Genomic DNA, 144,179 nt, shown 5'->3' on the forward strand with positions numbered 1-144,179 from the left:
TAAAAAGTGATGTGAAAACTTTTCACTATTATAATAATTTATCCTTAGCATTTCCTATCAGGTGTTTGCTGCTGCCTATCCATGTAGTTGATTATCTAGACTAATGGGCATTGCTACTGATAGTCTGTGTGACTATCACATTTTAAACAGGAAACAGTAAGACACTTTACAAGATGCTGTTCAGAGCTTCATTTTGATGTCCTGAAGAGAAACCTTGGCTCTGTACTTAGTGTTGTTGCTGATCTGCCCTGTAATACTGATCATAGCACCTTTGTTTCTCTTTCCACAGCTTCTGCCCCTCAGAATGCCCTCTGTCTCTTCACAAATACCTACTGACTCACTTCGAGGAGTAGATCTCCCAGTTTTAAAGAAAAAAAACAGTAAGGAGCAAGTGCACGCTGAAGACACAGGTAATTCTATTCATGGTAAAATGTGCTGTGCTTCCAAGATTTGCACACATTTTTCAACTCTTCCACACAGAGACCTCAATACTCATGGCTATTTAGTAACATGTTCTCTGTCAATCCAGATGTTAATTCAAAAAAAAACTATGTACCTACTTGCTAGTGTTTGTAAGAAGGCATCTGACTGTCTGTAAGTGTGCTTTAAGTGCTATGGATTACCTACCATTGCAGTTCTTCCTGCTATGTAGTCCTGGACTCACCAAGCCTTTTAGTTCTCCATGCTGCCACTGGCATCCAAAGCATGAACTTTTTCATCACAGGAAATTAGTTCAATCAATAAAGAAACAGCCTTCAGGTATGTGTGAATGTGTTTCCTGTCCGATAGCACTGTGTTCTGTTTCTAAGGATCTGATACTGCAGGGAACAGGTGATGCCATCTTCATTTTCATGCCAGTAGGTACCAGATGATGATCACAAACCTGTGTACATCATCCTTGCAGTCTGTACTCAATGTGGAGAAAGAATGGTCAAAAAGGAACTCACTTGTGTTATTTATTGAATAGTCTAACCAACAGCTCTGCCTACAGCTGAGGCTCCTCACAACCACCAGTCCTTGTTGCAGCTCCTTCTGCTCTTTTTTATTTATTTCCCCCCCTGGGAAAGTTTTTCACAGAACAATTCTAGAACCTTCAAAATCCAGTAACACTGATGCCCCTAAACACCTGGAACAAATGGCATCAATCTCCTGACAGTCATCTCTTCAACTCTAACTGCATCCATATGACAACTTCTCTAATAAGGTCAGATTGAAAAGACTAATTTAAATGGACACTTATTAAAATGTTTTCCTAGCATGTACCAACTGCTGTAGCAATACCAGATCTATTCTATCACAGAGTTTCATGGCAACAAATCTTTTCCAGCCCACTGGTTGTCACTTTTTCCAGTATCTCCCCTTCTCACCACAAAGGATCTCTCATCCCTTAGTCACTGCTCAGGTTTCACAGCCCTGAAAGATTCCACACCTCTGGCAACAGCTGCTCAAGTTCCTTCCTTGAAGCAATATAACCTACGGGGTATTCTCACACAAATTACTGTACCCCTGCCCAGATCCTGTATGGATATGCTGAGTCAGACAGCAACCACTGGTGAATGATGGGAACAGCAAAATGCATCTCAGGCTTTGTGAAATGAGTTACCATGCTGTCCTGAGTTGCACACCAAGAGAGAAAATAGCTGATTGCTGGGGTTTTCTCCAGGTAGCCAGCAACACTACAGTGGGATTGTTTGTCTGAGAAGTGAGCTGAACGTGTGGAGAGAACTGCATGCTGTTGTTTAGCAGAGAATATAATTAACAATCACAGCCCAATTAAGGTATGACATAGGATTCTTTGCCGCTTGAAGCATTTAAATGAGGATCCAGCATCTCTGCCAAAACTGCAGGCCCTGTGCAGGTTTTATGAGCTCTGATTTATGAGGAATACTGAAGATCAGAAAAGAACCATCTTACTTGGTTTTGAAATCTTGCATCTGGGAATAAATATTAAGCCCACATCATCATATGCATTCACCTCCTTTATTTTCCTCACACTTTTTAACCCAGTAGCTGTTCCCCCTTCAGTGGCACACTGAAGAATCAGAGAGGAAGAAGAGTCAGTCTTGCTGCTCCAGCAATACTGAGCCAAGCCTATCAACAGTCTCTCCATCTACTGGAAACCACTTGCAAATCTCCAAGCATTACCTAATATCAAAAGAAGTCAGAAGGGTGGTCCCAGCTACGTGAGATTTACAGTTCATCAGGAAAGTTAAGTAAAGGTCAGGGAGAATGGGACCACTTCTACTCAGACACAAGAAAAGGAAAAGGTTCCTTACTACAATTGCACAGGGGTTCTTGACAAAATGTGAACTACTGTGGTATTTTCAGGATACTATATCTGTGTTGTTAACAAACCTGCTGCATTTCCTACCCAGGACTGGGGCTCCTGTGCAGAGGGATAAGGCACCTTTCCTTTCTTATTAGAAGTTTCCACTGCAAGTGCCGAGAAGGAATGAAGAACATCATGCTTTCAAGAAAAAGTTTTGCCTATTAAACCTTAGCTAAATGTGTTTTAAAATAGATTTTACATTGCAGAAAAAAAAAAAAAAAAAAGAACAAATGTATAGATATGGATTATGTGTCCTAGGCAGGACAGGAAAGAAAGCAAAAAGGAACCAGGAGATGACAACTTTATTCCTGGAAGTAATGCTGATCCATCTCATAAAAATCAAAAGAAAAGGACATCTCTTTCAAAGAGTAATTGAGGAAGAGATTAATCTATTAATTATCCCATGCTGTTTTCTATCTTCTTGTGTTAAGTTTTCTTTCTCGCTCACTTTCTTTTTACAAAATTATTGTCTGTTCCAATGAAGAATTTTGTTACTGGTTGCTAACACACGAGATGCCATATGACAGACTGTAGGACACAGTGAAATATTTCTGCAGTCAGTGCTTACTTCGAATGGCCAAAGTCCACAGGAGATCAGTGTGTCTAAACTCTGCAGAAACCTGACGGGCGTGCCGATAACACATGCAAAATTTCAGCAGGATACCTCCCTGGCAACAGCTGCAACTTGATTTGCAGGGATGTTGGGGACACAGAAGTTGATGGCCATTGGGATTACTGGAAATTAGGGCTTTTAAAGAGGCCTGTCCTTAAGGCCTCATGCTTGACACATCATCAGTTAAGTGACATCCTTTTTCCATCTCCCTGACTGCTGCTTGGACATGAACACTTCCAAGAATCAGGCCACATTAATCCCCAAATTATGAAGTTTTAAAACATTTCATAGACACAGTATGGAAGGGAGAAAGTAATAATTAAGGGTAGAAGACAGACTACCAGACTGTTTTGTGTTATTCCAAACCATGGCATTGATTTGCCATAAACATCACTCAGTGCAACTAGCTCTGTAAGGTCAGTTTCCCATCTAATCAAGGACTCTAGTCACCTGTTTCTCTTTGGGGCATTGCATAACTTTGTAGCTACCAAGAACTAATTTAGGCTACAAAACTAGGGTTTAAATAGACAGCCCATGGAATCTAACATCACAGTTGTTACTTCTTCTCTATCAGTGGCACTGTGGCCACAAATGGAAATCTATACTATGCATCTCATTAACATCATACTATTGACCACCTTTCCGTGCCTATGGTAATTCATAGCACAGTCTCTGTGCTTTATTACTCTGCAAATAGTGACTGTGATTCTGTATTACAGTTTGTACCACCCAGCATCACTCCCTCCCACAAGATTTCCAATGTGTGTTGCTATTAGGTGGCCATCGTGACAGCCACTGATCAGTTACACATTCAGGTTTGAAGTTTGGTCCTTGTGAACCAGCTGGAAATTCAGCTGCTTTCAGTAGAAATTGCATCTGGTACAGCTGAAGGCCCCATGGGACCCAAACTGAAGCCTTTGCCCTGCCTGCATATAGACATAAAATCACATATGTAACTTAAATCAGGGGGAAAAAAAGCATTAAAAGGCAGCCTTCAGCTTTAGTTAGATGAAAGGTGTTAACAAAACCTGCTGAGGATGAAACACCTTTGCTCAGAAGTAATGTATACAAACTCATACTGGAATTTGAATATAAAATATACTTGAATATCAAATCCTCTCGGCTGCTGGGGATGTGCAGAAGTAACAACACACATTCAGAAAGATGTGTTTCAAGTAGTAGTGGTGGTGTTTGGTTTTGTGGTTGTTTTTTGTTTGTTTTTTTTTTTAAATACACCAGTGTTTCTGGAGTGCATTGTTATGTGGACAGACAAACATCCCAAAAATTAATAAGTTAAAGTAGGTTTAGAATAAAGATATTTGATAGATGGAGCACTTAAGAGTGAGGGCATTATCACTGGCAGTAACCCCCTCTCTGACCCTTATTGCATTTCAAAATATATCAAGTTTGCTTAATCTACATTTAGCATCTGCACTTCATGCGTTTCTTTTTCCTAGACAAAGATAAAATGTCACAAATAACGGACTAATGGGTTAGAAATAGGTTTTTCGTTAATCACCCTGTACAAAAATTGTGCCAGTCCATTTATCTTGCTTGTGATGCTTTCTGAAGAGGGATGGTTGAGTAAACAGCCACAAAATATGGAAGTGCTTAGCTCAAGTAGAAGAAACTCCAGTGTTGGCAAAAAGGAAAATATTAAAGAGGCCATTAAACACATGCTCACACCAATTTGTTTACATTTAAATAACAAGAGGACTGTTTGCTATAATTAAATGTTAGATAATTAAAAGTGGGAATTGCCAATTAGAATATACGTGTGCAATAAGCACTTGCAAAGATACTGCAATGCTGGATATGCCAATACTCTCAGTCCATTTTATTTTTCAAGCACTGCCATTCCTAAGAGCTCTACACACAGTTTTTAGTATACAGCACAGTTCACTGATTGCTTCTGAGGACAAAGCACACTGAATTTCCCCTTGAGTTAAATGTCCAGTAACAGGGAGCACATACTAATTAGCCTCCCTTCTAAATACTGCTGACTCTCACTCTGTGTAGACCTAAAGATGCATGCTTGACACTGGCACAGGTTGCCCAGGGAAGCTGTGGATGCCCCATCCCTGGAAGTGTTGAAGGGCAGGTTGGATGGGGCTTGGAGCAACCCAGTCTGGTGGGGGGTGTCCCTGCAAATGCAGGGGGGCTGGATCTCTGGATGATCTTTAAGGTTCCTGCCAACCCAAAACCATTCTATCATTCTGAGATATTTTTATGATTGTTGGCCTAGGCTGAGCATAACCTGTACCAGCAGCTACAGCAATACAGCAATAACCTGCTAAGATTCTACAGTGCACCTGAAGAAGCAGCCACACCTGGTAGTTGCAGGCTAGTGCCAAAAATTTGGGTTCCCTTTCCTCTCTGTCCACCTTCAATGGCAATGTCTAACCCCTCAGGATGGTTAATATTTTTCCATGGATCTCTTTATAGTCCTGAACACCAGGGAGAACTTCCAGTGCAACAAATAAATTTGTTCCTTTGAAACCAAACTACTAGAAGCCCCACATTCAGTTGTGCTAAGCACCACTTGGCTCCTGGCATAGGCAAGGCCAGCTCCAATATCTAGATATTGCCACCAACAGATTGATAAGAGTATTGGTGTCCCCATCAAAAGGAACCAAACCTGGGGAGCAACAGCAGCAGGAACGAGTCTGGAGGAGTGCCACATAGGTACCTTCCCGGTTGTGACTGAAATTGTGGGTTCTGCAAGTGCTTCTTGGCTAGGTAGGAGCCATGGTGGGCTCTGCTCAGCCCCTGCTGAGGGAGGTCTGGAGGAAACTGCATAGCTTTTACTTCTGCTGCAAGCCTGATGCACAGAATACTGCCTTCTTAACAATGGCTCCATGGTTTTGTGTCTTCACTCTGCCCCAAAGCCTAACCAAAAGCACAAAGACCAGCAAAAAGTACTGCTAAAGGCAAGGCTGTGCTTCAACGCTGCCTCTGCAGCTGCCCACCACACTGAGGCTCCTGGGGCTGAGAGGCAACACAGCAACAGGACAGGACGAGCACAAATTATGGCCAAAGTCCAGCCAAGTCTGCAGCCCAGCTCAGGCTTGGGACCAGGCTGCCCCAGCCCCACTCAGCAACAAACTGCAAGACTCTCTCTCCCCAGTGCATAAGCAAATGCTCTACATGGAGTCACCTTGTTAAATACGTGGAGTCTCCTGTACCTGCAGAGAGGAGAGAGATAAAACAGCATCAGGTGCTGGCTCCTTTTTACGTGAATGTAGCCACGTGCATCTTCCATTAACACAAAGGAGCTTTACACACATACACACTGAGAAGACAGTGTGCCCCCATATATCTATTGAAAGGAGAACAAAAGTACTGACTGAATAGCAACCCTAAATACAGTGGTTAATAGAGTATCGTGTATAACTGACAAGAAAGATAATACGACTGCAGCTGAAGAAACACATTTTTATTATCAGTATGTAAAGGCAAGTGGATGTAATGTTTCTTACAAATTCCTATTTACACATTTCATAAAGCCTTGATTCCCTGTGGTCCTATACATGAAAGCACTTCAAATCCATTTCTGCCAGCAACCCATTTCCCTGCTGCTGACAGCAGGCTTTAGCCCCTGCAAAACAGCAAGGCTGAGAACAGTGAGGGCAGGGTCTTTCTCCTGCAGACAAAGGAAATGTCATCCTTTAAGATCTCGTGACACAGATGTGTAAGTCGATGATGATGCTGGTCAAAGCGAAACACTGCTATAAGACTGTTAGGAACAGCAGGGAATGTGTGAAATAGAGACAAGGTGCTTTGCCAAGAAACTACAATTTAGCATCTTTCAGAAATATGCTTGCTACTGTAGCAGCACCTCAAGGTCTCAGCAGAGGTATGTGCTACAGCTAGGAAGTTCTTTGACCCCAAGATCTTATAATCCAAAGAGACAACATCACACAATGCTTGCCAGGGAGCAGAAAGGCAAGAGGTGAAGCCAGTTGCTTATGGTTGTTTTACATTTAAGCCCAAACTGGTAGCTGTCCTGAGTGCAGGCTTAAGTACTGGTAGTGTCTGCAAAATAGTAACTACCTGCTCCTGATGCCGACAGGCTTCTTGAGTAGTCCTGCTATGAGCCCACGTGGGAAGCATTCTTCAAAAACATAAGACCAGCTGTATTTATCTAATTTAGTAAAATAACATCAATGGGAATAATTGTCTGAGTTTTATACTCAGTTCTTTTGGTGTCTCTGAACACCTATACGACTTTCAGTATGAGCTGGGAGACCGTGCTACCTCCTCTGTTAATCTCTTAATAAAAAATTGTCCTTTGTGTTTTTGTCAAGATAAAAGCCTTTTCCAAGTGAGTTAGAGCCTTAACGGATGGATCTGATCACTAACAGAGATGGTTACTTGTAGCGAAACGAAGAGGGTGGCACTGTTGATGTAGGAACCTTTTGGGGAGAAAAAATCAAGTTGGAGAGCTTGCACTTACTGCATGGTGGAACAGAAAAGGGAAAATAAGAAGTGAGAGAGCACCAATATGTGTATGTCTGCATGTGAACATGTGTACACTGACCTCTGGAACTGCTGTACTCTTTGTGGTCAGGATTCAGGCATTCAGGGGATTTAGGAAATATTGTCCAAGTCCCAGGTGTGAGTCAGCCTGTGTTCATTGCACCCCAGCAGGACACTCAACCTAGCAACTTTTAAAGTGAGTGGCTTTTTCCTTCATCCCTCGAAATAAAGCTGTTCCACTTTGAATGCATCATTAAACATTCCCTGGAACAGAGAGAGAGCCTGTTGGTCTCTGGCACATTAAATCTCTCCTAATTCATGCCCCAGGAACCATTGGGGAGATTTTGCCTGAGAGGGGACTGCAAGCACACATGGACTCTCTAGCCACTTTATTTTGTGACTGTTTAGTTTGCTGTCTTGTGTTCCATCAATATCTGAAGTTTCCATTGAGCCAGATTCTGCTCAGGATTTTCCTCGGTGTAAAAGAAGCAGATGTTACTGCAAAGTTGTGTCATTTCTGGTTGATATCTTCTGGGAGGGGCAGTAGCTTAAACGTGAATTGCTTGGAAGAGGTGAGATTGTGACAGTGTGCTCAAGGATTGGCTATCAGGCTGGAGTGAATGGGTGCATCCCTGCATATCCTATGGGAAACACTTTAGGCCTAAAGTATATGCTTGTAAGTTCAAACAAGATACTCAGCAGGCTTGCCTGGATAAGGGATTTCCCATATTTAGTGCAGGGAGCTCTTACATGCACTGATAGCTACCTCTGGAGGTGCATCATGATCTTCTGGCTCACAAGAGATCCCACACACAGCTTTAGTCTGCATCAGAGGCGTGACACCCCTGAGGCTGTAAATGCAAACAGGAATGCAAAGGGAAGGTGGAGCAGCTCTGTGCTGGCACTTGCTGGTCTGCTTGCTGTAGTTGCTGGTGTCATGTCAGCGTGAGGGTAACACTGTCCTCTTTTCACTAGGCATGTAATCAAAGGCAGTCCCCATCAGTGAGCACATGACAGCCCTTCTCTTGTGGAAGAGGAGTTGATTGTTGTCAGTGCCACTACACAGGCTCTGAAGGCGGCATTTTCTGGGATCCCTGGGCAGGTCAGATGCCACGAAGGGATGCATTCAGACAGAAAAAATAAAGACTAAGTTATCAAAGGCAGCCAATAGCTTCTTTCCCACCCCCACCCCACCTTTGTTTTTATTCTGTAATATAACACTGGACTGCAAATGCAGCACAGGCTGTGCTGGCTAGCTTTGAGTCTGGAGTATGCGCAGGCTCATTTATGTGTGCGTGTGTGACTCCTCTTGAAGAGCTGGGTCAGCTGCATCTCAGAGAGATTTGGTTTGCTTCCAGTTCACGTCCCAACAATCTTCAAAACAGACTTATGTGCAGTTCTAGGCCAAAAGGAGTGGGGGACTTGAGCAGTTTTCATTTCAGGTGCGTTGGTGCGTGTGGGTATATGGCATCATTTGTATTGTTTTATGTGTGGGCCGGTCAGAGGAGTGATACATCCCTTACTGTCTCACAGAGCACCATTTCAGGATGCAACACGAGATGTGACAGCTGCTGGGAGGGAAGGTGGGTCTCTGCAGCTTGGGATCCAAGCTGTCATTTTGATTTCCCCACCCTGTCACATCAGCCCAAAGAGAGAAGGGAGCTGCAGCAGGCAAAGGCTGCAGAGCCAAGTGGCTGTTGAACCAAGAATGGCTGGGAGAGGTATCAACTGGGACAGAGTGACTCTGCATTACACCCCCCACATGCTTTTTGAGGGGATTGAGTAATTCTTTGAGTACGATTGATGCCACTATATAATCTCGTTCATTGATTTCAACCGTGATGTAGTTTATTTGCACTGGATCCTAAGGAAACTACTTCAGGAGCAGATTATAAGAAGTATGGTTTGGAAATCTGTATTGATTGGCTGCAGTTCTACTGTTGTACCAGAACGTGGATGCTCACAAGACATTTCTACAAAGCAAAAAGATAAAAATATGGAACATTTTTAGAAACAGCTGGTTTTGATCAAGGAGGGGATGAAACATATATTTAACTGCATTTTCTTTCTTAGTTTGCAAAGGCTGATGAGATCATTTCAGTGTGAATGTCTTTCAAACAGGCAACAAAATTAATGCAAAACTCAGGTTTACAAGAGATTTATTATTTCAGAAGTAATTATAAGGAATGGTACAAAGATAGAGCACCCAAAACAATGTGACTGAATTATCTCAACAGAGATGTATAACAATACCTGTCAAGAGTAATTAAGATCACCAAACATCTTCTATTGAAAAATCTCACACTGGGTAAAGAATAGGGAGGTTCTTTAGTCATTAATCCAGTTTGAAATGTGAAAGATAAAAATAAACTCAACAGGAGAGGAGGGCAGAAAGAATAGAAATGAGTTACCCATATGGTGCAAAAGTTGCAATGTGAAGTCTGAAGTCTTTGGTTTGAGATCACTTTCATGACTGTCAGAAGAAGTCTTTTCTACTCTTCACGTAGCAGCAAACTCTTTGTAAGGCTCTAAAATTCAAATTTGATTAGTGCCTTTAAAAAGACACCACTTTTGTGGGTGAAAATTCAGTGTAAATCAAATCTGAAAGTAGTAATCAGTACTGGTAATGGTGTTTGTCTGCTGTCTTGATTGCACTTTGCTCTCCTGCAGCTGCTCCGTGGCAGCACCATGAGCTTCAGCATCCCCTCTCCTCCTATCCCATCTCCAGAAAACATGCCTGAAGATGTGGAAGCTCGTTTCTGCCATATCTCGGCTAAAGTTTTTTTTCTTGGAAGGAGCAGCTGCAAGGATGGCTGAGTAAAGTTCTCAGCGTCATAAGATTCAGAGTCATCTTAGACAACCATGTGGCAGCAAGTTCCCTCTGCACTTTGGTTTGTTTTCATCTGTAAATTGCAAATCATGCTGTTTGCCATCTCCTGCATGTCAGGTGTGTACTCAAGTAGTGCACTGTGTAGGTGCCAAATATTTCCACTCACTTGCTTGACTTTAAGTAATAATAGGTCAGCATACTTGACTTGGTGGCTTAATATGGGCATTAACTCAACAGGTTCACTACTGATAGCATGCACTCCTTTAGAAGCCTGACCTTTTAATCACACAACATTTTGCAGGTTAAATAATAATGTTTTGATGGGTAGCAGACATGTAGAATGAGGTATTAAAATTCCAAGTGGTGTCTTCAGTGGCAGCTTTTCATTCAGCTTTGCAGATTGTCACCTGCCCTAGCTGATAGGGAAATCATTTTGCCAGATGAGAGGACAGCTCTTATTTTGCGTGTCAAATTGACCAGAAGTTCTGAAGGAAAAAGCAGCCTGAGAACATCACTGAGATGCTTGGATTTCTCAGTGGAGTGTCACTGTAAAAAGCTTTGCCTGAGTTTGAAAATTTGGAAAAGGAAGTAGAAGATTGGAAAAGAGCATTATGGTAGGCTGTGCTGCTCTTAATGGTGCTGTATTTTGAATTTGGGAAAGTCACAATCTGATACTAACTTTTAGTGATATTTACTAGGACTGCTGCTACTAAATCCCTATCAACACATCTGAGTTGCGTCTGGTCCCATCAACACTCAGCAGCTCTCAAAATTCACCTAAATAGAGACATTTCCCAGGTGTGATCTGAAGATTCCTTGGCAAATACTTATTTGCCAAGTTTCAAACACCACCACTTTCAAAATACCTCACCATCTCATCCCTGGAAGTGTTGAAGGCCAGGTTGGATGGGGCTCTGAGCAACCTGGTCTAGTGGGAGGTGTCCCTGCTGATGCAGGGGGGTTGGAACTAGATGATCTTGAAGGTCCCTTCCAACCCAAGCCAATCTATGATTCTATCATCTACTAGCTCCCACTGCTCAGGGAAGAGTTGCAAAAAGAAAAAAAAAAGGGGGCTCTTACTGTCACAGCTTATGTTCTTAACCATGAACAGGGTAGTGGAGCCTTTTTTGCAGCAGCAGCAGTTTCCATATTCTATATGTAGACAAAGAAGAATGTGGCAAAATGAGGTTTTTCCACTGGAATAGTGCACTTTCAGCAAAGCAGAAATTTCATGGGTACATTTACGTTTTGATGCCATTTTCAATAGGAAGGGATGGAAATTAACCTGCTCACGTCATTTAAGTAATGATGAATTACTTGTTTCCATGAGTTAAAACATTTAAATTTAATGCTATTTTTTAAATTCCAATGGGACTTCATATTCTGCTAAAATGCTCTGTATTTTTTTTATATTGCTTCAATGTTGGTTTAAAACATCCTCTTTTCTTTTTAAACAAAAAGATTCAACGTTACCTAAACAGCTTCTTGGTATTTTCCACTTTTTAAGTTTCACAAGAAATCTCAACTTTTGTGTTGATTTGCAGTACAAATGCATTTAAGAACGTCAGATCCCACTGAACAGAAGTATTTTCTTCCCAGATCTAGGCAATAAATTGCTCCTGGACTGTTACAAGTACTGACAGAATGTATTCTTGCTTCTGCTGGGTGGTATTTCTTCATTATGACTTCAGTCTGAGTTCTGTCTAGGAAGTGTTTAAATAGTCATCATCTTGGTCTTGTATCACAGCTTTATTCTTTACATGTAAAGAAAAGAGGTATGTGTTACTCAGTGCTTTGGCAACCATGAGCTGGCACCCTCTGCAAAGGAGGTGGTCCTTGACTTCCAAAAAAAGGCATTTTATGCAGTTGCCAGTCAGGTGAATCCTAGCATAGCACTCACTGCTCTTTGGTTGGTGTTGGTGGTGTTGATTTTTCTCTGGGTGGCAGGTTATTTTTTTTCCAATCACAAACCAAACTGCTATTCCCATTAATCAGCCAGCAGAGTTTTCTGTTTCTTACTTGTTGCTAGGTTAGTCCCTTTCTTCAGAAAGGGCTTGGTTTTGTCTTTCATCTAAATGACTCCTTAGGATAACTGGGGCAGATATGGTGAATGGGCTAGTTCAAAGCAAGTTTAAGCAGCATAGCCAACAGCTATGGAGCCCAGGGCATCTGGATGTGAGCACTTTTTGGATGTGGACACACTTGGAGTGTGTTCTGCAGCCGACAGTCAGCTCAAAGCCCTCACAGACAGTGTTCTCAGCAGCACAAGTAGTTCTGTACAGTGATCTTGATAAGACTTACCCACAAAATAGCAGGTCACTGTAACATCAGGATGAACCATTGGAATGGTGATTACAATCTTATTGTTTCTGCTCTGTCATTTATCCTACACTACATTGTTTGGAGTAGCATGTGGCCTTCATTTGCAGGTGATGCTTGTCCTGTCCCTGAGGACATGTCTTAATTCCAATTTGCTCCTACTGCTAACCTACCTCTTGCCTTTGTGAATCACACTTTTGTCTTGGGTAAACCTAATCCAATGGCTTTAGTTTGTCACTCTGAGGCAGGTGATCTACATCCTGACCGGCACTAGTAAGTCTGTTGCACTCTGTCAGACCAAAGATCATCAGAAGAGCACTGAGGCAGTGGGGAGGCCCTGCTTTACATGGTGCAGCTGTGCAGAAGCAACTGGAGTAGGCAGATGTGCACTAAGTCTGAGCTGGTAAGCTGTAAGGACTGGCATGGCCAAGGCTAGAGCCATACAAATGAAATTAATTTGGACTGCTCACACACGACTTCTTGAGGGTGATGACTATGTATGAAGAGGTTCAGAACAGTTTGATGTTAGTATTGCATTTGAACTTTAGCCTTCGTGCAGTATTTCTGACTGAAGATTTCTGGACTGATGTGAGTTTGTGGTGAACTGAACCTAGTCTTCCCTATCCCTCCTGCCCCAGTGGTTGGTGAGAAGTAAACCTACTTGAGGTATGTTACCAGTGTACTTAACTGCCTTTACTTTTACTGTCTTTGTAATCCATAAACACATTTTTAGTTTGGGTGAGGTGCGTTTTCGTGGTAGCAGAATTATCAAGAGAGGATGGATCTGCCCTCCTATATGATTCCCAGAATGAGAAGAAATGTTACAGGTTTGTTTTCTCTAAAGCTTACACAGAGCAGTACAATCAATGAAAGCTTTTTGTCAAACGTGTAGTTACATAGCCCTTCCTCTCTCTTCCTCTTGACTTGTCTCCCCTGCTAACAAAACAAGCAAACGAGTGGGCATAACTTGTGCAAAGTCCAGTCTATGTCATCTCTCTTATTCCAGTGGTTCTATGTAGGAGCAAATCAAGTGCAAAAAAAAAAAAAAAGTGGAATGATAAAGCGAGCATTTCTAATGGCAGTTTTAAGGAATCATTTGCTGTCATAACAACACTGTCAGCAGGTCTGAAAAAGGTGAAGGATTCCTTGGCCATGCTGGTCCAGATCTTCCTTGGCACATTTTCCATTGCAGATGGTCATGTCAGAGCTGAGGGCAGCCAGGACAAAGTAAAAAACTGTGCTACCCTGAAATGAGAATTTCCAAGGCTACAAAACTGAGAAATACAATCAAAGGCATGACTGTCATTCAGTGACACTGAAAATGTTTCGCTAAGTGTTTCAGTAAAGATGATACAGTAATGGTGTCACATTGTGCATTGATATGTCACAATGCTTTTTTACAGTAGCTATAGACTTGCAGATGCACTCCTTGATAATCCTGCAGTTTTATCATCAGGCAGTGATAAGCTCTCAGATATGAAAGCTGATGTCAGCGTCTTCTGCCACTTTGATCTGCGTGAGCTGATGCCTTGAAAATTAATGGCAACGCTACATGTGAAATCAAAATCCATCTACTGTGGATTTTTTTTTCCTCTCTCTGCCTTTACAGGAGAGCTGGCAGGGGGAGGGGGTGGGTGGGAGACATGCATTATGAAATCTGAAGCACGGCATAGTGTAAAGGCTGTAATCTCATCTCAGGATTCTTATGGCTTTAATAAACTCTTCACGCTTCATTCTTGCAGTTTACTGCATCATAGGGACCCCTCTGCGAAATTGCAGCCATAATTTCTCCCTTCTGCTGGACAGACTATATTCCCTTGCTTTGGTATATGTCATGTGCTTTCGACAGAGTCAAAACATGACAAAACTGATTAAATATTTGTATTACCTTTTCAGAATGGATAGAGAACTATAATTTCTTAGATGGAGGGAAAGAAGGCAAAAGCATCGTTGAGCACAGTCCTTGGGTACTTCTTGGTGCTTACAAACACAAAAAGAAAAGTAAAATCCAGCTCCTGTCACCTCTTGGGTTGAGAATTCTTTGTCGCTTGATCTAAGATGGGCAAAATACCTTTATTACCACTGGCATTTGGCAAAAGGTAATAGTCAATCATCCAAAAAAGCATTATTGTCCTGCCATCTGCTCCAGCATCTGCTGAAGTCCCGATGGTCCCCAAGAAACTGTCTACCATTAGCAGTGATCCCTAAAAATGAAGTCCTTTTACTATGGGTAAGTGAGCTAAGTAGACCACGTTCTCCCTTAAGATGGTTGCCTGGCTGCTATTGCACATTAATTATGTTTGGGGCTGGCAGCTGTAAATTGCAGTAATTATTTGCCAGCTTCTGCTGGAGGAATCTGTAGGGTGGAGCCTATTACAGTCCCATCACATTTTCATCTCTATTCTTTGTCTCCAAGGCATGGCCTCAGCTCACCCTGCTGCTAGCAAAGCTTTCTCCTGTGCTGCCTGTACTGCTTGCTGGGGCCAGCTTATGTGGGACAAGGCTGGAGGCAGCAGTTGCTATTTAAATGAGCTACCTGCCAGATGTGACACCTTTGTGCCCCTGCTGCCGTCACCCAGGCTAAGCCAGTGATCTCACCATCGCCTGGATGGCCTGCTCCCAGGAGGAGGCAAGCACAGAGGCCTGCAGTTTCCTCAGCCAGGGCTGCCAGAGCAGGGATGGTTTCTATGTTCTGCAAGGAATCTGTGCTGGGGACACAATTGTTTTCCAGCAGGGCTGGTGTCCCCTGAGCTGCCAAGGGAGAGAAATTGCAGAATGTACTTAGAGTTGATACAGTTGGGCAATGTACCTGCGCCCATGACAGCAGTTGGGTACAAAGTGAGCTAGAACCAGATTAACAGTTGGAACTGGAAGCAGGCATCTCTGGGCACTCTGTGCCTACATTTAGGTCATGATCTACACTACATGGAAGAAAAGTAAGTAAGAACATTTCCATTACAAAAAGCTTCTCGGTATTAAAACTTCAGAGTTAGAAGCATTCTCCTTGTTTTTCTTTTGTTTCAGGGACTTGTGTTCACATTAATCATGACATAAGATATTGAAGGCTCTTTTACTGATAATGGAAAATAAATTCAAATAACCCTGGTGCCTTGGTATAAATGTCACGAAGTTTGAAAATGCAAGTCTAGGATGTGAAAACTCAAAGGTCTTCAAATTAAGAACCAATTTTAAATTTGCAGCTACCGTGCTGCTTTCAGCAGGGAGCAAGTCTAAAAGGATGCAGTACATGAATTGAAAAAGCAGCTAAGATTTATGTGCCTGCATTATCATTGCCAAAAGAATCTTCCCTTTTTTTTTTTTCTTTTTTTTTTATGTCTCATATTACATCTCTAGATTCCTAAGGAAGGAAAGGAAAGACACTAAGCCTTAAATATGAAGACAAGGATGAGACATAAACAGTTAAGGAGAATTGTAAGATGGATGGGGAAAAAGATGGATAAACAATTACTGGGAGTTTCTTCTGGCCTTACTTCCTGTTGTCCTACAAATCTGAGAACTTGTTCTGATCTTCCACATCCATAGTGGGACCCAACAGCGTGTGGCAGTGGAGGTTCTCCTCTGGATTTCTGACTGGGTCCAGTTGTATTTGTGCATTGACAGGACTTGAGGATTGAGGATTCTCTACTGTGAAGGAAGACCAGTGATTCAGCCCTTCTGTTTTAGCTGGATTTAACCCACCTTGGAATAGGCAGCTCAGCAGTTAGCTTTATATATTCATATGTATTCATGGTGTTCCTACAACATCTGTCCTCCCATAAAGAAAAGTGACTATTGCAACTGAGTTCATATTTTTTAATGACTTCTCCAGTTCATTATCTTCTTGCCATTAGCCTGTGGAAGAGCTTGAGGCATACAATTTTCTACAATTACCTTGCTCAGCTCTTTACATATATATCCACAAGGAGCACTTCTGTAGTGTGTTGCACCTCTGGTCTGTAGGACTCACTGCTTCTTATAACCCAGAGCGTATAATGTGGAATGTAAAGCCCTCCACAGCATGTGCAGTAGCTGAAGCCCCGAGATATATATCCTGAAAAGCCTTTGAGGACTTTTATAGTGTCTCATTGATGTTTTGCCTAACAAGTTGTTGCAAAAAAAGGTGATTGAAATATGGAATGCCAGACTTTTCATTCTCAGTGCTTAGCAAAAATAAACCAAAATGAGGCTTGCCAAAATAGTTCTGGGATTTTGGAAGACTGCTTTCTTAGAAATTCATAGAGCTGGCCAGGAAATTGATATTCAGAAGATATTTCAGCAGAATGTATGGTTCCTACTAGATTGTTAAGGCATTTTACTTCCTTCCAGTGGAACATCTGAAAGCTCCATTTCAGGTCGCTTTCAAGATTTGCAATTGTAGGGATCTATAGTTTCGCTCCAAGCTAATTCAATAAGTTAAGGTAACTTGTATTTCCTGCCTTTTCCATCTCATCTGGACAGGGTGTCATGAAATACTCCTATTTCCAAAGAGACACTGTGTTAAAATATATGTCACCAAACTAGAGCACAGCCTGCTGCCAACAGAGCTGTACTGCTTTAGGGAAGATGTAGTTCATAGTAGGAACTTGGCCCACAAGCAGGGCAAAGAATTGCAACTCCCACGAGCCACTTTGGGAACTTTAAAGGAAGAGGCAGCCACTGTAGCATTTTTCTGCCACTTTTAGCCAACGACTACGGTCGTTAACCTTCACATCACATGGCAAGGTCTATTTGCTGAAGATTTTCCTTGAAGGAAAGGGGTTATTATGCTGAGCTGATTTGACAATAAAAGCATCAGTGTCAGTTCTGCATTCCTTTATGGACTCATAATGTTTTAAATTGAAATACATTTGTTCAGAGATTGCCATGGGTATACATCCATCAGAGAGGGAAATAAAGTATCATGCTCTTTCTGATTCACCAGCAGCTGTACAGAGCATCAGAGGCTGCTGTTCTATGTCAAATGTGCTACTTAATCAGGTGGAACAGAGGAAACCAAAGTTTTCACAGCCACATCCTCCTCCCATTCTCCTCCTGTGTTGGTTGCTGCATTTCCAAGGCACTGGGTTCCTAGCCAAAACTTGCCTGAACATCAGAAATTTTCAAAGACACCCAGGGCAGCTCCTTGAGCAGCTCCCTGCCCATTTCAGGATCCAAATATGAGCCTACCCAGGGAGATGGGATGTTGTTTCTTTTTGGTTGATTCGGTCCCTGTAGTTGCACATACTGGAAGGTGGAGCAGAAGCCGAGTGGGGTGGCAGAATGAGTCAATCTTGGGGCCAAAAGAGAAATGGGTGGACATCTGCTAAGCAAGGGAACGTGTTGGCCCAGGTATTCCCCAGTGCTGTGATCAGACCTGTTTTAGTGAGGTTTGTGATCCGTGCTGTGTCCTAAAGCCTCTGAGGATTCAGTCAGTGTAAATCAATTTCTTGTTCACAGGAAACATTGAACTGGAGTTGCAACCCCTCTGTGCTCTGGAGCTGGATATCTCAAGAGCCAAAGGCAGGGTGCAGGTTGGGTAGCAGTGCTTGAACTGTCCTTTTAATTGCCTTGTATTATCCCTGTCACTTGGCACTAGCTTTCTGCCCATTATGCCTGCTCAGCTACTTAATCTCCTCACATAACAAAGCTACAAGAAACAGGTTAAGCTACATATTAATGTTTCATTGCAACACTGCAATTTGATAACAATAAACAGAAGCTTTTATGAGGCTGTAAATGTCTCTTCCATTTATAAATATTGTACTATAACTGCAGGCTCTGGGGTTATCAGGCAGTCAAACCTTTCATCAAAGCCAAATAATTCCTAAAGTACCACTCTTAAAAATCTTTTGCAGGCATTAATGTTTCATTAGTTCTCTCAAACGAGTCTCCTTAGGAATCTGTATAGCAAGTAAAATCTAGCTCTAACGCCTGGAAAAATTAACTGGATTTTTATTTCATATCTTCAGAATTTGCTCCACATGGCTTGTGGTGGTACATAGCTGGTACTCTAAATGGACTCAGTTTTAAAAGGTAGCAGTGCAATTAATAACATATGTACAAATGCACGTTGTGCCAAGGCACACCCACTCTCTAGCCAGCTTTCTGTTCAACAACCCAGCTCTCCGTCCCTTGCTTTTCCACGGAGACGGGCTGTGTCTACCCCAAGTATGTGCATACTCAACAGAGCATATTGCAAAGCTTGCTGAAGTTCAGAGTGTGCTTATACTACCATGCAGCACCCTGCAGGGATAGTGCATTTCATCCTGGAAAGTGTGTTCTTCAGCTCTTGTGATGCAGCCCTGAACTCTGACAATCTGTCTAGGCAGGGTAGGGTTCCAGATCAGTCTCATTTTGCCCGAACTGGGGAATCTGCATTGTGAGGGGTCAGGCTGTGTGCAGGCAGCTGGGTCTGTCTGTTCATCTCTCCAAACCTCATGCTTCCCACCTCTGCTTAGGCAAGCCAAATTTCCAGAGACTCCACTGAAGTTGCACCTGTGATGCAACAACTAAAGAAGCACCATCCAGCTTGATTGATTCACGAATTTTCAGGTCAGCAGGGACACTGTGACTGCCATAAATACACCTCTTACCTATCTCATGTACTAATCCAAACAAATCATGCCAGCAACACACCCAGCCTGTGTATTCACTGTTCCCTTGTTTTGTTTTGTTTTTTTCCCAGCTCACCTTATGTGTGTTCAGTGTTTAAGTGTGAGTAATTGGCAACCTGCTGTTACAGCACAGTGACATGGGACTTTATAATTGGTGTGAAACAAACTGATTTTTATATCCGCAGTGGCTTTGTTTTCTTGAAGTTTGTAGGTGGTTTTCCAAGCAGCACCATATTTTGTGTAGCCTATCCAGTAGATTTTTAATATAAAGTACAGCCAGGATGCACGTGGGCAGGATTGAACCTACATCTTTCATCTCACAAGTGACTGACAGTTTATCCTCTCTGGGCAGGCTTTTTTGGGCCAGTCTAGGCCTGAAGTGATCCGTGGATGTGCTTTGTGAGTATTCAAAGCCTCTTAGAGGTAGAAATAAAAGGAAATGCCTGCACGCTGCCTTTGCTGAGATGTTGAGAGTTGGGATGGCAGGTACCAGAGGGTGAAGTAGAGACAGGTAGGACCACATCAGGGAGGTGTGTCTCTGGGTGCCTGAAGGGCTGCACAACTGGAAGTGGGCGTGATCATGTGAAGCCCTGTGGTTTGCACTGCTGTTCACACTGCTGGTTTGAAAACTGTGGTAGTTGCAAGTACACCTCCAACTCACTGTGACCCTAGCTCTCCCCCTTCAAAGACCTTTGGATTTTGGGCTGAAGTGAACTGATAGAATTGGGAAGAAGTGCAGGTCTGTCCTTGAATGGGAACTTGAACATGGTTGTACCTGATGTCAGCGTGTCTGTAGATTTCTGCAGAACAGTGACATTCATCTCATTCATCTCACATCTCTCAGTTATTGAACCAATTGCAAATGTGTTTCCCAGAAGCATTAGTAAACAGGGAGTCCTCAACAAGATGGCTGCATATCTCATGATATGCACTATCTCTTTAGCATAGGTAACACAAGATTGCACGGGGTTGCAACCCAGGATTGCACACTAGAGCTGCCACTGATGAGATGTTGCTGAATATCTCAGAAACTAGTGTCTGGGGGAAGGAGCTGAGCATCAGGTGCAACAGAATGCGAATGTTTTCACTTCTGCAAAAAACAACCTGAGCCAAATCATTGTAGCGTGCCCACGTGGAAGCTTTACTCACCCCCATGCTGTAAGCATCCACTCTGTGATATCACATGGTCGTTCACAGTGAGTACAGAGGCCCAATTTGTGAATTTATTCCCCAAGTTTTCCCTCTTTCTTTCAGACGTCATAAAATTGCTGTCTGTGCCAGTGACAAGGCAACATGTAAATACCTTGCAGGAGAGTTGGTCATCATTAATGCAGACAGTTTGAAGGCATAAGTAAACAGCATTTGGCAGGAAAAACTTTTTAATGAGAATGGCATTAAGGAATTCAATTTTAAAACTGTGAAGGGATTCTTTGCACATGCCTCAGGCTTCTCAGCCTTCCCGTTCTTTTCTTATCCACTAAAGATGTATGTATAGATATTTATATATATATCCTGGGCTTCATTGATTTTATTGACATCTTTGCCACTCAGCTTATCACAAACAGGAACTGCAAAAAAAAGTTTAAGGGGAAGTGCCACAGGGATTTTTGATACCATAAATCTCTGGAAATAAGGCATCATGAAAATAATTGGCTGGAAAATGAAGCTGGCCAAAATGAGCTTGCAAATAAAGTGGGAATGTTTAACGGGAAAGGAGCAACTGGCTTCAAGTTGGGGTGAATGATCCATCTCTTTCTGTGACATCTCTTGAAAGCAACTGCCAATGCTCAGTCAGGAATTAAGGGATCGATGCAGAGATTATTTGGTATTGATCTTCAGCCTGGCTTTATGCAGAGCATAGGGCTGTAAAATTACCAGGGTCCTTGCAAATTTGTTAAAATGACTTAAAATGTATTAATCACTTTGGAAATGCAGGTCATGGACTCTGAACTTGAATAATAAAGCTTTAAGCCACAACCAATTATCTGAGGAGTTTGTACAGAGAAGTGGTTTGATTACCCTGTGTGCTGGTTTCCCAGCCAAACTGCAGCAAGGCCACCCTCACCATCTGTCCTTCCCTAAGTAAATGGGGCTGCCAGCACTCCCCAAATGAACACCGTATCCCACCATCAACAATTAATTCTCATTAGTGAGATATGTCTGCAAATTATTACAAGGATATTCAAGTAAAATATTAATATCAGACTCAAAATATGCCAGACATGAGAAATGGGAGACATTAGAAAAAGCTACTGGCATGCATCACTGTTCAGGGGAGTGGCAGGGGAATGCTTTCTTATCTACACAGAAATAATGGCTGTGCTGTCCTGTCCCATTGCTCCTGATAAAGGAAGAGGTCATTGTTGCACATATTATCTGACAGAATGAGGCCGTTGACGTTATCCCTGATTAGTTGAATAATGGCCATGACAGATTCTTCCTTGTCCTACCTTAGAAATGACAGTCTGGTTTCCTCTCCTGGCTGACCTTTTTTTTTTCTTAAAGGGAACTATGATTGCAAAACAGAGGCTATGATCTGTGGGGGTTGGGATTTTCCCTCTCTCCTTGTGAAAGGATAGTGAGAAGAAAAGAAGAAGAAGCATTAGTGGGTGCTGCAGGAATGAGCACCCCTGTTTATCTTGCATTGCATGTGAAGGAGGTGGTCTCTGTGGCAGCAGGGCTGGTGGAGGAAATTTTTCCACCTTAGCTGTGGCAGATTCTTGCCCTTCAGATGAGGCAGGAGAGCTCCTTGCAGGGTTACTCTATAAAAAGTGTCACACACCAAAAAAAGAAAAGGTCTGAGTTAAGGTCAGTGCCTTCTGGTATCGAGAAGTTGGGGTTGGCAGCAAGTGGAGGGCACTTGTGCCATCAGCTCTGCCATGAGAAGTGGATCTGCCTCCTCCACCCTGCAGGGTCTCACAGACTCTGGTGGCTGGAGATGCTGCTCCTCCCACCTCTGCCAAAAACAAAGTCCTCCTAGCAAGGGTCGTCACTTGTCACAGGAACCAGGAGGGTGGTGACACAACCCCAGGGGGGACAGCAGGCTGTGACTGCTCACAGGGCTTGTCTGCCAAAATGCTCAGCTGGTTAAACTGGGTCTTATACAGCTGGGGTAGGTCCCTGCTGAAGAGATCCTGAACAGCAAAGGGTTACTGTTTGAAGGAAAGATTTAACTGCTTTGCCTGGGTGAGAAATGTCCTAAGTTTGCCTCAGTAAGACATGGTCAAAATATTGCAGAGCTGAAATTAGGGCCTTCTCATTTCAGTTAAGTTTAGCAGTATTTCCACACAGCTTGATTAAAACAGGAGAAGGCACTTTTATCCCAAATAAGAGTTTAAGTTCAGGCTTTATTCATTTTCATAGATGTTAAGGCCAAGAGGACACATTAGATCATCTGCTTTGCCTTCCACAGCATCTCAGCCCTGTGCCCTGGTCCTGAGCACGGTTACGTGACTAAAGCCCCTCTTAACATTTAACAGCCCCATTAATTTTCCATTGATGCACCACTCAGACTAAAGGATTTGCACCCTTGACCTTGGGCATCTCACACATAAACCATCAGATTATGTTTTTCAGCTCTCCTGCATGCCCTCAGTCTTTCACTGGGAGCTCAGACAGTTACAACCAGCTCAGTCAGCCAACATAAAAGCCACTTAAACTTTTTGGCATAGACAAGGCTAGAGATGCAGGAGAAATTCAATGTCCTTGTCCTGTTTAATAAGTCTGCAAGCTTGAAAGTGTTATTAAACATTCAGAAAACAGAATGTGACACACTTAAGAGAAAGTTTGTGGGATTGCCTTTCTTTCTATAAAATTTTTGTTGAAGTCTCCTTGAAAAATGAGAACTGAGGAAAGAATTCTGTTTGGGTTTTGTGGGGTTTTTGTGCCTTACAGTGATTTGGGTTGAATGTGAACTGGTTTCTCTTCCTCTCCATTCGTTGAGCCAGCAAATGGAAAACATATTTTGCTCAAAAAACCTTTAGGACGTGCATGGGAATTAAGTTATTCTAAGTAACCACTGCATTAGAGGAGTCATGTAAATGAGGTTCAGTTTGTCTGTGGAACTTCTCTTGGATTTAATCTGAAATGCAATGAACTAAGAATAGGAACAGGAAGGAATCCAACAGTTAGAGCTAAAGCTGATGCTGTGGATCATCCTCTCTCCCTGCCCACCAGACTCGGATACATTTGGAATTTGTAGTGCATGTTGTTAATTACTGACTTAAGCAGCTCAAGGGAAGAGCTAATAAAGCACTGTGACTTCATGAGGGCAAACTTGAGTGAGTCAAGCTGCTGCTTTACTGAAAAAAGTCCTTCAGACACTTCTTACTCCATTTGCAGCAGGAAGAAGGGTGAGATGTAGGTACAGGGTGACTGCAAAGCCTGAGTAAGCTCTGAGGTGAAGCACGGTGCTGTATTTCCAGGACTGATGTGCCAAGTGCAGTGCATCTCAGGATTCTGCAGGAAAACATGGAGGCCCTGAGACCTTCTGCAGTGTCTGTGCTGGGTGATGTTTATACCATGGGCCACCCGTGGGGCCCTTAAGGCTTTCCAGGTGCTGTGAACCTTCAAACGCCCTCTCAGTGCAGGTGTCTTGGCAGCGTTTTCAGGTCACTTGGAAAGCTAGTGGGAAATCTGCTAATTTGAAAGAGGACCCAAGGCAGAGAAGTACTTTCTCTGAGAGCAGGTTTGTTACCCATTGTTGAGGCACAGTCAGGACTTATCTTAGGTATGAGACAGAGCACTGAGATGATGGGGCTTGGGTGCGGGCACATGAGATGGAGACAGCATCAGTCACCCGGCAGGGACACACAGACATTCCCCAGATTGTAGCAACACTTTTTCTGGGGTTGAACCAGCCGGGGTCTTCTCTCCTGCAGCAGGGCTCAGTTTCTAGCCCAGCCACTGGCCAGGCCACTTTGATCTCCTCATGGTATCCAAGGGATGGAGTCCCGGGGAAGGAGAGATGCTCCTGCCTTGCCATGGAAGTGGACTCTGAGACAGCAGGCCTCAAACACTGCAGGTTTTTTGAGGCATGTTCTAAGCAACATCATCTGTTCTTTAGATAAAATGACTTCTCATTTTGAAACCTGTTAGGAGACTTAACAGTGTTTGGTTTGAGATCCAATATCATCTACTACCTACAGAGGAAATAACGACCAAGCCCCCTCTACAGAAAAGAGAGGGGGCAGTCAGGGATGGAGAGAAAAATGAACTGACTATCTAAAGTTCTAACGACACACAGAAAGTCAAAATTACATTTTCCAAGGTTGTTATCAGGGAAAGTTAATAGAGCTCTAATGAATATTAATTTATATCCGTATAGATTGCTAACTTCTGCACTTCTGCTGACACGGCGAGCAATCAGTATTTAAATGTCTGGTATTTCTTTTGATTTGCCACAATTAATGTTTCATGGAATGCGTGTGAGTTTATAAATTAAAAAAAAATTAATTAGAAGTTGTCATTCTTGGGTTTTTTGTGAAGACTGAATGGCAAACAGAGCCATAAAACCGTGTCATGCTCAGAATCAGGATGCTGATGTAAATACGGGCAGATAACGCTAACAAGTCTGAATTATTTCTTTTTAATCTCCTCATGGTTTGAATGCAAACATGGCTTTAAATGAAAATGCACATACGAATTAGATGGATGTTATTACTAAGCACATTAATCATTTTTTTCCTCCAACTGTTCACTTTACAAATGTAATTATTTTTAATCATACTGGTTCCACTAAATTAGAGATTTGGTTTCCTCTTTATACTAAAATTCAAGGCCTTTGTATTTAAAAGCACATTGGTTTTTATAGATTATTTCCTGTGATTTTACTTCAGAAGTACCTAATCAAATTTCAGTAAGTGTGATTAAATAGCACAGAAAAGTTGCCATGGCATTTTCCTTCTTTTCGGCATCATGAAATAGCTGACTTCTCTATTGTAGGTTTGCAGAGTGTGGGTGTGGCAGGAATCTGATTCCCTAATGTGTGTGCTGAAAATACATTTTCTTGCAGTTTTTTTACTATCTTGACTGATATGGAGTATTTAACCTTGGCAGAAGATCAGGACAGGGCCTGCATGACATTCAAATACTGCCTATAGCTTATTTTCAAGTCTCACAACCTACTTGATAGACCTTCTTGTCCCTCAGAAGCAAATCTGAGTTCCATCCCATGCTTAATAAAAATTCCAGATCCTCAAACCCACAGAAGATTTTTTCAGACTGGTTTTCCCCTGACAGTTTCCAGCAGAAAAAGCAGCACAACATGTTGTGTTATCAGCTGCCATCTGGCAAAAATTTCTTTGTCTGAGCTTTTCACCTGCTTTATGAGGAACAACAACTCAACTCAGCGCTGAAGACTGTTCAGCCTCACAACCTGATCCAGTCATTTTCAGTACTGCCCCTCTGTTAGTGTGTATAATTAATATGGACTTTGATACATTAAGCAACAAATTCTGTAATTGGAAGATATTTCATGTGCAGATTAGGAAACAACCATCTGCCACCTTTTGTGTGCGTTACTGCAGTTTATTTTAGAAAGAGAAGGAAAACCCTGACATAGCCACTGGTTTGCAAAGACCAAACGTGCTCCCAAGAGAGCCTGGCTTTGCCTGGGCTGGAAAGGTAGTTCAGCTGGAAGTGTAAATTCACATTCTCTGGACACATTTTCTGCAGCAATTTTGCTGATGTGCTAAGGAACACTGCTAGTTTGGGATAAGGAAGGAAGGAAAGGAGAAAGGAGAGGAGAGGAGAGGAGAGGAGAGGAGAGGAGAGGAGAGGAGAGGAGAGGAGAGGAGAGGAGAGGAGAGGAGAGGAGAGGAGAGGAGAGGAGAGGAGAGGAGAGGAGAGGAGAGGAGAGGAGAGGAGAGGAGAGGAGAGGAGAGGAGAGGAGAGGAGAGGAGAGGAGAGGAGAGGAGAGGAGAGGAGAGGAGAGGAGAGGAGAGGAGAGGAGAGGAGAGGAGAGGAGAGGAGAGGAGAGGAGAGGAGAGGAGAGGAGAGGAGAGGAGAGGAGGAGAGGAGAGGAGAGGAGAGGAGAGGAGAGGAGAGGAGAGGAGAGGAGAGGAGAGGAGAGGAGAGGAGAGGAGAGGAGAGGAGAGGAGAGGAGAGGAGAGGAGAGGAGAGGAGAGGAGAGGAGAGGAGAGGAGAGGAGAGGAAAGGAAAGGAAAGGAAAGGAAAGGAAAGGAAAGGAAAGGAAAGGAAAGGAAAGGAAAGGAGGAAAGGAAAGGAAAGGAAAGGAAAGGAAAGGAAAGGAAAGGAAAGGAAAGGAAAGGAAAGGACATCATAAACATGTAAAAGAGAATATCCATCCCAAAACTATTCCATGAGAAAACACTGCTCATCTCATTGCATTAGTAATGTAATGCACCTTGAAAAACAGTGTGAAAGATTGTTCTTTTTTCACTCATTGTACAGCAGGTTCCTGCTGTACAACGTGGTGTTATAGCACTGATGTTTGTTGTTTCAAAGGCATTTTTGGAAACTGGCAAAACATCTATATCTATTATGTAAAAGTGAGCAAAGTTCTGTCAAAAAGAAAGACCAGGGTATAAAAGGATTAAAGACTTTGCCAGGAGAGAGGCCCATTTGTAGCTATGACATGCAGTGGCCCACTTGTAACCTGCTGGGTGCAAGTCTCTGCTGCAGAAGGTGGGAGGGGGTCCCAAAGGAATGGATGCTCTGCCTCTGTTCTCCTCTGTGTTCTTCTGCAAGGGTCTCTTCCTGTCAAGCTCAGAGGTAGAAACTCACTCTGTGGACATTCAAATTGATCCACAAGGGCTGTGTGTTCAACTCCTGTGTTGCGTTTTTATAGGTTTTACTGAGATGTTGGTCTTGGATTTCCATGTGAAGTTCAAGGAGGCAGAGAGCTGTGTTTCACTGCACTGTGCTTGTCTCAGTCCCATAGGGGGTTTTAGGATCCTAGCTGAAGTGTTTCTCTTCTGCAGTGTAAAGCTCATTTTCCCTTTTTGCTCCACAGCAGGCCCAGTGGACTCATCCCCTCCTTGCAGCTCTAAATAGAAAATCTCTCAGGTGAATGACCACAGAAATGCAGTACCACAGACTGGCAGGGCAGTAATTGTTTTGCCAGTGTTACTGCACCTCACTGGCATGTTAAAGAGCTGGCAGCTCCATCAGTGGTGGAATGATTTAGCTTGGTTTCCTATGACTTCACGTGCCAGTGTTGGTTTCTCAGAGGCTGATGCAGGTGACTCATCCCCATCTGTTCCTTCAGTGAGCGGCTGCTAATACGTCTCTTTATTAGCTTTCCAAGTTCTGTTGGAGTTTTTAGGAATTGACCATCTTGCACATCTCTGCCTTTTTTGTCAATTTTGATGGAAATCTTTGTATTTACTGGGGAGGAGGGTGAAGGCGTGGACGTCCACATACATACGGCAGCAGCATCCAGCCTCTGCTTCCTTAGGGAAGCTCAGTAAAAAGCATCCCCTGCACCCACAGTCCCTATCAATCTGCATAGTGGTGAAGGTGTCTTCCTTAAAAAGCATTTGATTATGGCACAATTTTAAGAGAGAACTCGAAATGTGAGTTCTATCTAGTTTGTAGCAAATGGGCTAGGAGGTTTTTTTCACCCCTCAGAATACTTGACATATAACCTTTTGCTTATATAAAACACTTCAGCTGTTCATTCATAGGTTTAACTATGCTGAAGACTACTCAGTGGAAAGAAATCTTATTATCTTCAGCTTAATGTTTCATTATCTGGCACAATATGAGGATATTAGACTTTGATTGCTGGTTCTCTTCAGAGATTACAGCATTTAAGGTCTTATTCCCATCTTCATTTTAAATTTTATCTTTTTTTTCTTTCTTTTGCATTGGTCACATTTATGTTACATTTAAATCTTGTCTTTCAAATTTCCAAGGTAAAAAGTTTCAGCAAGAAATATGCTAATTAGGTTTGCCTTAAATCACCCAGATTGTTCTGGTGTTCCACCACTCGTTTTATATTGTAACAATAGGTAGATAAAACAAGGGACAGCAAGCAATGGCAATTGCTGTTCCCTACACCCCAACATCACACATTTGACCAAAAAAATCCCTTCAAGAACCTGAAGGACCTGATCTTACAAAACCATTAATCTGTGATGTCACCTAAAGTTACAGCAAATAAGTTATCAAAGGAGTTTGATGAGTCACAGTAATGTATCAGTTTGGAATCTGTTGTGCTCAGAAAGGCACACACATTTGCTGTAAGTGGACCTTCAGTCTCTTGGAATCATTTTATTCTCTTTCTACACGGTATAGAGTTGCCATTTTTATGAGCTGGCTTGATGTATGATATGGCTGAAGATTTGTATGAGTTAAAGGATAAAGGGCTGTGCCTTCTGCTTTATGTTTCTGTTCATGAGATCAGCATTTTAAGTCCACTGGTTTGTACCGACCAGAGATTTAACCGTAAGTGAATCCTACAGGCTGTGGTTGTGGTACTCTGATGCAAGATCATGTGATTTGGTCCAAAATCCAGAGCTTTTGTACCACCAAGGCAAGCAGCTGCCCTCCTAGAATGTTTTTCCATTTCTTCGAAAGCATCAGAACATCCCAGGCTGCAAAGCAGAGTAGTTTCTGTGATCTGTGACCCCACCAAGAAAATGAAGATGGAAAAGCAGGGCAGAGAAGGATCACTTCAGTTCTGTCTGCTGCTGTCACAGGTGGCTGTGCTGCCTCATCCCAGTCAGACAGGCATCAGCCTCTCCCTTACATCTCCTTGGCATTTGCTTTTTGTTGCTTCTTTTTGTTTATTTTTGGTTTTCCTTTCCCCACGGGAAGGCTGTTCCAGGAATTCACACCTCAAATAGCTAGAAACTACCCTCAGCTTTCCAGCCAAAATTTCTTCATGCCAATGAATGCTTATTTGTTCCTATGCCTGCATTGCTCTTTCTCTTGAATTGTTTTTCTGGTTCCCTGATGCTTACTCTGATGTATTTATAGAGCTCAATCAGACCTCTCTTGGCCTCTGCTTTGCTAAGCTAAGTAAGATAAACACTCTTAGTTCAGTCTCAAGAGACAAAGTCCTTTCTTTGATCATCCTGCCCTGTTGGGTTTGTATTTTTGCACAGAGCTGGCAAGAACTATCCCCTGAACTTCAGTCAAGGTTTAGGGTCTTCAGGTTGTCTCATATGGGAAATTATACTCTTCTTTCCTGGGAGGAGGGAACTGGGGTCACCAAAGTGACCTATCTTCAGAAGGGAATGTGTGTACCCAAACACCTGACTCTGAACTTCACCCCAGCTCCATATTGCCCAGTCTGTGTAGCTTTTCTCATACCAGAGATGAGCCAAAAATGTATAACCAGGGAGCACCTTCAAATTCAATGTTTTCCCTTTGAAGCCTAGTTGCTGTGCATTAAATAAGATCATTTCTTCCTCTGTAATTCTGTGATGGGAGTTCCCATGAGCACTTTCCTTTTCATCATGAGAATACTATTTAGACAGCAAAAAAGAAGGCAATTGAAGCATGGGATGTTCATTGCAAAGAGAAAAGCATGCCTCCTTATATTTACATTTTAGCATGAAATTCTGTTTGGCTTGCCCTTCATTATCCAGTATAAGCTACGATTCCTGCAGAATATGCACTCCCCAAAGCAATTTTAAAAGATAAAATATTATAATTGCTTTGAAGTATATATAGAACATTTTTTTTTTTTTCTCTATGCTAGTCCCAGAGAAAAAATAGCACAAAAGTGTCAGGGACTGTAACTCTCTGCTGCTTTTCCACATAACATAATCATGTGCCTTAATTTCAAAGCCGACTTCCAATAATGCAAGTTCACTTTTAACAGCATCTTTAATAAATCATCCTTCTTCTGCATAGCCTTTATTATTTCTGGGCCTTTTCTGTCACATTTTTTCTTCATGTAAATGTTATTATATACATAGATTTTTATCTCCTTGAGATCATTTTGTTCTAAGAAAAGAGGCAGTCTTTAGTTTCACTTACAGATACAACTCATCCCCAAGGGGTACTGATTTGTTGGAAATGGGCTAGAAAAGCTAGAAGAACAGTAAAAGCATGAACAGTAGAGAAGGCAAAACACTGCAAGAAAGAGTTGTGGGTTAAAGGGCTTTAAAAGGTACATGACTCTGTCATATTCCTTCCTAGAACCCAATTTTCTCTTCACAAATATGCCATGCAGCTATCATTCCTCTCACACACAGAGTTTATCATCTCTTTGCCCTTTACAGGCTTCCTCATGTCCTCTGTTAGCTCTAATAGAAGTTAATCCATAAGAAAAGGCTCAAAAGACCCAGCTCACTGAGCTCAATTAGTTCTTTGATTAAGTTTATAATTGAGCAATAAGCCACAGAGCCAGACCTTCCTTGGCCGAAAGGAAGTGGCAGGGTCGAGCCTGCTCAACATGCATTTCAGCACAGTTATATTTATCTCACAGGCTTTTATAACTTGAAGCATTTGTTTCTTGCTGCCTGACTCTCCGTGTTGTTTTATTTCATCTCACCTTGCCTGGAAGCCAACTGGAAGGGCACTCTCATGGCTTCTCTGCACCTTCTCACGTGTGGACCTCAGTGAATGAGGGTGCCAGCCCTGTCCATCTGGCATGGGCCACTCAGGACCTGTACATATAAATTAGCATGAGTGCAAACCACTTGGGAAAGAAACCTGCAGTTGCTCTTCACACATTCCAGCACAGTAGAAGGAGGGGTTTGTATTCTAATGAATGCATGCAATGGTTCGGGGTGTGTGTCTTGGTTAACACCAGGTAGGTAGGTGCAAGCCTACAAATAATCCCAGAGTTTGTTTCTTTTGAGGTGCTTTGGATTGGACAGATGTGTGCCAACTGCAGCCTGCAAGGTGCAGATCCTTTAAGCAGGCTGAACTTGCCGGGACATTTGTGCTATTGCTGTTACGTGTTTTCTGCTCCAGGAATATTTTGACTTGGGCTCTTTGAGTTGTGCACTGAGCCTGCCTGCTTCTGCCCACCTAGAGACACCTGCTGGCTCAAAGTCCTGAGGCATATGCAATGGCTTTGCCTCTGTGTTGCTCCACTGTCCTGCTTTCTGGATACTTTTGAAGACAAGATGCCAAGTCAGATGGGCCTTTCATCTGATGCTTCCCCTCGTTCTAGTGGGAGGTGTCCCTGCTCATGGCAGGGAGCTTGGAACCTGATGATCTTTAAGGTCCCTTCCAACCTTAACCGTTCTGTGATTCTGTGGAGTGGGACCTTAGCTCTACCCCAGACCTTTCACGTGCTCATGGGCCTTTACCTGACACTGTCACATTTCCGTTTGTAAGGTTTGGCAGAGAGGGAATCTGGGTGTAACAGGGGCTTTTATCAGGAACACCAAATGGTGATCAGCCAGAAGCAGATGTTAATTTGGGCTGGGAGGCTGTAGGGGAGGCAACAGGAGAGTCCAGGAAGGGTGCCTGTGGTGCATGAGTATTTGGGAGCAAAATCCAAATGTCTTTCCGTGCAAGAGGCAATCTCTGTCTCCTTCAGTACTCAAGGCCAGGTTAGGTGGGGCTCTAAGCAACCTGATCTGGTGGGAGGTGTCCCTGCCTGCACAGGGGGGTTTGGATGCAGATGATCTTTAAGGTGCCTTCCAACCCAAACCTTTCTATGACTCTGTGATTCTCAGCACAGTGCACAGCAGGTGCAGTTTCCCTTGGGTATGTGTACTGAGATATCCTTATGTGAAAGACATTATAGGTGTTTGGAGGAGAAGAGACAGAGATGAATAAATTTTTTAAGACCACAAACAAACACAGATTGGATTTCAACATTTTCCTCCTGCAATTGAATATTCGAAAGATGCTCTTACAATAAACCTCTACCCATCTGTGATATTCACTAGCAGCTTGCTTTAACTTTATGATGCTGGAGACAGACCTCTAATCTCAGCGGGTGCATTCTCACTGAAGAAATAGCCCTATAAAAGGTAATGGGTAATTAATATAATCAAAAATTCCTCAGTAATGGCTGGGGATATCAGAATTTGGCTCGTGCTTCCTTTTGGGACCATGGAAATTAAGTTTTATGCTTTGTGGCAAAAAGACTGATCTTTCTCTTCAGAGTACTTTTCCCTCAGAGTGCACGTGCAACAGCAAATAATACACTTCCACAGTTTTGCACCATTCCTAGTCAGATTTGATTTCTTCCTTTACTAGTTAAGGAAGAAAGATCTGAAACATCCTCAAAGTCTAACAAGATGCTAATGTGCTAGAAAGAGCCTTTGAACGAGCTTGTTTGAGTCAAAATATTGCAAGTGTGTTAATTCTGAGACCTTCAATGACTCTAAAAACACTCATTGACAAATGCCTCATTTTCTCTTAATAACACTTGCTTTAATGTTGCTGTTAACGACATCAACTTTGCAGTAATGATACAGCATTACCAGTTAAAATCTACCTTCAGTAGTTATTTGTACTTAAAAATTGTGTATTTTCATTTGATCCCACATGCTTTTGAGAACCCCAGACTGATTTAAACACAATCCATTACAGCACATGGAATTAAAGCAGGATCCCGGGTACATTACAAAGGCACAGGAGCAGCAAGATTCCAGGCAACACCTGAGTTAATGTCTTTCTTCTAATTGAGTGATAGTCAGACAGTTTGCAGTGCCAGCAAGTGTGTTTAAATCAAATTGACTTTTAGTGTTAGACCAGTGGTGCTAATAGGCTGGGTTCACTGTCTAAGAATGGATATGGATATGGATATGGATATGGATATAGATGTGGATATGGATATGGAAAGACAAATACATTAAAAGCAAAGGTCATTCTTATCTTTTGCTTTTGGCAGCACAGACTTAACTGTATGAAGTTCATTTCCCCTTTAAAAAACGATTGTTCTTCCAGTTTATCTCAAATTATCTTGGTAATGAAAATCGAGAAGGATTTTTTCTTTCCACATCCTCCTCCATAACTCAGGACTTATCCCCTCATACCTTGGTGTCTATCTTGCATCTTCTCATGCTCAGATGGGAGTAGGGGTAGTTTCCTTGTTCATTTTTGCTTACAGCATCTAGCACAAGCATGTCTTGGTCTTAGCTTCAGGTGCTAACATAGCAACTAATAAGCAACAACTGGTCTAAGCACAGGAAACAAGAGGAGGCTGTGACTGCCTGAGGGAACAGAGGTTGTGGTAGGAAGTATGGATCATTGCTTCCTTCAGCATGCCACAGAAGGAGAAATGGGCACCTTGATGAACTTGCAACACACCTATCCCCTGTTGAGTTCATGGACTTTTTGCCAAAGAATGGCCTTTTCACATAGCTGAGTGCCATGGGCAGGGAAGAGTTTCAATGCTGCTTTCAGTGTTGAAAGTCAGGTACTGAGAGCTGTAAAAGTCTTGGCCCATTGATTTGTGTGGGGCTGGCAGGGGACTTGGGGTTAAGTATGTGCTTGTGGCTTGGCTCAGGATGGTGGCCAGAGAGCTCTGAAGGCTCCAGTAATGCAGGTTAATAACAGTTCTGGTAGCAGTTAGCCAGGGTACAGAATAACTGCCTTCAGCACAGGGTTAGCAATGACAGCACAGTAAAAAGCTGCAAGTTTGTGGCTGATGATGAAGTGGGATGAAAGGAGTTGCATTTTAGGAAGAACTTCAGCAAAAGACAGCAACATCTTATGCTAAGAAGTAAGAAGAAGTTTCTTTCAGTAATTAGCAGGATCCTCTGTCTGCTGTTCATGTCTGAGAGTCCTGCCAACATTTCAGCAACGTCTGGTTTGTGATGTTAGGTATCCAGGGCTTTCTGCCCCATGATAGGCCCCTGAGAGATGTCAGGGCAATGCCATCCTCCAAGTCACACGTGTAGGAAGGGAGATCTCTCTTACTTCTGGGTTGGAGCCATCTGATACAATGCAACTTCCAGGTGATGCTGAGAACTGGCAGTTCTCAGTGCATAGCTAGTGCAGCCAGGAGAGGCTGTGTCATGCTGCCTATCACTGTGTCTTTGGAGGGTGTAGAAATATGAGGTCTGGGGAGAACAGATGCAAGAGGTCCAAGGCTTGAGAGCAGCTAGAGTCAGAGACTCATGTACTTTGTACCTTCAGTTATTGGCCTCTTCCTTGGAGTTGGCCAAAGCCATGTTCTGGAATGCTTTTTGTTGGAGAATGCTCTCTTGTTGACATTTGAAAATTCCATAGGAAGCTATCCAACAGCTGAATTCAGACAGAGACCTTTTTTCTTTTCCTAATAGTTTCATCTGACCCATAGTAAATGAATAGTACTGCCTATTTGGATTAGTTTGGATGGTAAGACTTTTTTCAAAATGCAACTGTCCTACTCTGCACTGCAAATTGCAGTGATTCTACCATGTTGGAAGGAAACATTCTGACACTATGAAAATGGAACTTTTTACTCAGACTAGATGATCTTTCGAGGTCCCTTCCAACCCCTAGGATTCTGTGATTCTATGATTCTACTCTAACACTTCTGACATCCAAATTTTGGTATGGTCATTTCATGGTTTCCCTACAGACCAGGTTTGAAATTTTGTTCCACAACACATTTTTAGTATGCAACAAATGTCTCTGCCTTGGTTTAGGGAAAAGAGAATAACAAGCAAACTGAGTAACAAAAATCTGGAGCTTCTTGCAAGTTCAAAATTCCATGTTTTGTTTCCCTCAAATACCAAGAGAGAAAAGGTTAATCTGAAAGTGCACAGAAATGCACATTCACAAAATCTGATATCCACAAGGCCATGAAATCCTTAATTTGTTTATTTCTCCCAGAAGAATATAAATCACAGTTGCATCCCCCAAATGTTTGTGAGTTTATCAAAAAGAGCATTTATTCAGCATTCATTCCACTCTGTCATTAAATCCTCTGGATTATATGGCTGCTGTTGTCTTTTAAATTCCTAGTAAATATGTTGCTGACAACCAGCTGTTCTTTCCAATGTGTCGTAACCAAGCGTCCTAGAGTAGATCATCAGTCTGCTTGCATCCATCTTTGTTATTTATATCACTCAGGGAGATTACAATGGCCATCTGCAACTGTGGGCAGCTTTTGTTTTGGAGGAAAGTGCTATGGCATCATGGAGGGCAGAGGAACATGAGGGACAGGGCAGAGCTTCAAGGATATTAGCTCTCTCGGAATGATAAGGCTGGCCAAGAGCCCAGTAAAGGGACACTTCTTTGATGTCTCTGGTGACTTTGGCCCTTCTTGCCCTGGGGTTGCTTTGGAGCCCTGCAGACTGGTGATGCTAAGAGAAGCCTTTTGGGGCTGGAGCCCCAGGCAAGGTATGGGGAAATGCATCACCTGGTTAACCCTGGAAGCCAGTGGGTCCCAGAAACCCTCTGCTTCATTAGACCCTCTGCTCATTAGCCCATGCTAGTGGCATCAGCTGGAGGTAAGGAGAGAGGCAGCCAGTTTCTCCCCCACATCCATCCCATGGATGGAACGACCTGGACACTGGCCTCATGTCTACACTCCCATTTCAAGTCTTGAAGCTACCCATTGTCAGAACAAAACTTTGGGTGTACAATAAGTCTCAGTTATGGGACAGTCTTTTCCCCCTCATACTCTCACCCAATATCATATTTGTTAAAGAAAAGGTCAGAGCTTTCCAGCTGTATTTCTTTCCCCCTTGCCAGCATGCTGAATCTTCCTGCTGCTGCCTTTGACTTGCTAGTGGTCTGAAGCATCAGGTTTGGTTCACTCCCAGTTCAAGCTGTGTCAGACTCCCACATACAGAGCAGTCAGAGGTTGCTTCTGCTGGGAAAATCAAACTGCATTTTCCAGTTTGCAGCGTTCAGCCCAGATGACTCTTTCTGTGCAAACAGGGGTATGCTGTTCCTTGCACTTGCAATTAACAGTAATTAGCAGTGAAATTATGCTTGGTTTGAAGGAAAGCAGCACTGTGAGCAGCTCATTCCCAAAAAGGAGCTTTGGACTGGGGGTTACCCAGTGAGAAGCAGGATGTTTTGAATCCTGGTGTAAACATAAATATTCAACACTTTCTGTGAAATCAAAAATTGGGAGGAAAAAGACCAGTGATCTTGGATTGGTTGAACTTTTTCTTTCCTAGCTAATGCTGAAATGCTTAGTATCTCAGCTGTGAGTGAAAGGCAAGCAAGCTGATAGATTAGTTGTATTAATTAGAAAAAAAGAGGAAAAAAAACCTACACCAAAATCCTAGCTGAAACACTTTACTTTCAAAGAACAGATGGCTTTCATTTCTTGCGGCTGTGGAATATTTTGCTGCAACATAAAGGAATATAGTATATCCTCTAGGGATGGAGGAAATTGAGATGGAGAGAAAATGTTGCAGAGAAATTCATTAGAAGCTCTAGAAGTAATAAAATACTAGAACGATTTTTGGTGCCACTAAACCTTTGTGGGTTTCAACTGCAAGTCCTACAGGGCTTGCCTGAGATCGGGGAAGCAGGACCCCTACTTGACCTGACTTTTCCATCCTTCTCCCCATCAGGAGAGCAGCAGCAGAAGCCTCATCTGCAGCCATTTCTTGTGGCAGAGGATGTTTTTTATGTTCTCTCCAGCAGCCAGCCTGGCTTAACCTTTTGACCATCTTTCAGCCTGCCTCTTAATGTGACCATTTTATCGACAACTGCAGTTAAAATGACAGTCAGTTTAGCCAGTCCTGTCTGATGTTGCTTGAAATTTTTATGTATCGTGACCTTGTTAGTGCCCTTAATTTCTGCTGGAGATGCTCATCTCCTTGCACTGTAACCAATGAATCAGTTTTATTTCCTCTGCTGAAGGTGGAGGGGAAACAAAGCTTCTCCCCCCATCCCTTGTCTCCAATAAGAAAACTCCGGCAGTTTTTCTCTCTTTGCAACTGCCTACTGTGTATGTCAGCCATACATTTGTGGGTGCTGAAGGATTTGATTTGATTTCTGTTTGTTCTATGGTAGCCAAAAAGTAAGTGCTTTTCAAGGGCTGCTGAGAAGTGGGGCTCTTATCAGTATATTTTATAATTGCATTGCCATATAATTTCAACATTTCATATAATCGCAACACAACAAGGTGATTACACAAGGTATTTCCTTTTGCTTGCTTAGATATTCCTTTCAGATAATATGTGTCTGTTGCTCTGAGACCCCAGGGCTACAACAGGCAAGACTGCCCCATGTTGCATGTGCCAGGTTTAGTGCTTTTATCTAAACTGTTTGCTAAGAAATAAAAGCAGTCATTTTTCTAAATGTTTGATGGTGACTGCTGCTGCGCTCACTTCTGTTGGTCTGGGCATTCCTCTGCCACTGAGAGCAAGTCAGATGTGTGCCTGGAGTATTGTGTCCAGTTCTGGGCCCCTCAGTTCAAGAAGGACAGGCAACTGCTGGAAAGAGTCCAGTGCAGAGCTACTAAGATGATTAAGGGAGTGGAACATCTCCCTTATGAGGAAAGGTTGAGGGAGCTGGGTCTCTTTAGCTTGGAGAAGAGGAGGCTGAGGGGTGACCTCATCAATGTCTACAAATATGTAAGGGGTGAGTGTCAGGGAGATGGAGTTAGGCTCTTCTCAGTGATGACCAGTGATAGGACAAGGGGTAATGGGTGGAAATTGGAGCATAGGAGGTTCAAGGTGAATATCCGAAAAAAATTTTTTACTGTAAGAGTGACAGAGCACTGGAACAGGCTGCCCAGGGAGGTTGTGGAGTCTCCTTCACTGGAGACATTCAAAACCCACCTGGATGCCTTCCTGTGTGATGTACTCTAGGTGACCCTGCTCTGGCAGGGGGGGTTGGACTAGATGATCTTTCGAGGTCCCTTCCAACCCCTAGGATTCTATGATTCTATGATTTTTAAGGAGGCACAAGCTGGGAAGGGCCACCAGACTTGCCATGGGGATGAGAAGCAAAAGTCACAACGACTTGCTGAAGGAGTAAAAACTGTTTGGCAGGCTGCTTGTTTAGATGGCTGAGTCTACTGAGTCTGGCTTGAACGTCCTGGCCTTGCCCAGCTGTGGCTGGCTTGTGGCACTTCTGCTCCTCAGCATTTCAAAGAGGACTTGTGCACTGAAACTGCTGGCCAGAGCCATGGCCCGTGGGCAAAGGGACTCTGAGAGGGAGAAGAAGTGGCTGAGATGGGCTCTGGCCCATCAGCACTAGAGCAGGACAATCCCTGGAAACTGCTCTCTCCTGTCTGTGAAGGACTCCCTGAACTCACTCTGTGAAGCTCCTGCACTTTGGCTTATTCAGTCTTGTGTCTGCCCCAAGGACCTGGTATTTCAGTTTGGAAGGGCAGGAAAATTTGCCACCACTTCTCTGGTAGGAAAAGCCCTGTTTCTCTGAGAAAACAAATGAAGATAAGTAACTACATATAATAACAGGGCATGTGGGAATTCTCTAGTAATTCTTGGATTCCTCTCTGCAAATCTGTCATGTGCTTATAGTCTGTAAGTGAGAGTTATTCTAAAACCAAGGGCAAAAATCATCTGAGGTCCAACTTCTAGCAAATATTTGCATGTGAACTGAATAGATTACCTATTGATTTAATTTCAGATCCTTAATCAAGGTCAGCATTGCCTTTATTAGATGGCAGTAAATCTTTCTCGCACTGCCCCCTCCTGGCATAGGTGCCCAAGACACTGAGCCCCTGAGAAGACACCAGACCTCAGGTTACTCCAGCCCTGTTCTCTTTGTCCCTGTATCCATATAAGTACAGTGTCCACCTCCCTCTTACCTGCGAGGGCCCTCTGAATAAGAAAACATGTCGAACATGTATATGGGAATGTTGCAGCATCTACTGTTACAGATCTGAGTTGGAATAGGAAGATGCTGATGCAAATCTGGAAGAATTACACTTGCATTTTTGCAGAGAGAAACCCCTGAGGAGTTTCCCTGCAGAGGTCAGAAGGGAAGGAAGCAAGAGGAGTAATTTGAAGTCAGGGCTCAGGTAGTGCAGAGTATTGTAATTCATTGCTTCAAGATTTAGCTCTGTAATCTGCAACTGGATTAAGGTGGGATATTGGGCAAGTCTCTGAACATGGCTATTGGAAGGGTATTAAAAAATGGCAGCAAAATAATCGGGGGGGGGGAATAACAACAGGGCTGAGGTTGGTTAACATTGTACAAATAGTTTCTTCATCCTTCATGTTTTGAAATCAACAGCTGGTTTTCTTGTGCTATCACTCTGAATATTAAAGCTCTAACAGGTAAATGGTTAAGAGTTAGAAAGCAAGCTGTACAAATCCAAGTGCAAAGCACCTTCTGCAAAAAAAAAAAAATGAAGTAAACCAGAAGGTGAAAGAATGCAGTATTTGTATATGTGACAAATATTCCCTGCTGGTTTAAGAATAGGTACTTTGTTTTTCATTAGATGCAATATTGGAGATGTGTCATCTTTAATCCATTTCTGCCAAATTCAGTTGTCAGAAACAGTGAAATTTCTTTCCAAAAAGACATAGCTGCTAATCCCTAAAAGCACACTGCAACCACATTCTGGTCCTTCCAGCTCTCAAATCAATGTTTCCTTCTGCAAGGATGCCCTTGAACCTGGAAATGGCCTCAGATTATTAACAGAAAAGACAAAAAGTACCTTTTTTTTTTTTTTTTCAGTCCTTGTCCTGAGGAGAGGGACACCTTTTTGAATATCTGTTTGTTTTTTAACTTAGTGTCACAGTGTTTCACCATGTTTGATGTGGTCTGTTCTCTTTGGAGCCCATCCTGTAGTGCTTTAGAAGAGTCCCCAAATGGTGAAACCTTTAATTTCAAAACAAAAGTCTTCCTCCTTACTGAGTTTGTCCAGGTACACAGAAAAATTAAAGGGATAACTGGTAGAGCTACATTACTTTTTCACAGGAATAATAGTGTGTATTAGGAGGCAACCTACTGACAATCAGATTTATTTGACAAAAATGTGAAGTTTGCTCTTTTAAATAAGGGATTCATTAGTATTATTGAATACTCTTATATTTCTTTTAACTATATTTTATTTCCTCTTACTTGGTTCCTCAGTCTTCAAAGGCTCTAGAAGTTAGATAAAAGCAAGGACACGTTAGAATCCTGGGTACTGTGGAGGTGTTAATATGTGGTAGATTCTTTTAACCACAAGCACATTTCTCACAATAGATAGCCCCTGTTTTCATGGGGGCTTTCAACCTGCCAGATGTCTGCTGGAAACACAACACAGCAGAGAAAAAGCAGGCTTGGAGGCACCTCGAGAGTTCCTGGTAAGTGAGCCTACCAGGGGAGGTGCCTTGCTAGACCTGCTGTTTACAAGGAGAGAAGGACTGGTGGGAGATGTGGTGGTCAGGGGCCATCTTGGGCTCAGAGACCACAAAATGTTCAAGTTCTCAATCCTGAGTGAGGTAAGGAGGGGGGTCAGCAAAACCTCCACCGTGGACTTGTGGAGGCTGGACTTTGGATTGTTTAGGACATTGGTTGAGAGACTCCCTTGGGCCATAGTCCTGAAGGGCAGGGGATCCACCTCACACCTCCAGTCCTGTGTTCAGTTCTGGGCCCCTCACTACAAGAAGGACTTTGAGGTGATGGGAGAGTTCAGAGAAGGGCAGCCAGAAAACTGGGATTATTTAGTTTGGAGGAGATCTCATTGCTCTCTACAACTACTTGTTGGCCTCTTCTCCCAAGCAACTAATGATGGAACCATAGGAAATGGCCTCAGGGGAGGTTTAGACTTGATATTGGGAAGAATTTCTTTACTGAAAGAGCAGCAAGGAGCTGGAACGGGCTGCCCAGGGAGGTGGTGGAGTCACCATCCCCAAAGGTATTTAAAAAACATGTAGATGAGCATCTCAGGACATGATCTAGTGAGTTTGTTTTTATTATCATTTTTATTTATTCTATTTTTATGCCGGGGCCGGGGAGTTGACGTTTGGATGCGGTGATCTTAAGAGATATTTTCCAACCATGACAATTCTGTGATTCTGGGATGAACTTGTGTTTTCCTTTCATAAAGAGGTTTTAGCCTGACGATTACATTGCAAGGAAATTCAGTGTGGATTCATTCAGGCACACAACAACAGCCTCTCCTCACCTGCACAACTGCTTGTCCAGTCGGACAAGATGGCCAAGGAAATGTTTTCTCAGATGTCCTCACACTGGTGACAGCCAGTGTCTGGTGTGACAGACAATAAATAACCAAACACCAGGACCATGATAAAGGCCCAGGACAACTTGGCTCTTGGTCCTAATACCTGCAGAAAGAGCTGTATGCTTGAGTCACGTGTGGCTGAAGATGTGCAAGAGACCATTAAAATAAACATTCTGCTGTGATCCTGAACATGTGTGATGTGAAAATTACCTTTAATTGTAGCTATACAGCAGCCTTTATACACTCACCTATGATAAACCAGGCTTTTCATAATAAAATGATTCACATAGATATTAATCTGTGTGCAGTGACAGCAAACACTTCAGTTACATTTATCTGTGGAAGGCTGGAACAGGCCTCCAGTACATTTCTCAAAAAGCTTTCATGAATTCAAATGACAGAGAATATTGCTTGAAGACAAAACTTGTGCCTAGGAAAACAGAGAAAAGGGAAGCCAATAAAGCATGATGTGGAAAATATTAGCTTGCTAGAAAACTATGGCTGAAATTAATTTTTAGTTCAGCAGCACTTGTTAAAACTATAAATAGATAAATAGTCTCTTGCTTTCCTATAGATTTCTTCCTCTTACAGTGTGCTTTAGAAGTCTTCACATTCAGTGATTTTTATTTTATTATATTTAGCTATCACTGCAAGCTCTCTTTGAGAGAACTACTTTGATATCAGGCTGCTTTATCTCAGTTCCTAGTCTGATAAAAGCCAATTTAGAGTCACTTTCTTCATACAAAACAATGGCAAGTTCAAGATACTTTGATGATAATAGCATATTTTAAAAAGGATGACCATCTGCCTTTATTCACTTCCCCTGCTTTCAGTGTCCTTTTGAGCTCTACTTTCCCTATAGAAAGATGAAAACACTGAGCTAATTTTCAGTCCTGTCGGCTGTGAAGATGTGGTAACTGTCTTATAAGAGACAAGCATATGGCTGGGTCTTTAAGGGCTTTTTCAAACTGGGGATCCAAATATAGGCTGCCAAGTTCTGCCCAGGAGCATCTGCAGTTTCAGTTCCCCATCACAACACCTCCTTGCACCACTAGGAAGCTTGAGCTGGTGCCTGCTCTTTTCCAGGTTGGCATTTCATGGCAACAACAGGCCCCAAAATGTAGAGCTGCTTATCTGAAGGCTTCACTTTGGACTCCTGATTTTGAAAGTCTTGGGAATACTTTGGCAAAGATGAGACTCACCCACCTGGACAAGCAGAGCAGTTGCAAGCTGCAGGGTGAACTCCGAGGGACCTGGATGTTGAGTAGTTCCTCCAGGTGGAGCAGAACATGCCCCCCATGGTAGGAGCCAGGAAGTTGATTTTCCTGTTCTAATGCTATGGAACTTGCCCTGAGAATCAGAGTGGGTGGAGTAATAAAGATCTGTGAAAGTGCCAAATGTTGGATTTACTGCTCTTTGTGAAGCCATTTAACACTGAGCAGAGCAATTTTAGCTGGTCAACAGCCCACTGGAGAATCTACCATGTTTATCTGAGCCCGCCTTCTGCGACGTCGTTTGTTCTTACCTAGTGTCTGCTCTTACCCCATTTTAAAACTTCAGTCATTTACTACTGGAGCCAAAACCCTTCTCCCTCCCACCGCATCTACTGAATGACCAACTAATAAGCAGGGAGGTGAGTAATTCCTGAAGTACTTCCTTTGCTTAAGCCAAGTGTTAATCGGACCTGCCTCCTGGCAATTTTAATCACTGTGGCAACAGTCCTGGAACGCTTAAAAGCTGCAGCCATTGTAATCAAGAAGCTAAAAGTAAGTAATTCTGGCAGTAACCTTCCCACGTGAACTATTTTAAACTTGAAGATTGCTAAAATGAGACATTTTGAGACATAAACAGGAAAACAATCCCAGTAGCTGGATTTCAAAAACAGACAACAGTCTTGACTCACACATCTAACATCAGCTGGAAAAAATGGGCTTCAAAAATGTTGGTTTTAGGTAAAAATGAGTGAAGAGTACAGCAAATAATTTTTAAAAAATAGATCTTTATTAGCAGTCTGGGTTAGAGAACTGGATGTTCACTGTGACTCTGGTTTTCTATCAAGAGGAATAAAAAATTCTATGTGTTCACAGGTTACAAGTTAAAACATGGAAAGTGATTTATTTACATTACCAAGATGAAATTGAGTTACAGTGGCTGACAGGATAAGAGTTGTGAGTTAGACATCAGAAGAGGGATATGAACCCAATTTACTGGGCAAATTAACTCTGTTAGAACACTTGAGCTGGTGCAAAGGTAACAGTGCCTTCAGAAGACAAACTGTCTGCCTTGCTTGTGTACTCTGGTGTTTCTTTAATGATTCAAGTTCTTTGGTCAAGCTTTTTCACCAGCCTAAGGGAGCCAAGAGACATTGACAAATGTGCAACAGAAATAAAATGAAAACTAGACTCTCGTATCTTAATAGTTGTTGAAGCAGTTCTGGTTCTTTTGCTCTCTGTCACTAAAAGTGCTAAAAAATGTGCTTCTGCATGACATGGATGCCACTGATTTGCAAATGGAGCTAAACAGAGTTTTCAGGACTGGAAAACCAAGCCCAGATAATCCCTTTAAAAAAATAACGTCCTGGAAAGCAGAGCAGCAGAGAGAGACTGACCAAACTGAAGGTGAAGCCTTTCAGCAGTGTCCAGCTGAGGCCCTTCAGATGTGGACTGAAATGCATTTGGCAGCAGCCCTTTCCTTTTTGATCAGAAGCTGGACTCTGGTTCACCTTGTGCCCAAGGATTTCATAGTGTTTGATACAACACTGGATCCACACAAGGGCATCTTAACACACATTATAGTCTAGGAAATTCTCTGCTATTTCCAGAACTGCTCAATGTGAGAAAGGGGAATGGACTTAAATGATATACCCAAGGTCATGCTGCAGATTAGTAGCACCTCACAAACAGTCCCCTCCTGGGATCGTGGCGATGATCTGCCTACCTGAGAATAAAAGAAAGCCAAACCTTTCTGCAGTGATCAGTTTCAGCCAATTTGAGTTGAACAATTTGCTATGAGATTCAATTAAAAAAGCAAGCAAGCAAGCAAACCTTGTAAAGCCAGACTAAACTGTGCTTACAGCACAGTGGTTGTTCTTTGATGTCGTGCTTTTGGAGGAGCTGAGGCAGCACGTGCTGCTTCTGTGTAGTGTAATAAAAATTAGGCTGTGAAACATCTTCTGAAGCAAAAAATCCAAGACTCTCATCAACATCTAACGCCAAACCTTAAAACCACCAGATCTGAACACACACAGATGAGCTGTATTCGTTAATTCTGACAGCATCTGTCCCCATTTACACCAGCTACATTTAATATAACCAATTTCCTTGTCCCTTCCCAATTAGCTCCATGACAGAAAATCTAATTAAATCATATCTTTTATCAGGAACCAAGAATTCAAGAGCTACGTGTTGTTGTTTTTTTCACTTGATTAAAGCTCTTCTTCTTGAACTGTTAATTTTTTGAAAAAGATCTCCAGCAGTTCTTCCTCTGATCCATTTTGGTTATTGAATGAAATGGCTCATTTACTCTGAGTTAGCTCTTGAACTGCACACTTAGGCTCCAACTCTTGTGAAAAGCTCAGAAGATGACAGGAATCATCGCTGCTTTTCTCCGCACCTCTGGATAAAATCTCTTCAGGTACAACTTGTGTTTCCTTTGGGCCCACAGAGACATCTGGATGACCATCAGGAAAGCAAAAATGCCAACTATCAAGGAAAAAGAGGGAGGGGGAGAGAAAAGAGGACCGTGTGTTACCTTTCAGTGTCTGTTTCTGTGAAGACAAGAGGATTTATGGAAAAGCCTGCAGCCTCTTCTTCGGGCAGAGACAAGTTAACTCTGCCCTCGCTCTCAGCCTTACAACTGCTGATGTACCACAGCCTGAGGCTCAACCTCCACATCCAAATTCACACAGATGATGTTCACAGCTGTTATGGACACACCCTCTATCACCTATGACTCCCCCATAAACCACAAGGCCTCCTTGGCCATGGTGCTCTCTTGACACAGAATTACCCATGGACTCCCTCGACTAGTCTTCTAGTTTGCTTTCAGCTTACAAGGCTTCTTTTTTGTTCTCCCTCTGGCTCCCAGCCATGACAGGGAATTGTGCTGTACCTCCCTGCTTCATGGAGGGAGAGAGCAGCCCTGGAGCAGCAGGTGCACAAGAAGATGGAGCTGCCTGGCAGCAAAGTCTCACAAAGCCCAACTTGCTAGAGATGCTCAGGCCTCTGCTGTGGTTGTCAGGAGCCAGTAAGCGGTCTCTCAGGTACCGCTCTCCCTTCGGGCTAATTGGCAGCAAACTGGGGATACTTTTACAGGTGCTTTTTGCAAATTCATTATCCTGTCTTCCTTAAAATGAGCTGGTGGATCAGAAACATTCATTTGGCATCTGATCAAGTTGTGTTTGCTGCGGTTAGAGCAAAGATGAGCACGCTGCTTGTGCTGCAGCTCCCTGCCCTCATCAACACAGCCCTGCCAGTGTCTCCAAGCTTTCAGGTAATTTCAATACCAGATCATAAAGCAAAAAATGCTGGGTCTTTTCAACCAACATTTTGCATTATGCAGTTGAATCCCCTTTTGAAATTCCTTTCTTTTTCATTGGTAAACCTTGCGGGGCTACTTTTTTGCAAGGAGCTTTTATAGGTTTCTATTTTGGAATGGAAAAAAAAAAAATTATTAAAAAGTGAATGGTTTTGGAGAGCTCAGTCCCAGAGACCATATTTGTATGGATATTTAGGTATCTGAGGATGCAGGAAAGCACTGAGCAAGAGCTGCAAACCCTACTGAGCACGCTGCTGTTATGAGCTGGCTGCCCAAAATAAGCAAGCAGGGAAATGCTACCAGGAACATGTGCATCTTTCCTCCTTTGAAATACTAAGTACATCTGGTTTTGTCTCCCCTATTAGAAGTATTTTTCCAGGCTTACAATGCAAAGAAAATTTTTCCATATCAAAAATAATTTGACTCCACATAAAGAATACTGACTTGTTTTCTTTCTAAATTTCAAAGGCTCTTTTCACTCTGGAAACAGAAGAAACAACAATATTTCACAAAAAGCAGAGAGCTGGTTTTGATCAAAAGGAGGTGTTGCAGTAGTGTTCATGCTCTCCACAGTTTTCTGAGGGTAGAACTTTGAAGGTTTATACAGTCATGTCACAGGGGGGATTTGATGGCATTGTTTCATATGCCATAAATTTTGGGAGGGGCAAATTTTATATTTCTGGAATTGACTTCTGCAAACAACGATTTAGGGGCTGTTTCAAACTTACCTGGCAAGGTTTGTGTCATAACTGTGAAACTAATCCAAGACCCAACCTGTTGCAAAGAAAAAGGCAGTATTAATTTCTACTATATATAAAGCAAAAGGGCAAGTTTTCAAAAGCGACCACTTCCCCAAAAGCTCCCCCAGCAAAAAGAGTGTGATACTCATACCAGAAATGGGAGAGGAAAAATAGCTAGAAAGGGGACCCCCCCAGTCTGCTGGATGAGGTGAAGAGGTGGGTGGTAAATTCTTGGATCAGTGGGGAGGGGAATATGCACAAAAGTCAGGACACGGGTGTGAGGAAAGAGAAGGGTCTGGTGGGGAAACATTTGTGGGAGCAAGGAGGCTCTGACATACAGAATGGAATGACTGGGGTGCAGGGGGAAGGCCTTGCAGATTTTCTGAAGGCAAAGGCACCACCACCTACCCTTTGCATCTAAGCAGAAGAAAGCAATTGTACCTCGTATGTGTAGTTGGGACAGGATACTAGAAAGAAGAGCCATGTGAAGGGGTTGTAGGTGGGACTTGGAAAACAGGCTTTGCTTCCTTTATGAAAGGGGAAAAAAAAAAGAAAAAATAAAAAAAAAAATAAAAAGAAGGAAAAAACCAGCCCAAACAGACAAAAAAAACCAGTTTCAATACAAGGAGGGGAACTGAGCCTTAGCACAACTTGCCTGTATATATTTATTTATTTATTTATTTATTTATTTATTAAAAAACACTCCCCCCTTTGGCCAGTGCTCCCACAGTACAAGTTTTTAAATGAGTTTCACCGAAATCTTTAGAGGTAGCAAAACCTACAATTAGCCTAGTGAGAATGCTGCTTAGCAAGCCATGGATCAGTTTTTACAGGGAAGTTCTGGCGTGTCCAAAGGATGCAACTCTTGTTCAGAGGGAGAGAATGACAGTTCTCTGCAGACTCACCAGCAGGCTAAGGGCATTCTTCTGGGATAGCAAGGATACAGCTGGATCACAGTCAGCCTGACTCAGGAATGTGAACCTCTTCCCTCTTGCATCCTCAGCCTTCCCCTCTCAGGATAGCCCAGGAAAACAACTCCAGGGTTAACAGCATGACTCTCTACAGCCACTGATAATGCTCAAACAAAATGCCACCTAGGAAACACTTCGTTTTTAAGTTCTGGCAACAATTTCATACTTGCAGGCACTGAGAACACTGATTAATTATTTGGCTCCTGCTGCTTTTCAACCGAATTAGGCTCCTTGTAACAAACAACACAAGCACCTGCCTAACCACAGCACATCAAAAGCCTTCCAGAATAGAAACTGACTTCAGTCTGTGAAGTTGATCATACCACAGGGATGTATTTTTTTGAACAGGGAGTTAAAGTGTGAAGTTACACTATTATTACCTGGAAATACATTTTACTTTCTACTATATATAGTTTAACTTTTATCCTCATGGTACAAAAGGCCCTGAAAACCCATGCCTGGAGCAGCCTTTTAAGAGCATACATATACATTGATGCCTGTGTATTTGTCTATGCATGTATCTAAAAACTCTGCAATCTAGTTTAAAAGTTTTTGAAACTTGTTTAAAATGGAATCTTCTGTTGTCAGCCAACAGGAGGCTTTCAGGAACTTCCATGCTTAAATCCATATTGAAATTGCAGTTGTGTATAATTAAGACAAATGTACTATAAGCTTTGGAACAGCAACAGTCTTGCTAATGTTTCCTCGTCACCACATTTATTTTGAAGATGTTATACTGATGCCATGATTCCTACTTCATCTTTCTTTATTCTGTGGCTGTAGATACATAAATCACTGTACACCAGCAGAAGATGGATAAGCTAAGCATGCTTCAGTCTTAAATAGGCAAACAGGAAACAAAGACAGACCTGAATGATTTTGGTGAGCTAAAGCTACGTTGATAAAGTGATTTCCAGCTTCACACATCTGCAAGACATTAAAAACATATTTTTCACTTGTAGGTCCAAAATGCTGCAGTAACCGTGCTGCAGTGCAGAACCAGAATCCCCTTTTTTACAGTTTAGTCTCTGTTTCCAGAAAATATGTACTTGAGAAAACTTCTCCCATGTGAAATCCAACCTGGGGTGAAAGCCCAGGTTTCAGCTCTGCAGAGCTCAGAGCAGGCACTCCTTCAGTGTGGTTCCCATGCCCAGCAGGGACAACATGCTTTGGTCTGGGGAGATCAGAGCAGCTCCCTGAAGTCTGAACAATTTACAAAGATACTTTCCTGAACCAAACATCGTTGTCAGGATTTGGATTTAATCCAGCCTGCAAAGAAGCAGCAGGTGAAAAGCTGACCCCCGGTTTTGCCCAGATGTCATGAGCTGATGTGCCTACCCTCTTCCTACACAGGCTGTCAGGGGTGTTCAGTGTTAACACCTTTGTTGTGCCTGTAACCAGCAACCAGTGCTCTAGGTTAGTCATAAAGGATGGAAAAACAGGGGGGAAAAGCAGGCAGCAGGTCTCTGAAGGGCAGACTAGTCAAATGGGTGGTAGTTAGGAGCTGATAAATGAAGGGAGCCAGCCTTATTCCTACTCTCTGGCTATTTCCAGCCCTAACCAACCTTTCAAACTTGGTCTTTAATACTAGGATGGTTTAAATCTTTGGAAGAGGTACCATGTCTCCCCACTTGGGTATACAGCATGTAGCACAAGGTGATTCCAGATTTACTTGTGGCTTTCAGTACTTCTTCAGTTACAACTACTGCAGAATCAAAACCTATTACTACCCATATTCAAAGTGCAAACCAGTAGGAAAACCAGTTTCAATTCCTGCAAGAAAAAAAACCTGTCAGTACAGCAGTCTAATTTTATGTTTTTCATGTTCCCCCTGCTTTATGAAGAAAACCAAAAGGCTGCTTACGTTTCAATCTCAGACTGAAATTATTTTTAAAATTAATTTCTGGGTTTAAAGACTGAATTTTCCTCTCAAATTGAAAAAATTCAAGGTCAAACAGTTGTGTTCTTTTATATCATTAGTCACTACATTTTGCAAGGCTGGAAAAAATTAAGACATTAAAATAAAAAGGGAGAGTGCTAAAATCTAGAGATGTTCAAAGTGTAAAGTCACAAAATTAATACAGAAAAAAAGAAGCACAGTTGTAATTTTTTGGAAGCCAATTCTGAAAGTCATCCATAACAAACTTCAATTAAAACTAATTGAAAGGAATATGTAACTTCATTTTGTATTGAAATGTGCCATTATCTGAAAAAACATTTTAGATAGAGTTGCTGAAGAATTTTCCCATTTTTGGCAGAGAGATTTCTGGGGGTTTTGTTAGGAAAGTTAAAATCAGTTCTATTAGCAAAGCTGCTGCTCTGCATGGGTATATAGTCATGGGTCACATCCTGCAGTCCTTTTATGTTTTTTAATTACAACTAACTGGCTGTCACCTATCATAAACACCAGATGTAAAACACTAAAATAGCCAGAAAAGGAAATTCTATTATAAAATATCATATCAGAAGCTGCAATAGCCATAGTAATAGAAATAATTGTCATTTACATACTTCCTAGGAACGTGATTGTTTCTGATTGCTATTATTTTAAAGAAAGAAGGTTCAAAGTTAAAAAGTATTTTTGTGAAACCCTATATATCCATACTGAAATGTGCAATTCCCATACAACTGTAGAGCAAGAGAGATTCACTCACTGTAGATAACATTTACTAATTCTGTAATCATTTCTGAGTAAAACAAGCAAAGGGCACTTCTGCAGGGATTTTTATTGGTGTCCCTTTGACTCTGCAGCTGCATTCTGCTGTAATTAGCTCATGTCCCTCTTCAGAAATGTGGCTTGTTAATGCTCTGGATCAAGAAGTACTGCTAAATGGAAGCTAGTGTCTCAGATATAAAATATGGGGCAGTGGGGAACAGCAGAAAAAAAAGGCTTACCATATTTATGATGATAAAATATTGAAGTCTTCGTGCTGTTCCCCCTCTTTACATTCCATGAGTACCCTATGAGAAAAACATCCCTGCAAAGCTCAGAGTAATTTCTCTAAATATGAGAATCTTTCAGAAGGGCCTGCTGACACTCTTCAAATTACTCAGTGCTGTTGTTTACAGCAGCTGCAGATGTGTACACTTAAATCAGGATACGTAATAAAGACAAGCTTCAAAAGAGGGGAAAATAAGAAACCTTCCAAATATTTTCTTCAGGTGTTATTAAAAAACCTGTGAAAACATCTCCAAATTATTTTATTGTGTGCATTGCTGTTTTAAATTCATTGTCTGGGAACCTGCCAGAACGAGGTCTGAAAGGAAAGGTTTTTGAATTGCCACAGGTCAGAAGTTCTCGTAAGAGAACTCAGAGACCTCAGACCAGGTATTGGTGCAGGTTTGAAAGAGACAGCAATATTTTATAGCAAATACCCCACACAGGATTCTTCTCTTTTCTTGATGGCAGCATTTTCCAGAAAAACTATAGCAGGATGTGTAAGACTGAGGAGAAAAAGGCTGTTTACTTAGAAAAGGAGGCTTGTTCTCTGCAGACTTTGATGAGGACTAGTTTCACTGGTAGCACTGAATATTCAGGCAGGCAGTTTGCTTGGTTTCAAGTAATGCCTGAGCTTGGGAAGGGCACAGACAGCAAGGCTCTGGGCACACCACTGCCTCCCACTGCCACAACCTCCTGTCTCCCCAGTGCAGGATTGTTGCTTTCTGCTGCTGAGCCCCACTGAGTGTGTGGCTCAGAGAGCTGGGCTGTTTGGCTTAGGGAAAAGGAGGCTGAGGGAGGGGGAAGCTCATCAACGCTGATAAATATCTACAGAGGGTGTCAGGAGGAAGGGGCCAGACTCTTCTCAGTGGTGTCCAGGGACAGGACAAGGGGCAGCGGGCACAAACTGGAACACAGGAGGTTTAACCTAAATATGAGAAAATGCTTCTTTGCTCTAAGGGTACCGGAGCACTGAACAAGCTGCCCAGGGAGGTTGTGGAGTCTCCATCCCTGGAGACATTCCAAACCCACCTGGACGTGTTCCTGTGTGATTTGCTGTAGGGGATCCTGCTCTAGCAGGGGGGTTGGACTAGGTTATCTCCAGAGGTCCCTTCCAACCCCTGCCATCCTGTGATTCTGTGTGAACTTACATATGAGTATTTTGCTTGTCTTTGCTATCCCTTGTCAGGGCAGGAAAAACTGAGAACTGCATGGCCAACCCCCAGAGACAAAGACTGCCAAAACTGCCATCTTTAAGGGCCCTGATTTACAAAAGCATTGAAACATTGCTAAGGAGTTGTTTGGATACTTCTCTAAATAGTGTTTGCCTGAAAGAGCCTAGACACGTTACTGTCCTGTCTTCCTGTTATATTTCTGGAAACTGATCTGCATCTGATTTTCAAATAGGCTGACTGGCTGTTGTGGGGGTTTTTTGGCTACTGACCCTTGCTTGCTTGGGTAAGTCAACACTCAGCATTTCCAAGTGCAAAGCCCACAGAGGACATAAGAAAATATACACTTCCATGTTGAAATTTTGGACTGAGCCTCTGTCTCACTATATGGCTACGGACATTCAGACATCAGGTTTGGTAGTCTCAGCCATTTTCTGTCACCTGTGCTTTCCTTGGCATTAACCTGCTTTGGCAGGGATTGTTTTTATTGTTTTTAACAGCTGCTGAAGTGAAGTTATTCAGGGTACACAGCACTATTGCAAAGTCTGCTTAGGGTGTAATGCTAAATGTTAGTGGTTTTACATAATTAGGAGTAGTAATAATGCTGCTGATGTTCTTGTGGCTCTCAGATACAGATTTTCATGTTAAGCTCTGTCTAGGTCAAGAGTACTAGAAGACTTCCTAGCCTAGAAACCTTAATAGATTTATCACTAAATCCAGTGTAAGGACACAGGGCTGTGGGCATGGGCATAAATATACACAAATGCACAGCAGCATTACTGCATTTTGCCAAATGTCATTTCTCCCATTCCACAGTCATTACTAAAACTTCTATTTTTGTACGTACCAGAAAAGCAAGTGCAGCAAGAGAAACTTGTCTGTGGCCAAATGCTAGAAAACAGAATGAAATTGTAAATTGCATTTTATGGTATGCAAATAGTTTCCTATGGATGAAATGAACTACAAGTGCTGAGGAGCAGAAATGCTTCTCTCCTGACAGGCTCTGCAGAGAGACTGGGTATTATCACACATGAAATGAAGACAATGCAAATAGTGAGAGCAGTCCAGTCTCATCACCACTGATCTCAAGGCAGTTTTCATCTAATTTTGTAGTATCTGTCAGCTTCATATATGCAAGTGCTTTTTCAAAGCAGCTGGTGGTGTTAAATTCCATGGAAAGGCAAGGGGAAGGGAGAAGTGAAGGTGAGTGGCAGACCCAGGCCAGGAATCACAGCCTTATCCACAGACCCTTCCATCTCCATGAGCAGAGAACCCAAGACATAACCTATGCATTACTTTTTTTCTTTCTTTTCTCTTTTTTTCTTTTTTTTTCCAGAAATGAGGTTTTACTATATAGTCACTCCCTGCTTCACAGTCTCACCATACAAGAAATGTATTTAGCCTTTGTAATATTTACCTTCCCTTTGCCTGCCCTCTCCTTTTTTGCTGTTGTCCCTGGACCACTGTAGTGCTGTATGGTGTTCACCTCCAAAGGTTTACAGTTCTCAAGTAAACCCTGGTCATGGCTGAGGGACACAAACCACATGTGTGCAACTCACTTTCCTGACCAAGTCTCCCAGAGCCTTCACTTCTGAGAGCCCTTTTTCTCTGGCTGGCACATGGCACTCACTAAAACTCCTCCTCAGAACAACCAGCTCCTGTGAACATGTGAGGATGCAGCTGCTAAGCAGTTGTTCTTCATGGGCCCTTTGTCATCTTGGTTTAATTGACCACACCTGCATAGCATTCTGGAACTACCTGCTTGCTTTTCTTTACCTGTCCCCAAACCAGCCAGCTCTGGATATGGCTGTGGAGGTCACCTGCTCCTGCATCCAAAATAAGCCATCAGTGTTTTACTGATCCAGTCAACCATGCCAGAGGGCTGCTAATCTCCAGCATTAGACCCATGGACCTCTAATTGTCATTTTAAGGCAGAATGCAAGCAATTGGAAGTACTTCTTCTGAATGCTTTCTCTGTTGGAAAGCTGTGTCTTGGACAAATGGATTCTTATATAAAGAAGCAATCTCATGGCCCAGACTGCTCAAAAGTGTAAGATGCAGAGGAAAAGTCTAAGGTGTGGCAAGGAAAGTAGCAGGAAACAAAACAAGTATGCTCAAAGGAAGCAAAAGTTCACACAGCAAAGAAGAAAAAAATCACAAAGAAAAAGCAGTGCAACAATAAAATATGAGAGGGAACAAAATGCCGAATGAAATCTGGAAGAAGAAAACATGGGGTTTATCAGCAGTATCTGATTGACTTTTACTGGTTTCTTTTACTAGTTTAAGGATGTACCTTTAGCAAATAAATATCTCCTCCAAGAAAATGCAGTCAGTTCTAGTTCTCTCCTTCACTCTTAACACAAAGAATGTGAAGATGAGCAAAATATACCCATCTTTGTGTTTTCTCTCCTTGGTCAATATTTCCAGTTCCTGCAACCAGCCATGGCTGAACAGGAAGGTAGATTGAGTGGCCCAGCAGACGTGCCTCCCATGCCACAGCCATCCATCTGACAGGGAGTAAAGGCTCCTCTCTGGCTAGATCAGTCATATGGTCCTATTTGGGGGACACCTATTAATTCTGGAGGAATTTGTGTTGCATACCAAAAACTTGTTCCAGTCAAGGTCAGGTTTTTGTTCTGCTTATACGTACACGGTGGTGTGTAGCGTGGATGGTTGATGTAGTATGCAATCCAGGAAGTGAATCCCCAGTAAAAGGCACAGCCCTGGAATGGACAAAAGATATTTTTTTTTTCTTAAAAAGTATGATAAACAAATATAAACCACACATTTACAAATTCTGCTGTTATGGTACCCAAACGACCGTTGAGAGACTTCGCAGTGGCTGCTTGAGTCACAATTTACACATCTCCTTAAGATGCTTTGAAGCCATTAAAAAAATAGAAGTATGCACAGTGTAGATTTTTTTGGTTGTGTGGAAGTGTTTTATGCCTGTTGTACGAGTTGACATTTGTTTTCTCCTTCTTTAATTCTGCTGCTGAAGGACACATTTCTCTGAGTGGCACTATTAAAAATCTAGGGCTGATCAAACAGCTGAGCTGTTGCTATACCCTCAGCAGAGCATTTCCAACAAGACAGAGCTAGCCAACAGAATGCTAAACCAGCCAAGACAATAAAGACTAAAAGTGAATAGGCCTGGTTTGACCCTGTCCAAAAAAAAAGGCACACAGTTCCTATAAAGATGTTGGAGCTACACACTGCATCTACTCCCATGGATTCAGCCCCACTTCATCCTCCTGTTAAAAAGCAGCACCCCAGGTGCCTTTGCTTGGTGACTGAAGCTGTGGGCTTGGGAATGCCCAAGTAGAGACAATATGGTCAGTTTCTTGCCTTGTGTAGGGGTCACTGCTCCCATTCTTTGCACAAGGAAAAAAACAAAACCCACCAGACAAACAACTGAAACCACCCTGGAGATCGGATAAAGCCTTTGTGTGTGTTCAAGTTCAGGGTTCCATGCTCAGCACCTTCTTGGGAAGAGCAGTGTGCTGGGACTGGCTGCAACTCTGTCCCATCAGTAGGGCTGCAAGTCAGGCTTTCTCTTTTATTTTATTTTTTAAACACGGTGTATTGTAAAACAGTATCTCTAGCTGTGCATCATCTCATTCCCTCTTTTCTGGCTGGAATTAAGTCAAGCCCCCTACCACAGGCATACATTTCTCTCCTTTGAAAGAAACCTTAGATGCATTGCAAAACTTTTAAAGGGAGAGTCTTGACATCACAACAAATGGGATGTAGGGTGGGGTGATACAAAATGACCAAGACTGAGCATGTGAAATAAATAAGTAATGACAGACAGTTTAAATTCAGGAGGATTTGGGAGACAGACTTCAGGCCAGCTCAGTATCTTCCTTCCTGAGGCCTCCTCCTATAGAAGGAGAATATATATTTTTTTTTCTCCTTGTAATTTGATTTTAGTTTCCCAAAGCAAGGCCTGTCTCTTGCTCTATATTTATATTGCACTGAGGAAGTGGAGTGTGATTTCTGTCAGCATTGCTAGATGTTGCAGCAGACTATCTCATTAGAAAATAGCATTCAGTCTGAAAAATATCCCGGACATGACAACCAGCCCCTTGGGTGGATGAGTCAAAGTGGACACTGACATGTGGGACCTAAAATGGACATTGATTTCAGTGTATGTTCCCGGGGACATGGCCCTGAAATTCTTCCTATATATGTATTTTGACTAAGCATACTTCCTAGAGCTAGAAAGTAAATTATTTGTTGTATTCCCATCTTCTCCCAAGGACTGCTTTGATATGAAGATATTCTCTCTTACACAAAATGATAAACATAGTCACCTTTATCATATTTTTCAGAGGAGTGTGCCCTCCGGAAAACTTGTGAACAAATAATGTCTCCAGAAGATGTCTGATGTAGTGTAAACAATGGCAGAAACAGGCCAAGCTGGAAGGGGGAAAAAAAGGAAATTAAGGTAAGTGAAGGATTGCTTTTTATTACTTCAGTGTTTAATGTCACAAAAGGAATGAGGACTAGTATTCCAAAACAGCACTGAAATTGTGGGATTTAAGATATTGTCTTAATGGCAGCATCTGGAACCAAAGATTAATAGAATCATTTTCAGTGATGAAAGTTGCTTTTATTTTGCAGTGAGGCAACTTCTTTTTTTGCTAGCCTTGAATTAAAAGAGAGCTCCTCAAGCTCTGAGTGTGATCCATAGCCCTGCCAAGACATTCAAATGGGACAGCTGCATATATAAGCAGGCGTCTTGCCGTGCTTTTCCAAAGGCATCTCCAACATTTTAAGGCCACCTTAATGCTCCTGTAGGATGTGTCTGACATTTAAAAACACTCTGCATCTCTTCTGAATGGTTTCCTTGTCCTTTGCCAACTCAAGTAGCTGCACGGAGGTAGTTGGTATTTCATTTCCTTGTGGACACAAAATGAGGTTTTGTTGCAAAGTTAATCCGTTCTGATGGCTTTTTTGTTGCCTGTTACAAAGAAATGAGGTAATTGTTGTAGAAATTATTATAGTGATTCTCTTTCGAGGAAGATCATGAAACAATAACAGGCACTGCTGATTTGTTTCTGAGAATGAGTTGCAGCTTACAGAGATGGAGTTTCAGAAACAAATGTCAAGAATGATTCCTGGTGGCATTTTATCTTGGTTACAATTACTGTCTTACCAGAGTTCATCTCACTGCAAACCAATTGTGTGACATAAATAAAACGTGGTTTTCAGCATATGAAATCTCAAATAATTTTGTTGTGCATCTTGTATGGTAGCCAAAGATTAAACAATTTCAAAGTAATTAAACCAGAGAGAGTTGAGCTAAGAAAATTTCAAACAGTGAATGACTTATCCGAAGTCTGGAGCAAACTTTCAGATTTGCTGAGAATTTTTAAATTCATTTGGCTTAGGATGTGGATCTCAGATGGATCCATTAAGGAGTGGTCACTGGAAAGATTACCACTTAAAAAGAAGGTAAAAATTATTGCTGGCTTGTCTGTGCTACCACAAGCTCTCTCCTTTTAAGTGTGTGAGGAAGAGAAGGAAGGCAAACGTCTTGCAGCTCTGCCTTGGAATTAAATTTTTTCTGTGTTCTCATTCCCAGCTCCACTAACTCCCTTAATGTCTCTCCAAGGCTCTGTTCTTCCATCTGTAAATGATATTATGACTTGCTGTGTTTCTCTGCTGTATGCCAGCTCCCTTGACTTTGCAATCATTGTGTGGAAAAAGCACCGTGGGAAAAGTGTTCTACAGGTTCTCGAGGCTCTGAGTTCCCTGTGTGCCCTCCCACTTCCAGTGCTCCAACTCATGCAGCCAACCTCAGCTTTCCTTGATCATGTTCCACCCCTCTGCCAGGCACCAATCCCCCAGAATGGGGACAGTCACACTGAAGAGAAGTTTCTCAAATGTGAAAGTTCCCAGCCTGCCTGGTGCATTAACCCCCACCCAGTTGGTGGTGGCAGTGCCTTGAGCCTCCCTGACAGCTGTGTGGAGCTGCTCTCCACTTCTTCATCTCTACCAGTTCTTAATTCCCTCACGTTCATCAAGTCTCCTTTGTTTCTCCCAGGGTCCTTCAAAAGGCTTGGGAATGGCAGGGGCTGCTGAAGGTCATAAAAAGCTGTCTTGGTTGGCTGTCCTCTCCTCATTGCACTTGGCACGCTCTGGGGTTCTAGCAGGCTGGGTGTCCTTGGGCTCAGCTGTTAGATCACTGTTCCATCAGTGCTGTTTCCATTTCCTTGTTAGAACTATTGTTTCAGTGATGGAGAGAAGCAAAGCTGCCTGGTTAATGCTTGTAGGTGACCTCCTCTGATTTCCTTCTGTACAGCTAAATACAGCCCGTGCTCTTTGCTGCTCTAGAACAGTAGCTGAGCTTTTATTTTTGTTTCTCACCTAAGGGTTTTATTTCTTAAAAGTCTTTCAGAATGCAAGTATGTTGCATATGAGCCCTGGGGAACAACTGCAGTTTGAAGAGGTTAGTTTCAAAAATCAGATGACCAGTTCTGAATTCCTATGGTGCTCCCTTTGTTTCTCAGTTGTTCTTGACCAGACTCATGACGTACAGACCTTTCAAACCTTCCTTCCTGTGCCTAGGTGAGAGCTGGTGGGGGGGGCACTTATCTTCTGTGCTGGATGCTGATGTTCCTCATCTTACGAGTGGGAATGCACTGTAAGGAGACTGGGGGTGGGACACCTGACACTCTCTGTCAAGCATGACTTTGGGTGCTGTGTTTCTTATGTCACCTTCTGTTCAGGCTGTGTGTCTAGAGTACAGACTTATCTGGGGAAAATACTAACATCTCCCATTGTGACCAGGTGCCATGACCATTGCTGGGATCCCAGTTTTGGCCAGGCTTACAAGTGCTGCTAAAATGCCAAACTGCTACTGGCAAGAACAATCTGAAACCCCCACCTGAGACCAGGCACGAAGCCTCACACCCCCTGTGACCAACCCCCTCAGCCTCTATCCCTCTGGCTTCTTATCCTCCAGGAAATCATGGCAAATACCACTTACTGAACCACTGGGTGGCGAAAGTTCTTCCTGCTTTCCACTTGATCATAAATGGCTGAGAGGCGAACATAGAAGAGCAGGTATATTAGAAGAGGCCCAGTGTATTCTGTTAAAAAAAACTAGAACAGAAAAAGAAAATAGCTGTATCAAAGTAGGAAATTGTCCCTGTAGAAGCATGAGAAAAAGAATAGCCCTATCCACATCTGTTCTTCCTTCAAATGTCATTTTGGCTTCATTTTGAGGACTGAAATGACACAAAGGGGTTTTTTTCTGCTGTCTCTTTAGCACAGGAGTAAAACCAATCTAGGAAATGAGAGAGAAGTTTCTGTTAAGAACATTAACCCAATTGGGAAAGCTTCATGGGAAGTTGTCAAAATCACAGTTATGTCCTCATCATACTTTTGGCTGTGCCATCAGATGCTTATTTGGAATCTAAAGAACACTGCAAATCAAGGCCCAAAAGCTGAAGGCAACTTGTTTTCTCCCAATTTTTTTTGCAATTAGGCCAGACAGGCATGACACAAAGAAACACAGCTTTGAATCCTGGTTGCTCGCAGAGGTATTTAGAAGGGAGGGATCATTGCTTGAAATTTGGTGGTGGACGGAAGAGCAGGACCTGCCTGCCTGGTGTATGGTGCTTTGAGCCTTTGTTCAGTGACCAAGTGGGGCTCCTCCCTGTGCTGGCATCAGCAGAAGTAGCCTGCAGTGGCAGACTGGACCAGTAAGTTACCCTGTAAAACAGAAATAAACAATTTCTTCTCCCCACTGTCACCCCTGGTAGCCACAGAGAGCTGAAAGGAGATACAGGGGCAAGGAGGGAAGGTGCTGCCATGAGCCACCCCCAGTTTTAGGTTCTGGCTGTGGTTTGGTAGAGCCTGTATTGCTTTTTGTCAGGGCACACTCTTCAGCTACAAGCAGCTGGTGGAAATAAAACATGGTTAAGAGTGATGTGAGGTCTGGGTTTGATCATCTGTCCCCACTGGAATGTCAGGATAGAACAGAAACGGTGTAGTCCTACAAGGACCAGCAACTGGCAAATCATAACTCAAGTGCACAGTATTTCTTGAGGGATAAAGACTCATAACTAATGGCTGGTTTGGCTTTAAGGTGGCAATTTGCACTGCAACAGAATGGTAATGGATGAATACCTGTGGTTTAAGGAAGCAACACTGGATGTAGAATGCCTTTTGAGAAAGTATTATTTGGCAGGCAGTCTTACCCCCAGTGTGCTGTTCCTCTACTCACTCCTCAGAAGAGCTTTGAAACAGGAAGGTTTTCCTGCAGAAATATTCTGCAGTTAGGTGTTTGAGACCTTTGCTTGAGACCCCTCCCCCCCATATGATTTCCTTGACTGTGTTACAGAAGGAAACTTTTTCAAAATGTTGGCCTTTCATAGCCTGACTGACTCCAAAAGTTACAGACTCAAGTGTTCTCTACCAGGGAAATTCTCTTTTGTTCCGTGTGACACTATGATTTCTGGGGTCCATTTACACTCTGCATGATCCAAAGAGTGGTTGTGTGTGTGTGCAAGAAAACACTTAATCAAGGAGTGTCTAAGAGCTCACAAGTTTGTGGGATGCATCACTGCCAAGGGCTTGTTGGGAGTTTTGTCCTAACAGCATTTCATGTGTCTGTTCCTAACTGTGAGCCCACTGAGTCAGGCACACTGCAAACACTGGAAGAGGTGGCTTCTGCTATTAAAACCTAATACACTACATCTAGATAATGGTGGCACAGGAGACAGAGGTGCAGAAAATATGGTCTGGGCAGGTCAGTGTACCAGCTTGGAAGGAGCTGCAGTGAAGCTTTTTCTCTCAAGACGTGAGTTGCACCACAAGAAGCACCCATAGCTGCCTGCTTTTATCATCTGTTTGGCATGAACATATTACAAAGGGGCCAGGAAAAGCCTGGCAGCACTTAGGATCAGGTTGTGGCTACTTGTCACTGCAGCAAGCATTCTCCCCTTAACCTCTGGCTGATTTCAGATGCTCAAAGGAGAAGGAAAGCTTCAGGATTTAGTAAAAAAAATCCAGTCTCCATTTAACAGCCAAAGCTACCAGCCACATGATACCTGAATCCCTGTGACTGGGTGAGGTGTTTTAGATGGGGGGGGGGGGATGCAGGGCCTCCCATCACAGCAATGCAGAGAAGGAGTTGAAGGCACCAACAGCAGCTCTTGGCTTGGGGTTTGTGGAGGTGAGGAGCACCAGCAAGCTCAGTGTGCTTTACAGGCTGTAGACAAAGGCTCTGGGGAAAAAGAACTGGGAGGCCTGGTGGACACCAAGCTGACCATGAGCCAGCAATGTGCCCTGGCAGCCAAGGGGGCCAATGCCACCCTGGGGGACATTTAGCAAGAGTGTGGCCAGCAGGTCAAGGAGGTTCTCCTGCCCCTCTACTCTGCCCTAGGGAGGCTTCACCTGGAACACTGTGTGCAGTTCTGGGCTCCCCAGTTCAAGAAGGACAAGGAGCTACTGGAGAGAGGCCAGCACAGGGACCCTGAGATGATGAAGGGACTTGGAGCACTTGCCCTAACAGTACCTTGTGTACTGGTTGGGAAAAGACAGAAAAGGCAAAAGGAATCTATAAACAGCAGGGGTGGGGTGGAGGGAGTCTGAAAAAGTCCAACAGAACCCTTACAAATGAACTGCCCACAGATCAGTGACCTTCCCACGAGGGCATCAGCTAATTCCTCTAGTGATGTTTGTGACATGCCCTTTCTGCAATACCCCACAACACACCCTGTCTTGTATCATGTTGCCTTTTGGCATAGCCTCCCATTATCTCATTTATGACAGGCTGCAGAGCAGAGCTGGGGAGAGACCACACAGCCCTTTCCATCCTGATCCCTTCCTGCAGCTCTTTCCATGCCATGTAGGGGCAGTTTCCCAGTTCATTGGTGCTAGTCCTGGTGTTTTCTCTCCCACTGCCAACAGGATGACTGGGTTCAAGCAGGGCAAGTGGAGGGTGTAGTATGAGGACAATACCTGCAGCCAGGACCATGTCTTTGGGTCACTGCCTGAAGCTCTGGGCGCAGCAAGTGATACAAAATTGCTCAAGTGGGTAACTCTGATGGAAAGCAGCTGCAGTATATAAATTATCTAAGGGCAGAGCTTAGTCTCCCTGATAAATAAATGTGAGACAAAGGCACGTCTGAGCCAAGGGGTACTGCATAAAGAGGAAGATCAACTCGGGATCAGACAGGCAGACCATTACTATGTGCAAATGTACAGAGAGCAGCTGGGATTTCTGAGAAACCCAAGAGGAACACGCAGTTGAACCCACCCAAGTTCCCACATCACATTAAACTTAGCATCTAAGTACCTCAGATTCCTTTTACAATCCCACTCCAAAGTACTTTGGAGCTAATGATCATTAAGAAACATTCTTAATTTCTGGACTAATTTATACTTCATAGGCTTTGCTACCTCATTAAAGGCCATATAGTTACCTGGGGATGATAATGGCATCATTTTAGCAGCATGTCTAAACTTCACCTTTTTACATTTTTTGCCTTTTCATGCCTGCAGAAATCTGCAGCAGCAACAATTTTGCACCAAGTGGTACAATTCTAAAGGGCTGCTTGAATATTCAATGTTTTGTGATCCAATTCTCATGAAACTGGCTGATCCTTTCTACCAAACCTTAATAGCACATGAGGGGGCACCTGAAACTTCCATTGTCTGGGCAGCTGCTGCAGAAATTCAGTGTCTAGGAGGGTTTCAGGCTGCAGCTCAGTATTTACTGCAAATACTAGAGATAGGGATGGATTTCCTGTGGGGTTTTAAAGGCAAATTGCAGCTGACTCAGGACAGCATCAGCAGCTGGGGATTGAGCAGCAATGGATGCTGTTTCTCCCTGAGCCAAACCTGTGCTTCCTCTGTGGGAGAAGGGAGGTGAAATCCCAGCTCCCTCCTTTCTCTCCTCCTAAGGCTGAGCTGACCAAGACCACTGATTTGGCTATAATGTGCATCATTTTAAAATGTATATCCATCACCTGATAAGCAAGTACCTAAAGGAAACTGTGCTTTTAAACACTTGACTATTACTAATAACCTCAACTAGCTCTTCCACAGTGCTTTCCATCTAGAAGTCTCAAAGCACTTTGCAAAGAGGAAAATACTTGTATTTTCTTGCCAGAGATCTGGAAACTGAGATACAGAGAAATTCAGTGACTTGTCAAGGTCACCAGACAAGGTGGGCAAAAATTGACAAAGGGGCACCTGGTCCTTCCAAACACTGGTTCACCTTCTGGTTCACTCTCCTCTTTGTGCTCTCCTTACCCCCATAATGGGGTTGGGAAAAATTCCCCATACAAAATAATTCTGCCAGGCTTATGCATTCTAGAGGGAGTATAAAGTCTCAAATGTGCTTAGACTGGCAAACTGTCAACTACCTTAGTTCCTCTGAATACAAACAGGAAAGAGTCTACACTCATTAGCACCATACATCAAATGCTCTTTGCTCCTTAAGTAGCAGGAAGGGTTCAAGCATAAAGCTGTGTACAACTGCAAGAAACATTTTGTTCTGTTTATGTTTACTGACTTCCCTCTACCTTCTTTTTGTGCTTGAAGCTGTAAAAACTCAAGGGTATTACTGTAAACACGTTATGGATAGGGGCTGCAGCCTGTACTGTGCTCAACAGCATCCGAAACATTCACTTCTCAGAATTAATTCTCCTAGTAGGTCCATAACTCCCTTTGGCACCTGAAATATTGACACGCTGGCATGGTTCATTGTGAGCTTGTGGCATTTGTTGCTGAGACCAAGAGAAATTATTGCAAGGCTGTTTGCCTTATTAGAAGCAGTGTCTGAGGAATCCCAGGCAGCCAGCTGGGCAGTTTCAGAGGTCTCCTCTTCCCTTATCAGTTGACTTCATCCTGCCACTGGGCAGTAACAAAGAGCCAAAAGTATATGTGGCCCAAGGAAAGGCACAAACAACATGGCAAGAAAACCATGGCAAGAAATCAGGCAAAAGCAAGCTGTTCTCTCCTGATAACCCCAGAGATTGAAAACTATTTGACTTAATCAAATGAAAAATAAGACCACTCTTGTGTGTGTGTAGTTTGCCTTTGTGCAAGGTTACAATGTTTTGAAAGTTCTTAACATTTGACTGGGATTAGCTCAAGACTTGGCCAAGGCAGAGCAACACTTACTCTGTAATATCATGTGTTCAAGCAGAAACTTCTGCCAAGCACAAACTCTTAGCTGTAAAATGGAGGTGTTTTGCATTGCGAATAATTGTAGTTGGGAAAGGGACTGTAGAGGGAAAAGTGACTTCTTTTTGCTTGGATATAATCTTCTATTATCACGTTATCTATTGATCTGAGAGATTTAGCAATGATAACCTGTTTGGGGATTTCCTCTCTCTTTGGTACTTTGTTATAGTCATTCTTACACTCACAGATTTACACAGAATCACATGTTCTGTTTATTTGGCATTACTGCTAAGTTTTCCAGGCACACACCATTCCCTGAAAGTGTCATTCAATTCTTAGGGTCCTATCCCACAACTGTTTCAACTGGCCACAAGGTATGCAAGCTCTGATAGGTATCCCCTGAGAAATGTAGTCAGTGACATTCTCCACTGATACATCCTACAGATCCTCAGCTCTGTCTCTTACCTTGATCTCAAACACCTTTCTACACAATTATCCTGAGTTTTCTTGCATTTATCTTCTTTCCACTGGCCCATTAGTTTTCTGGGACTCCCAACTCTCACACTCCTTCAAATTCCTCAGATTCTGTCTATTCTAATTCTTCTATTCTAATTGTCTGAACTTCTACATTTAATTCAGAGTTTATAAATATTGAAGACTCTTCTTCTGTTCCCAAATTAGGGAAAACATCTCAAGCTGCTCCCCATGGGAAACCAAAAGCTAACCTCAGTATGGAGAAGGTGGAGAAAATTAGTCTGAAGCAGCTTGACTGCCTCTTTTTCAAACTCAGCAACGCTCAGACATTGCTTTGCATCACAGGCATCCCACAGACTTCATGGGATTGTTCCCCATTTCAGGATCAACTGAGAGAGCTCTGCCAGCCACAGTCAGAGCAAGCCGCTTCTCCCTTATGCACCATCCACCCACAGAGCAGAAAAACTTCAGTCCAGGTGCACTGTGCAGGTAAGAGGAGAGAACCACACTGACCTAGAGGCTGCCCTTCCACTGAGGGAACAAGCTCACCTCATTATTCCACACAGAGTGCACTTCCCCACCGCTATGCAAAACCACAAAGCTTCCAACACACATCTCTTAGCTTCTTGTTCATTTTCAGTGTCTAACTCAGGGATAATTTTGCTTGCCAGCCAGAAGGGAACCGACCAATTAGTGAAACCCTGGGTTTTCAGATTTCAACAACGTTCTCAGGCTTAAATAAGTATTAATCTCTACAATTCTAAATTAAGCAGAATCTGGTTTTTTTCATTGGAAAATCTGAAATTGTTCCAGAAAAATGATGTCTAATATAATCTTAAACCTCATAAATACAGTTCAATTTTTCAGTTAGCTCTGTTTTACACCAGCAAAAGTCTATTGAAGTGCTAACTCAGATCAGAGAGAATCAATGTTTTTCTCCCTGATTATTCAAGTTTTGTTCGATATCTTTTATCAAGTATCTGGATGAGGGGATCGAGTGGACGCTCAGTCAGTTTGCAGATGACACCAAGTTGGGCAGGAATGTTGATCTGCCTGAAGGTAGAAAGGCTCTACAGAGGGACCTGGAGAGGCTGGATCATCCAGTTGTCAGGTTTATCAAGGCGAAGAGCTGGGTCCTGCACTTGGCTCACAACAACCCCAGGCAACACTACAGGCTTGGAGCAGAGTGGCTGGAATGCTGCCCAGGGAAAAGGACCTGAGAGTGTTGATCAACAACCACTGAACATGAGCCAGCAGTGTGCTCAGGTGGCCAAGAAAGCCAACTGCATCCTGGCTCCTATGGGCAATTGTGTGGCCAGCAGGAGCAGGGCAGGGATTGTGCCCCTGTGCTGGGCACTGGGTGAGGCTGCACCTCAAGTTCTGGGCCCCTCACCACAAGAAAGACATTTAAGAGCTGGAGCAAGTTCAGAGAAGAGCAGCAAAGCTGCTGAAGGGTCCAGAGCACAAGTCTTATGAGGAGCACCTGAGGGAACTGTGGTTGTTTACCCTGGAAAAAAGGAGGCTGAGGGGAGAGACCTTACAGTTCTCTACAACTGCCTGAAAGGAGGGTGGAGTGAGGTGGGTGTTGGTCTCTTCTCCCAAGTAACAAGTGATATGACATGGGGAAATGGTCTCAAGTTGTGCCACGGGAGGTTTAGATTGGATATTAGTAGAAACTTCTTTACTGAAAGGTTAATTAAACACTGAAACAGGCTGCCCAGAGAGGTTTAAAAGATGTGTAGATGTGTATTAACATGGTTTAGCACTGGATTCGGTAGAGTAAGGTTAGTGGTTGGATTTGCTGATCTTAAAGGTCTTTCCCAACCATAATAGTTCTGTGATTCTGTGATTTGTTTATATTGCAGAAGTGTGTGGAATCAGTCATATAGGGAGGGTGTGCGAGGAGAGGAACTGTACAAACAGAAAGCAAGAAAAAATGCACAACCTAAGGATATAATCTAAGGAAATGGAGCAGTTCTGCTGCCAGCCTCAGTATTTTAGGACTCGCAGGAGTCCAAGTATTTAAGCAATAGCTAATTTTACATCACAGTTACAAAAAATATTTACTGAAGTACTGTGTTTCAGGGTTAATCTTATGAAATTCACAGTCTTGGTGGCAAAATATATTCTTCACAGTTCTGTGCTGTTTTCTCAGTTCTATTTTTGATCCTCCTTGTAGGCTGCCTGGGTAGCAAACAGACAACAGAACCTGATAAATCAGAAACTGCAATCATTGCTCAAATGAGGAAAGCTTTAACAGAAGTCTGAAGTTGAGCAGGAAGAATGACTACAGCAGCATATGCATGCTTAGCAGCAAAATGCCAGCCATGTTTCAAAAAAAGTCACATGCCACATTGCAATATATAAAAAGGGGTCTCTGTCAAACATGCTTAGATCCAGAATTGGATAGATTAAAAATTAAATCCATGACTCCAGTGGAGGGAATTTCAAACACCCCTGGGGGTACCATCTTTGCAGGAGGCATGAAAAAGGTCTGTAAACTCAGCTCCCATTAGTATCTCTGCAGCATCAGCCAGCAAACCTCAACTATCCCCTCCAGGTTAGGGCAAAGGAATTGGTAAATCTTGTGCACAGGTAAATTATGTGTTTCAGATAGTATCTGCTGTATAAAAAAAAAAAAAAAAGAGAAGGAAGTGTGGAGAGTGAGTTCTAACAAAATCCATGAAACTAAGAGACAGGTTTTGTTTTCTCACTGAATTGCTTTCTGGAGATAAGCCTGGAGGGCCTCCATTCTTCTCAAAGAGCTGGCTGAGGTTGGATTCCTACCCACATTATCCCAGGAAAGGCTCTCATTCTCAAAAACGATTGACAAGTAATTGCTCCAGTGGAGGAGAACTGCAAAACCCTCACCTCAGTTTGTCCTCCCTCCTCCCTCAGAGCAACCCAGCTTCTAGAACTTGCTGAAATCTGGTTAACCCATCTCAGAGCTGTGGTGTGCCCTGAGCCCAGGGGATGTCTGGCCTTTCACAGCACAAAACATCAAAAAACTTTCAGTCACTGTGCAACCATGTTTCAAGGCTGAGCAAGAGAAGGAAAAATCCTTGCTACAAAGTGGCAGCCTCTGTCTGAGGGACTGAGTAGACAATAGTAGACTGAGTGTGTATATATATATATATATATATATATATATATTTATATATATATAATAGTAGACTGAGTAGATGACATACTCTTGAGCCATCAGAGTGTGACACGGGCAGCTGATGTTTCTTGATTCGGAAACATCCTCCTAGACTGAGGGACCCAAACCATTGGTTTGGAAACAGACATCATCTTGTATTTTACAACATGCCTGGAGAGGGTACTGCTCCCAGGAGGTGGAGGTGGGTACCACTTTTCCCCTTTTGAAAAACACAAGCTCATTGTCTTGGTATAAATCCCTGGCATTGGAGAGGGGTAGTCATGTCCTTCATCCTTGAGTGGGCATCTCAAGTGTGATCTCCAGTGAGGGGACAAAGCCCCAGAAGACCCACCTCTGTGCTTTTTCCCTAGACGGATCCATGCCCAATGCATTGACCTCAGGAGCACCAGCAGATCTTCATGTGCTTCTGCATCTACTTTTGGAGTCCAGACTTGAATGTGGCCCTTTGAACCTCAGCTATAATTTTGCTGACGATACGAGAATATTTTCACTCTGTGCCTTGTTCATTTAAATGTCAACCCTTTAAATCAGAAGCATCCCTCACTGTGTGCATAAATCTGAAAGACCATCAAGGGGAATGGGAGAATGGGAGCACCAAGTACAATAAAAATGGCAATAAAGCTATACATCCTGTGTACAAATATATTCTTAATTGCTATGGTTAGAAGACAATCTTCTATGGGCTTTTTCTGTGTTGCTATAGAGTAGCTATAATGTAAAAATCTCATGACTGCTTAAATGGTGTGGCTTGGAAGAGGATTTCTCCCACTGAGAACGGAGATGATTTAGAATATGGAACAGAATGAGGTAAAATGAATATTCCGAAACTCAAAGAGTCAACTTTCTGCACACACAGATTAAATCATAAAAAAAAATGCCAGTGCCTGCAATATCAAGGCCTGGTCATAACTGCACTATTTATAATGGGATATTAAGCTTTAGTAATGTTACTGTCTTAGGCTACATAAACCACCAGGAAAGGAGAGAATAAATAAGGTTCTTGCAAATTACTCAGTTGCAGCAAACAGGAGACTGCACCACTCACTATTTTGCTTTGCAAGGAAATTCCATGGTTGAGAGGGGGTGAGGAGAAACAGGACCTCAACTAGCACAAACCAGGATGTCCCCAGTAGGCCACTAATCAGTATGGGAACCAGTGGGTTAAAGCCTCAGCCTCGGTGAACTCACAGACCTCTGCTGAAATGGGTAGGTGTCACAGTGTGAACTGCTCTAACTCCACTGAAGCAAACTGCTTGTCACCACCTGGGGATATGGGTCCTGTTGTTAGAACTGGGAAGGATAGATTTAGGTCATGCAGGAGGGGTTGGAACTAGATGATTTGTACGGTCCCTTCCAACCCAAACCAGTCTTTGATTCTATTTTCTTGGTCATAGGGGCTAACACCTCCCAGAGTTTGTGCTGCTAGGAACTATCTGCTTCCTTGGAGAGAGAGAAATGCAGGTGAGCTTAAGCTGGTTAGATGGCTATGTGACCTTACAGTGCAGACCCAGGAGATGACTCTTCCCAAAGTCAAGGGCAGTTCTGGCAGTACTGTCTAATGTGCCACCTGCAAGCTGCTGTAAAGACCTGACACTCACAAGCCCCACCCAGACAGGCAGAGCCAAGGAAGGACAATGACTTCTCAGTGGGCCTTGTGGTCACACCACTCGAGCAGGGTGTGACCTGTGGGCTGCCTGAGGTAAGAAGCTAATAATTTGGCCTCCAGCCACAATGCCAATTAGCAAAAACCCCCTTGCTTCATCAAAGGAATTGCAAGCAATTGGCTACTTGCTTTCCAGTGCTATGAGCAGCCTCATCATGGCATTTATGGCTTTCAGAGACTACAGGTCTGTCTTACTCATGTTTCTCACTGCAGAAATCAGGAATCTCATCACCCTATATACAGATGTGGGCTGGGTGTTCCTCCAGTCACTGCAGTACGTGCAAACTACAGCAAAAGCTAGGGCAGCCTAGTGGTGAGACTACTTTCAGCTCCACCACCTATGCCTGCTGCAGAAGGTTAGAAAGATCTCTTCCTCTCCCATTCCTTCACTGTCCTTTCAAACCCTTCTGCTCTCTTCTATCACTGGGCTGGGAAATAATTGAATCCCCATAAGGTTAGAGCTCCCCACAACCCCACCTGGGTGGAATGTGTTGCCTCTCTCCCACCTCTCTGACCTTCAAACAGCTGCTTACAGGAAAATAACTGAAGTCAAATGGACACCAGAAGCAAAAACAGACTGTGATTCTACCTACAGCATAATACAGGTATTGTTGCTCATAGTGAATGCTTTTATTTTACAAAGAGATTTGAAAGTTTTGTGACTTCTGAGCCTGGAATCCCTGGCCTCACCACTCACTCAGAACTGTTCTTCAGGTAAGCAAAGAGTAAAACATTCCTATCCAATAATTTTCCTAGAAACCCTTTTTTTTCTTTTAATATCCTTCATCTTTGGTAGCTGAGGATCCTACCAGAATATGAATGTATTTGGCTGCAGGTCCTGCACGGGCATATGAACCCTAGAAAAGCTAAATCTCTTTTTAAAAATTTCCTCAGGCAATACAGTTATGTCCACCTTCTAATCTTTAACTGGATGTCAGAGTTAGCACATGATGGCTCACTGTCCACTTAATTCTGTTTTGACTGCTGATACAACTTACAACATCTGACCTAGGGAAGGACAGACTGAGGAAGTTCAAGTAATCTGATGCTAAAACACTTTGTATATTAAGATTTATCCTGTTGATTCCTGCAAGGACATACTTACTGTGGTCCAACCGACCTGCTGACCCAGATCTGTAAAATACAGTGTAATGATGGAGGAAACTGCAAGGCTTTGGATGTTAACAGAATCCTTCAAATAGGGTCCATCTGTAATGACAAAAAGGGAAGAGGAGGTTTGAACAACAAACACCCTCTCTAAAGACTCAGCATCATGTGTAGGCTGCCCTGCTAAGGGTCAAGGCGTAGGCTCAGCTTGTATTCTGATTTTTTTTGGTGACTTGGTACTTATTCTCCAGGTTAGGAACTTGAGAGCATTTCTATGAGAGTTATTCTCCTCTCATTTTTTAACAGAAGTGTGAGTCTGACTTGACACTGGGCAGCAATGCATGGCAACTGTTAGGATGCTACCTCTGTTAATCTAGGCCATTAGAGAAATACCATGCACTCACTCAGACAATTTCACAGAGCACTCTTTGTTCTGTTTTGCAAGACTAATGGGAAAGTCAATGCTATGCACTGTCTCCCTCACTGGTATCTTCTGTGGAAGCATTTGCATTCTCAGGCTATTTATACAATAGTTGGCAGCATCACGATGAGCACAACTTCTCGGGCAAAAGCCCACAGGCCAAGATCTCTTTGGAAACTGTCTGACCAGGTGTATCTGGTGTATTTCACAGTAATTCTGGGGCATCTGCTTCCAGCCCTGATGGACCCAGAGTGTACAGGCAGAGACAAAAAATGGCAGTATCTGGTTCTCTCCTATTTTTTGCAGAGGCAGTGACCTGAATATTAAGAAACCCCAACAGCCACTGGCATGGAGTGCTGCCACAGCTGCAACACTTCTTTCCCTTTTCTACTTACTATGTATTATGTCTCCCTTTTCAATATATGTTTGTTGGCTCTTTAAGTCAGAGAGAGTGCTAAATTCCACCAGGTGCTGAGCCCTCACTTTCTAGGGCTCTGCAATACTACTTGTCCACAGACCAAAAGCCACCCAGCCCCTGGCAGGTTCATCTCTCACCACCACGTCCACCAAGAACTGGTGTACTGCTACAAACCAAGAGGCTGCCTCCTGCAGCCAGTCACATCATCTAATGAGGCTGTGAGCAAGTATTAAACAGAGAAGATGCAGTAAGTGAGGGGAGTGAATGGCTTTAAAACTGCCTTGTCTTCATTATTTGATCATATACTGGATTCTGCAACATTTTTACTCGGTGCTTTTGAAAGCCATTAGATTCCTCTATTAGTGAGAAAGCTAATAAGCTAATCATTGCTATCAATTAATGGAAAAGTGCTAACAGTTCACCCAGTAACAAGTATAGAGAGAGCAATACAGTTAATAGGAGAACTTGCCAGAGGATTAGTAATATGTTAGGTGGCTGTATCCAACCATATGAACACTTACTGCGTTCTAGTTGCAGGCCGACACGGGAAGGGTACCACTGGGGACCTGTTCAAATCATAAAGCAGAGCTGCTAATTTCATGGTGGAAGATGGACATTTCTCTTTCCCTTAGTGTTCTTTTAACTGGTATCTACAAATGTGAGATCAAAAAAAAACCCAATCCTCTCTTTCAGCCTCAGCTGTACAGGAAGAATGCAAGAGAGCTGGGAGGAGCGCACAATGCACTCATTCCAGCAGAAATCCCTCCTCCCTGCTTGAGTTTTCATACAGAATCTTAGGGGCTGGAAGAGCCAGTCTCCATCAGCACACAAAAACTGGGTACACACCACTGGGAAGTCTAGAGAGGCCCCTGTTCATGATGATATTTGCCCTAACTCCATACTACACGTGTCAGTCTTGCCCCTCCTTCCAGAATGATGCTTGTTGTACAGTCTGGTCCAAAGGGCTTGGTTTTTCCCATTTAGGAATATAAAAGCTTGACTAGGTTCAAGTGCAGCTAGCACTGGTTCTTCATCATGGATTAATCAGGCAATTAAGAGCCACAAAAAAGCAGAGGCACCCAGGTAGCTAATACTGGGTTGCTAACACTGACTTCCATGATACCCATCAACTTACGGATGTTCCTTAGAAGCAGATTTTTAAATGCTCTGGTTTAGAGGTTGCTCCTAAATGAACAACATAAGCACTTTGCATCACAAAGACACCTCACTTCTCTTAACCCACACACAAACTTTGGTTTGCTGTTGAAGGTTTTTAGGGTTGACCTGGCAAATTTTAGGCCTGACCTACAGCAGCCTGGGGAGACCTTACACAGCCCATGGTGGTGAGTGAGATTTGGGGGCAGCAAAGTCTGACAGAGTAAAGTGAGGGAACAGCTGCACTATCACCAGCCTCAGCCATTTCTATCAGAGAATGAGACACCTTAGGACATTCGACAGACAGAAAGAGATTGGCATTGTATTTTCAGTTCAAAGTCTGTGTGAAATTGGTCAAATATAACAATGGTTTTCTTTAGACCGATCTTAAAATGGTTAGTATTCCTTTGTGTGAGATACCAGTACTCCTGTACTTCAAACACACGGAAAAAAATTCTCCACAATGACTGTGATCAAACGTGGGAACATTTGCCCTTAGAAACTGTGAGATCTGCCTCCCTGGAGATAGTCAAGAAGACCCTGAGGACTTGAAATTCAGACCTGCTCGCTCTGAGCAGAAGCCCCAACCAGATGAGCTCCAGAGGTTTCTTCTGTCTTAACTTTATTTCAGGAAAAAATTCTATTTTCAAGAAAGCTTGTTCACCCCCCTGGCTGCCAGCTGGAGGGGAAGGGGAGCTGTGCAGTGTGCACTGCACCCACTGTGCAGTGGCACCCAGCACACTCTCCTTTCAAAAGCACTTGGTCTGAGCTTTGTAGGCACTAGAAGAACCCATAAACCAGGGCTAACAGAAGGTGAGACATCCATCAAGGAAGTCACAAAACATTTTTTTCAAGGTACCACAACAATCCATGGCTATTACAGATAACAAAAGGAAGATAAAGAGCAGCTGTCTGACTTGTCAAGGAAGATATGATTTGCTCCAGGACAGCAGATATTAATAGTTATTTGGGAGCCTGAAATGCAATGTACTTGTGTTAAATTGTACTCTTCCCCACAGCCCCCCCCGACTCCCCTCCCCAGTATCCCACTATGTTTCAATAAAAGCCAATTGATCTGATCCTGTGGCACTGGGCTTTTAGGTATGGCTGATGATCTTCACAAGGGCAAACAGATGTTGTGTTTAAGCTCATCATCCCACATTTCCAGCCCCACTCCACCATTATGGTCAAACATACTCAAAGATTTAGACAGATGGAAGTGTGTCTTTGCAGCTGCTTCTCTGCAGTGACCTTCCTATCACACCACTGCGTCTCTGCTTTCTGGAATATGCTTGGGATGCTGTGTGGATTTTGCTGGAGGAACCCGGAATTAGCTGTTGGGATGTTCCTGCTGAGAAGATACTTACTCTTTGGGGTCATTAGCTAATGCCAACTGGAAATGCTATGGAAATGGAATGGGGGACAAAGTCCAAACAGAATTTTAGTTGTAAGTATGTGGCTTTTAGCCTGAACATGAAAGTCTTCCACATTCAGTCTTTACTAGCAGCAGGCTTCAGCAAGGCTGTTCCCAAGTTTTAGCTGCCCAGGGTCCTTAAAATCCAGTGCTGCTTTCTGGAGAGAAGTGTGAGCCCATTTTATTCATCGGGAGGTCTCAGAGGTCTGGCTGTTCTGCTCTCCCAACCTGATGAGACTCATTTCAGAGAGTGGAAACCCCACACATTCCCAGGCATCAGAGATTTGCCTGCTTCCCACTTGGTAGCAGTCAGCCAAAGGGACTCTGTCTCTGTTGTCACAACTTACCCACCTCCTCCCTGTGATTGTGTTTTCCATAGGGATCTTCCAGAGCTCTCACTAAGACAGCTCTGGATTTCTATTTGGCAATGCAGGAAGCCATTCCAATCCAGCCTGGCTCTGGCAAGCACTCATTCATGCCATTCCTACAGGAGAAGAGCTCTTCTTCATTTTAATAGAGAAAAGATGCCAGAAACAGTAACTAATTATCACCCATATTAACTCTTGCAACTGCTTGTCAGAAAAGGAGGTTGATGGCTCTGTTGGATACCTAGAGCCAGTAACATCTGGCAGGGAAGCTTCAGGTGCCATCAGCATCCCAGGGGTGCTGGGATTTTTAGGAGAGTTTACTTCCCAGATTATTCTTATTAACACATCCCATTGGTGCCTCTTGCAGACAATAATGGCAATCCAAGAGAGTCTAGGGGCAACTCACCACGGGACATTTCACACATCTCTACACTGGGACAGTCCTCCATGGGGACAACCCTCCAGTGATGGGCAGATGACACAGGGGTGTGCTGTGTCTCATCTGGTGATCCACAGGGAGTTGCAAATACCACTATGCAAGGATGCACAGACAACCAAGTTATGCTGGTCGGGTTGCACACACCATTTGTTTTTTTCACTGCATTTGCACTGGGATCTCAATTAAAGAATCAGCTGTCAATCATGGGAGCTGGGAACAGTTTTAACAGCTCATATGCACTTTTAAAAGCATCCAGAGGTACTCTCTATCCACATGATTCAAACTGACCTTCATGTGTGCTCTACCACTTACATATCACAAGAGGTTTCAAAAATTTAACTAAGAAATCTAAGTCCTAGGTACTTTCCAATAGTTAGGAAATGGAAGGAGTCAGCCTAATTGTTAAGTTTCATAAAGAACCTTCCATACAAATTCTTTAGTGTGCTGCCTGTTCCCAATCCAATGCCTATTTATCACAAAGTATTTATGAAGTTACATGAACATGTATGAGAGCAAAGGCACAAGATGATGAAGACCTCTCGATGGGAAATTCAGTATATTCCTTAGAGCACAGCCCTGAAAAAGCTATTCTGTTGGGGAGCAAGGCATCTAAGTAATGCAAACCAGAGCTGGCAGACAGAGTTTGGAGATAATTAGCAGATTGACTTTCCATGATCAGCTAATTTTATTACCAGTTAAATTGTTTGCTTCTCGTTGTATGTCACCACCCATGCATCTCTAATAACAAATAGCCTTAATAATTGCAAGCAATACCTGCTGTGGAAGGGATAGGATGATATGAACTACAAAATGACTCTAACCAAGCAGCAGCATCCTGTTTAAATTTGCAGAAATGCAGGAAATGATGGGGACTACTGTGGCACCAGCATACACCCTTACACAGTCACAAAATACTACACATGAGCTGAAAAATGTAACAGCACTTGCTCATGTAAGCTGAGCATGGCTGGAATGCATCCCACCACCTTGAGCAGGTGGTAGTGCTGGTATGGACGTAGCAATAAGAAGAGAGTGCTAGGAAAGATTCACATCTTGCTGTGTGTGGGGGGATGGTGGGTTTGTGCCTGATATACAGAGACAGACAGACAGACATACTGACACACAGCACATCTGAAAACTTGGTGGGGTCTTTTCCTGACCAAGAAATGCTGAACAAACACGGCTGTTCCACGTCTGCGACCTTAACCAGCAATGGGCATAAGTGTTGTTTCTCTTTGGTTGCAGCAGGTGCATTTGAGCATTCTCAGGAATGTTTCTGAGAAAACAGGAATAGCTAAGGATACCACCATGCTGAGAGCTGCAGTCTTTGCTGGACGGAAATTTGCACACCCTTGCCTCACTGAGCTGGCAGCAAGGAAGCGGGATGCTGAAATAAGTCAAAGCTGCTGCTTTTCTTTGGAAGAAAAGGTGGTGGGATTTATTGTGCTAACGTTGCACTTGAGTGACTTCTGAGCATGATCCCAGAATCATAGAATCATTAAGGTTGGAAGGGACCTTAAAGATCATCAAGTTTCAACCCCACTACCATGAGCAGGGAACCCTCCCACTAGATCAAGTTGCACAAAACCTCGTCCAACCTGGCCTTAAAAACCTCCAGGGATAGGACATCAACAGCCTCCCTGGGCAACCCATTCCAGTTCCTCACCACCCTTATGGTGAAGAATTTCTTCCTAATATCTAACCTAAATCTCCCCTCTCTCAGTTTAAAACCATTACCCCTTGTCCTATCACTATCTTCTCTGATGAAAAGCCCCTCCCCAGCTTTCCTGTAGCTTTCCCTTTCAAGTACTGGAAGGTGCTCTTAAGGTGTCCCTGGAGCCTTCTCTTCTCCAGGCTGAACAGCCCCAATTCTCTCAGCCTGTCTTCAAAGCAGAGGTGCTCCAGGCCTTTGATCATCTTGGTGACCCTTCTCTGGACCCTCTCCAACAGGTCTGTATCTTTTTTGTGCTGAGGGCACCAGAACTGGACACAGCACTCCAGGTGGGGTCTGACCAGAGCAGAGGGGCAGAATCACCTCCCAAGTAAGCAAAGCACACCTCAGGAACCACAGTAAAACCAAGCTGGGCCACATGACTAAGAGAGAAAGTATCTGAAGCTACTCCTCACTCTGCTTGCCCTCACTGCAGTGAATGAAGCTGCTGAGCACTGCAATCTGAATGACCAGCTCTTGAGGAACTGCTGCTCTCAGCAGCAAGCCTGGGGCAAGCAAGGCCACACCATCTCTTCACATGGCCCTCTTTGGTCACAGCAAAAAGATGTTTTGCTGCTTTCACCTCCTAAAACTGCCAGCACAGTCACCTGCATGTATTTTATTTTTTTTTCCCCAGGGCTAGTGCAGAGACACCAGCTGTGCTGCCCTGGCACTGGGCTGGGTTCTGAGCTCAGCAGGGCTCACAGGGGCCAGGCTACAGCTGCCACCTCTTGTTAAGTCTTTAGGGCACAGGGCTGACTGTGGCAAGGCACTTGCTGGACCTGGGATCATTCAGCCAGGCTGTGTTTTTCTTGTAGAAGGACCTTTGATACCTTGCATCAGAATATTTAAAGAGCAGGAGCAAGATCTCGAACTAGATCCATGTGATTTTTTATGGGAAGGCAGTGGAAAGAGCAGCTCCAGTCTGTCCTGTTCAGTAAAACAGCAGGGTACTAAAATGGATGTTGTTTTTTCAATGGCTTACACCCAGGGATAAATCCCTTTCTTTTTCAGCTTTTTTTCTTGGATTTGTAAGCCTTCCAAGGAAGATCTCTAGCCACATTTTCCAAAGGCACCCTGACCTCTAGTTGCTGTGTGACATAAACAACCACTTCCTTAGTGACGTGGAATTTGAAAAAGGAACTATTTGATCTTAAGCATCCCTTTTTATTTTTTTCTAGTTTTTGTAATACATGAATGCATCCAGCTACAACCTCACTGCTGGCACAGGGAGAGCAAGCAGTGGGCTGGCTGAATTGATCTCCAGACATTTGCTAAGACCAAAAGTGCTAAGGACCAGGTCTGGCCAAGGGACAGAATAACATGCACTTCCCACACACTACTAAGCAGGTAAGCCCCAGCTTGCTGAAGTGTCTGGCTGCATGCTTCCTGCCCATTTGATTGTTCCCATTGGCCTTAAATGCTTAAAATGTGTGAGAATCCAAATTTTCCTACCTAAAGTCATGTAGCTGTCATCCTGGCACCTCCACAGAAGCACCAGAGCCTGATCCAGAAGGTTCTTCAGAGCACACCTAACATCTCTATAGCAAAGAATACGATATTGCCTACATGCCTGCAGCCATTCCCCTTAACAAGTGTCAGAAATTTGCTTTCCTTGCCCAGGATCTGGCAAACAGGACAGTTCTGTCCATATGTCCAATCTGTTGTGACTGTGCTCAGGTAGGGAATTCCAGCCTTGCACTGCACCTTGGGTCACAAATACACCTGATTGCATTTTTCATTGCAAGAACTTACAGAAATGCCTGGATGCTTTGAGAAGCAGAACATTCCTCTCACCCACACTATTTTTTCCCTCAAAAAAAAAAAATAATAAATCATATACTTTAGCTATTTACTGATTGGGCAGTAATGGACAAATTTCTTAAGAGTCAGCATAGTTTCTCTTCATGAAGATCAATTGTTATTATTGGTAAACAGAATATTGTTTGTCATTTAGAGGTCAATTTATCTCACTAGCAGATTAAGCTTTCCATTTTCCTTCTGGAACAGCCTGACACTGAAAGGAACTGTGGAAATTTAGACAAGCCAGAAACATCAGAAACTAAAAACATGCAGGTATGCAACATTTAAATGTGTATGTTATTATTTTTGGTACATTTTTTCCAAAAAAGGAAAAAAAAAAGAGGGAAAAGAAAAGCCAGCCTTATGCATTTGAATTTTCCACGTAGCCTGCTGCAGGAAGTATAATTAAGTTTGATCCTTCTGTGTGGCTTTGCATTTAAATTAACATGCGTGGGCAAGGGAAGGGAATGTGGCTCACCTCTTAAACATGAATAACAACCACAGAGCAGAACAGAGAGAAACAAGAAAACAGATCCTCTGACCAGCCTGAAGCACTGGGCTTTGGGCTGCCTCTGCCACACAAAGATGGGGCTCAGAGGTGTGGGGGTTGAGCAGCTGGATCAGTGAAAAGGTCTGAAGAGTCTTTCCACCAGGGACCAACAGGGAGGAGCATGTCCTCTGATCCACACACTCAAATGACTCTGTGTGGTGTTCCTCAAATAACTCTGAGTTTGCTCTGTGTGGTGTTCTGGCTCTGAAATGCCAACCCCAAATATAAGAGAGGTGAGTAATTTATGCCAGCTGAGGATCTGTGTTCTGGCAGTTGTCTTTGATTCTCATCTCTCTACAAGTTTGGAAAAGGTAACAAGGAGAATCGTTGAGGTATCCAGCAGATGTGAGAACTTGAGCAGGAGTCTCTTCCTCGTCACAGAACCACAGAATATTAGGGGCTGGAAGGGACCTCCAAAGATCATCAAGTCCAACCTTCCTAAATATAAACTTCCTATATATATAAATATATAAATATATAAATATAAATCTTCCTAAATCTAAACTCAGTGATATCTTTATAGAAAGGGTGTCCCCAAAGATGAGAAACTGCACATTAAGGAACATACATTTGCCAAACTAATCATGTGTTTCAGAGATTAAAAAAATATGACCATGAGCCAGCAATGTGCCCTTGTGGCTAAGAAGGCCAATGGCATCCTGGGGTGCATTAGAAAGGGTGTGGTTAGTAGGTCAAGAGAGGTTCTCCTCCCTCTCTATTCTGCATTGGTGAGGCCACATCTGGAATATTGTGTCCAGTTCTGAGCTGCTCAGTTCCAGAAGGACAGGGAACTGCTTGAAAGAGTCCAGTGCAAAGCCATAAAGATGATTAAAGGAGTGGAACATCTCCCTGATGAGGAAAGGCTGAGGGAGCTGGGTCTCTTGAGCTAGGAGAAGAGGAGACTGAGGGGCGACCTCATCCATGTTTACAAATATGTTAAGGGTGTCAGGAGGACAGAGCCAGGCTTTGTTCAGTGATGTCCAGTGACAGGACAAGGGGCAATGGGTGCAAACTGGAGCATAGGAGGTTCCATGTAAACATCAGACAAAACTTCTTTCCTGTGAGAGTGACAGAGCCCTGGGACAGGCTGCCCAGAGAGGTTGTGGAGTCTCCTTCTCTGGAGACATTCAAAACCCGCCTGGACACGTTCCTGTGTGATGTGCTCTGGGTGATCCTGCACTGGCAGGGGAGTTGGACTAGATGATCTTTTGAGGTCCCTTCCAACACCTAAGATTCTGTGATTCTGTGTGATTCTGTGACCCCTCCTCTGTCTGCCTGTCCATATTCTAACATGGGCTTTTTAGACATGGTGCTAAATGTTTGGTGGGTTATTAAAATCAGTTGCTCTCTGAATCTGAATTAACTGCTCGAGTGCCCTTCCTGGTGTGGCAGAAGCCAACGTTTCACAGGCAGCAAAGCAGAGCATTTAAACACTGGTATCTGATCACCCTCACGGTCTCAGAAAATACAAGCAATAAGTTATAAAGGCCTGTTTTAAAATGTTGTTTCTTTAAAGACCTTTGTTCATGTTCAGCCCGTGCCAGGTTCCAGGAGAACAAGCAGTGCTGTGCCTTGCAGGGTTACAGATGCTGTTTGAGGGCACTGATAACACAGGTCCTTCCCTCCTCACTTAAGAAAGTCTGGACCATGCCCCAGCCAGCTAAGTCAGCAGCAGCTCCCCTCAGAGCTGCACCAGGGGCAGAGCAGAGAACTGACAAGCTCGTGGCTTCACCCCAGACTGCTTGCACCCTGTCTGAAGGCACATGACAGCAGGTTTGGGGAGCTGCTGGTTGATGTTCCAGCACCAGACAATACCCAGGTCACCCAAAAATCACAGCTGATACTGCAGAGATGACTCAACACCTCATTTGTGGCTCCACCTCAGATATATCAAACAGAGGAGAGTCCTACCCCAGGCTCTAGCTGTGTTTCTTTAAAAGCATTCCTTAGGCAATTAGCTAATAAAATATGCTAATGACGTGTAATTTTTTTTTTCCAATATTTGACTGTCCAGGGGACAGCACTCTCTCCAGCTTCTAATCTAATCAGGATGTATTTCCTCACTAAGCCCTAATAGCAATGTGGGTTTTTTTTATCTAATGGCCACAGCAATGCCATCAACAATTAACTAAACACATCTAAACTGACATGATTTCTTCCTTAGTGCATATTAGCTTCTCATAAATTCACTGGGAAATTCACCACACTGAAAATTAATCCCCAGTAATAACAGGGCTAAATTGTCATTTCTCCATGAGAGATGAGGAAAAGGCAGCACAGATCTGTCCTGCTTTGGCAGCACATCAGACACTACATGTGAGCCAGAGGCTCAGTCATGCTCCCATATCCTTCCTGGGAGAAGTTAATTTTGGGGCTGTGTTAATGCCACCATCTCAACACCTTAATTAGGAGGAGCAGAGGCTTCAGTGCCTCAGAAGCACTTCCACGAGGCTTGGGAAACTGCTCTTCCCATCTCAGCTCTACAACAGAGGACAAATAATTTTCCCTCTGCATCCTGCAGGTCCCCTGCTGTGAAACAAGGCTTTAGTCCCTTGCCAGCTAATAGAGACATGGTGAGGACAAACAGCAACCACGGGGCAGTGCAGGTCTCCACCTGTGCACGCTGTGAGTGATGGTCAAGCCCACATGGAGAGCACAGGACCTGCCATCCCAAGCTCTCCCAGCAGGACATGAACCCAGGGAGGCTGCCAGCACATCAGCCACGAGGCAGCCATGTAAAAAAAGAAGTGTAACGTGCTTAAAGCTGAACAGAAAACTGCTTGTCCAGTTACATAGACACAGCCCATGAAGGGCTTGATTATGGTGATATTGCTTGGTGAGTATGTTCAGGCTCATACTTGCAGGATGATGCTTCATCCTAATCTATATAGCAAACACTTAATGGCCTCTGAACACCTCTACTGATTTCCCCCATAAATGTTACAGCCTCAACTCATTTAGACTGTTTGTGAATTCTGAGCTTGCACTCTAGGGGCAGAATATTAAAAAAAAATATGATGCTTCCCTGTTTGTGTTTAAACCAGAGAAACACACACTGTTCAAAGCAACTCAACCTTCTGTTTGCTCTATTTGTGTGCCATTTGTTAACAATTTTTGGAGCTGATCTTTTTATTGCAGGTGGAATTAGTTAAAAGTTTTTCAAAGATATGTCATGCTGTAGACACACAGCTTTTGTTTCAAAATTCAGAGTTTCTGGAGAAAGTGAGTTTGTGTATTTCAAACCCAGAAAAAAAACAACCCTTGCCTTGTTTCAACAACTGGTTTACTAGTTCTTTTTCAGCCTCTGATTTTCCATGTACAGTTCTCTTCTTACCTTTTTTACCTCCATGTTTTCTTTCTAGCCACATTTATGGAATAATTTAGACTATTCTTTTATTTGTCTGTAGTTTTCGTGACTTGAAATCATAGAATGATTTGGATTGGAAGGAATCTCTCAAGGTCATCAAGTCCAACCCCCCAACAATAAGCAGGGACGTCTCACACCAGACCAGACTGCTCAGAGCCCCATCAAGCCTGACCCTGAATGTCTCCAGGGATGGGGCCTCCACCACCTCTCTGGGCAGCCTGTTCCAATGATCCACCACCCTTGTATTAAAGAACTTTTTTCTCATGTCCAACCTCAATCTACCCTTTTCTATCTCAAAATCATTACCCCTTGTCCTGTCATTACAGGCTCTTCCCCAGCCTTCTTACAGGCCTCTTTCAGGTATTGGGAGGTCACTACAAGGTCTCACTGGAGCCTTTTCTTCTTTTGGCTGAACAACCCCAACTCTCTAGCCTGTCTTTTTAGGAGAGCTGCACCAGCCCTCTGATCATCTTCATGGCCCTCTTCTGGACTCTCTCCAGGAGTTCTACATCCTTCTTTACCTTGGGAGCTCCAGAATTGGACACAGCACTCCATGTGAGGTCTCACCAGGACAAAGTAGAGGGGAAGAAGAATCACTGGTTGGCAGATTATGAAGTTAAGTTTGCCTGCCTAAAGATGAAAATCCAGTCTTGTTAACTGATGCTAGGAATGATTAAGATTTCTGAGCTGGAAATCTTGCTTGGAAAACATGATACTACCCAAAAAAACAAGTCAAAATGTAAGTGTACATGGAGAACAGTGTCCAGATTGCAGTGTTAAGCCCACATGCAATAAATGGCATCACAACAGCAACAACAGACTTTCCAAGGTGTATGCTAAATAACTAGCAAGTTTATCTAAAAGTGAAATGGAGCAAAGTATGTACAGAAGTGACCACCATTCCCCTGGACTCAAATTCCTGCTCCTTTATGGGGTAAATCTTCTTTGGATCACACAGGACATACTTTGCCACATCCAAAGCTTGTCTCAGACCAAGGCATCTAGCCAGAAGTGAACCCAGCTACTAGGTTCAAAATTCAAAGTTTATGACAGATCTTCAAAACCTCAAGAGCAGTGTCACTTTTCTATTTGTTGTGAAGGAGCAGAAATATTCCTTCAACAAAGGTGCTGCCATGCAGCCATCTCAGTGTAAATTAAGGCAGTCCCTGGCAAATGGTCAAACTAAACCACCTGTCAGCTTCCTACATGGCCATACAGCAACCATTGCTCTTACCTAATGCATACCAGTGTCCTCTGCAGGAAAAACTGGCTTGCCCTCCTAAAGATGGGCATATTCCAGAGAAGTCCACTCATTAAGTCTTCCACATATTCAGAGGCCCCATCTGCTTGTGTATGTTTGCTCGTTTTCAAATGTCCACAGAAAGAGATTAAAAGAATGAGCAAAGGAAGGCAGCAGGTGAAACACCAGATGGTCCCAGAAACTGACTTCTCCTTCAGAGTCTTTTGAGGGAACAAGAGGTGCCTGTGCCCCTGGGTCCCCAGATGTAAGAGGAGGTGTTTGGGTCCTTCACTGGAATGTTTGAGACTAATCGGTGGGGATAGGAATTTGTTTCAGTCTAATGTCAGGTGGTAGAGCATGTTTGGGGGGACTGAAAATAACTAAATGCTAGACTGGGGTGCAGAGGTAGATGTGCAAAAGCACTCAGCACCCACTGGTGCCATGAGAGGCAGCCAGTGGGCAAGACCTGCCCGCATTTTACATCAGCACAGGCTGTGAATGAGCTGCAGGTCCTGTATAACCCTCGTGTCATTTACTTCCATGGTGAATCACTTCCAAGAGCAAGCAAATATATTCAATATCATTGCAATTAGGGGACAATTTAGAAAGAGGCAGAACTCCCCTCTACTACGGCATTTTTCTTGGGAATCAGCTTCTTCTCTTTGCTGCATTGCTTTCATTAACTTGAAACAGTGGCAAATGCAAAGTTTTCTTTGAAAGATTTCTTATTTTGACTGTTCTGAGAATTTCTCTCCTGCCATGCCTAAGCAGGAAAAATAAATACACAGGCTACAAATATGAGAGAAAGAGAGTCAGCATGTGTAAACAAATGCAAAACAAGTCACCATCACAGGGTGACATCCTTCACATCCAGGTCTGAACAGCCTCCCTTGCTGTTGTCCTGCTCACTGGACCCTACCCTCAGAACTGCAGGTACTGCCACACCTCCTCTTGGCCCTGTGGGAGCTGGGGGTTGGACAAGCACAGCCAGGGAAGCCATGAGGCAGAGAAGACCTAGGGGAAAGTCTGAACTCAGCAGCTTGAAGCTGCTGCCTCTTCTCTAACGCATCTAGAAGAGGTGACACCATGGCCTTGCCGTTTCTTCTCATGCTCCCCCAGAGTCTTCCAAGAATGATGTAGGTTCCACTCATTCTGGCAAGGGATATTTGCTTCCTCTTCTCTTACCCTGTGGGCTCTGTTTCACGAGAAGTCCTTAGGGCATTTCATGCAGACTCATTCCATGCAGCTCCTCCTAAGAGAAACTTGGAACCTTTTGTAAAGCCATCTGCCCAGTTCTGCTGTCCAAAAGAACAGGGATTTCTATGAAAAACCTGGTGTAGATGCAGAACAAGTTTAGAGGCCTGACGTGATCTTTACCCTGCCATAACCAACAGGCATCTGTCTTATTAATGGACTTGAGATTCTTCTCACAATCATGAAGACCCACCAGGGCTTTTAATATCCCGAGTTCCCTGAAGGAGCATTAAGCCCACATGAATCTGGTGGTGAACACCAGGTTCACTCTGGAAGTCTATCTGTTCTTCAGACAAAAAACGTAGCACCCAAGTTCAAACTGAGGTAGGAGCTGTTTCAAAAACAAGAGCACTTTGACATCTTCTATTAACAGTTCACTAGGCTTTAACTCCTCATTGTACCTGAGTCTAGATACTCTCTAGGGCCTGGATTACTTCTCTTTGGCCTTGCACTGTCCTTTTCTCAGCTGAGCCATAGGCACTAATGTAAGACACATTGAAACTAATAATAGGCAATTCTGGTAAACAAATTTTGTTGTTTCTCATCTAGATCTGTCAATTCAATCTACTGCAAAAGAAAAAAAAAAAAAAAAGCAAAGAACCTAGCTATGAAATTTCCTTTTTTAAATGAGGCATTTAAATAGCATCTCACATTTGTTCTCCGATTGTTTACACAGGATGTCATCTGTGATGCATTGTTAGAGCCCTGTAAATCTCAGCTGGGAACAATATCCCAGAGAGCAGAGAGGCCAGTTCTGCTTCAAGCTACATCTCAATGGATTTGCTGCCTTTTCTTTTATTATGTTACTCATTTCAAATTATATCTGTAATCCTGCTAATGAAATGCAGTAACATCAGATGCAGCAGCTGCCAAAATAAATAAATAAATAAATAAAAAGAGAAATAATGTGCATTTCCATTAAAGTTTTTGAGTTGATCTTCGTTTTTCCCATTGCTAGTTTAAATATTGCTTTTTTTTTTTTTCTGCAAGTCATCTTATTTCTATGAGCATTTAATGGGTAGCCTGACTTTTTGTGTTTTAGACACCTTACTCCCTCTGGTTCAATAGGTCATTAGGCATGAATTTCAGTCATTCTTTGTCCCAAATGTTTCTTACAGGATCACAGCCAAAACAGACAAAAGATCCCAAGGTGGATGAAAGGCACGTTAATTATTCTTATTTTATAGATAAGAAAAGGAAGCTCAAAGAGGAGAAAGTGTCTAGCACACAACTCACCCCAGTCAATAGCATGACTCCCATTCATTTTGAATCAAGTCGTAGAGACCCAACATTACATTCATTTTCAGTGTGAATCAGGGGACTTCCAAAATCCCAGCTGGCCCTCTGGCTTTTATTGCTATCTTTAGAAGACCAAAATCCTTTAAAGATCTGACCCTAAAAGTCTTGCTTAAGGCTACTAAGTGCACTGCTTCTAAACCAACTGGGTGAGCCACACCTCAACCAGTTTCCTAATTCAGTACACCATAATGAAAATATTCTTGGTAACCACACATACATTTCAGAAAGCAAAACTCTAGGGATATCTGACCAGATGCTTTTCAGACTGATTTAATATCTCTTTCTCCACAACTTATAATGAGATTCAAGTGCTCAGGAAAAGTAAACTGCAGATGCCTGGGCTGATGCCTGCTCTTGTTATTAAGTCCAGTTAAACTGGGAGGAAGACATCAGACATCAGCACTCCAGCTAGGAATGTCCAAATGCAAGTGCTGGGCTTTTGCAGTGTCAACAAGAGACACAAGAGTGAGGGCTCAAGTGGGAAGGTTATGAACATAGAGCAAGATGCAAAATAGTGGCTGTGAAGTGCACAGCACCTTCTGGACGGTGGCTACACCACTGGGATTTCAGCTACAGCATTCCATGCATTGTCTGACCCTTTCAAAAACTGGCCAGAACTGGTTTTCTGTAATTCAACCACAGAACGGGCAGGGGGTGGAAGAGAGATTCTGGAGTCTAAGGTAAATTTTTCGTCACTTTGAAGATTAAAATTTTGAGGTTAACTCAGCTTGGTGTCTTCCTTCTTTTAACTGTGTCAGGTCAATGATGCCATTCTCATTTCCTGACTGACTTGTTACAAAAGAAGTGAAAGTATTCCCAGCTTTCACAGCCATAAATTCAACCTACCCAAATCAGTACGAGTAGACAGACCCCTTTTATTATCTTTTTTTAAGAGAGATTTGCACAGATACGCCACAAATAAGCTGAGAGGAGGTCACCTTCCTGATACTTCTTCCTGGGCAGATCAGAAATGAAGCCAGGCAGCCAGGCTGGCCTGGTGGCTCAAGCAATGTGCCAGGGCAAGAATTTAGGTCTCTGTTCTGACATGCACACACTGCAGAGGCAGGAAGCAATTTCCTCACAGATTAGACCTCTAATTAGAAGCTGGGGAGGTAGATGGTAGCAACTAGCTTGAGTTTTGTGGCAGGAGCTGTTGCTTGCTTTGTGCTTAGCTTTGCAAAACAAGAAGTATTTCAGTCTATCCAAGCTTCACTGTGGCAGTAACAAGAAATTCAAGGAGTTTCTAATAAACTGAGTTGTGCTGACAGAGAAATCAAAAGAAGAGCTTAGAACTGTGTCATATGAGGGACACTGGAGTTCATCGTAAACTAGTCTTCTACTGCTGGCTGCTGTGTGACTAGACAAAAGAAAAATATATTATAAATATATGTAAGATGAAAACTCGTCATTTTCATTTACAAAGGCAAGAGAGATGAATGAGCAATTTACCCAGATGAAATCACTGTCCTTCCTAGTGCCCTTCTGCAGTAACTGCCTCTTCCTAGTGATTCACCTTCACTGTTAATTTCCAGTTGTGTTGTTATGAACACAGAGAGGGGAAAACGTGTTGCAAACAATGGCTGGATGTGACTGCCAGCCCAGTGCACCCTGTGAATCCAGGCTGAGGATGCACTGCTGGGCCCATCAGCTCTGCAGTCAGCCAGTCTGCACAGCAGGACAGTGCCCGTCCCTTGCAAACATCATTCCTATATGGAATTTTGGGCTGTTACTCTGGGCTAGCCTGAACTAGTTAGGACTAAACTGGGGAGGAAGGAGTTTGAGGTCTGTTAAAAGCCATAGACTTTGTAGCTGCCTTTCTGGCTGAGGAGTGCATCCAACCCAAGGTGACTCCTGGCAGGATCAGCTCTCTTCCCAAAATGTTGGCTTTTTTTCAAAGCCTGATCTCCTAACACAGGGCAGAAAAAAGATCCCTCTGGAAGGCTCTGTGCCCTACATGTAACTTACGTGGGTCTCTTCAGTTTGCAAGATACATGAAGGTCTCCTGGCTGATTGACAGGCCAAGGCTATGAAGTCAGCCTGGGAGAGCCATAAATAGCGTAATTCAGCATCTCTGCGTCCCCAGCAGGTCTATCCATCGGGCACATGAGTCTCTCCAGGCATCAAACTTGACAGATTTCATTAAGTTTCTTCAACTTGAGAATCCAGCTGTAATAGTGTGGAGAAATCAGAGGAATTGCAGGTTTCTCAGCAAGGCTCTGTTGTCAGACAGCCCTGGTTATATAGAGCAGGTAGGCAAGGCACTGGCTTAGCAGCCACAGCTCTCCCTGCTACTGCTCTTCCTCACTAATCCCCACTGCATCCTTTCTCACCTCTCTGAGCCTTGCAGTGTAACACTGTGGACAGCCTCTAGAAAGGAATTACATGATGCAGTATGAACAGTCATCCTTTCCAGCAACAGCTCTTGTGTTTTAGCACAGGCTTGGCAAAATATGGAGTTTTTCCTTAAGCCCTTGCTCTTGGAATCACGTTACTAGCTCTCGGATGTCTTTAAAAGCAGGAAAGCTGCAGATTCAGAGCATGAAAACCCCCAGTAGGCTTCTTGGAAAGGAGAAGGACAAAAGAAAGGAAAAGAAATCCTCTGCTAAAGGATTAGGTTTGGTACCTTTAAGTTTTAGTCCTTCCTAAGCAATGCGAGTCTTTTCCTTGCTCTTCTCCAGGTCAGCTTGGTTTTCACTGTCCTGTGTTTTGAAGATCTGCTTCAAGGTTTTGGGCAAACAAGAACCTGTTGGTTTTAAAATGCTGCTCTCCTTCCAGCTGCTCAGCACTGGCTGAGCTGAGCCCTGTTGACAGGCAGCTGGGGGGAGAAGGGAGCTGGAGGCAGGAACAGGTCCAGGCCTCTCATGCAGCTAGAAAAGAATGGGGTGATATGGTTCTGCTTACATTTGTCCTGAGATGGTAAGGTATCTCTTTGCCTTAAGTAATATCTTATTCAAGGCAACTGGAAGTCAGTGGGAATGTTTGAAATGGTCTGTTGGAAGGGCTGCACAGGAGCCTCTTTTGTGCAGGGGGTCAGATGGGGCAATCTCTGATCCAGAGGTCAAGCAATGACATCTGAAGGGCTGCCTGTTCTCCTATGGCTTCTGAAGAGCATGCAGGAGGGCAGGAGGCAAAAGCTGGCAGCTTAATGCATCCTAACACACTGCTCTACAGGAGGAGGCAGAAAGAGATTGGTCCCCACCATGAAGAAGGAATTGCACCCTTTTTTTTTCACTCGTCCTCTCTCTAGAAGAAAGCAACAGAAAACATCTCAGTGGTTTGCCAGGGAATGCAGCTCTTAGGATTGCTACAGAAACTCCTGTCAGAAGCAGCTGTAAGATGGTATAGCAGACTTCTAAAATTTCAGTGTCCAGAAGTGATGCTGTTTATTCTTGAGTGCCATCTACTGACAATTTCTTTCTTAATGCTTTACTTCCAGTGACATGGCTTATTTGAAAAGCCCTGTGTGATATCTGTTAGCTTAGACAGAGGGGCCTGAAATCTTGGTGCTGAAGGATCAGGAGTTAGTGTTTTATCTGGACAGCTGGCAGCTTGCAACATTCCTTATTCCTTGAGCACCTCACTCCCCACTGCAGACCAGGATACTCTCTGCACATGATGTTTTCAGCTCTCTCTTCAACTTCCCTTTTTCCCTCCATCCATTGCCATGCTTCCTCCCATCTGCCCTTCCTGCCCTGACTGCTCCTTCTGCCTAGAGGTCAATTTCTGACCTCCCTAAGTTCATAATTCTGACTTTAAAGCTCTAGTTGTGCCATCTCCTTGTGCTGGAGATTGCATCCATGAGTTTGTCACACTATTTCCCCCTCTCTTCTCTGTTCTTCCTCTTCTTACAAGAGTTCTTCAGCAACTTTTTTGCCAGTAACCTTGAACATATTTAATGATCACTGACTTACTATATTACCTGTTCTAGAGGTATTTTATTTTAGTTACGTGATACTTGAATCATCAGTATTATTAGAGTTTTTATGCTTTCTATCTGTACCATTTCCTCCCCCATCCAGTCCAATACATCTTGCAAAGATAAAAATAAATTTAAGGTGAAGAGCTACTGCCTAGGACAAGTGCTTGCCCAGTTTAGCCTACAAGGTATTTCTTTCTCCATTGAAAACATAACCCTTATAGATAAAGAAAACACCAGGTACCTAACTCATTATAAGCAACTCAGAAAATGGGTCAAGAGCCTTCCTTCTCATACACACTGGCTTGATTTCACCTCTGCCAACTGGCCAAAGCAATGAGGAAAAGAGCAGCAAAGTCATCTTCTGCACAGCACCAGTTTGACTGAGGCTTCTTTGACCATACCTTAGATAATGCAGTGGTGTCCAGTAACACCCAGGCACTCAGCTGCCACTCCATTTCTGGCAGAAAATACTGAGCAGCAGACGTGCAGACGTTTGCCTGTGACACCCTTGTATTGTGAAACTCCTTCCCAGAGGACTGTGCTGAGGTCAAAACTGTAAGTAGGTTTAAAAAGGATTAGACAGATTCATGGTGGGCAGGTGTGATGTTTGCTATTAAGCATGACAGCCTGGATCTAACATCTGTTACAGAAAGCCCCTGTAGAGCTGAAGGCTGGGAGGCTGCAACAGGGAAACTGCTGTTCTGTGCTGACCCTGCTTGGTGCTGCCAGTCCCTGCCAGGGGCACTGGCTGCAGAGACCATGGGGCTGGTTCAAAACAGTGGTCTTGAGCCTGGAGAAAGCCTTTGAATTCCCATGGAAATGGCAGTATGTCTTCAATGGTAATTCTCCTTCACAGATCCCCCAATCTCCAGGGATAAAACTAGGACTGCCCCTTTGAACTCAGTGCCTCAGAAAGCACAGGGTTAGGGTTTCCCAGGGGTAGAGACAGTTTTGCTGAAGTGAAAGCTGAGGGGTATTTGTTCCTGGACTTCTAAATCCATATTCTGCCCTTCGTATAAACACAGATCCAAATTAAGGCTTGACTGACTTAGAAACTACTGAGTAGAAACATGTTACGTGTCACTTGCATCCCACTTCTTTTATTTTAATGATTAACAGCCTCCTGTGCTGCAATTCATAATTCAGTCTTTTTCCTCTTCTCTTGAATCAGGCAGTGAAAACCTATCAGTGACAGAGATGAGACTTGTGAAACTGCTGCACAGGGCTTCCTCTCACTGAAGGGCTGACAAGATACCAGCTCAGGAAAAAGCTTAATTGCATGGGTGATCAAAGGAGAGTGTATGAAGACAGGGAGACTGCAAGAGGGTGTGCGTAGGAGTGTGTTTTAGCAAGAGATTATAGGGGAACATGTGAGTCTGGCACACATGAAATGACAGAAATGAATGCAAGAGCATTCAAAAAATAGCATGCTAACCAAAAGTAGCCACAGATCAGCTTCAGCCCCTTCTCAGCTCTTGCCTAGAAGAACTGTATTCTATTAGCTGTCATCCTCCTAACTATATGAAGAGAAAAAAAAGGAAGGTTTGCTCTTTGCAAGTGGGAAAGGAGGAGGGAGGAACCTCATGAGACAACAACATCCAGGCTGAACTGGAAAAGAGAGATCAAAGCAATGAGCTGGAATGGGAAGAAAGAACATAGGACACTGATAGGGTGTACTCCTGGGAATGGGAGGAATTGATGTAACAAATTGAGAGCTGAAAAGGCCTTGAAGCCAACCCTTCCATGTGCTGTACAACACTGTTCTGTCACAGTTGTGGTTAACATTTTGTATCCTGCTTTGTTGCATTGCTTACTGTCTTCCTTTTCTCACTGGCAGGATTTGAGGAGTAAGAGGCCTCTATCTATATATGAAAACAGTCACCATTAAAACAGCCCATACACAGACTTGTACCAGTTTATCTCAAATCCTTTAAAAACCTCATTACAGTTAAATTGGCATAAACCTCTGTGCCAGTGATCTTCAACTGATTGAAGCTGCATCAATACAAATGAAGTTTCAATTGATCTGAGTCTAGGCAGAAATGCACTGCATTTCACAAACTGATGGCAGGACATACTCTTATTGAAATATTAAAACTTAAGCACTCAGTCTTTTCCCATTCACCTGTGGGGTTTTTGAACTTTTACCATTTTGCCTTTTACAAGCCCTTGCAGGGAGTGAAAACAAGTAGTTTTAGAGCAGTCAGGTCAACAGCCTTTTGCTTCATCAACTGAGTCTTTGTGCAACCACAGCAGCCTTCAGCTTTACTGTCTTATAAAATTCTAAGGACAGATGAGAAGCAGGATATTTCTTCTACTTACCTGACTCTGAACTCTTGAGTATTAGTCTGAGTAAACCTTTTTATTGCAAAAGGCATCTAGCCTTTAGTTGAAGACACCCTTTTTTGTAAAAATCATGGAAGCCCATCATCTAAGATACTTACTCCAGTAGTAAACTGTCCTGCCTCTTGGAACCAAACACCTTATTTCTAATTTGAGTGTCCCTGACCTTTATTTACAACTCTCAATTCTTGTTGCACCTTTCTCTGCTCAACTAAATACCTCTGCAGTTCTAAGAAGTCCAGTTCAAGTTAACAGGCCTTGCACAGACCTGCACATCTCAAATGTGGGTGACATGCAAGGTTACCAGTCCTTATCACAAGTAGCACCTTAGTTCCCAAAGGCAGGAGTGGGAGAACCATTTCTCAGTCTAGGAGCAAGGGTGGCACAGTTAGGATCTCCACGAGCACAGATACAGTAGAATAGTTTAGCATTTCAGAACTCAGAGCACACTAGACACACAAATACATTCTGCACGTTTCAGATACTTTTGGCCCCTCTCCCCAAAATCCTGACAATAAATTCAGTGGACAAAGGTAAATGCCACCAAACTTTGGTGCTCAGCTACTTGCACTGCTCCTTCTCCCACCTTTCCAACCACTTCCCTCAAGTAAGGGCCAGAGCCACATGGCTTGGAGGAGGCAGAAATGAAGCATCCAACAAAACTGCTCTGATCCGGCAGGAAGAAAAGAAGGATGAGTATGATTGCTCTCCTCTCTTCTCACATACAAGGTCCATATCTGCAGTCTTTATGTGCAAAAATGACCCTCTCCCCCACTATTTTCTCCCCCCCTGTCATGGATATGAAAAAAATAGGAGTGCTAGGAGAAAGGGAGGTTGTCCTAACCATTAAGGAACTGGACGTGGCTGAGTCTCTGGAGGAGTCTGTCAGATTGTCTGCACAATGCCAGGTAATCATTCTGCACCAGAGATCCCCACTACAGCAGGTGTTTGGTCTACACAGCCCGCTTGAAGGAGTCTGATGCTACTGAAGCTGATCCAATACAACACCAGGAAAAGGCAAATGCAGTTGTGGTCTTGAATTGATACTGTGTGTTGCAGTTTGCGTGGGCCCAACAAATTGTTGACACCTATAAGAGGAACTACAGAGGGTCTTTAGGACCCCAAAGGACCCGGGAGGGTCAGTATTTCCTCTGGCTTCTTACCATACTCTATAAAAGCCAGGAGAACCAGAAGCTCAGTCCCTTTTTCCTGCACCTTTTTTCCTTGCTGTGGGTGCTGCTCAGAGGTTCTTCAACTTGGCACGTGCTCTGCAGAATCCAGATCTGTCAGGTGCTGTGAGGAGCTGTGGACTCCTCTCCTGAGAGACCCACCCATTCCTGCCATCATCAAGATCAGTTTTGTATAAATCTATATATAAGTTTACACAGCTGTTCCTCACCCCACGTGTTACTCCCTTTTCTGTGTTACAGTAAACTTGTTCCAGTCTCAATTTCCAACCTTTAAGTCTCTTTTCCTTATTCCCCTTTTATCTTCCCTTGGGAGGGTGGAGAGGGGTAACAGAGAGCGACTCTGCCCTCCAGTGTGGTTTGCCCTGATCACTAAACCAAAACACTGTGTAATGTTAAAAAGTGAAAAGTACTGGCCCTCGTGGGCTCACAGTGATAAATTATCCAGTCCTCTCCATCCGGCCTCTCCCATCTGTGATTGCTACAGTAGAACTTCAGTCCAAAGACTGCTTTTATTCAGCACTGGAGCCGTCAAGGCAGTCTCAGCTTTTGTGCAAGATTTAATGAAAACAAATTGACAGTTTCTCCAAGCTGAGAGGTCTCTAACCATGCCTCCAGCCTGCTAGCCATAGTACTTACATGCTTTGTGAAATTTGTGTTTCACATCAAGAAGGGTAGATGATGGAGATATCTGGAAAAGAAAACAAAACGTATGCAGATTAGTTTTTCTTTCTTCTTCATTCTAGGGTGCCTTCTCCCCTCCTCTAATGAAGAGATTAATCAATTTGTCTGCAAGTTCCTTGGGCAATAATGAAGCAAATCAGCAGATCTGCTCTCATCAGTTTGATACATTATTAAGGAATATCCATATTTGATTCACATGTTACCTGGACCACCTCTGCTTAGCCAATGGAAGGGTCCCAAGGATCAAGAAAGAAAGCTGCTGGCCTTGTTTTGAAGCAATAAGTGCCCCCAAGACCAAGCCAGTGGGACAACATGAAGGGTGAGCTTTAAAGTTGGGTTCAAGCGTTCTGGGGCACGTCTCTTTAAGACAGGAAAGGGTTTTCCTGAGGGTTCAGTAACAAAGGTAGCAGGTCCTGTCCTTTCTGCCTGAAATGAGCTTGCCTCTGCATGCTGCTGTTCATGTACATTGAAGCAATTCAGGTGCCACAGTGTTGGATGGCAATCTGCAGGCCTTTAAGGCTCTATTTTATTACGTATATTGATTTCTTAATACACTTTGCACAAAGTATCTGAGAAACACAGAATTTACTAGAGCAAAAGACTTACAAGTACCTTCCATTTACAAGGAAAGGCAACAGAAGACTTCAGGAAGTAGTAAGTTGAGCTTGAGATCAAGGTGGCAAGAGATAAGGGTCTGGTCTTAACAAGACCATCTCTATGCAGTTAACACTCAATTAATATTCTGTATTGTCCATTTAAGCAGATAAACTGAGAAGTAAATTGAACTGTGTCTTAACTCTGGGGATCTGTTTTGGGAAGTAAGAGACCTCTCCTTGCTGCAGACAGCAGAACACAGAGAACCTCCCCTGGAGACTTTGGGCACCTGTATGAAGTGGTGGTGACACACAGCAAAATCCTGAGGAGCAGCAGAATTTCATCAGTTTGAGGTAGGGAAAAAGCCACAGAACCATTTTCCCTGGCTGGGCACTCATCACCTGGTTCACCCCATCTCCAGCTTCCCTCAGTTTCCTGATGTAGCCTCCTTGGCAGTTACACAGGAACCCAACAGCTCTGCTCTGCAGAAGCTTCTCTGTCTCTTCCCACCTAAAGACTTCTATGGGGTTTGCTGGGCAATCCCATTCCTGTTTCACTGCATTAGTTAGAAGCCATACACTTGATCATTAACCAAATTATTGAGCCTTGCATGGATCTTGGCACCATCTTTAGCCTGCAGCCCCATTTCTTCTTCTATCTATATCTATCCATCTATCTATCTATCTATCTATCTATCTATCTATCTATCTATCTATCTATCTATCTATCTATCTATCTATCTATCTTACTTATTAGTGATATTAGTGAATGGGACAATAAATATGCAAAAAGAACCAGAGAAGATCATTAGAAATTCTGCTAGTAGAGATCAGTCAGCACCTTAACATAGGTGGTTTTGCTGAAAAGACTGAGTTTGTAGAAATACCGATGGAAGAAAACAAAACTGCTAATTCAAAAGCAACAAATCAGGACAGAAAGAAAAATTTAGTTCTTCTAGAATTTGCCACCCCACACAAATACACAATACACAGTCAAGGTGCCATTAGTGCTCAGGCAACTTGTTGCCAGTAATAATATGAACAGGCAGAGAGCTCAACACAGATTCAATGATCTAAAGCTATAAAATGATACTTGTGCTAAACGGTGTGTAAAGTTCAGATTTTTCCTAGCTTGTGGGGTTTAGATGAGAAGGTTTTCTTTTCCACAGTTACAGAGCATTTTACTGGACACTGGAGAAGTCTTTATTTGCAGAAACTGCTGTAAATGAACCTCTGCTTAAAGCCTGACTTGTCTCTGGATGTGCCTGCTAAGTGATGCCAGCTCCACCCAAATCCAGGGCTGGGCTCCTTGAAACCAAGGATGTCCCTTCTTCACATCCCTAAGGTCTGTGCTGCACCCAAACCATGCTGAACAGCAATGGGCCAGGAAAGGGACATTGCCCTTGGAGTTCCTGATGCCAGCTGGGTCCCTTTTCTTCCTAGCTACAGGGAAGAATAGAAGAAGCCATCTTACCTTTCTCAGTTCAAAAAGGAAAGAAGACATTTTATCTGTATTCATGGCACTCAAGCCATTCCACACAACACCCAGTAGAACAGCACATCTCCCATAGCCTACAAGTGCCTTTTCTTGTACTGCTGTGGACTTGAACATGGAACATAGGGGGCTTTAACCTTTTAAAAACCTCCAAAAGTACCTGAAATTGCTTTCTCACACCTTGTAATCTTGCACCAGTGCCCAGAATCCATCAGATATGGATGCAAGTGCTATTAGCTGGCAACAGTTACGTGGCACACAGGACTGCAGACCAAGATCTGCTGTGTGGCAGGGCAGTTGTGCAGGTGTTCAGAGCTGGCATTGTCAGCTCAAGGACAGGGATGGCCCCTCCAATGTGATGGAGGATGATCTGGCTTTCTAAATACAGTATGACCTGCACTACTGCAGGGCCTGCATCCCTACAGGAGATCAGCATCTCAGCATACCAGTTTCTGGAGAGCTGATACCTGGTTAAGTCAAGGGCAGCTGAAAGACTGTTAAGCTTAGCAAGCTCACAGAGCGGTGCTAGCTCAAAACAGAGCCCATGGTCTCCACCTCCTGCACTCCTCAATATGTGCCAACTTCAGGGCAGTGCTGCTTTCAATCAGTGCAAAATTTCTAGTCCAGCCCTTCTTAGCAACTCTGCCTTGACATCCCTCTCCCATTTTTCAATGTGAGGCTTTCAGTGCTTTCCTTTGCCCCATCCCTGGAGGTTTTTAAGGCAAGGTTGGATGAGGTTTTGTGCAACCTGGTCTAGTGGCAGGGTTCCCTGCTCATGGCAGGGGGGGTTGGAGCTTGGTGATCTTTAAGGTCCCTTCCAACCTTAATGATTCTAGGATGTTATCATTCTCCCCTCCAAATCCTGCTAGGTCAGCCACGGGATTCATATCATCTAACTTTAGCTATCAAAAAATTAGTCTAAGCTTGTGGTCTACATCTACCTAGAACCATTCATATGCCTTACATGTTGAGAAGCTACAAAGTGCCTGCCAGGATCTGTGGTTCCACAGTGAGCACATCCATCTATCTGGGGCGATGGGAACCTTCCCACATCACCTGCCCTGTATCCAAAGCTTGAACTGTAGAGCTGGACAGGCCTGGAGAGAGGCAGAGCTCATGAGGAGCAGGAGCACTGCTGTGCCTGAGGGCAGCCAAGCTGCTTCAGGCTGGGGCTGGTTCAAGCCCTGCCAGCCCAGGGCCAGGCAGAGCAGGTAGGTTAGTGGCAGCCTGGCCACTCCACCCACTGAGTGGGCTGCAGGTGCCCAGGAAAGGCCAGGAGCTCAGATCCAGCCAGGAGGCAGGAAGACACTTGTCTCACGAGCTTAGAGAAGGAAGGAGCTTTCCACTTGAGACAAACTCCACAGGCTGAAAAATAACACAGGTGTGTTCCTCCTCAGAACGGGCCGTGACAGAGAGGACTGGCAGAAGGAAATATGTTTGGGGTTTTTTTATGATCTTGGTAATTCTGTGTCTTCTTTTTTTTTTTTTTTTTTTTTTTTTAAAGACCTCATAAAACAACTGGTGAAGTTATAGTTTCTAATATTGATCAATGTGAAGATGGATGCTGAGGCACCCAAAGAGTGTCCTCTTTGGAGACCATTAATTATCTTTTGTTCTTTTCACTGGACGTCGATAGGAGCTAAAGAATTGTAAGGACTGGAACAGCATCTGCTCTTATTACCCTTTGTGCTAACTGAATAAAACACCCTGGAACATTGTAATTATTAGTCTTATTCTCCTTTTATTCTTTTAAATTATTTCTGAAAGTGTTATAACCTTTCCTTTTCCTCTGTTTCAGCACTCTTCAAATACTCAAAGGGAAACCAGGGAGACACACCACCCTTAGTTTATTGAAAACAAGACAGATTTCATTATAAAAACACCCCTTACATGGCACGTATCATTTGTGTCTGGTGGCCAAGCCAGCTTTCCCTCCAACTTCTTAACTTGAAGCCTAGCACCAGGTTTTAAATATACTTAACTTTCTAGTAAGTTGCTATTACCTGTAAGATTCAAAACTAGTTTTCCTTCACAGAAAAGTATTATGAAGAAATGCAGATTTTACAGGTGTGGGCTGCATCTATTACACTTTTCATTCAGAAAAGGATGATTTTAAAACCTCAAATACAGGGGTTTTTTCCCCCTTATACTTTCTTTCATAGCAAAAATACTTTTCAATTTCCCTTCGAGGCAACTTTTCACTTTTTTTGGGAATTCAAGAATGAAAGGCCCTTTTGGGTCATCCATTCCAGTTCATTCCTTCCTTTATGCAGCCACGCACAAAACATCACATTTCTTTTTAAGATTTAAAATACCATATTAGTAACTCAGGCTGTGACTCAAGGAAGAGCACTAAGTGGAAGGCATTATGGGAACTTAATGTTGCCTTTTGTTAGTGCAAGCTAATCAGATAGTTACCCACTTTCACATCTCTTTCACATTTATAAGGCAAGGCATTATAATAAATCTGGTGATCTGGGTATAATTGCATCACACAGTTCTTGCACTAAAAAATTACCTTAGGGGTTAGAGGTTAGCAGAGTATCAGTAAGAATTTTAATGATGGAATTTTAGCAAATAAGTGATCTTTCATTCAAGGTTTCCCTTTGAATATTTCTCCTCTTTGTGACATGCCAGTACCACTGCACAGCTGAGTCACCTGCTTTCCAACAGTCATTCTCCATCATTGCAGAAATTCAGAAACTCTGCCTCTCCAGCTGCTCATTAACCACACACAGACCCATCTCAGCCAGGGTGTGTTTGTTCAAAAGGGTGACATCAAGCTGCCTGCATCTGAAGATCTGACCCCAAAACCAGCTAATGGGAAAGCCCAGTCATTTCCAAATTCAGCATTCAACAAATACTTCATCATTACTGCTTTTGTGCCCTGTCCTTTTGCTTTGGGACCATTCTGTGTTATTACAAACCTGCAGCATTTTGCAGGAAGGTTATCAGGAAAACACCTGTTCTTATTGATCTCTGCGTTTTGCAAATTTGGCTTCTAGAACAGATTTTTTTCTTCTTGTTCCTTTTCAAAGACAGCATTAAAAATTGGTTTTACTGTAACCACCCTCAGTGTGTCCCACACTGCTCCCTTGTTGGCTTGGGGAGCCTGGGCTGATCATGCCCAGGGAGATATAAATAGATGAGCTCACTGTGGAAACCACATAGAAGTAACTACATGCAGATAAAGTGCCACCAGTAACTACACAAAGAGCTTTATATAGAATATTTTACTCTGTAGACTGCAGTGAACTGCCTACCACCTAGCTCTGATCTCCAGCCAGTCTTTCCAGAAACTGGAGAAAATCAGAAAGCTCAGGTTGGTTCCAGTATTTGAGAGCAGAAGGGCTGTATCACTCAGCAATCTCTTAGATTATTAAGTGGTCACACGAACTTTGGCATATGAGATAATCCAACTGACTAGTATTTCCAGTGACTATGGGTCAAATTATCTAAGAATACACATAACCACATGCTTGCCGGGTACAGTCATGTCAATTTACACTGGCCAAGTTTGTGTCTAAAGATGCTGTGTTGTTTTTGTACAGCTATTAAAAAAAAAAAATAAATACTCTCTTTTTACAAGATATTTTATGAAAAAAAGTTTCAGACACCAGAAAGAGCTTGCTTTTTTTTTTCCACAAGGGAAATGGAACTGTTCTGGCAAAACTCTGGAGGTCTACATTTGTACTGACTTCAGATTTTTAAAATGAAGTAGAAAATGTGGAGCTTTTTAAAAAAATCTCACTTCTGGAACACACTGAAAAATAATGCCGTTGTCTTATTTTCATTTATTTTTGTATCTCATTGGTATGGAACTTTCATTACTTTTGCATTATTTTATAACACATCAATCATGATACTGTAAAATAATATAACACATGGTTCTCATGCCATGGAAAGAACCCAATAGGAAACAATATTCAAATAAATACAATATTAAATTGTAAAATAAATTGCATTTGAAATTAAATATTGTGTCATAACAGATTGAAATATTCCAAAATTAGTTTTTAATACAATCTTTCCCAAATTCTACCTTTTAAAAAATTCCATAATCATTTTTTTTAAGTGTAATTTGCAAAGAAAACAACATTTGGGGTATACACTTAAGGAATAATAAAAAAAATACAACAAACCAAACAAACCAAATAACCAAAAAATAAAAAACACTACTAATTTTGTCCAGTACTTCTCAGCCAGCAAGTGAGGCTTAGGGTTTTATTTGGATTTTGATTTGCTGGTCCTACCACAGATTAAGCATATATCTTAGCTGTGAAATCACTCTGAATTTGTATTCCCTTTTCTATCAAATGGCCGTAGAGGGTTATGTTTGCTTTTTTACACCTATGCAGACTGCTAACATTTAAAATCAAGCAGTGCACCCTAAGAAACTCAACCACAGGGTGGTCACAAACCACTTGAGGGACTGTATGAAATTAAAAAGCAAGAGAGAGATCAACCAACTCAAAGGAAATTCACAGGAGAACATGTATTGGCAAAGCAAGTGGTTGTAGGAGTAACAGAACTAATAAAGCCTTACTTTCTCCAGGGAGACCTTAGAGCACCTTCAGGGCCTGAAGGGGCTACAGGAAAGCTGGGGAAGGACCTTTTTACAAGGGCAGGGAGGGAGAGGGCAAGGGGGGGATGGATCAAAACTGGAAGAGGGAAAATTTAGGTTAGACATTAGGAATAAATTCTTCAGTGTGAGGGTGGTGAGACACTGGCACAGGTTTCCCAGGGAAGTTGTGGAAGCTCCATCCTTAGAAGTGTTCAAGACCCGGTCTAGTGGGAGGTGTCCCTGCCCATGCAGGGGGGTTGGAACTAGATGATCTTTAAGGTCCCTTCCAACCCAAAGCATTCTATGATTTCTACTAACAAAAGACCTCAAAACCATTTCCAGATGCCCCATATCCCTTCCCTGTCTCCTGTGATATTTCCACTGGGCAAGAACCTGGGGCTGTTTTGCTGCCATGCACTTGGTGACTGCCCAGGGCTGCCTGTGCTCCTTGCCCTGGAACAGGATGCTGCCCAGCCACCAGCTTTCCTCAGACAAGCAGGAACTAAACAATCATTTTTGACTCTTTTGTTTTACCTCTTCCAGATATATTTAAATTTGGCCCAGAGGTCCAAAGTAATGCTGAGGAGAGCAGGCAGGGAAAGAGGGAGAGGGAGCAATCCCCCTGTGGTTCAGGAGGGGAAGCAGAAAGGAATGGAAATTAGGGTGATATATGAGAACAATCAGACACCATCAGATCAGTCAGAAATCGAAGTGCTTTTCACAATACTAAATGCAATAAACAGATGCTTTTGCTGTACTTCTGGTACAGTTCCTCCGGCTGCCACAATTTGTTCTCTTGTAGCACAAGAGCTGCACATATTTAAAAAAAAAGCTTGCATTTTAAGGGCTTTTAAAAATACAAAATTGTTTAAACATAGGCAGATATGTTGTAATTACAGCATTAATATATACTGCTGTATATTTATAGATCCATTACAACACAGCTCAGGTATTTTGCAAGGAATCACAGGTCTGATTTCAGAAAGAACCTAAAGCATGTTCTGATGGGCCAATAAATCATGGGCAGGAGTATTTTAATGCTACAATAATGCCTATATGAGATGCCATTATACACCTAAATTTCCATCATGGGTTGTGCTGATTAACTATTAGACTAATAAAACACCTACAGCTCCCTCTGGTCTTCTATTGCTCCAGTACGTCCATAATTTGCAATAAGCTGTGAATTATCTGTGATGCAATGAGGCAAATGTGCAGCTGGGGTACAGTGTCATTTGGGACAATTCCCACAGTTGGGAAAGGGGACATTTTCACACTGGCTGGGAATCTGTCTCTACAGATAGACTTTTGGCAGTGTTCACTGCTCTGGTAGCATAGCTGCCTCTTCCTGCTGGCCAGAGTGGCTGATGTTCATGAAGGTTTGCAGCACCACCAGTGCCTCAGGAACTCATTCTGTGTTTACACTGAGCTTTGAATCAGGCTTTAATTTTTTGGATCATTTGTTACATTTCACTCTTTCTCCTTCCTTCCTTCCTTCCTGGCTTAGACTTTTCTATCTAAAATAAGAGATGTATAAAACCTCTCACTTAAAGGCACTTCTCAGCTTTGAAAATTAGTATCAGCTCAAACATCAGTCTTCTGTCTAGCCTCTGTAGTTCTTTAAACCATCCCTTTACAAATGCCAGATTCCTTAGTCACCAGCTTCCCCCCTCCATAGTCTCTCTCTTCCAGAGATATCAAAGGCCATTTCTCCAGGTATTCCATTTTGAAAGCCACATTGAAACAAGTATGGTGACAGCAAAGAGCAAACAGAAGTAAACATGTCTAGTTGTCTCTTTTCATCTGAAACTAGCTGTAGCTATATTGACAGTAAAAATAATGTGAGTTTCTAGTAGAGCAGGAAGAAGCAAGTGTAATGCATTGCTCCAACAGAATTTGGAGATGTTTACCTACTTTACCAAGTGTAACTAATAACTGAGGAAGAAAATACTGCTGTCATCACCCCAAGCACTGAGAGGCTGGCATAAGATTCAATTCTTAAGGGCATTGACTTTATGACATGTTTGTAAATGTAATGTATTTTCTTGCCTCCCAGGCAAGGGACCAGATCCCTGTTGTGCTGGATGCTGTGAAAACATAAAGACTCAAGACACCATTAAATCTGCCTTCCAAATGAAAGTATATATATAAAAAAAAAGGACTTCCACGGCAATGAGCCCACGTCCAGGTAGTTTTGTGTCTGTGTTCCTTCACCCATACTGCTGTGGGAATGCCTGGTTTCTGGGACTCAGCACCAATGTGTGGTCTTACCCCAGAAGCCTCCTGCTCTGACATAGGTGGTTATTCAACCCCTTTTGGCACCTTTGGCATCAGAGGCAGGACACATCTAGATTGCTTGAATGAGAAAGATTATTGTCTTTAAAATCCTGTGCATGAAATGAAGCTGTTTTGGAAATGCACATGTTCTGCTCATTCTCCACAAGGAAGAATACAGAGTCCTGTGAAATGAAATATTATAATTGCAAGGCTTAGAGGAATAAATAAATTTAAAAAAAAAAAAAAAAACCTGTAAAAGGCAATGGAAATATTAATTTCTTTCCTGGAAAACAATGCCTTTACTGTATTTCCCTAGAATGAAGAAAATTAGGAGAGTTTGATGTAAAAGGCAATGTCCTAGCACTGCAAAGAGTTCCTTGGCAGAGCTTCATTGCCTACTTTAATGAATGCATTTACTCTCCAAAACTGAACGTGCTATGTCTAACCTCCAAGCCATGATGTGAGAAGTTATTTTCATTTGCTAGAGATGACTACGCAGAAGAGAGCTGGTGATGACTGTTCTTCTTGGCTGCTCACTTTCTGTGACAGAGCTGCAACCCACAGGCAAGAGTAATAGATTCCTGCTACTGCAGATACCGTTTCTGCACGTATCTGCTTTTGCTGTCCTGCCAGGGTATTCCCACTGTATTAAGCCACATTGTGCAAATACAAGGGCACTATTGTTTTAGGTGCTTTACAAACAAAAATGCTTGTGAACTCCTCCAGAGACAGACAAGCCTTTCAGGGCAATCAGAATATGCCCTAATTCATCTCTGGAAAAAGATGTATTAAGACATGTAACTGTGTATTATTTAGCAGCAAAAAGAGCTGTGTATGTCAGTGACTGGGTTGATGCACAGACTTGTGTTATGCTGGACATGACAAAAATGTGTAACAAATGCAGGGGCAAGAGTCCTTGAATTTAAGGAAAATAACAATGTTCACATGGCTTTGACAGTAGGCAGTGCATGGCATATCACACAAACGTTAAACTGTATGTTCCTACAGTATGTCATTAACCACAAACATATAACCATTAGTAACTAGGTTTTCCAAAGAAATTTCAGTGGGAGAAGGCACTGAGTGCATGGAGGGCTGGTTTAAGGAACAGTAGGGAAGTAGCTTTCATCACCTCTGCAGTACACCAAGAAAACAGGCTCCTTCTGAGCTGGAAGACAGGAACAGAGAGGAGAATAAATGCTTAGTGATCTGCTCCACCTCTTAGACACAGGATGGGGCCAGATGCAACCCACCCAAGAGCACTGAGGGAGCTGGCAGAAGTGCTCACCAAGCCACTTCCCATCATCTATCCGCAGCCTCGGTCACCCAGGGAGATCCCAGTAGACTGGAGGTTAGGAAAGGTGACTTCCATCTGCAAGATGGTCCAGAAGGTGGATCCAGGGAATTACAGGCCTGTTTGATCTTGATGGTGTGGAAGGTTATGGAGCAGATCATCTTGAGTGTCACCACACATCACATGCAGGGCTAACAAGACCCAGTCCACATTAGTTTATGAAAGGCAGGTCCTGCTCAACAAACCTGATCTTCTATGACAAGGTAAAAGGGGAAGAGAGGTATGTTGCCCACCTACACTTTATATAAAGTTTCCCACATCATTTCCCACAGGATTGACCTGGTGAAAGTGGCTTGGACCGGTGTACTGTTCACTTGATAAAAAAAAAAACCTGTCTGGATGGCCAGTCCCAATGGAGTTAAATTCAGCTGGCAGTCAGTCACAAGTGATGTCCCCCAGGGCTCAGTACTGAAGATAAGTCTCTTTAGTATCTGGATTATCCAATAATCTGGATGAGGGGATTGAGTGCATCCTCAGTCAGTTTGCAGATGACATCAAGTTAGGTAGGAATGTTGATCTGCTTGAGCTTAGGAAGGCCAGGTTGGATGCATAAACTGAGGACAATGTATGAGGTTCAATGAGGCCAAGTGCTGGGTCCTGCACTTGGGTCACAACAATCCCAGACAATGCTACAGGCTTGGGGAAGTGTGGCTGGAAAGTGCCCAGAGGAAAAGGACCTGAGGTGCTGGTTGCCAGCCAGCAGCATGCCCAGGTGGCCAAGAAGGCCAAAAGATGTGACACTTAAGAGACATGGTTTAGTAGTGAACTTGGATGTGCTAGGTTAAGACTCAGTGGTCTTGAAAGGTTTTTTTTCCCAACCAAAACAATGTTGTTATTCCTGCACAGCTTAGGAAGCAAGCTCTCTTCTGCAGGCCTGAAGAAGTTTTCTGGAAAGAAGGGCCACTGTGTAGCAGCCAAAGCCTGAGTTTGCATCTCTGCTTGTAGCACAACCTGCAAATCCTGCAGCACTACTGAGCTCTGAGGCTCTGGATGGGGAAAAGCTCTCTCTGCTGGTTTCCCCAAAGGTGATTTATTCTGTAAAAACTAAACTGTGTAACACTTTCTGCCTTAAAAGCAACTCATGCAAAATTAATTACACTGCACCATGTTTGTGGGAAAATACATTTTACTACAAGTTTATTTGAAGAAAAAAATATTATACAAGAAATGCTGTAAGAGAAACTGTTTTAAGTTGCCTTAACAGCATTTATAAATCAAATCACTGCACATTGATAACTTTAACCTACATCAGGCTTTTGGAATAATGTACAAGCAAAACAGTTTTTTAGTAGCTGACAATGAAAAGTGTGGATTATTTAAAAAAAATATTACAAAATGGACTTCTTTTCTTTCATTTTTAAGACTTGATTTTTTTTATGCACTGTTGTTTTCTGTTGCTTTTTTTGGAATATGGGAGCCAAACTCCTCAGACATCTTAGAAATATTTTCAGTGGAAGAGTCTCCACAAGAAATCACTAATTACTTGCCCTCTCCTCTTTATAGACAGGAATTTCATCCGTAGAACTATTGGAAAAAAAAAATAATGTTGAGACAGACTTGTTTCCTCCCTTCTCTCCCCATCCCCAAAATCTGAAGCCTTCTCTCCATGACCTCTCACCTCAGAACTAATTTCTATACCGAGAGCAAATCTGGGGAAAAAGATCTTTTTTAAATCATTTAAGTAACTCACTGGAGAAGCTTGTGATTACTAAACTACTTGCATGATGTCCTATCAATGGAGATGAAATCCCCAGAGCAGGTTGCCAATATTAAATAAAACCAATGCCATGCCCTTAAAGAATTTTATGTTCCAAGCACACACGTGAAGAATGAACTGTCAGTGTTGCTGACTCTTGGGAATTTACTTCAAGTTTTGCAAGATTAGGTACTTTTCTTCAAGACCTAGCTCCTGCAGGGGGTTACTAAGGGAGAAAATGTCTGGGGTTTTCCTCTTCTACTGTCTTTCAATATATATTTTTTTCTGCCTTTCCAGACTGTGGAAAAGAATGATGTGAATGTATTTTACAGGCTTAAAAAAAAAAACAAAAAAAACAGAAACACAAAACAAACAAACAAAAACCACAAAAAACCCACACCACAAAACAGTCAAATATGTTGCCCGGCAGGACCTGAGAAGAAGTTTAAAGATGACCCCAAGTGGTGAAATTAAGACACAAACGAGGTCAGATGTCACGCGCACAACAAACTTTTATTAGAGTAACACAGCAAAGCCCCTAGAGCGGATAGGACAGGGAGGAAAACAGACAGAAGAGAAAGGAGAAAGCAGAGATAGAGAGGACAGCAAGCGAGAGCACAGTTACCACCACGGTCCAGCAGTGTTGTCCCTGGGGAAGTGGTTCCTGGTGGGGAAGTGCTTCAAATGCACCCATAGTGTCTCAGATTTTTATACAGTTCTTGCCCACTGCACCCCCACTTTTCTCCCTGAATAAGGGAGAAAATCCTTCTGTCTTCTCCATGCTCGTCAGAGATAGCAGGGGGCAGGTATGATGCCAGGGGCTATGTAGTCTTTGGCTAATTGATGGGATCAGCCATTACAAAAGAGGAGGCTGGGACAACTGGCACCACAGGATTAGTTTGTTGCAGTGGAGTTTCAGTCCTAGGAAGTGGTGGTTTTCATATCAAGGCCTGGTTATCACTGGGTATTCTGCTCCCAGCACCAGCTGTAGAACTCCTTTGTCTCCGATCTCAGCATGTCCCACAATAAACTCCCCAGTTCTCAGGTACTCATCATAGGAGGGGATGCAAAACGGTTGGGTGGGTTGCTGAGACATCTCTTTAGCCCATCAGCAAATGTTGTTCAACTCTCAGATGCCACAAGACAGGCAACAGATATCCGAGTGCCACAGTCCATCACTTATCTCTTGGATTGTTTAAGACAAGCACTATACATCCTGAATGCCACATATGTATTTATTCTGTTCCTCTAAACCAATCTTGAAGACAATCAAGACCTTATAGTACTCACTCAGTTCACTTGGTAGAAGTGACTGATCCTTCCCCAAAGAATAAGATGAGAAAGAAAGCCAAAGGGAAAAAATGTTAGTTCCATTTTACAGATGGAGAATTAATTGACAGTTCCTCATGCTGGATCCAAAGCCTATTGCTGTCGATTGCTTGAGATCACACAGCCAAACACACCTCTGCTAAATCCCTGACACTGCATTGAGCACATGACACCTTACCTTTCTAGCTGCCAAAACTCGTTGGGTGTATCATCATTTTGCAGACTTCACAGAACTCCCACTAATCTGAGTAGGATTCATACACATATGCAAGAGAAACCAACACTCTGGAGACAGGGACTAGTATTTCACCACATCACATTAATCATCCAATCACTCTGCCCAAGTTTCTATTAGGAAGAGAAAGAAAGAGGTCTTCTCTCTACATTTTTAATATAGTTTTTTCCCTTTATATTCATTAATCTGAGAATATGACAAATGTATTTGCTAAATTATAATAGTCTGAACTACTAACAATATGCAGTAAGAGCATAAATACATACATTTCCAAATCTGTGGTTCCTATTCTCTCCTATTATAAATCCTGACAAGTAATAATTACATGCAACTGTGAGAAATGAAGCTAATCATAATTATCTTACAAACAGAAAGCAGGCATTAGTAGTGTCATGTTGGGTCTGTATCAATGTTATGTTTAATTAATCAGAAGATTCTGCATAATCCAGTAAAATGGTCTCTTGTTTGCTCTAATAACCAACGGAAATCGAGTTCACCAATACTGAGAAGTGTTCATGGAAGGAAGCAAGTCAGCTTCTCTACTTTCAAGCTTGCCTTAGGAAGGAATTATCACAGCAAATTAAAGGATTTAGACAGCCAGGTGAATTTGCATTCAAAATCCAAATGATTTAGGCAGCCCTGGAAATCTCAACATTGCATTATACCTTGGTACTGTGAAAAAAAAAAAAAAAAAGAAAAAAGAAAAAAGGTCCACGCTGCTGGCAATAGCCATGTGAATTGAACATGGATTCCTGAGCAGACACTTCCAGTTTGCAGTTATTATTGCTCCTCTGTGTGGGTTTTACCTCTATATATATAGAGAGAGTACTTTACTGTCACCACTTGTAACTCTTTCCACTGCTGAAGGGGCAGAGCTAGAGAATCACAGAATCGTTTTGGTTGGAAGAGACACTTAAGATCATTGAGACCAACCATTAACCCAGCCCTGCCAAGTCTGCCACTAAACCATGTCCCTGAGCACCATATCTCCATGTCTTTTAAACACCCCCAGGCATGGTGGCTCAATCCCTTCCCTGGGCAGCCTGTTCCAGTGCTTGATAACCATTTCAGTGAAGAAATTTTCCCTAACACAAACCTCCCCTGGTGCAACTTCAGGACTTACACTCTTGTCCTGCTGCTTGATACTAAGGAGAAGAGACCAACCCCCAATTCACTACAACCTCCTTTCAGGTAATTGTAGAGAGTGATGAGGTCTCCCCTCAACCTCGTTTTCTTCAGACTAAAAAACCCCTGTACCCTCAGATGCTCCTCATAAGACTTGTGCTCCAGACCTTTCACCAGCTTCACTGCCCTACAGCAACAACCCCATGGTTTGGAGAAGGTGAAGAAAATGTTCAAGTTTATTAAAATGCAGAATAAAGATGAAAATGTAGGTCTGCTGTTGTCCCAGCAAGATACAGTTTTTCCATGCATCACAGAAGGACTCCTGAACTATGGCTCTTCACCTATATATTTTTTTTTTCCTGTCAATATATTTCTTTTAATGACACTATAGGAAAGCTTAAGGTAAGAAACAGACTCAGTCTTTTTTGAGATTGAAAGCTTATTTAGTATAGTATTTAGAGAACCCTTTTTTAGTAACAGTGTAAATATCACTCAGTAAATTAAACAGTGCAAACACTATCATTCAAACTGGTATCAACAGTCAACATTTTTGTTTGACCATTTTGTACATGTTTCCCCTTTGGCTAGATCTAAAAAAAATCTCAAAAAATATTTTTCTCCACTGAAAATGAACAAATGAGACATCTACCTTTACCTAGGCAGACAAATTGCAAGAATAGCCTTTAAATGATCAAGAAAGCTAGAGATCTGATAGTATTCCACATTTCAAAGGCTTAATTAATTATACATTTGAGGCAAACTTAGGCACTGGTTCCAGCTGTTGCCAGTGAGCATAAGGGAATTTTTTTATTTCTATTTTTTTGTTCTAGCAGAACAGGAAGCCTTAAGACTCTGTTACTGAAAAATTCTATAGTCTAAATAGAATATGATTCCCATTTGCATGCCACAAAAGAGACCAGCTCTTCTACTGAGGGACAATGAATCACAAAAACTGTGATGCAAATATTTATGAAACTTTTTTTCAGCTGTTGTTTACTGTGTTGTAAACTTCCTTCCTACCCAATCCTCTCAGCCTACTTATACAATTTGACTACAGTTTGTGTTTTCTGATTCATATTATTAAAAGAAAACCCTCTTTTAGCTAAAACTTGTTTAAAAATACAATATTTTTTTGAATTGCCAGGTTCTTGCCCAACCTGGTAAGTCGGGCACAGCCAAGTATGTTTAGATACCAACAAGAAACCCCAGCATTGCAGAGATGTTAAGTTTTACAAATGTATCAAAGGTGAATATCCATTCTGAAGTAGACATTTAAGTATCGTGCTCTGAAATAAAAACTATAATATAAGTGTCATGATGCAGCCTAAGGATGCAACTTGAGTGCACAGAGCAGCCAGGAGGACTGAAAGTAACCAGAGTTGGATTATTTGGAAAACTCCTGGAGAAAAACAGCCAAGGACTGTGACTAATCAGAAATCCTGAGCACCTCCCAGAGAAAAGAATGGAAGTATTTCTATTAGAGAATAAGACCACAAGAGAGTGAAAACACAGTCCCTCAATTGGCTTCATGTGAACAAGTCACATCCCCAGCGTGCTGAAATAACAATCCACTCACCTTGTCCACAATGCAGATCTGCTTCTTGCTTTGCACATCCAGAATTTCCACTTCAAAGTAAGTTATTTTTGAATGCTTGAGCACTGGTGGTGATTTAGGATGGCCAGCAGAGACCACAAGCTGAGAGAAATTGAAAAAAGAGCGTTTGTCATTGTGGGACATGGGCAGAGCTCCTTCATGAGCTGCAAGATCCCTCTGATGTTCTGGAGTGCTGAGTTTCTGCCTCCTGTGCATGGTGTCACCCAGCAGGAGCAAGCATCATATCAACAGGGGACAGTTCCAGGAGCAAAATGTTTCCTCCCCTGCATTAGTTAAATACAATCACAGACTGATGAGACACAAAAGGTCAAGTGGCATTCCATTTTAAGAGTACTGTCTTATTTAGCAGGAGTGAAAACAATGGCTCTCTAATCCATGTCTATATTTAACCTGCTATTGTGATGTGCTGTATGGCTGCTGGCTTCTTTTTATTTTATTTAAACCAACATTTGAAACAACACATCTGGAGATTCCCTATTAGAAGTCAGATCCTGACATTCCAGAGGACCAAAGGAAATCAGGAATGGATGCACCAAATTCCACTGTTACCTACGGAGACAGATGTCCACATATATATATATGGGTACAGGGGATGTGTGTGCACCCTTAGTATGTATCTACACACTTAGAAATATTTACTAACAAAATGCCAGGAGTTCATCAGCAAAATTTAGGGGTTGCTTGCAAATACAGAAACTTGTTCCTGCTGGTATTTAGTACTATGGACTCTTATTTAATGGGGTAGAGCTTTCCTTGCAGCTCTGCCAGGGAAACTCAGCTGAAGTAAAGGAAATTATAACCCTAAAGGTACTAATTCATTGTATTATTTTCTTATTCTTTCCACAATGCAAGTCTGTAGCAAAACAAAAGTAGACTTAATGGTAAAAATAAGGATTACTTAAACCAACAAATTTTGGGTTTCCCCAAAACTTGTTAAAATTTTGTTTCTCCTTTTATGACTTTTTAAATAGGATTTAACAGAACTAGCAGCACTTTTCCATCCCAGCCTTTTCCCTAAATTCCCCTGGGCTGCCTAGGATTACAGTGTGGATTACAGGGCACCAGAGATTTCTGCAGGCAGCTCTTTCCATCAGGCTATAATTTACAGAAAATGTAGTGGTCCACGTATCTTGTCCAGCAACACAGGACAAGAAGCTCTACGAAACAGAGGAGAAACTATTTGATAAATTGTTTTAAGAATTAAAAAGGAGAGTGAGGGGGACCCCAAAGGAAGGCCACTTCCAAACTAAGGCTCCTCTCCTGACAACATTCACAAATACACTCATCTTCACGTGTATGAGTTATCTAGCTGCTGTATCCATGCTACATCAGGTTATGTATGTGCTTGATTCTGGAGAATCAAGCCTGCATACATGTCCTGCTTAAAGACATAAGGGGAAGACATAGGGGAAGGAAACAATTAATTAGCAAGGGCTGAACTCTTGAACAGGTCTGAGCTCAGCAGTACCAGGAGTGGGCTTCTGAAATGACAAAACACTTGCAATACCAAGAGCTAGTCTAATCTATTTATGATTCTTTGGCCAGCAGTTTTGACAACCACACCCGTAACTCCCACTCGTAACTGGGATGCTTTACATCCACATGACATGACAAACTGCTGTGTAGCTAAGGTCTGAGAGAAAAGTCCCCGTTACTTGTTCATGCAGCCTTTGAATGTCTCTGCTTTGGCTTTGTCAGTGGAAATCTCTGGCTGTGGGAACATGGAGATATAACAATATTGGTCACCTAATACAAATAAGGATTACATTTTGGCTATGCTGACATCAGTTAGTGTCTTGCCACTGATGTAAAACAAGTCAGCACCTAATGAAAAAAAACCTGTTAAGACCTGAACAAGATGATATAGTAATAAAAGAAGTATACCTGTCTCCAAGTGGAGATGGAGGGTGTGCGGGGAACCTTGGCGGAGTCTATACTGAAAGCAGGAATGTTGGGAGCAGTTAGTCAGAACACAGAGAGTGACAAATTATTGGTTAACCACAACAGGCTTGCTGAAACCAGCCAGATAAAGACCACAGAACACACAGGTCCTAAATTTCAAGATACACTTGTTTGAACAGACTACTGTAAGGAAACTGTATAAACTGCAGCACAAGAGATGAGACAAACCAATACAATATCCCCTTTCAGCTGCAAAATCTATGGATCAGTGAGCTGTAACAGCACAGATTAAGAAATCTCTAAATTTCTTTCAATTCAAAAGCAACAAAGAATAATATTGATCATGATAGCTATTTTGTGTGCGTATAAGGAACTGGTGTTGCAGTCATTACTGTGGGTATATTTATAGTGTTATTTAAAATTATAACATCTGAGCTGCTGCTTCTGAAAAAAGCTTTTGATTTATTGCAGACATTTAAAAGATCAGAATTGTATTACTGACCAATAAACACTTGATTAGTTAAACCAATTCCAGAGGAATGCTTACAAATACATTTAATCTTTCCAATCTAATCACATGCATTTTCAATATTTTGATAAACAACGTTGATGGAGCCAAATACTTCCCTGAGATAAACTAGCAGGGCTTCCCTGAAGGTGACTGGCCCTTTCCTCACCATTAAATTATAGGTCTAGGATTAGGCTGCAGCAAACATATTACTTGCTTATAGGGTGGGTGAGAGCTACTCTACCAAAAATAATCAGGAAGTTACCACTGATAACCTAAGCTCCAAAAGGGAGATGCATAAAAGCAGTGGAGATTTTGTCACTAACGTGACAAATGCTGCTCTTGCTTGAAAAATCAGTGTGTGTGGATGTTCTGGCTCCATGTGAAGTAATTCAGCTCATTCTATGCAGAAGTGCACACAGGAGGGAAAACATTAATTACTAGGCAAAAGGCACATCTTCCCTTTTTGTGGAGGGAGGAGATGTACTCTCATCTAAGTCCCCATCACAAGAGATGGGGAGTCCCAGCACAGGGGGACAAGTGATCAGCCCTGTGGCGAGATCTACATTACATGGGTAGGAGCTGCAGTTGCCAGGGCTGTGGCAGGGCTAGTAGCCAGCAGTCATTGAGTCCCTGACCTCATCTTCATTCTGGGACTCTGAGAGGAGTCAAAGAGCACTCAGCAAGAAATAATTCATCTCTGACAGCTTCAACTTGCACAGAATTTCCTGCCATATAAGGGGCCAATGTTTTTGAGGGGCCATGAGGATGGGCATAACTCACTGTGGCTCTATTCTCCTCTCCTCACTTGGCACTTTTCTGACGTGAACCATTTTGCAGATGGGCAGGCATTTTGTGAAGCCATCCTTCTGAAAGGCAATTTTTCCAAGAGGGAGGGAATGCCTGCCCCCAAAGCATGCAGCAGGACCATCATTTCTGGTTAACAGAAGGGCTGATATTTTCACGACGCCTGCAGTGGGCTTTTCGCACCCTTCTAACACAGTATCCTGAAACAAGGACCAACTGGTGCATGACATGACAAAACAGGTAAAAAAGCACTAGGTGGAGACTAAGATTGAGCATTCAGTTTGTGCTTATGACAGCTATTTCCTGTGAGGCCTTAGGGAACTGCTTCTTTCCTTGCTTTTGCCTTGCCATTCCACATGCCTTCTCTGTGTGAGGCTCTCTTGCACTGTTTAGCAGACAGCCTGGCACAAAGGGATTTCACAAGACCTCAGCTGGGGCCCTTCAGGCACTTCTGAAGTTCCTTTTCATCTTTGGTCATGTTTTGTACTCGTCCTTCCCCAGAGAATTGGTCATCTCTCAGTCTGCTGAATGTCGATTGTTAATTCAGCAGCACAGGGTCATCTCTGTCAGTCCAGATGCTTGTCAGCAGCACCTCACACATCACTTTCTTATCCCACACGCTTCAAATGCCTGGTGGAAGCAGGCTTATTCCTTTCCCACCAGCTTTTTGATGCCAAAGAACTGAACACTGCCCCAAGACACAAGACTCCAGGGCCTAAAGTATGTGGGGGCTTGGTACTGCAGGTCATGAAGCCAAAAGCAAAGCCTAAACGTGTCACACACTCACTTCACTGTCCCGTTTTTGGAGACACGGCCATTTATTTTGTTGGCAGCGAGTGCTCAACTGTCTTGCTAACCAGCAGTGAGATGATGCTGCTCAGAGGAGGTCTGACCCAACGTGTTCCCATGGTACAGACCATGCCCCATGTCCTCACCGCCCTTGCTTACTGAGGTTGCAGCCCAAGCACCTGGTGCTGCGCTTGATCGAAGTGGTGCTGCTCCTCACCTCCCCATTGCCACCCTGAATTTCATGTCTCCAGAGGCAGGCAGGAGCCAGCTATGCTTTCAGCCTCTTGTTACTGAGTTGTCCAAGGAAGAAGGTAGGAACCTGATGCATTGGTCTCATTTGGAAAAACACTAACAATTATTTTTTTGTCTGGCTCCTGGCTCATCTGCCTGAGAGTTTAGGAAGAGGTTTGCCAGATTGTTTTGGGGGCTAATGCTTTTAAATATTTGGTTTGATTTTCTGTATCTCACTAGCTAAATCTCTTAACAAATAACTAATGGACAGGGTAGAAAGACACAAAAGGAAGGTGCACTGACTCTATCACCCAAAACAATCCTAAAGCTATTTTAAATAATGCTGAAGCCAGAACGAGAGCTCAGCAGTGCACAAGGAGAGGTCAAAAGTGACATACACTCATGTTCCTCTTATCAGCTGTATCAGAGGGCTCCTCAGCAAAGGAGGACAGCCTCTCTGACCCTGTGAGCTGCCCAATGGAAACACTGCACAGCTAAAAGTCACAAGCTGTGAGAAGGAAGAGTCCAGGGACCAGCTTGCAAGCAGGGCCCGGAAATCTCTAGTTGCCTACCTCGCCTCTGCAGGAGATGTTTTTACCACAGACTTCCACAGCAATGGAGTTTTACCAGCTGTTTAAAATCTCACTCCAGTAGCCTGGCTTTATCCTTCTGACTTTAAAAACTTTAAATGTTGACTTTAAAGTTTGGTGTGGGTAGTGCCAATTAGAAACAAATTCACAGTGCAAATCAAATCCAAAGCTGACACTTAGGTTACCCAAAGAGAAACAACCAAAGCCAACAGGCACAGTAATTCCATCTACAAGAAGCACAAAGTGAAACCTCCACCCCCAGCCCGTCACACACAAACACACACCTACTTCTCTACCAAAATAAGTACAGCATGACACAGAGCTCAGATCTGATGACAGCCAGGATATTATTGTAAAAGACAGCTGTTGGACTGCAGCACACAAGCCTGAAGAGATGCTCCTGCTGATGGAGACCCAGAGGAATCATTTCAGGTGACCTGGCAACCATGGCATCTGGAAGTATAGGACTGTTTGGGTTTTTTTAATATATATATTTTGTTATTCTTTTTCAACTAGGCAAATGCGTAGCCCTTAGCAACATACAGGAATGTCTGAAAACTTGACCTCAAAAGGTCCAGAAATAAAGATACTTTTTCTTTTTCCCTCAAAACGAAGGCTATGATTTTTAAGCCAGTCTTGGCATTTTGCAGACAGACAAGGAGATCAACACTGTTCAGTTTAAGCCCTTACACAGACAATATGCTTTGTATCCCCTTGTTTCTTTGAAGCAAAGATTAGAAAGCAGCATTAGAAACCAAGACAAAGAAATGTCACCCAAACTTGTCCAAGAACTACTTTTAAGGAAATTTCCACTCAACTGTACCTGCAGAATTTTCCCCACAGCATGACACTCATCCTTCAGCACCTCCTTAAGCAGCCTTTGCCTTTCACAGTTTCCATACATTGGCCTTATTATGGTGTGCAAGTCCCCTTACCACATCATCATCAATTCTGCCTAACAAAATGGCACCTCAATTAACAGAGGTTAGAAACTTGCTTCCGAGTGCTTAGCTACACTTCAGGGTTTCACAAGAGGCTTTGTGCCCTCAAATGTGCCTTTGCTCACTTGAGGAAAGCCACTGTGGATCAGCTCCCTGTCAATCTCAGCACCCATTTCCACATCCAGCAGCAAAGCAAGCACCAAGGCAGCACCTAGGTGGACCAGAGGCCTCAGAGCATGGACAGACAGAATGCTGCCACATGGTGTCATCATGCCACTTCACAGCTCAAAGAGAGAGGACTGAACAGATTAATGGGGGACAGGTGCCGATACCCTGTACTTTGCAACAGCCTAAGCTTGCTTCACGTCCTCACTTCATTTCAACTGAGTATATGTATTACTGACAGCATTTCTTTAATTCCCCCTCCAAGAACATATCCTGACAAAATAATGGATTGTAATTTACAGGGTGAGATCGAATAACCACACTACAGGAAGCTGATCAGCCACTAAGTAAGGTTGATGAAAAGAAATACAGTAGGGCAAAGCCATTTTTCCCAAATGGCAGCAGTACAGAACTGGCAAATCCATGTTCTTACAGCTGAGATTAAATGTATCTTTCTTCTGTGCAAAACTATTACACGAAAGATGAAGTTGGAGCCACTTGGAATAGTCTCAGGAAAACAAAACGTTATTCAAGTATGTGCTTTTCATTGATGCTGAAGCACTTTAAAAGTTTTACCACTTTGGATGAGATGATTTTGAGGTTCCAAACAATCTTTCTAAAAACTTCTGAGTGGTAGGAGGGAAGAACAACCTCGAGCAGAGCACCTACAGATTCCTAACAGAGCTAGTTCAACATCAAATAAATATACAAAAGGCCTTGTTTGCTAATGTAGAATGTATAAAAATCCTGAAACCTCAGTAAATGTCACAAAATACAATTGTGGCGTTTCAGACATTTTTATCCAGAGATAAGTTCTAAAAGTTTACAATTAATAAAAGAAACCTAACTCCTGTTTTACAATCCTTCTTTTTTGTTTGAAGTTATTGGGGTGATTGGTCTTTCATTACTTTTGAGATGTCATGTGTTATTTCTTCTCATACAAGAAGCCAAATTGTTCTTAAGTCTTTTTCATTTTGGGGCTTGATTAATTAGGTTTCTGAAACATCTATCAGTGTAACCTCCTTCTTTCACAAACTTTCACATTTTCAGAAAAGTTTCCATTTAATTTGACATTTTTAATATTCAAGCTCAGCCCGAAAACTATTCTTGAGTTAAAAGGAAAATGATCAGTCTTTTTTTACATTCATTTTGGGACTAAAAAAATCTTCTTGTGACATTTTCATCTCAAAGCAGAATGATTTTTTGAGAAACAGCAGAATTCCTGAAAACTTGGACTTAGACAAGGGAACAAAAGAGGATTTTATTTATTTCATTAGAACTGTTGTTCAGTGCCAGGTTTTTTGAAGCTTGAAATGTTTGCAAAAATATGTTTCCATGCAGCAAAATTAAAACACCAAGGCAAATATGCTCTTTTTTTTACTAATTCTTTCTGCTATTTAGACTCCTCTGCCTATACAGCTAAATCATCTGCCCTGAGACTACTACCATTCTCAGTAACTACCCTGATTAAGAACTGCCCCTACCTCAGCATGGGTATTGCCCTGGGCTAGTTAGTGCCTTCTGTTCCATGTCTTAACTATTAAGGCTGCATCAGAGAGTGGGGTCTCTCCTCACTTGTGTTATTTAAAACAGAACATGAAATAGATCATATTTAAGGCTACACAAAACCTGCTCTTTATTTATACTTCAGAAGCAGAAAGAAGTTCCACCTGACATCAGATCATTTGTCTGCCAGGGCTGGGACCTGGTCCAATATGGGAAGTAGTGCTCAGCCAGGCAGTTCTGCTTGCAGCAGGTTTAGGTGAAAACACCACTGAATTATCCCCTCCAATTTAGTAGGATCAGTCCCTCAAAATTACCACCACATCAAACCTGCCACCCTCACAGCACCTGGAGCCACCACATACCCTGAAATAAACCCCACCTTTCATCAGAAAATCCAACCAGACTAGGGAACACTGACAGAACCACAGTAAGTAGGGGAGCCTGGTGGCAATTCCACATCTGCCATTGCAAATCATGACTGCTGGCTCTCACACAAGCTAGATGAGCAACCTGGCCCTTTTTCTCATGCTTAAACCTGGTAAATCTTCAGAAACATCTGCCTCTTCCCTGCCTCTGTGTTCTTGGAGAACATCCAGCAGATCAGGCTCTTGAGTCCCTGCATGACTTCAAAGACAAGACCCAAAGTTGAGACACCTGCCTCCCCTACACAAGGCACCCTGGTAGCTCAACACGAGTCTGGAGAGCTCTTCAGGACCCACCTGCCTCAGACCAGAGTGCTGCAGCACTTTGCTCCCTTTTAGGATCTGGTCTGTGCTCTCATGCTTTGTGCCACAAGTTGTTACTCTGAGGAGAAAGTAGGACTGACTCGTAGGGCAAGTGGGCTGCCCAAGGACAAAGTCTCTGAATCTCGGTAGAGAGTCAGGGCATCCTGCCACACACCAGAGGATGAAGTCTGTGTGAGCTCCAGGCCTCCCTTCACTTCCACTGAGAACCACAAAAAAAGAAGAGCAGACACAAACAAGGGTGTATTTCATCTACATAATGGTGCCAGACCACACAGCAACCTGGAACTAGTGGAAAAGAACAGGGTTTTTAACTTCAGCTCCAAGGAGAAGTGGTACTGCTAGCTCCAGAAATGCTTCTGTGGCTTCTTGTGAAACACTGGTATTCCCAGTGAAGAAGGCATTTTCCACCTGGCTCTCTGTTGCTGGCACATCCCAATTTATTCACACTTTGTTTGATCACACCAACGTTGGCAGATAAGCTTTTTTAAAGTAAAAAAAAACTTGCCTCCGTACAGCACAGCTGGCAGGGTAGAGTGCACTCATTTGTGTGAAGTTTGCCATGCAGAGGCTTCCTTGCCCTGTAGGAGATCAGAAAGGAGAGAGGCTTGATGCTTCCATCAGTGAGCTCGTGATGTCTCAGCAGGACACAGGTCAGCCCTGAGGACAAGCAGAGCCAAAGCAGACAGTTGCCACAGTAGACTCTAAAACCTTGACAGGAACTGATAGGTAAGCTTAGGCTGCCAGAAAGACAGCGCTTGTTGCTTGACACATCAGGACAACAGAACATCACCCAACACCTCTGGAGCCCGAGTTCTAATTTATAACAGCTCCTAGTCAGGAGTGACTGCGACCAGCTTGCACACCACGTGAGGACCCTTCACTGTGTGGCTACATCCAGCTGGCAGAATTATCTTTGCTGGGGGGGAGAGGGGGGGAAGCTGATGCTGTTGGTAGGCTGACAACTGTCTCTGTAAAGCACTCCTGCAATTTCCATCGTGGGGGCAAGGTCATACAGATAGATGTGACAAGGAGAGCCCTGACATTTAACAGTCTGGGAAGCAATACTGGAGGATTGCAGGTGAGGCATCAGCATGCTTCACCAGGACCTCCCGTTGCAGAAAGCAACTCAGATCCACACACAGCTTCAAAAATGCTGTAAAATAAAGCCCCTAGGTAGGAACCATAGCCTTTCTCTATACCCAACTGTAGGAAGTACTCTAAAAGGCTGTTCATATATAAGGGCAAAATTAAGGAAGATTCAGCATCACATCTGCAATCTTCCAGGGCTAAAAATTTACCAGTGGAAAGGGAAAACCCACAGTTGCCTAGTGGACAGTTATGAGATACGTAAATTCTTCTCTTTTTTTTTTCTTTTACAAAGAGGGAAACCCTCCAAGAACCCTGGCCTACCTGTGCTACGTACAGGAGACTGGAGTATGTGTCCACTTGAAAGGACCTACCCCCATCAGGCAGGTTGCTAGACATCCTATACAGCCTAAAGAGAGCCCAGAAAAGGGCCACAGAGATGATCAGAGGGCTGAAGCAGCTCTCCTATGAAGACAGGCTGAGAGAGTTGGGGCTGTTCAGCCTGGAGAAGGCTTCAGGGAGAGCTTATAACAGCCTTCCAGTGCCTGAAGGGGCTACAAGAAAGCTAGAGAGGGACTTTTTGCAAAGGCTTGTAGTGAGGGGACAAAGAGCAATGGATTAAAACTGGAAAAGGGAAGATTTAGGTTAGACATTTGGAGGAAATTCTTTAGTGTGAGGGTGGTGAGACACTGGCACAGGTTGCCCAGGGATGTTGTGGAAGACCCATCCCTAGAGGCGTTCAAGGGCAGACTAGATGGGGCCCTGAGAAACCTGATCTAGTGGGAGGTGATTGGATGGGGTCCTGAGCAATCTGATCTAGTGGGAGGTGTCCCTGCCCATGCAGGTGGGTTGGAACAAGATGATCTACAAGGTCCCTTCCACCCCAAACCATTCTATGATATGATTTAATAATTGGTCCTGTGTCCTGTCTGAAAAACAACAAGGTATAGCTTTGCTTTTTCCTTCCTGCCCACCAGCTATTTTTTCATATGCACACAGCACCTCAAGCTGTCAGATACTTGGCAGGCCACATACTGCTGCAGTTGTACTTGGACATAATCCTTGTATACTGACTGCTCTGTCATGCTGGCTGGGAGGTGTGAGGTGGCCAGGGTGACTCGCTGTGCATGCTTGACAGCCACACTCTACCTTCACAGTCTGTCACTTGTCTCTCTGGAGCTGCAGACACCACTGCCATACAACATACCCTGTTCCAGCTTGCTTTCTGCTGAGACTTTTCACTGAGAGCAAACCACATACAAGCACCACAGATATCTGAGTCCATCTGGCTTCCGGGTCTTTGTGCCAGAGCTCTTGGTGCTAAGAGGAACTGGCTGTGCCTGCAAGCTTCTAAACAGATGAAGAACCCACTTTGCTGTTGCTGCTCTCCATACAGAGGAATTGGGAGTTTCATTCTGTTCTCCAAAGAGCTGATCTGCATGCAAAAGCACAGCAGCCAAGAACAGACCTGGAAAACAACTACTAAGGAGACATGATCACTGTCACAGTTTTTCTTTGTAGGTTTAGCTATCAGAGCACCCAGCTGCAATGTGAACTGTTGCTGTGTACAATTTTAGTAATTAAAAAAATGGACATATTGCCAAGCCTCGGGTTTCTAATGAACATTTGAATTCACAGCATTTGGAGCAAAGCAGACTGAACACTGCTGTCAGCTTGTTCTAAGCTAAGCACAGGACTAGCTACATAGAGGGAACCAACACCCATTCCAACTTCAATATTTGTTTCCTCAGCCAGAGTGAAAATACAGCTTCACTGAATAGGAGCAAAAAATAAGTTTCTCTTCAAGTTTTATCCCAGAAACCATTTTTGCTTTCAGCTAGCTTTAGCACTCAAGTGTAAAAAAGAACCTGTCAGAACAGAAACATGGCAACCATCTATCTTGCTTTTGCAACAGCTTACCAGAAGGTAAGGATGAAATAACTTGTTTGCTCTGCTTTATCATTTTTGTTATTATATGCTAACTACTGCAGCTCACCTTTATAAAAACACTCCTAAGCAAAGTGAGAGGCTCTTTTAAAGAACAGTAGAGGACAGCTCCATCCTTAGAAGTGCTCAAGACCACACAGCAGCCCAGGAGCTCCCCCCCCTTGTAGCTGGCTGCTGTGGACCTGTCAGACCAGGAGACAGGCTGAGCTCCTCAGGCCCATGCCTTCAGTTAGCACTGCTGAGATGCTGATAAAGAAGTAGCCAGACATCTTCACCAGAAAAATCCTTAAAAAGGTTGTTTTAATAACCTTCTGCGTATTGCTAAAGGGCAAGTGCTGAGCCAAAAGTTAATGGTTTCCTACCTGATGCTCTTTTGAGAGACAAGCATTTCAGTATCATATGGATATACTTTTCCAGCTTGCTCTTGCAAAATGCAACCCAAACAGGTAAAATCTTCAGCAGCAGCACGAGTCTCATGTTCAATAGCTCTGTCAGCTTTGTCCCTAAAGCTGAAGCACAGGTTACACCCCTCCCTCCCAAAATCCAACAACTGGTGGAAACAATACAGGATAACATAAAAGCACCAATGAAGCATCTGTAGCTACTTTAAAAAAAAAAAACAGAACAAGCAGCAAGTAATTAGTAAGACTGCTGAAAACCACAAGTTAAATTATATATTTCTCCCCTGAGTAAAATGGGAGATTGAGCGTTGCAAACTATTCCAGAGCAAAGAACCATCTGGGCAGAATTTTGAAAATCACAGCAAGTGCATTCGTGTGGACTGGGCATTTGGCCAGAGGGAGCTGAACAAAAACTGAAGGCCTCAGGGGGCTTAGCAGATAGTGACCTGAAGGCTGAGCTCAAGAACAACACAAACCAAATTTAAACTCTTTGCAGCAGCCAGAAGAAACTTGGTTTGGATTGAATAATACCAGCATGTTTGTGTCCTTCATAAAAAGTACTGAATGAAGCACTTAAGATATAAAATATTTTTAAACCTAAAGAATATAGCAACTTTTTACGGGCTAAAAGAGGGATGGAAACTGCTTTTTGTACTTTTCCTGCATACACAGTGAGTGGACAGAAGGTAAATCAAGGCCTAGGGAAAAAAAAACCAAACACTCCCTTTTGCATGGAGTTGCATGCCTAAAGCTGGGCTTTCTGAATATCCTAGATGTCCAGTGTCAGAAACTCACAAGGAATGAAAGCTCTGCTTTCTGATCCACTTTAGTCTCTGCAGGGCCTAAATTCTGGGATGAGCAGACTTCTCAGAAGAGGCAGGTAGTGATCCAGTCCAGCTGCAGGCAATCTGAAACTGCACCTTAGATTTCTGCTACAGAAGTCCAGTAGCACAGGACTCCCAGTAGACTTAAGACAACTTTATACCCCATTCTCAGAGCAATGCACCTGCACACCTAACACCACAGAGCAAAGGACAAGGCCATAATTCCAACGTTACCACTTACAGACAAGCTTTTTATTATGGAAACACCTGCATAAATCTGTTAGCCTCTGCACACTTATTGCCATTCCTTAGTGGGTAAACAAGATGGAGACCTGGCTTTTCATTTTCAGCACACAGACCAATTAACAACAAATATTACATATATATAAAGTAAAAGCTAAAGTTGAGAGCCAATTTTTAAAGACGGGTATTTATCATTTTGTTTGCAGAGTAAATGGTTAGGTTAGGTTTAATTTGTGTGTATTAAAGCCTATAAAAGTTGCTGTATGAGAGACAATTATCTTTACTATGGGAATAAATGCATAATGAAATCCTAAGCTTTCCCCCTTTAAAATAACATACTTCACAATAAGTATAGATTTGGCAAAGCAATGTTCCCCTGCCACACAGCACATATTTAATGAAGTTACTCCTCAGCTGTTGTTGCTGAACCAAGCCAAAATGAGAGAAGCTGAGTTTGTAAGCACTCCTAGTCCATTAAAGTGGAAGCCTCCACCAAAGGAAAACACTTTACAGTTTCAATCTAAAAAGTATGTCAGCTTATTGAAAAGACAATCATTCTGTCTTTTCACAAAGCAATTAGAGCAGAAAGCAATCAGAGAAAGGAATTAAGAGGGATTTGCAGTCAGATCTCCCATCAGGATCACTCAGACCAGATGGATTCTTACAGCCTCAGATCTCTCCCTTTGCCTTGTCACATCCTGGCCATCAACAGCTTTGGAATGGGTATACTGAAAGAATGCCAATGGCACTTGCAGGCACTGCAATTAATAAGCAAGCTTTAAATTTACCTATTAAAAATGACATCCTAGGAAGCTAATGAAAAGCCATTTTATTAGCAAAACAAAGTATTTTCCCTGGCCTGAACAAATGATTCCAATATTACACAGCCCATCTGAACTCAGAAGGAAAGACTGTTGGTTTCAGAAAAATAACCAACACTTTTTGCATGAAAACCCATGTCACTGGAACAGTATACACTGAAAGATGGAGCTTTAATAGTCAATAAAGACAGAAAAAGGCAGTACTTGCTCCCTCATAGCTAGCAGGTTTTCAAATTACAAAATTCATGTCACACTCCACTTAGCATTTCTGTATCACTTCACCAAGTAATGCTGCCATCAGATAGTTATTTTAATAGTGAATAGGTAAATCAATAGTGTAAAGGGTAATGAATGGGGAGGAAAAGAGACAAGACCATTAATACTTTTTTTTTTCCCCTTTTTCTCTGACACTGTAGAGTGAAGATTCCCCTTTAACTTACTTTAAATGCAGAGGAATGTAAAAGGTGGGAAGACATGGTTAACAGGGAAATTTACTTCCCTCAAGATAAATCTTTGAGCTTATTGCAGAGGCAGCTCTCCAGCAGTGCTTGCCCTTCTCAAAGGTAAACAGCCAAAAAAGAACATTACTGAACATAACACTAACTGTGATCCAAACTGAGTGACTTGAGACTTCAAAGCCTCCATCTTTACAGTCTTTGTTCTCCACAGCAGCTGGTACACCATGGTCTTTGGTCAAGCAGACCTCAAGGTCTAGCCTGCAAGGTCTGCAGCTCTCTTGAGCAGGCTGGCTGTGCCCACACTGCCTCCTGCACTGAAAAGGAAAAATTCACCTTCCTCAAGGAGGAGGTGCAGAAGTGAGCATTCAGCATGAAGATTCCTAGATAAAACATCTTGGTTTGCCTGTGGCTGGCTTGCAAGAGCAGCATTGGAGATGGCCATTCTACTTTGCATTCTGTGGACCTTCCCTGTGATGCCAGCAGGGAACAAATTACACAGATCTGCTCGGCTCCAGGAAGTGCGGACCTGTGGATATGTGGGCTGCTCTTCACACCATCACTCACGTTTGTTAGCACAGCTGAAGCTATTGGGAGGTTTTAGAAGTCACTGAGTTCTGCTCTGAAAAGCTGTTTCCCTCAGTTCCTTCAGTTCAGCACAAGCTTGGCCCTGGGAGGCAGCACAAAATACTACCCCATCCTGAAGCTCAGAACTGCAACATTCCATGTTTTGTTTTTTTATCCTGCCTTTAGGTCAGCACTCCCACACCAGGCAGTGCGTGAAGACTGGGGGAGTGAGGAGGACAAGGAAAGAGCTTTTACATGCAGGGCATGCTTTCTAGGCCTAGCACCCTCTGATAATGTGTAATGTAATGCGATAATCTGATAATCTGCCCCCATTGCTGCTGCATACATACTGCCACATTCATTAACCAGCCCACTAGAAAAGAGCCATAGAATGGTTTGAGTTGGATGGGACCTTACAGATCATCTAGTTACACACACACACACACACCCCCTGCCATGGGCAGGGACACCTCCCACTAGACCAGGTTGCTCCAAGCTCCATCCAACCTGCCCTTGAACACTTCCAGGGATGGGGCTTCCACAACTTCCCCAAGCAACCTGTGCCAGTGTCTCACCATTTCCTCCTAATTTCTAATCTAAATCTCCCCTCTTCCAGTTTTAATCCATTACCCCTTGTCCTCTTGCTATAAGCTACTTTTTGCAAAGTCCTGACTGCAAGTATTTCCATTCCTTTTCATAAAATAACGTGTCTGTTGCACAAGAGATTATCTGAATTTTGCAAATATCTTATGTTCATTATTTAATAGAAGAAGATAGCATACATTCAGGAAACACAGAAATGTTTTATTCACTATCTTCAGCTGACTCTTGTTTTTCCTCTGCCCCAGTAATAAGAGTTAATACATTTGGAAACATTCTCAATGTAGTATTTCACATTTCACTTGCAGGTCTATCTTTTTGTCTTTGAAATATCTATGAAATGCATTAAATAATCACCGTAAGCCATCTTTTGTTGATAACTTTGTCATTTTACTGCCCTGAATTATTCATACAAAGTCAACACCATATCACTGTATTATTACAAGAAAGCCATTAAGGTAGACTGTATGATTTGGAGAAAATGGAAATCCCTTATTCAGTTGCATAGAGCAGGTTGTTTCCATCTCCTGTTTAGGTCACCAGCAGGAAACATCACAAGTTTGCAGAGCTGTTTGGATGTACACATGTGTGTGTATGAAGGGGATGGTTGTTTAGTAATGTTATCTGTTGCACAAGGGAATCAAGACAGGCCATTTTTCCAAGCCCTAGTGCCTGGCTCCAACAGACCACTTGTCATCCAAGCATGTATAAAGAAGCCAGCACACAAAACCACAGCCTCCCCCCAGCAGATGCAAGTGGTTGGGTTTAAAAATGCAGCTGCTGATTTCAGGTGCCTTAAAACCTGCCTATTGCTTTCATGTAGCCATGAACACTACTGATCCCTTAACACCAGCCTGTAAATTAAAGAATATTGTGACTTACTTTATGGAAGCATCTGAGTACCTCTGAGCACCAATATTCCTATATCTGTTAGAAAACTAATTTAGAAAAGACACACTTACTTCTTTCACAGGCATTCCTCATATGAGCTAAGAGTCTCCAATACTTGTCTGGGTTGGGGTTTTTTCCTTTTACCAACTCACAGAGCACTCAGTAAAGCACTCTCTGATGTGAAATACATAAGTCATGGATGTGTCTGATTTAATGAAATTGACTGGGAAATCTGCATAGACAGCCAGCACAGTTTTGGTATTTAGATCAGATTTAATGCAAACATGCCACAGGCCAGAAAACAGGAGTCTCACACAGCTAACATTATGGCCTGCAACAGCCAGCCTGTGAAAAAAATCAGTCCCATCAATGAATGGTGCTGACAGAAAATGGAAACACTCCACAGTGAAACATACTCAAGTAAAAACAAAACAAACCAACCCCAAATCCCACATAGCTATTACAGATAGAAACTGATGTGAAGCCTTTTCCTTATGCCCAACCCTGTGCAGCAGACAGATGCAACCCCAGTCCAAAGTGAGTAACAAAACAGTGAAGCTGAGCCTGTGTTCAGCATGTCCTTGAGGTCTACAAGACTTCTCAAGCCTGTTTGGAAATCCTGCCCACTGGGCAGTGGAAATTACCAGACAGAGAGGGACCATCCCTGTGGACACCAATTACAAAAGAAAAAATAGACCCTCCCGCCCTTAGGCAGCTCTGGCTTCTGCTAATGTGTCCTTTCTTATCAATTGGAAACAGTCCTCATGGATGTAGAGAGCAAGAAGTCACCCCTGGGGTTTTCCAGAAACCACTTTAAGTTCCACGAGGGGAAGAAAAGGAAGCTTTGTCAAGTCACTGTCTCTGTCATTTGCACAATGAAACAATGGCCCAATAGACACTATTCTCTTATTCACATTCAGAAACCCAGAGCACAAAACAAATCAGGGAGCTGGCAGGTTAGCTGAACATAACATGCTGGGTAATTTATTATACACTGCTCCCTAATGAGCTGTGAAATAAATTCAGATGTGGCCATTTTAGCAAATTCAGAATAATGTCCATATCTCAAATATCTGAGCTAATGATTCGCAGTTTGTTCACAAATGGAAATGTCACTTCCTCCATTCTGTCACTCCTGGTTTAACTGTCAAGGGAGTAGTAACAATTCTGTGCATCATAGAGGTACCTAAAAGCTTCAGCTTCTCTCCTGCCTGGGACTGCACAGTGCCTTTCCTGCAGGGTGGACATTTCCTAAGAATTTTGAGCCAGCTCAGGAAAACATCTTTTGATCCAGTAACTTTGACAAGGGCTATCCTGGCTACTCTTCCACACAGTTATCCTAACTTTTCTCCATTTAACCATAAAACCAGTTCTCTACTAAGCATGCCTTTCCAGATAGGGATTTGGGTTTGTTTTGGTTTGTTTGTTGTTTTTTTTCAGAGAGGAGAGGAGCAGGTATACACTGAAGGGAGCAAAAACATATAGTGGGTCTGTGCTTAGGACTGAAACATGCGTGATGGTGGTGGTCAACACCTAAAATGCGCATTTTTTGTGTCTGTTGGCATTAAATATGATGAGCCCCAGACTACAAAGTCTCAGCAAGCTTAGCCCCATGGTAACTATAAATTCATCTGCTATAAACACACCATCTTTTTGACCTGCAAGACACTTGTATTCTGTCACACCCAGTTTCAGAAGTCTCAGGCGAAGGTGATTTGCAGACTATTGTAATTCATTAGCAAGAACCTTCCTGTATACTAATTTACAATCTTCCCTTCCTTAATTAAGTCAAACTACTTCTAGTTACACCTTCGTGTGCTTCATTAAATCATTTCATTTCCTCCTTGGTATTTAACAGCCTTCAGTTACTTGCAGACTGCTGAGCTCCATTCTCTCCCTTTAGGTTGGCTAGTGGCCAAGAGATAGAAATAAACTAGCCAGCTCTGATCCTCAGCTGGCATAAATCACTTTAGTACTTTTAATCTCTCTCATACTGTACAAGTCACTCATTCCAAGTCAACGATCTGCTAATCAATTCTCTCTCTCTCTCAGCTCTGACCTCTCTCCACTGATAACACAATGCCCAAGCTCAGCATGACATTCAAGAAATGAGTGCACCAGAGTGTTTCTGTCAAGGCAGCCCAGATTGCCACTGGCTTTTTCTAAACAGGTTGCAAACTGATGTCTAATTCTGGTCTCCTGTCAGAAGAGTAGACTTTGTCTCCTTCAATATTTTCTTCCCATGCTGTCCACATGGGGATGTTTTCAATTAAAATCATTGGAAAGAAAAAGCAAGTTAATACAACTTCAGTAATTTCCATGGAATTTCGTAGCTTCTCCCCTCTCCAATGCATTTGTCCCCCCTGTGGAATTACAAAATCTCAGGACTGGTTGTCTCATTCAGTAAAATATGAAGCCCCAAACAACTCTCACTGCAGCATGTGCCAGTTAAGCGGATGGAATGGGCTGCTTCTGCAATGCAATGGCACAGCTCCTTCTCAAACCTGCTTCCTGGGAAAGACATGGGGAACACCTGTGGAGCTTACAGCTGTCTACAGTACATAAGTGGAGGAAGGAAGTAGAAGTGCTGTCCTCCAATCTTAATTCTCACCTAGCAGTGCAAACAGAAAGCTAGTCCAGGTCTCTGCTGCTTGCAGCGTCAGAGCCTTCGAAGAACAGCAGGCACGCTTGTGAGCAACTGAAGGAACTATGCATGGATCTGCTGCATAGCGCTGTCACAGTGTGCAGAACTGACCTCTCTAATTAGATGTATTTCCCTCAGTAATTTCCCAATTATTGCAGTTGAATAACTGACAGAAGGAAGAAGCTTCAGGCATCGGTGCCTGCGCGAACGCAGCCTCTCTCCCAGCCCCAGGCAGATGTTGCGGTGGCTCCCGAGATTTTCCTTCTAAGCAGAAAGGTGGTTGCACAGTGCAGAGCGTTCAGAGGTCATTTTGTGCCGTTCAGCTTTCTCAGACACAACCCCACGACCAGTCTGCCACTGGGAAGCATGACAAACGGCCCTGCTACGAACAGCGATGATTTCTCTGGACCGAGAAGGCGGCGCCATCAAGGACACAAAAGGCCTTTAACTCCCAGGTTTTCAGTGGCCTAAGCAGAGAGGTTATTTTCCTCAAGAACAAGAAACAGTCATGGCTGTGGTACTGCAGAACAGCTTGAGCTGAGCACAAATGCCAGGAAACAGCTTCCGACAGAACTGACACGGCTGAACCAGCGTTTAGCAAACAGGTCAGCAGCTGGGGCCATCCCAGAGGGCTGCAAATGTCAAGGCGGCCAAGCAGCTTGTGTGTGAAATGAAGGGAATGACTTCCTACCCATTCTCTCAGAACAGCAACATAAGGGACATGCCCTGACTGCCAGTTTCTAGAAAGACAACTGCAGTTTGCTTCTTGCTCTTTCACACTGCAATTGAGCACCTTTTGCATCCCACCAGCTATTTACAACCATCCCACAGAGGAACAACAGGATGGCTGACATTTACCTATGTCCAGGTTAACAAAACAGAAACTGTCTTCTCAGATACACTGGCAATAGCACTAGTAGTAAACAGCCATTCATGCTCACCAAAGATCTGACAGGGGATCAGATATTTAGTATTGGACAATTTGTATCAGACAATATTTGCTAATTGGACAATTCTTTTGCTTCGTCTTATCAAATAACCAAAATTAATCATGACTGCTTTAGAAAAATCCTCTTCTTTAAATACAGCAGACCAAATACTGTCAGCTTCTTGAGGCAGATTGATTTAACACATTAGCAACTGCAGACTATGATAAAGCAGTTTCCAATGCAAAGATTTTCAAGAGCAGAACTGGCCAAGTAATTATTTAAAGCTGCTCTGGGGTTGCTCTAAGCTACACCATATATATGGGATCTCAATATGGACAGTACCAATGCAGAAAACCCACAGGCCCCAAACAGGTATGATCTGTACCTTCCTTCCATATGGGCTGCACATTTTTTCTGCATCATTATTAGATGTCAGTAATATTACAATGGATGCTAATATTTGTCCTACTGATGATCTCAAAGGTCAGTTCTGCTCTTATGCCAAATGTGGGTACAGCCACAGCAACCCCAAAATCAGTGCTATTATTAGCTCTTTACATTAACATCTCCCATCCCCGCGTAAACCTAATTTTTCTCCAGCCAAGGAACATACAAGTCCATTGGATGTCTCTCTAATCCAAGGATAATCCCCATGGAAGTTGTGATTTTAATTCAGGCCCCTTGAGTAGCATAAAGGAGTAGCAGAGCCCAGCTGAGCTCCCAGTATACACGAAAAATTAATGATATAAGAGCATCAGAGCCCAAGCCAATACAGGAAAGTTGGAATGTCAGTAGTTTGCCCAGCAATTTACAGCACAAAAAAGTTGCAAGTAAGGCTGAAAAGACAAACCTAGGCCTAAATCAAGCTCTCATCAGAAGTTCTGACAAGCTGGTGCCTGGCACTGCACATTATTCTGGACAAGGCTACAGTTTAAAACTAGCCAATTTTTAAACTAATGAAATACAGGGGAAATTAAGTATATTTTATGTAAAAGAAGTCTTCTTTCCTGAAGGAGATCTTTGTTTTCCATCACTTAACCTGTTTTAATTCTGCTGATTCTGCTGCTTACAATAACAAGCACTATTATGGCTACAGGATTGATTTTTCTCTAAAATCATCCTCTGCAGTAAAACAGATCTGCATGTATTTTAAGCATGAACCTTTCAAGTTTTGAGGTTTCAGAGTTCTCCTGGAAAAATCCACCTCCTGGAGTAAAGTAGATATGCTACAGTATGGGCTTACATTAACAAAAAGTCATACTTCTCATCTTTGATGCCCTCTGTGTGGTATTTTCAACGTCTGTGTTGGTAGGGCAGTGTCTGTCTTAGCAGAGAGTGACTGCAGCCCTGATTCCAAAAAGGCACTTCATTTTACACATTATGATCAACTCCAGGGGGAATATAAAGATGAAGACTTTCAACCATGCACAGAATTCTTGCCATCACAGGCAATCAAATGTGCTGCAGAGGCTTGGCCTCACTCCAATTTGCTTCCCCTGCCAGTCTGAATTTTAATACTTTTATGCTCTTTTCCCTCTACAATCAGTTCACACAAACTCACACTCCTTTCTCAGGATCTTTACCTCTGCAATCCTGTGACTAAACCACAAGTCAATAATGAAACTCTGTAATTGCAAGTTTTTGAGGACAGGATTGTGTTTTTTATACTGTACTCCAGCTTTTGCCAATAATCTGGCTTGTCACTTAGATAATCCCTCTGAAAGCCTCAAACAGCTACACGTGTGGCAAAACCACAGTGATTCCAGTTATTTGACATCTGTACCCTGCCTAGAATACTAGTGCTGCCTTCTGCCCCACTGTATCTAAGCGTTAGGGTAGGACAGACAGTGACACAATCTTTGCCTTCAGTTTCAGAGCAGTTTTACCTCAAAACTATCTAATTGGGATGCAGCCACTTCAAAAAGAATAGATTTGAGAGGGCATTATCAACGGTCTCCTGCAGTGCCTGTTTTAATTAAGCTGTGTTGAGCCAACTGCACTTTGAGCTTCTTACGCCTCTGTTTGCTGAGCATGAATCATCTTCATCATTTGTGCTTTCATTCTTTCACTGATGGAAGAGATAGCAGGCAAGGATTCCTCCGGATTGATGTACTAAGCTCTCACCCCATTGCCCTTGCTAAGTTTAAAGAGAACTGGAGGTTATAATCATCTTTATCACTGCACGTTGCACAGCCATGCAGATTTCCATCTTTCATTTTATCACATCATGACTTTGCACTGAAAGAAGCACATAGCTGTGTTAAAGCAACCATCCCCTTTCTCTCCAGCCAACAGCTGCCAAGAAAGTTCTGGATAGCTACAGTATGCTGTGAAGCCCCCTTCAGTGAGCATGGCTTTATAAAAGTGCTTATTATGCTCTAGAGGACATGGCATTAATCACATAGGGGTTGAAATCTGTGCTTCATTTTAGACTACCTGTGTGACCTTGGGTTGGGTTATAGGCACAGCAGGACCAAGCCTGTTCTTAATGCCTGTGTAATTCAGAGACCTGACTTTGTTCTGCAAGGATAGCTCTCATGGCAAGCATAGGAGGCTGGAAACGGGCTATGGAGCCAGAAGGGTGCACGAGGAAAAAGTTTCAGTGGAAGCCAGAAAAGAGAGACATTGCCAGGGTCTCAGGAATCACCCTGCTCGTGGCCTTAGAGGCACAAACCCAACTGCAAGAGCCAATTTTGTTCAAGCATTACAAGCTTCCTCTTGGATGAGGAAAGAGCGCAGGATTCTGCTTAAAACACTTATGGAGAAGTAAAAACTCTTTTAACCGAGGAAACGCAGTCTGAATTTCGGAAGCCAAAGCGTCTACAGTGTCTCATGGACCGGTGGTAAAATCTGACTCAAACCAGCCTGAGAAGGAGAGCCAGCTGGCAGGGCACGAGGGTGCTAATAGCCTCTAATTATCTCTAATCAACCACTCCTGGTGCCTCCAGCCTCCACCCGCCTGCTTGCCAGGATTGCTAGCTTGCCTTGGGGCTTGCTTCATGCTTGCAAGTTTGCCTGGTGGCCACTGGGCTAGTAGAGGGACTTGTGATTGCCACCAGCTTTGCGTGGCTGCACGTCCCACCCTGGTGAAGTTGCTGTGGGCCTGGTAACCTGTGCATTCTGGTTTGTCCTCATCACGGGAGCCACCCTGAGCTTCCAGCACTCTTCTGCTCACCTCCCACTGGGACAGAAAGTACCCACCGACACACAGGACCTGACTAAAAATTAGTATGTATTGCAAGCACGACCGTTTGGCCCTCCGATAAATAAAAAAGCAATACCACGGATTCATGTCAGTCGGGAACGTTAATACACTACACCACAACTAGTTTGAAGAATTCCTAAGCGTTTATATATTTTTTACTAGACTTAACATAATCTTGTCACGGGTAATAACGATAACCCCTCATGTGCACACTCGCTCAGACAAAGGGAAAGCCTCCCCCTCAGATACCCGGGATCACTTGCTCAGCAGGGACAAGGCTCACTCAAAGATATACCGAGAAGAAATATCACTCACCAAAGAGATGAGGTCACTCCCATCTCGAGAAGTTGCCTTGGGGGGCATCCCGACCTAAAGTAAAGGGCAGGCTTCTGAGCAGACCCAAATAGTCCAAAGGGAAAAACCGAAGCAGCGCTTCCAGGCAGGGTCTCCACTTTCTAGACTAAGTCAGATCTAACCTGTGCTCACTCATTTGTTCATCTACCTGGGCCAAGACACCTCATTGGCTGAGCACCCTGTTCGTTCACAGGGTCCCACCCCAGCAACCCCCAGGTTGCCTGGGAAAACCAGGTGCCACCCTGTCTGCACAGCCCAGCTGGGGTTAAGACCAAAAATCAACCAGCCTGAGCTAACAAAGGTGGGCTCATTAGGGGCTCTTTTGCCAGCTCCAGAGAGCTTAACAGATAATTAAACGACTGCCAGCACCTGGGTGCCCCTGGACTGCAAGGTGGCAGAGCAGGAGCTTTAAGAGAAGCCACTGATACTAGAAAAGACTTGGATAGATACAATTTTTGGGGAAAAACCAACTGTTTGAATGAGGGTCTTGTGCCATTTATATGCTACCACTTCCCTAGAGAAGGCAGCTGAAGAGAAAAGGGTTGTTTGTTGGGGTTTTTTACAGGTTTGAGGACCACTAGTTTAGTGTTCTTCCTTTTGTTGAGCTTTAGTGATACTAAAGAGATGGCCTGATGGAGCATTGATTCCATCTCCTGGTAGCCAAAAGAAAGTCTGAATTTAAGTAAGGCTTTATTGCCACGGTGAAGCTTTGTAAATCTCCTTCTTCTAAGCAGTAAAGCAGAACAGAAAGGAATTATAAAGAACAAACAGAGGAACTGTGCTTTTTCCGGAGTTTAAAGGTGAAGTTATACAAATATCAGAAACTAATTAAGCTGGCAGTGATATTTAGTTATCTTAGATCCTAGGAGAAAAATTGATTTCTGTTTCACTGAATTAAATTACATTTTCATACTGATTGACACAAGCAGACTCTGCTTCTACTTGTCTTGCAAAGTAACCGTTATCTGGCTTCAATTCTTGAAAGCAGGTTGCTGAACTTCTGCAGTGATCCTATTTTAGCCCTGTATTGATGAATAAACACTTTGTCTAGAGATAACATTGGTCTGAAAGATCTTGTATGCATATTACATCATTTGCTCAACTAACGGCAGCTTTGAAAAGGACATTATTTTTTCTCAGTGAAACAGTATTTTAAACTTGTACCAATATGCTGTGTTGTTACCAGCTTCCAGGTGCAGCTTTTTGTGTGAGGAGGTGAATGCAAGTAGCACAAGCTTGTTGTTTTCCTTAACAGCAATCAGCTTTTTAAAACAAAGGTGGTGCTTGGAAACAAAGCACAAACACATGTTTTGAGTTGTGGCTCCATGCACCTCCACCAGCTGACACATTCAGGAAGATCAGACTTAATCTCCTAGCTGGATTCATGTCAGCTGCAAGAAGGCTGCTGAGGGGCAAAGGTCCCAAAGACCAGCAATGTGGCATGTGCAGAGTGCATGGGGAGGATGGCAACACCTGCTTTAGCCCACTGAGTGGCCTGTGGAAAAGCACTAAAACATTTTTAAATTATATTAAAACCGGTTTATACTCTTGTGAGAGAATTTATCACTTTTTTCCTTGAGGGGAAAAAAAATACGAAGGTTAATCTGAAAATGCTATCTTGATGCACTTTGTAATGGATGATCTTATCTTGATCTTTTGAGAATCCCGTTGATTCCTATGGAAAGCAGGTACACCTGGAGCTGCCCAGGATCTCTGGTCTGAATAACTGGTCTGACTCCTTCCACTCGTTCATGGTTCTCATGGATTCCTGGTGATCTCTGTAATGGAAATTGCATGTGGCATGTCTTTCACACTCATGGGTTTATCAAGGTAAAGCTGACAAGTTCTCTCTTCTCAGCCTCTGACTCTGCACGACAACCTGTAGTAGGTCTTGGCTGCTTCTAGAGTGATGATGACTTCTGTTTCCCACAAGACCAGAGATGCTTTGTTACACTGATAAAGTTCCTGTCACAGAGTGCTGGGGCTAAGTGCTGCTCAAAATACACCAAAAGCAATGAGGAACTGGCACAAGAAGGGATGATGAAAGGAAGAAGCAAAACTTGAGGCTAGACCCAAGCACTGTGAAGAGTTTGGTCACCCTATGGGCATAGCTGTACCAGTTCAATTCAGTGGACAAGCTTTGGATGGTAGACAAAGGTGAATGCACCCAGTTTGCTTAGGTCACAGCCATGTGCTGTGTCTACCTGCTTTCCAAAGTTTTAGATAGATTTTCTCAGCACTGTGAAGAATTTGGACACAGAAATCTGTGCCCAGGTTCCTCATATAAGAACTGCACTGTAGTGAATAAGAATTGCCTGGCTCAAGGGAGAAAGTGTAAGCCCGTGTCTTCGTCCCCTCTTTTGCACTGAACAGCAGAGATGCATGATGCACTTGAGGAGAGAAGCAGTACTAATCCCCTTACAAAAATGCTATTAGGATAGAAACTCCTGACTTGCCACTGGGAACAGGCTGTGTGCCAGGAGTGGGGACCCTTAACCAAGGTATGCCAAGGAGGTGGAGGGGACATAGTAGCCTCTCTTCCCCAGCACCAGTTGGAGCCCATGGCTCCTGGAGACTGACCTGAATAAATTCTGTCCCCATGCTGAGCAGACTTTTCTGAAGTCACTGTAGCTCTGCGTGCCACTGCTGCCTATCCCACCAACACACATGCTACAGTTTTCCTTCAAAGTATCTGCATTGTTACAAGTCACCTCAAACTCCAAATGCAAACCCACAGGTTATCTTACTTCCTATACAAACACGAATACTTCCAGCTGTAGAAAACCCCATTTCGGTGGGAAAGCATCTAATTAATATAATCTTCTTTATTTTTATTTTTATTTTGCATGCTCTTCAGTTAATAGGTACTAAAGTGATAGCATTCCTTTGAGACAGCACTCCTTAAAATTAGAGTTACATTATGTAAAGGTTGGCTAAAAACCTTTCTGCTTATTTGGGTTACTGCTTCTGAGCACTGCAGAAAGTTAAAAAGCTATATAATTTTGCAGGCTCTTCCCTTCCATTAAAACTTGTCCTTCCTCTCTCATCTTGATCACAAATAATGTTCATTAAGGCAGAATCCCCATTCCTTTTTGAAGGTTGAAGTAAATGCTTTTAGATATCATTTGCAGAAAAATATCCTGGATTCACTGAGTATTATGACAAAGGCTTCTTGTTTGCTTAATTTTTTTCACTTTGGGTAGTTTACATCAAATCAGTTTAAAGATATTTCCTTTGTTACAGAAAAAATGCTCCAGTTCCCCTTCACACAGGAATGCATAAAGAAAAAGTTCTACTTTGTAAAACTAAAGTTTGTAAGACCCATTAACAAATGTGAGATGTTTGCAGATGGTGTTGCTAAAAAATGCAAGTACTGGGTTAAGTAAAAAGGGTAGAAATAAATGAGGTAGAAAGGACAGACTAACAATACCAAAATAGCATTCGGAGATCAAGAGGTTGTGGCAGAGACAGATGAATAATGGTGGAAGTACAAGTTGCTGATGCAAAGCCAGAAGAGAAATGATGCTAGAGTGGCCCTCCCCTAAATTCACCAGCTTACATGGCCTCTGTTAGACTCAGCTTGTGATCTGTAGCTTTTATTCTCATGCCAACATTAGATATTGGGCAGAGGTGGACATGACTTTTCTGGTGGAGTCACGGGGAGGGTGGTCTTCCTCCTGCCCTCCATTATCCTCCAACTCACCAGGGCACTTGCCCTAATTCTGCTCAGCCAGTTTCAGAAGTAGCACTCGAGGACTAAATTTCCACATAATTTACTGGAGGAAGGCTGTGAAGCTTTTGTGTTATCATTGTTTAGCAGTTATTTTTCCTGAAGCTGCAATTATCGCTGCCAATGCAATTGAGAGGATAGTGAAGGACGTCAAGACAGTATCACTTCAAAACCTCTCAGGTGCTGCCTACCCATTTGTTGTTTCTTGTTGTTTTTTTTAGTATTATGTGATTTAGACCATGGTAAATCCAAGGGTCATCTGGCACTCAGTCATTTGAACAGAGATGCTTCCAGTTTTCCCTTTGAGGTTCTCATTCAGAACTTGAATCACAGCTCTTGAACAGAAGATGCTCTTATGACAGGCAGCCACCCTCTGCAAATTTCACCCCAGTCTCTGAAACATTTTAGCATCAGATCCTAGTCAGCTACATTTGCCATTAAGATTCTGCTTATTGAGCTAATAGAAGTTTTAAAACATTCTTCATGAAGTCATAAAATCCAACAGACCAGACAATTGTTTCTTCCTGTGGCCTGTAACTATTTGCAGCATTCATTGATGTATTTATAACTATCTAGAGATAAGTGACATATGTGATAACACTTCATGCTCATTTATTAACCTCACATAGCCCACTGGACAATGTTCCTTTGATATGAAGTTAGACCATAATTTTATTTCTCAAAGGACATAATTAATTTCCATCTACTATCTAGCCAAACAGAAGACACAGGGTTTTGTTTCAGTTAGCAATTCATTGCTGCTCTTGAACCAAAAGGAGAAAAGAAAACCCTAAACCATGTGTGAACACATGAAACATGCTACAAACCTTTTGATACAGAAAGAAAAAACTACTGGGCAAGGAAAATTTACCACCCGTTGGAAGGAAAGGCTCAGTAAGCCAAAGGCAAATTTCTTAACAAACTTACTGAAAGAATGAAGTAATGAATTACCCAGGCAATATCTGGGATTAAAATTGCACAATACAGGGCTTTCTTAGTGTAATTATTTTGTATGCCCTGCTTATTCCTACTCAATACTACAGTGTTAGATTCCTTTAATCAATTAAACAGGTACATTCATGATGCAAAACAAATTAAGTGGAACAATTTTGGACAGGATTTGCTTATTGATTTGTCCTGCCTTCAGCCTGCAGTGTGCTAATGCAAGTGTGCCATCAAGTGGTGCAAGAAAGAACTTGGCCAAGAACTGATCCTCTAGTTTAAGCCTGTCACATCCAGGAGACCTAGTGTCTCCTGAAATGCCACCTTCTACCCGTAAATACCAAGTGACACATATTGATACACCACCATAACTCTAGGGGGAAAAGAGATCTATGGCTGGGGTTGCTGGGCACATAAGTACAGGGGAAAATGTCTGTGAATTTAACGGGCTTTGAGGCTCTTACATATAAACCCTGACCTTTCTAAAACCTGCCATACAGCCTGTGTGTCCCACTTAACAGAACAAAGCAGATTTTGAATGACCCATCTGAGGAACTGCTGCTTGTGATTTCTTCAAGCAGATTATGCTGATATCAATGCAGCTCAATTAGCCCAGAAGGGAAACTGCTACTGTCATCTGAGACCTGCTGATAGGCCTGCTTGGTGAAAGACCTGTACATCTATGTGGGAATACCATTCTCCTTGCACTGCTTCCAGCCATGCTGGAGCTGATGAGTTGGGCTCAGAAATGTCTGATTGGGGTCAGATATATTAAGGGATTCATTTATGTACATGAAGATTCCTCACTGGGGATTTCTGAGGGACCTATGCACATGCCTTCCATCACCAAACTACCCCAGTATATCAAACCTGAGTACATCAATCCCTATGTTACTTACCAGGAAATGTTTTACTGTGTTGTTGGGTTTTTTTGTTTGTTTGTGGTTTGTTTGTTTTTCACTCTCAGAAAATTTGAGCACATACAAGGGAAAGGTCATACTTTAAGAGCTGCTAACGACTCCATATTCGGTGAAATCAGGAGTTAACTGCCCCCAAATACCTTTACAAATATAATATTAGAAGATATGCCTCAGAGCATACAAGTACATACATTATACAGATCCTTAGCCCTAGGAGTAATGGACAGTAAGATAAAGAGCACCATGAAGCAGATCTGCAAGTTTTCAGATTAGCCTGGCATATATTTGCATTTACCTCATTATATATATAGCAGATATGACCCTATGCAGAGCTGCTTCTGTCAACTGCACTCACTTGTTCCACATTTTCAGCATTTGCTTGATGGAGCTGAGATGAATGCAGCACAGCTTCCATTGCATTCTTTTTTCTCCATCTTAATTAGAACTTGTCGGTATTTGCTGAAGGAAACAGGAAAAACTGAAAAAGAGCAAGTGTTCAGCATTTTAATACATCCCTGCACCATGAATAACAATCGTGTGCTTGGCTAATGTTCAGATAAAGATTCTTTGAAATTATGGAGACAAAGTTACCTTCCAAAAACAGGCTAAACTGCTCTTATGGTGACCTTGAGCTTCACTCTCCAGCGAAGTTTTCCCTGGATATTGTCTGATGCCAAACACATCTCAAGACTGCCTGCTTCCTTTGATTAAAAAAAACAACAATCTGATGTTACTGTGTTAAGAGTGTAATTCCATAAAACAAAGAGTGTGTGGTTAGTGGGTTGTCACAGCCACGTTGAAGCAGACATCAGTCATAGTTAGCAACACAGAGATGTTTGAATCAGGACCACAATGGTTTATTTCCTAAAAGCAAGCAAAAAAACCTCCTTCCAAAGCAGCTTGTTCTCACTGTCAGAGGCACTAGGAAACATCGAGCTTTCCCCTTTTTCTAGTAGTGAAGACTTACATTCAATAGTTATCCATGGTCAGCTGAGCTGGGATATCTGTGCGTGTTTGTGTTCTCACCCACAGCCAACCTCCCACATCAAAAATGTCCCAGGAGCATAAAGGGGGCCCTCATTTACTCCTTGGGGCGTATCTGTAATACTGGTATGCTGAAATATTCAAGTGTTGTATTCCCTTTATTATCAGTATTTATATGGCGCTGAAGATAGAGGGGATAGGAAAGGAGACAGGAGGAGAGAAGAGAGGAAATAGCAATGCACAGGACATTAAAGAGAAGAATGTTGCTTCCAATAATGAAATGGTTAGAGGAAAAATTAGACTTTGCAAAGACTTTAAGTGACCACATTTATATGTTGTGTAATTTGTAGTCCAGGAAAACTGGGGGGAAAAAAAACAAAGGGAATTTCATTATTAGGATAATAGACAGTAAAACATATTGCATACTGGCAGACTTTATAAACTACCCAGGTAGTGTGAGTGACAGGGAAAAGTTCATCAGAAGACAATGGTAAAGAATGAAATGTAGTTTTGTAGGAGATGTGTACCCAACTACGGGGGAAAGCAAGAAGGGAGGAACAGACTGTTCACTAAAGATAAATGCACACCTGAAAGTGTTCATTATTAAAATTGCAGTTATTCTCTCATTTCAACTGCTGTTGGAAAAGTAAACCAGCTGGTGGGTGAAGGCATGGCTAAGATATGGGAGGCTTGGAAAGTAACATGTGCAGCAATAGAGGCTGTGCTCTAAACTGGTCAAAGTGGGCATCAGAACTTCCTAGCCTCGTCCAAAATGCTGCCCCCTGGCCCTGCTGTGGTGGGCAATCCTTCTGTCTTGTGCTCCAGTCACTGCAGTGCTGCTTCCTGGAGAGGGCAATTCACCACCTGCTCATCAGCTCTTCTGTTATAACGCCCTGTCTTTTTTCTTTCCTCTTTATAAAGCAAACCTTAAGATGAGCTTTTCCATTCCCCCCAGCATGGATAATGTGATGCCCAGCCCCATACACCCAGATTGGCCCAGGAAGTTGGTCTGAAGTAAGTTCCTATGAGATCTGTATCAAAGAAGGGTCATCAAAGCTGAAGGCAGCATTACAGGCAGCATCACACAGGTACTCATGGTCTAGCTATATTTGCTGTGAGCCCTATGCTGAGCCTGCAAAACTGAATGAAAATACACCAATTCCTGGCAAGCTACTTTCCCAATAACATATTATTAAACAGAGAAGCTTTCAAGCATCTCTGTTCATGTATGTAAACCCTCCTCAGGGGAAATGAGCCCAGAATTCATTGAGACTAATGGTCTCTATGCAGCAGGTTGAGCTACAGTGCAAAGGTTCAGAGGATCAGAACTAATGGTGTCAGAAATCAAGGTGGCAGAGAAGTGGTATCTGATGGTGCTAAGGTGGTGACCTCTCATCACTGCCCTAAAAATTACAAAGTTGACTTAGAGAAGATTTTAGTTCAGTTTGCCTTTTCCTTTCATCTGCTTTTCAATCTTGTTGTTTGTCGTGGCTCGGGCCCAACACGACCACAAGGAGCCAGCCCTGTGGCTGCTCACGCAGCTCCCCCCTCACACGGGCTCTGGGACGGGAAGGACAAAGGCCAAGTAGAAACTCATGGGTTGAGACACAGGACAAGGAGGGTGCTTCACCAACTGAGGCAAAACAGACTCAACTTGGGGAAAAAAAAAAAAAAAAAAGAAAGCATCATTTCATTTCACACTAATCAGATGCCCACAGACAACACACACAGCAGGGCTCACACACCTTACCTCACCTCTCCCTTCTTCCCGCCCAAATCACTTTGCTCCCGGTTTCTCTCCCTCCTTCCCCCCAGCGGCACAGGGGGATAGGGGAGGGGGTTTAGTCAGTTCATTCCTGCCGCTCCTCCCTCCTCAGAAGGGATTCCCTACAGCCCTTCCCTGCTTCCCCACGGAAGAGAGTCCTCCACGAACCTCCACGAGTCCTTCCCACCAGGGCCGGAGCTGCTCCCTCAGAATCACAGGCTGCTTCGGGAACAAACTCCCCTGGCACCGGGGTCTTCCACAGCTGCCTCATCCAAGTCCAGGGGCCGCAAATCCAAGTCCACACCCCTCCTGGCTCCTCCAGGGAATGTTCCACCACGTTCCTCCATGGATGCAGGGGCACAGCCGCCATCTCGCCGCAGGCTGCAGGGAAACTTCTGCTTGGGCACCTTCCTCCTCACCAACCAGCGCTTCACCCAGCACTGCCTTTCCCCTCTCCAGCACGACTCTTCTTTTAACTGCTCCCTCTGCTCAGCTCTGTCGTGTTTTCCCTCTAACGGCTCCTTGGCTGGGTTTGGAGCAGGGGCAGCTTCTCAGCTTCTTACAGGAGCCACTCCTGGCGCCCTTTCCTTCACTACCAAAAATCCCGCCAAACCAAACCAGCAGATGATTGCAACTTGTAAGGCTCCTCCCATTTCCAAATCCATTATCTTATAATTAATTGGACAATTAACTGCGACGTAACAATTATTTATCAAGTAGGCTAATCAAGCAAACATCTACAGCTCTAAAACACACCCACACTCAAAGAATTTAATAACAAGGCATTGTTGTGGATATTACAGAATTTGCACCAAATATTTGAAAGGTGAGTGTCAGGATTATCTATCCTTCCACAGACCTTACAGGTTTTTGAAACGTGTTGTAGAATAAAATTACTGCCTTGACTGGAGACTCAAAAGCTCTTGAAAACTTTTTCATTAAAAAAAAAAAAAAAAAGTGAAAATGGTTTTGAAATTTACTTGACACTTCCAGGCTGATACAATGGTCCTTTGATGGCAGCATCAGCTTAATTGTAGGGAACATCACAGCCAGCAATGGGAGCTCCCTTGGGCAGCATTGTTCAGTGTATTAAGTTTTCTACAGCTGCTTCATAGGGTGTAACCTTAATTCTGAATATCTCCATTTTCCAACCTTTTCCCCCCCCTTTAAAATATGGCAGCAGATCAGTTACTAGCATGTATTTAAAGAGTCCTATCGCAGTACAGGAGAGGGAACAGGGGTGTGGATCACTGCCAGCAAAAAAGGACCAGGAGGGGCCCCACTGACGACTGATTCCAGTTCTCTGCCATCACAGGCCAGCATGCAAGAGCCTATTAATGCTGAAAGGTCTGTAGAACATCCCTTTCATGTATCTCAAGCTCTACCCATAAGCCATAAAACATCCCACAGCTTAAGATGGCAGCTCCTGGTTTTATTGTAACAGTCAGATGACACTTGCACACTGCAGAGAAGTGTGAACAGGCACTGAAAGGGTCTTGGAGACCTGCAGTAGAATAGCTGCTTTTTCTCTGCTAATTAGCCCCTCTCCAGCAGCTTTCTATCTTCAGAAATAGGATGTGTTTTTTGTTAGATGTTAACGCACATCCTGAAACACTCTTGAAGTGGAATCAGGTTAAAATAAAAGAAGTATCTCCCCATCAGGCTCACCAGCTCAACTATGTCTAATCAGCTGACAGTTCTACATTGCAACAGCAATCCCTGTTGCTCATCAGCCATGTTACTACTTTTTTTTTTCCTGCTCTTCATTTTGTACACCAACTACCCATATAACACATTGTTTCTGCATCTGTTTTATCATTTGCATTCCTAGAGCACCTCTGAGACCCAGTCAAGTTTTGGGCTCCTTGTATTTTGTTTGATTAGACTGTTGCTTAGGCTGGTGTGAAGTGCTAGGTAATTTTGGATTGAGTTAATAGCTGATTTCCTGATCAAGCACATACAAAAGGAGGAGCAATATTGCTTTTAATGACCTGGGTTGGGATAGTTCTTGTTTCTGTGCTTCACTCTTTTATCTTCCATCTTCATTCATGTATCTCTGCTGATCCAGACTACACTAATGTTTCATATAGAGAACCAAGGCAGTTCTTGCCACTTTGTCTCATTTGAGGGTCCCTCCTATGTCTGTGATTAGTGACATCTTTTGAATTACTGTCAGTTCTGCACTTCTACATTTTTTTACTGCTGTTTTCAGCTTATCATGAACCACTCAGAGGGAAGTGAAGACACTGAACTGCCAAAACTGTTCAGAGATACACGGCGGTTTCTGTATTTGGCAATTTTAATTTTTTATGGCTGTTTGGGAGACAAAGTATTCGAAATACTTGGCCTGCAGTTATTTGTGAGTAATGTTAAAATATCCATCATCCTGACTAGCTGTAAAGCTTGGAAGGCCATTTTCTGTTTGAAAAATTAAGTTGCTTCAACATTTTGTCTGAGAACACAGTTTCTTCTTGATGATGTCAGACTTTCTTCCACCCTGCAGAAGGTATGGTTCTTCCTCCCATGGCTTCCTTTGAGCCCTGGTCAATGCTTATCAGTGAGAAGAAAATACTGAAGTATAATGCATTCCCTGGGGTTAAGGGATTTGCTGATAAATTCTTAACAGCTTTTGATGGAGAAATGAAATGAAATTATTTAACCAAATTCTGTTTTCACTTCCACCTGCGAAGTTTGGAGTCCTCCACTGAAGTCACTCCGCATCTGTTCTGTTATTTAGAAGATCAAAATCTGACCTCTTACTGCTGTGAG

The 144,179-nt window shown here is 42.9% G+C and overlaps 1 protein-coding gene across 1 annotated transcript; it reads right to left on the bottom strand.

Annotated features, from left to right (window-relative positions):
• Positions 1 to 44,721: 44,721 nt before the first annotated feature.
• Positions 44,722 to 110,153, bottom strand: TECRL (trans-2,3-enoyl-CoA reductase like). The gene is made up of 12 exons (XM_051618234.1): positions 109,879 to 110,153; positions 93,590 to 93,641; positions 71,423 to 71,467; positions 70,061 to 70,164; positions 58,503 to 58,618; positions 55,822 to 55,927; positions 54,156 to 54,228; positions 52,353 to 52,396; positions 48,265 to 48,322; positions 46,866 to 46,951; positions 46,413 to 46,458; positions 44,722 to 44,849 (listed from the first exon to the last, which is right to left on the bottom strand). Exons 1-12 carry the CDS (start codon positions 110,110 to 110,112, stop codon positions 44,722 to 44,724), a joined length of 1,092 nt encoding a protein of 363 aa, XP_051474194.1. The 5' UTR covers positions 110,113 to 110,153.
• Between the last annotated feature and the right edge of the window lie 34,026 nt (positions 110,154 to 144,179).

The sequence above is a fragment of the Apus apus genome, chromosome 4 (assembly GCF_020740795.1).
Source record: "Apus apus isolate bApuApu2 chromosome 4, bApuApu2.pri.cur, whole genome shotgun sequence".
In the NCBI taxonomy this organism is placed as follows: domain Eukaryota; kingdom Metazoa; phylum Chordata; class Aves; order Apodiformes; family Apodidae; genus Apus; species Apus apus.

Excerpts from the sequence above, each read along its gene's own strand:
- TECRL (XM_051618234.1), bottom strand. The coding sequence starts at position 110,112 with ATGCACAGGAGGCAGAAACTCAGCACTCCAGAACATCAGAGGGATCTT. Across the intron at positions 54,229-55,821 it reads CTCTGAAAAATATGATAAAG|GGCTGTGCCTTTTACTGGGG; the intron begins GTGACTATGTTT and ends TGTCCATTCCAG. Across the intron at positions 46,952-48,264 it reads AGCTCACCAAAATCATTCAG|GAAGCAAAGCCTGTTTTCCA; the intron begins GTCTGTCTTTGT and ends CCTTTCATAAAG.